At 42.1% G+C, this 125,144-nt stretch overlaps 2 protein-coding genes, 1 long non-coding RNA gene, 14 other non-coding genes and 1 pseudogene across 17 annotated transcripts; 13 read left to right on the forward strand and 5 right to left on the reverse strand.

The window, feature by feature from the left end:
* The first annotated feature begins 9,250 nt into the window (after window positions 1-9,250).
* Trnal-caa lies at window positions 9,251-9,355 on the forward strand. Its single transcript has 2 exons — window positions 9,251-9,288; window positions 9,310-9,355. It is a non-coding gene; the product is annotated as a tRNA-Leu (tRNA).
* Window positions 9,356-14,259: 4,904 nt separating this feature from the next.
* Window positions 14,260-14,332, reverse strand: Trnar-ccg. Its single transcript has one exon. It is a non-coding gene; the product is annotated as a tRNA-Arg (tRNA).
* Window positions 14,333-22,029: 7,697 nt separating this feature from the next.
* On the forward strand, window positions 22,030-22,101 carry Trnaa-agc. Its single transcript has one exon. It is a non-coding gene; the product is annotated as a tRNA-Ala (tRNA).
* A 5,095-nt stretch (window positions 22,102-27,196) lies between these two features.
* LOC100767101 lies at window positions 27,197-27,639 on the reverse strand (annotated as a pseudogene).
* A 3,738-nt stretch (window positions 27,640-31,377) lies between these two features.
* Trnaa-agc lies at window positions 31,378-31,449 on the forward strand. Its single transcript has one exon. It is a non-coding gene; the product is annotated as a tRNA-Ala (tRNA).
* A 9,667-nt stretch (window positions 31,450-41,116) lies between these two features.
* Trnaa-ugc lies at window positions 41,117-41,188 on the forward strand. Its single transcript has one exon. It is a non-coding gene; the product is annotated as a tRNA-Ala (tRNA).
* Window positions 41,189-42,855: 1,667 nt separating this feature from the next.
* Window positions 42,856-42,927, forward strand: Trnaa-agc. Its single transcript has one exon. It is a non-coding gene; the product is annotated as a tRNA-Ala (tRNA).
* A 5,839-nt stretch (window positions 42,928-48,766) lies between these two features.
* Window positions 48,767-48,840, reverse strand: Trnat-agu. The gene has a single exon. It is a non-coding gene; the product is annotated as a tRNA-Thr (tRNA).
* A 5,666-nt stretch (window positions 48,841-54,506) lies between these two features.
* Window positions 54,507-54,578, forward strand: Trnaa-cgc. The gene has a single exon. It is a non-coding gene; the product is annotated as a tRNA-Ala (tRNA).
* A 3,045-nt stretch (window positions 54,579-57,623) lies between these two features.
* On the forward strand, window positions 57,624-57,695 carry Trnaa-agc. The gene has a single exon. It is a non-coding gene; the product is annotated as a tRNA-Ala (tRNA).
* Window positions 57,696-60,092: 2,397 nt separating this feature from the next.
* Window positions 60,093-60,166, forward strand: Trnat-cgu. Its single transcript has one exon. It is a non-coding gene; the product is annotated as a tRNA-Thr (tRNA).
* A 2,284-nt stretch (window positions 60,167-62,450) lies between these two features.
* On the forward strand, window positions 62,451-62,523 carry Trnak-cuu. Its single transcript has one exon. It is a non-coding gene; the product is annotated as a tRNA-Lys (tRNA).
* A 1,525-nt stretch (window positions 62,524-64,048) lies between these two features.
* Trnaq-uug lies at window positions 64,049-64,120 on the reverse strand. Its single transcript has one exon. It is a non-coding gene; the product is annotated as a tRNA-Gln (tRNA).
* Window positions 64,121-70,569: 6,449 nt separating this feature from the next.
* On the forward strand, window positions 70,570-70,643 carry Trnat-ugu. The gene has a single exon. It is a non-coding gene; the product is annotated as a tRNA-Thr (tRNA).
* A 346-nt stretch (window positions 70,644-70,989) lies between these two features.
* LOC113835017 lies at window positions 70,990-72,594 on the forward strand. The gene is made up of 3 exons (XR_003484136.2): window positions 70,990-71,148; window positions 71,912-72,028; window positions 72,224-72,594. It is a non-coding gene; the product is annotated as an uncharacterized LOC113835017 (long non-coding RNA).
* Window positions 72,595-74,344: 1,750 nt separating this feature from the next.
* On the forward strand, window positions 74,345-74,417 carry Trnar-ucg. The gene has a single exon. It is a non-coding gene; the product is annotated as a tRNA-Arg (tRNA).
* Window positions 74,418-82,051: 7,634 nt separating this feature from the next.
* Gpx5 (glutathione peroxidase 5) lies at window positions 82,052-89,557 on the reverse strand. Its single transcript, NM_001256840.1, has 5 exons — window positions 89,445-89,557; window positions 86,054-86,207; window positions 83,851-83,968; window positions 83,326-83,425; window positions 82,052-82,262 (listed from the first exon to the last, which is right to left on the reverse strand). Exons 1-5 carry the CDS (start codon window positions 89,529-89,531, stop codon window positions 82,056-82,058), a joined length of 666 nt encoding a protein of 221 aa, NP_001243769.1. The 5' UTR covers window positions 89,532-89,557; the 3' UTR covers window positions 82,052-82,055.
* Window positions 89,558-111,691: 22,134 nt separating this feature from the next.
* Window positions 111,692-120,947, forward strand: Gpx6 (glutathione peroxidase 6). Its single transcript, XM_027409582.2, has 5 exons — window positions 111,692-111,778; window positions 113,148-113,301; window positions 118,340-118,457; window positions 118,912-119,011; window positions 120,741-120,947. Exons 1-5 carry the CDS (start codon window positions 111,692-111,694, stop codon window positions 120,945-120,947), a joined length of 666 nt encoding a protein of 221 aa, XP_027265383.1.
* The last annotated feature ends 4,197 nt before the right edge of the window (window positions 120,948-125,144 follow it).

The following is a 125,144-nucleotide window of genomic DNA, read 5'->3' on the forward strand; positions in this document are numbered from 1 at the left end:
TTCCAAAAGCTTTGTTGGAAGGTCTGTCTTGGTGCTAGGCCTGTGTTTATCATCTAAGAATATCCTTGGAGTGTTTGTGAACTGGTAGTCATCAAACTCAATTTCTGGAAGGGTTGAATCAGTACTCTAGGGCTTCATTGCATCCCTGTGGGATGGGGATGCAATGTGTTTTTTTATGTGTGCCATTTGAGGCAACTCCACCCACAGTCTTTGGAGTCGGAAGCTAAGGCCACTTTGAACAAGCCCTGCTGTAGTTCTTAGTCCTGCTCCCCTTTGGTTTCCAATCTAACTGGGGCTTGGAGCTGGGAGGATGGAGCCTCACAATGAGGTGGACTGAAGTATCATGCAATAGCTTTCTTTATTCAGAGCATCAAACAATTTATACTCTGAGGGTTGAGAAGATTCACTGAGTAAACTGCATGTTGCAAAACCATTTTTCCACAGTCATAAACAAGCAGTAATATCCAGTTGTAATGAATAATCTAAACTATCTGCTACACCTGGGAGGAGCATGAAAACACATTCCAAGAATAAATCCATGTTTTTGAAGAAACAGGACATAAGACTCTTGTCTTGTTGGAGTTTTCTCACAAGCATTCAAAATTTCCCTCACACAACTTCATTCTTGGGCTGTGTACTGACACTACTGTTTTAAAAATAAAGTGACTATGTATGTTTACATTGCTGTTCTTTTTTGGGTCTTGGGTGAAAAGTGGTGGTAGGGGCTATTGATATTCCAATATGGGTCTATAATCCCCTCCCACATGGTAGCTTCCAAGTAGTTTATATAATAGTTTTTCAGTGCCCTGCCTGTTTCTAATGATGAGAAGACAATGTGCAAATCCATGGCATAGCCCTTGTATTGTATGGTCCTGTAATTTCATTGGGAGAATGTTGTTTCCAGGCCTGAATGTGTTTATCTGATTATTACAATTGTTGTGGATTTTTATTTTTATTTTTGAGACAGGATCTCTTTGAATCCACACTGTCCTTACTTGGTATGATCTTCCTGCCTTGGTCCTTTGGGTGCTAGGATTACAGACAGAAGCCATATGCCCATCTGAGTATGTTTTTTGTTGGTTGGGTTTTGTTTTTTTTGTTTTTGTTTTTTTTTCTGAGACAGAGTTTCTCTGTGTAGCTTTGGAGCCTATCTTGGCACTCGCTCTAGAGACCAGGCTGGCCTCGAATTTACAGAGATCCTCCTGCCTCTGCCTCCCGAGTGTTGGGATTAAAGGCATGCACCACCAATGCTCGGCTTTGTTTTTGTTTTTTTTGTTGTTGTTGTTGTTTGTTTTTGTTTTTATTTTTGTCTCTGAAGTAATGCAGCCCTGAATGGAAGAGATTGGAGCGCTCAAAACACGCTTCTCAACACAAAATAACCAGCCCAAGCTTGTGGGTGATGTCACCATGTGCTATAGAAGATGACGATGAGAAAATAAGGCTCAGGAATTTGTATCTTAGCTGCTTCTGCACATTGCCCTGGAATACTAAGATTGTTCAGTTACATACACATCCATACATACTCATTCCTGGTCTATCATTGGGCTTCCATGGCCAAAGACCTTTAGTAGATGTGTCCTAACTAATGAATAATGCCCCAATTCTTTATTCTTTATTTTTTTTTTTTTTCAAGGAAGATAGTACAGCCAACCAGGGACCCAGGTGCTTCAACAAATAGTGATGTATAAATGCTTAGGATAATACACGTGCATTTGAAACACTGACAGCAGTGTTTGTCTCTGAAGTTTTCTGCTCAGTAACTTAATGCATATTAGGGCTTTATGAAGTGTATGTAGTTGCCCTTGAGTTGCAAATAAACTGAAGCAGAAAGAGGATCAATGATTTATCTACCTAAGGTGTGCAGCTAGGAAGCAGCAGAGTCAGGTCCAAGTGAGATTTAGCATGCCCACAAACATCAACTTCTGCCACATAGTGTGTATACATACTGCTCTCTACATGTGAAACGTTGAACAGAGTGGATACTTTGAAGTGCTGATTTGCTGGCTTGGAATACCTTCTTTAAAACTGTTCACTACAGAAGATGTGCAGTTGGAGAATGGGATGGAATCTTAAGTCAAAATTACATGCCCTTTCACTTAGTACTTGAGGAGAAAGAAAAACCCACAAAGAGGATGTTCCATACCTATCCACAGGGTGTGCCACCACACCCAGTAATGGAGCAATCTTAGCCGGACAGGATCTCACAGAGTCTACTTTGGGCCCAGTTGACCTGATATAGTAGTTGCAGCTTCTCGCTGTACTTTTGCTAGAAGCAAAACTGGAGCAGACAAGTAGCCTTGTGCGTACTAAAGTTCCTGATTTGAATAAAAACATGTATAGAGGTGAACTTAAGATGGCTCAGGGAAAAGACACTGGCTGAGCAAGGCTGGCAACCTGAATGTGACCCTTGAAACTCAAAGTTCTACAAAGTCTGGAACCCACTTAGAATTGATTCCACACATCCAGCATTGGCATGCAGACTCAGTAATACTGAATTTAAAGTTTGTTTAGGGCTAGCAAGATGACTCAGGTAAACGTTTCTGCTGAGTTTGTAGAAGGAAAGAACTCTCTGAAGTTGCCCTCTGACCTCTACAAGTGCCATGCATGGTACATGAGAGGTGTGTGTGTGTGTGCACTCATGCACGCATTTGCACAAATAAATATTTATAAAAAGGGATTTTCTTTGAGCCGGGCGTTGGTGGTGCAGGCCTTTAATCCAGCACTCGGGATGCAGAGGCAGGCGGATCTCTGTGAGTTTGAGGCCAGCCTGGTCTCCAGAGCCAGTGCCAGGATAGGCTCCAAAGCTACACAGAGAAACCCTGTCTCAAAAAACAAAAACAAAACAAAACAAAAAAGGAATTTTTGAATGTTAAAGGTAGAATTTAATGTTGAGTGAAAAAAATTATCAGTCATGTTAAGTTCATGAGTGATCACCATTATTTGAGTGTGTGGGAAGATGAGCAAGAGGAGGCAGCCAAGAGTGATGTTATTGGTCATTGTTTTTTTGTGGTGATGAGTACATGAGTATTTAAGATTTTAACTTTTAAAAAGTCCTGCCATTTTGAATGGGATTAAATTACTAAAACTGGGTTGGAGAGATGGCACAACAGTTAAGAGCACTTGTTGCTCTTGGAAAGGACCCTGGTTTGGATCTCCGTAACCCAATCCCATACTCTTTTCTCACCTTAAGGCACCGATGTAGTGCACATACATACATGCATGCAAAACCCTCCAACACACAAAGTTTTTTAAAAATCTAAGTGAACCTGAAACTAATTCTGAATTTATTCATCTGCAGAAAGGTAAGTAGCCTTTTCATTCACTGGATCAGAATATGAGCTCTAATGGCAGACATGAGGTTTAGTAAGGTTCTTTAGATTCCTGGTCCTTGAAGCATCTAGTTAATTATACATTAGGGTTTACAAACTCTTCTTTTATTGGCCACAGGAAATTGTCTGCATGTGCCTTTGGCCACTCCTTTTTTCCTGGTACATCACCTCCTGGAGGAAAGGAGGCCTGAGATGCCCAGAGGATAAAGGGAGACTAAACATGGCCCCTGCCTTCTACCAAGTACATTTAGAATAGAGGATATGCATAATACTTTCTAACTATTTAAAGACACTATGAAATTAAGGACAAATATCTGTCACATGACTAATGAAGTTATTTGTTACTACCATTTATCTCAAGTCCAGATCAAAGGCTGTATACGGAAAAATTACTTCCTTTACTGTGTCCATCCCCGCCCCCCCCCCACCTGCCGCCAATAAAAGTCTTAAATAGTTCCTAGTGTGCCAAGGATGGTGTTTTTCTTCTTCCATGAAAGACAATAACTTTTTGACTCAAATACATAGTTAGCTAGTTTTGGGTGCTGCATCTGAACCAGACTCCTGGGAAAACTCAAGATACTGTAACTTCTGTCCTTGAAAAAGTTAAAGTCAATCAAGGGTAAGGGGAAAAAGGTGGACACAATTAAAGAATTGGGGATAAATGAAACATCACTGTAGGGGACCTTCGTGTGCATTACAGTAACTAGTAGAAGCTGAAATGCTAGGTCTTCACCTCTCTTGTATACCTTCCTGTACCCCTCCATCCTCCTGCTGTCACACCCAGAACCTTAATCGTGCAAAGCAAGACCCCACCACTGAGCTAATGCATAGTCATTGTGCTCTTTCCCTTGAGGCCATGAGACTGGTACCCATACCTAATTCTAGCTATAAAGTGTTTTGTGATTAAATTACTAAATCCTTGTCTAACCCTAAACTTCCTCCTGTATGAGGTCTCTGTGAAAAATAATGAGAAACACACAAACTGGTAGGACTATATTACTGAGGAATTGACTCTACTAGGTTGTTATATTTAGATTTCAAGGTGTGTGAACACAGAATTGCCCTGCTTTACTTTCACTTACAGTTTCTGTGATTAAAATATATATAATCTTGACAAAAGTGACTTAGGGGAGAAGGAATTTATTTTGACTCCCAATTCCCAGTTACAGGTCATCATAGGGTAGTCCCGGTGGCAGGAACTTGAAGCAGCTGGTCACATCCACAGCCAAGAGAAGAGAAGATGCATCATGCTCGCCAGCGCTCAGCTGGTTCTCTTCCTTTTCATTCAGTCCAGGGCCCAGTCCATGAAAAGGTGCTACCCACATCCAGGGTGGATCTTCCCAGCTCAACACAATCAAGATTTCTCACTAGGGCTGGAAAGAGAACTCTATGCTCACTTCAGCTCATAACCACATAACTTCAGTTCAAGGGGATCCAATGCCCTTGGGCACCAGGCACATATGTATGGCACACAGACATACGTGCAGACAAAACCCCACACACAATGAGAAAGAAAAGTCCTTCACAGGCCAACCCAATCCAATTTCTTACTGAGACCCTCTTCCTGGATGATTCTAGATGTTGCTAAGCTGACAATTAAAACCAAACATCACATGCTTCACATCTCCCTTTCTGTATTAAAGAGAAGTGTAAATTGACTTCGGTCTGCCTTCTTTTCGGAGTTAATTTTGTATTCAAAGTTTGAAATGTAGTAGGGCATTTGAAGGTAACTGCATCAGGTACCTTCAAGGCTCTTCATTCATAGCACATGCAGAAAGTTTGTGAGATGTCATTTCTAAATCCACTTCAAGGTTTGTGATACCAGAAGACAACAATATCAGGAAGTGAAAGCTATCTATCTCTCTGTCTGTCTGTCTGTCTGTCTACTTATCACCATCATCTATCATCTATCACCATCATCTATCTAATACTAGAAATCAAACCCAGGGCCTTCTTGGTAAAAAGTATTTAACACAAATGAAGAATATATACAGTAAAACTCCTGCATCATCTCTCAACTTCAACAATTACTAATTTGTGTTGAATCCTATTTTGAATTTCACTTCATCTTAATTTCAATATTTTCATATTACCCAAAAGTAAATTCTGGACAGAGTTTGGGAAATCAGGTACTTTCTGAACTTCTTAGTAAAGGTCATGGGTCTCAGGGCTGGGTCACATGCTGAGTCCTTGGTTACCTGTGCAAGAGCTTGGGTTCAGCCCCCATAATTCATTATGTGATAAGGCGTCGGGGTTTTGTTATTTTGGTTGCTTTGGTTTTCTGAGACACAGTTGAACTGCCTGTGTAGCCCAGATTGAGAGTGAATTCCTGATCCTCCTGCCTAAGAGAGTACAAGTGTGTCTCTACTGTTGTTTTAACTGGCACAGTCACCTGCTTTTTTTTTTTTTTCCCTGTCCCCACCACTTCTTCCAGTAATCAGCCAGACTTTCCAAATCCCCTCTTGTAAGATGCTTTCATTAAAATGTAGACTTGGGGGCTCAGTGGTTAAGACCACTTGCTGCTCTTGCTAAGAACCTGAGTTCAGCTTCCAACACCCTTATCAGCTTAGAAACATCTGTCACTCCAGCCTTCTGGCCTCCACGAGCACCATACACACACAGCATACACTCAACACAAATACTTACACAGAAACAAAAAACAAATCTGTTCTTAAATTTTATGTATGAATGTTCTGCATGTAAAGCTGCAGCCCAGAAGAGAGCATCAGATCCTATTATAGATGGTTGTGAGCCACCATGTGGGTGCTGGGAATTGAACTCAGGACTGTCTGTCTGGAAGAGCAGCCAGTGCTCTTAGCCCCTGAGCCATCTCTCTCCAGCTCCCAAAAACAAATCTTGGGAAAAAAAAATGTAGGATTGCTGGGGATAGGGAAGTATGGGAATAGGTTAAACCAAACTAAGGATTTATGAAAAACCTGATGCTATTTTATAAGCTAATTATAACATGTTATTTTAGCCAGGTGGTGGTGGCACACACCTTTAAACACAGTACTTAGGAGGCAGAGGCAGGCAGATCTCTGAGTTGAAGGCCAGCCTGGTCTACAGATTGAGTTCCAGAACGGGAAGGCCACCACCACTTAACAGCCTGTTTGTTTTCTAATGAGAGAGCAAGAAAGGGTATGGACTGGGCTGGGTGCAGAGGTGGGGAGGAGCTGGGTGAGGGAAAACTCTAATAAGGATATATTGTTAAAAATATGTTTTCAATTTAAAATAAAAAGAGGAGGGAGGAGAGAGGGGAAGATGTGGGGGGGGATGGGAAGGAGGAGAGAAGGGAAGGGAAAAGAAAAGATTAACAAAATCCTTTTTGATCATACAGCTCATTGTTCACCAGAAGGAAGGATGGCTACTGTTCAAAGGGACTTGATGAAATCCCCTTGTTAATATCTGTTAATATCATTTGTTAATAGGAGATAAGGATTTCTACTTGGGCTCTTGACAAGTAGAAACTGAATCACAAGGGTTTGCTTTACATACAATGAGTCTTATAAATTAGTGAGGAAAAATGAACTTTCATTAAAAATGTAGTAAGAGGCCGGGCGTTGGTGGCGCACACCTTTAATCCCAGCACTAGGGAGGCAGAGGCAGGCGGATCTCTGTGAGTTCAAGGCCAGCCTGGTCTCCAGAGCCAGTGCCAGGATAGGCTCCAAAGCTACATAGAGAAACCCTGTCTCGAAAAACAAAAAAAACAAAAAAAACAAACAAACAAAAAAAAATGTAGTAAGGGGCTGGAGAGGTGGCTAGGTGGTTAAGAGCACTTTACAGGTTTCAGAGGCCCTGGGGTTGGATTCACATGGCGCCTCACAGCAGTCTGACTCCAGTTTCAGGAGATCCAACCTACTGTGGCTTCCAGCAGCAACATATACACGCAGGCAAAACACCTATACACACAAATAAATACGATTCTTGGAAATAAAAGCTTAGAAAGTAATTTACTGAGGAAGTATAAAGATCCAATGTAAAGGCTAAACCTTATAAATCTATTTAAAAATCCAGTTTCCTCTTTTAAAATGTTTTAATTTTTTTGGGGGGGGATGACTTCTTTTTTTCCTTCAAGTTTCTTGTTTAATCCTTAGCATCCTCTCTTGGTCAGGTTTAGACTCTCTAAGTTACATTTTTGGTCGGTATTAATAAACTTTGATCTGGCGGTTTCCCTGTTAAAAATATAAAGAAATGGTGAGTGGTTGAAAGCTGTCTGTTATGTTTCTAATGCTGTAACAAAGCTCCATGACCTGGGCAACTTATAAAAGAAAACATTTATTGGGGCTTATGGTTCTAGAGAGAGTCCGTGATCACATGGCCGGGAGCATGGAGAAGACAGGCACTACAATAGTACTTGGGCACCTACACCTTCAGCTGCAATTAGGAGGCAGCGAGAGCTGACTGGGATGGGCTTTTGAAACTCGCAACCCACCCCCAGTAACGCGTCTCTTCCAACAAGGCTCCTAATCCTTCCAAACAACTCAAGCACCTGAGAACCAAGTATTCAACCACATAGGGATCATCCTCATTCAAACCACCACAAAAGATTTACACAAAGACGATAATGATGATGTGGTGTGTGTTCTTTGGTTTCAATTTTATTAAAACATTTTTTACGCGTATGAGTGTTTTCCCTGCATGTATGTCTGCGCACTACCTTCATGCCTTGAGCCCATGGAGTTCAGAAAGAGAGATCCCACATCGTGGAATACCTTCAGTTGCTAAAATCTGTGCAAAAGAATATTTGACAACTTAGGGCAGTTAACACTGTTCCTCATGTTATGATGATCCCAACCTTAAAATTATGTGTGTTGCTACTTCATAACTGTAATTTTGCTACTGTTAAGAATTGTAAATATTTTTGGAGATAGATTTGCCAAAGGGGTTGAGAACCACTGACTTAGAATGTATTTGTGTTTGTATTGTGTTACTTTGAAAAGCAAATGGACAAGGTGGGCCCTACAAAGACGTTTGGGGGTTTTGTTCGTTTTTGCAAGGATTAGTATAATTATGGCAAATGTTAGTAGCAGTTACAGCTGAGAGATGAGATTGTGGGCAATTTCAGCTTTGACTTATTTCCATTTTCTGCAATTCATATGGACTTTTTAATTAGGAAAAATTATAAGAGGTGCCTTAATTATAATCATTAATTACAATGATGCCTTGTTGGGTGTCATTCCCTATATAACTTCTTCCCCTAAAAGCAATAGCTTATGAAAGAAAATACAACAGACCCATACTGTAGGTTGGAGGGGGGCTCCTTGTTCACTTTACTCTCGATTATTTTTTTTAATCATTAAAAATAGATTGTGAAAGCATGAGTCTGGAAATCTGAGATAAGGCAATATTGATCCCAAATTATTCTCTTAGTGCCGAAAAGATTTAATCTTTGCAGAAAAAAAAAGTCGTCTTTGTGCTAATAAAAACAAACACAAAATTCTATCAACGTTAATTAAAATTTGCAATTCTGTATGCCTCCTCCCTGAACTTAGCCCCAAACACACCACTTAAAGCTCCAGAGTTCAAATACTGAACGTTCAATGCTGTGCCCCAGTGGCATTCGGCCATCAGATTCCACTTCGGTCCTCTGGAGTGCAGGTCTGAGGACCGAAAGCAACAAAGCAGCAGAAACTGCAGTTGCTGACCGTTTTCCTTCCTTCCTTCCTTCCTTCCTTCCTTCCTTCCTTCCTTCCTTCCTTCCTTCCTCAAAAACTTGGCGATGAGTCGGATGGAGAACAAAGGTCTGTCTTTAAAACAGTTACATTTATACACGGACTTTCCCTTTCTTTTTCATCGGCAAAATATTTTTTCTTTCTCAGTTTACAGGTCACCGTTAAGCAACAAAGCCCAACATTGCTACGTCAGATGTGGTGCTGAGCTATTCTCTATATCAGTAAAAAATCTGCCCAAGGTGCTTGTGTGTCAGGATGGCCGAGTGGTCTAAGGCGCCAGACTCAAGCTTAGCTTCCCTGACTGGGGATTCTGGTCTCCGTATGGAGGCGTGGGTTCGAATCCCACTTCTGACACAGTACTCTTTTTGTCAATTCAATCAAGTTACAGAAAAGAGTGCCGTATTAAGCACATACTTAAGAAACATCGAACCACGAATTTTTTAAAATTGACTTTGAAAACTTTCTAGTAGGTCAGCTGACATTGACGGTAGGAGCGGAAGCACGGCTATGATTTTGACGACGTGAAATTCGCTCTGCCTTGCTGCCTGCCTAAAGAGGCGACCTCGGACCCCGAGGAAAACTGATCGGCGGGTCCCGGGGGTCCGGTCACCAGATATCCCCTTTACCTCAGCAAACGTTTAGCCACGCGCCTTGCCCACAGCGCGTGTCCCAACCCCGAAACACTGCAGGCTCCACAGCGCCCCCTGTGCCTGTCGCGAGGTAAATCATCGTTTCATCGCCTTAGTCCAAACAACCAGTGCTAGCAGCTTGCCGCCTTCTAGACAGTACTTTCTCTATCTACATGCACCCGTGTGATCAACTACGTGGTGGGGCTTCGTTATTGTTTTGGTTTGGTTTTAACAAACACGAAGTCCAGCAATACATACTATTCTCCTTTTTATTTTCACTCACTATTTGTTAGGTTGTAAGTTGAACAACTGTTTTGTTTTTCCTCAGGAAGGAGATAACTGTAAATCAGCAGGATGAATGCAGCGGTTGCAGACGTTCAATAAAAACAGAAAATCTCTAGGAATTCGTCCCATTTCCCCTACAAAAGCTTGTCCTTTCCTTCCTTCCTCCTCTATCCTTCCTTCTCTCTATCCCTCCTTCCTTCCCTGCCACTCTCCCTCCCTCCCTTCCTCCCTTCCTTCCTTCTTTTTCCCCTTCTATCTCCCTGCCTTTCCCTTTCCCTTCCAGCCTGTTGACCCAGGAATCCTGTGTGCTCTGCGTACTTCGCCTCCACAAAACTTTTTTTTTTTTTTCCAAGAAAACGAAACAGCTCGTGTAAAAGAAAGATTTTAAATTCCTTTCAGAATCCATTTTGGCTCACATGGTTTATTTTCTAGTGCTGCTCCTATATGTCTGAATTCTTTCTTAAGCTTGTGGAGTGACTAGTCTCGCCCCCAACCTCCCACTGTTAAAAGTAAAGTATTTCTGTGATGGGGTGGTGGAGGTGATGCCTGTGTTTAAATCGCTTTTCTTCAGAAAATTTTCCCAAACGCTACAACTCCCCAGCGCTATGTAGCTCCCATATAAAAAACAAAACAAACAAAACACACACACACACACACACACACACACACACACACACACACAGACACATGAATACCCTAAGAGAATGTTCACACCATATGAGAAACACAAACCCATGTGTGTTTTTCCATTATGTCAGAATTTATTCAATAACAATTCACAAGCCCAAATAAGTTGGTTTGTTCGATGAAGTATATAAAGTAATTCTGATTTTCCTTTGTAAATGAAAAACCACATCTTTCACTTTAAAGAGAGTAAGAGATAATTTATTCTTGAGCCAAGTATGAATGGACATGGCCCAGGAACATAGATTCAGATTCAGGACAAAGTAATAAATTAATGCATTTACCAAGTTATACTGGTGGGGACATTAGGTAGTCAACAGCAGGTAGTCAACAACAAGGCCGGGAAATGTCTACTTTAGGTTTCAGATAATGTCTGGCAGTATTCTTAACTTCTGGCTTCATGGAAGAGAATGGTCTTCTTAAAGTATAATCTGAAGGTATTTCCTAACAGGTAGGTATGGCAGGTGGTGGGGGGAATGAACGGAACTAAAACTTGCACCAGATAATTTGCCTCTGGGTCTGCAATATTTTAAATCTACAATTTCAAACCTCTAACCATTCATTCAGCCTGGATCAGCAAAGGTGAGACACTGAGGGTAGAACTGTCAAAGTGAGGCCTAAGATTGGGTTGGATGGATGGATGGACAAAAGGACAGAACAGAGTTAATGAGTAAAGCAATGGGAGACTATAGTGTACTAAGCTGGAGCCCTACAGACAGTTGGAGGGTCTCGGTCTTTCAGCCCCTTGGTGCACACACACCCATAGTGGTTTGATGAAGGTGGCTGGAGTTGTGACCATGACAGTGTTAGGTGTCCCTCCTTGTACTCTATTTTTTTTTTTTTTTCCTCAAGACAGTTTTCTCTGTGTAGTAGCCCTGGCTGTCCTGGAACTCAATCTGTAGACCAGGCTGGCCTCATACTCAGAGATCCACCTGCCTCTGCCTACTAAGTGCTTCGATTAAAGGCATGGACCACCACTGCCCAGCTAGGTGTCCCTCCTTTTATGGGGTCCAGGTGAGGGTCCCTTTATTGGTTCCCAGCACCCACATTTGGCTCACAACCATCTGTAGCACCAGTTCTGGAAGATCCAATGCCTCTTCTGGAGTCTGTAGGCACTGCACACACAAAGTGCACATGCATATATTCAGGCAAAACACTCAGCCATATAAAAGAAAAATAAATGCATCTTTAAAGACAGGCATACACTGGTGACTAGGCCAGGCAGGGCACACTTTTAATCCCCAAACTCAGGAGACAGAGTCAGGTGATATCTGCGGGTTCAAGGCCAGTTTGATTTGATCTACACAAAGGTGAGTCCCACACCTGTCCGAGATACATAGTGAAGCTGTCTAAAAACCAAAACACAAACAACAACTAAACACTGATGATAACATCAGGTAGGTAGCTTACAACAGGGCAGGGAACCTCTAGTTATTGGCTATCTGATGACATTAGCCTTTGGGTTGGTGGGTTCAGGTTGGTAGAAGCTAAGGTGCTGTTTGTACAGTCCAAAAAATTACTTATTACACATATGCACACATGTAAGTGGACAATAGATGGGTATTTAAAAGTATAAAGCTAGCCCAAGATAATTTGGCTGTGGACCTGCAACCTTCCAGATCTTCATGGCTCCAGAAGTTTAATCATGCAGTCAATCTTGCAGTATTTTTAAGCTGGGTGCCTTGTTTCTGTTCGCAACAGAGTAAGAGGCCTGCAAACGGTGTTTGGGTGTTTGTGAAGCTGCTAGAAAAGCACCAAGCCGCCTTCAGTCCAGAAAGCTGTCAAGAGAAGCAAACAAAGGTTAACTCTGGAGCCCGTAGGCAGTTTTTCTGGTGCAGGAAATTTAAGTTAGGAAAATCACTAAAACCTCCAGCGAGCTAGAGAGGATCCGGAAGTAACCTTGGTGTTTGATGTGTAAACCCACCCCAAGATCGCTATATCTGGTCAGGTGGAAGTTAATTTGTACTCCTCCTTCCTGAGCTCAGTGGCCTGAAAACTGGGAACTACTACTGTCTGGTTTGGCAGAGACTAGTAAGGTGAGGTGGGTCTGAACTCCGGGGACGCGATGGTTATAGGCACTGAACAGAGGAGGGATGCCTTTGTGAGCCTGCCTGGTGGACTCTGCACAAGGAACTCATTTCAGCCGGGACTGGATTATAGTTGGCCCCTGCCATTTCTCTCGTTTCTGGAAGAGAATGTGTCACAGCTAAGAGCTTTAAGTAAGAGCTTTTCCTCTCCATCCCTTTTCCCCTGAGTTCACTGGGAGACACATTTGGCTTTTTCATCTCAACCTGTTGCATTGTTACACAGAAAATGTGCCACACGAAGCGCTCACACCAAAAGCTTAGGTAGAACTCCTCTTGGGTTCTATACCAGCCTGACTACGGAGTGAGACTTTGCTTTCATATTTTTCTCTCTTACCTAAATGTTTGTGAAACCACATGTGTACATTCTGGGGGACTGTGTCAATAGGAAAGTTGTTAGATAAACAGAAAGAGGTTGGGATTTTTGGTAGAGATAGACATAGAAGTGAAAATTCTCGTGCAAGTGTTGTGACATACGAAAAAGCCGTTAATTCTTTGGAAATAAGGAAGACAAGAATCTTTTTATTCAGGAGTTGTCTGTGATATATAATCTTACAGACTTTCTTTGCATATAAACTGGTCTGAAAATCATCATTTGACAGCATATAAAAAATTTTTCCTCCAGCTTCTAATGTGATGGTTTCTTACGTTGTTTCCCTTAGGATGCATGGGTGTCTGGGTTTCCTTGATCATTACAAATGGAAGAGTTTCCTACTTTGCACACAAGAAAGAGCATCAAAAGAAATACCTAAGCAACAAGAGTTTAAAGAATTCCTTGTGGGTCTTCCTAGAACTAGGAAGACCATCAAGCTAAGCCAGACTGCATCTCTACCACTCCAAATTTCAGAGGAACCTGCACGAATTGAGATACTGAAGGTGGAGAAAGATGTATTTGGAAACAGGAAATCAGCATCACGGGAAGAAATTCCACACTGGGGAGGTTGTTTCCTAGTTCTGGGAATCAAGAGGCACCCAGAACTCTTCCAAATTAGCAATCCCCCAGCATGCACAGCAGAGAGCTGATTCTGCGGCTAACAGAGCAGTTCCTGCCCAGGACCTTCAGACCTAGACAGCTGTCTTAGGGTGTATGTTGCTGTGAAGAGATACCATGATCATGGCAACCCTTGTAAATTAAAACATTTTATTAGGGTGGCCGAAGTACAGTTTTAGAGGTTCAGCCCATCATCATCTCGGTGGGGAGCATGGCGGCATGCAGGTAGACATCCTGCTGGGGTGGTAGCTAAGACAGCCCCACATCTTGCAGGCAACACCGGATGAAACACCGGGTGGTATTCTGAGCATAGGAAACCTCAAAGTTCACCCCCACAGTGACACACTTGCTCCAACAAGGCCAGGTGAGGTCTCTCCCTTCCATGTTCAGGTCTTGTTAAGGAAACCCTGGGCTAGTTTTGCCTTTTTCTTGGCAAGGCATTTGTTACTTAGTAACATCCCAGGTACACTGTTAAACACGAGCCCCTTCTGTCAGCACTAACAGTCAGGCCAAGACTCGAGAGCTACAGGATGGAAAATATCTTGAAAATTCTCAGAAGACGAAAATAGTGAAAATTAAAAGCAACGACCACGAAGGGACTCGAACCCTCAATCTTCTGATCCGGAATCAGACGCCTTATCCATTAGGCCACGCGGCCATGCGGTGGGGAGGGGTAGCCACGTAACAGTCAAAGAAAATGTGACCAGACAGGGGTGGGGATTTCAATGGAAATAACAAAGGCTCAGTATAACAAAAAAGTTCCTAATTTGGAATCGAATTTTACAGAGACTTCTAAAATGCTGATTTGGGGGGTTGTGAGCTAGCTAGCAGGTAGCTCAATGTTTCCTCCGTGTGAACGCGGCTAAATTTCCTATGACCCTAAAGCACAGAGATGTTCAGCCAGAATTCAGGGGACTTTAGGATGCAAAGGAGGGAGGGACGAGCACTGGTGTTTGGAGGATGGGAGTCAGAAAGGATTTGCAACCAGCAAGCTTTAAAGAAAGCTTGTGTGAAAGTACCAAGTTGGCTTAAGAATAGAAAAAAAAAAAAAGGTTACTAAGTTTGCAAAGTTAGTTTAGAAAGGATGGAGAAATTGCAGTCATTGGGAGGTGGAGGCAAGAAACCGAGAGCTCAAGGTCATCCTCAAATACCAAGAGTTCTGGGCTACTCACAAGCCTGGGCTACAAGAGATCCTGTCCCTAAGAAAAAACAAAACAAAACAACAGCAACGAAAAAGAAAAATGTGAAAAACAAAGAGCATTCTACTTTGAGACTCAAACGATCTCAAGTTTTCACCTCTTAAGCTGCGCTTGGAGTCTTGTGAATTCAGCACACTGCTCAGCCATGAATTTATTTGGATCTCAGGGGTTTTCTGGGCTTTTCTTTTTCCTTTTCTTTTCTTTTTGTTCTCAGTAATTTTCCAAGTTAGATTCTTCAAACCCTGGAAGTAGGGATGGACAAACAGCTCACAAGGAAACAGACGCAGGGAGACGCTTTCTTTGAATTTTCCATATCTACCAGAACCAAACCTTCCAAAACTAAAATAGTGAACCCCTCCGAGAATCTCATCAAACATGGACTAATTCACTTTGTGGGAGGCCAGAGGTCTACACATCCAGGTAGACGTCCAAATGCTGTTCAAACCTGTTCTGCGGCCTTTCATCTTTCTACAAATCATTCCTTTCTCCAAGTTACCTACATTTCCTCTCCCATCCCACGTGAAGAAAGCATAGAAGTTTCTAGAGCTTATTCCGCTTGGAATATTTACTTTTTGTACCTATGATGTTCCCCAAGTATTCAATAAATTTGGGTATCATTCCTCTTTTTAATCCTCACACTGTAAACTTATTTCATAAACTCAATTACTGAATCCACAGGGATTACAATAAGTTTTTCTTTCCCTAAAGTGACAAATTCAAGAAATTTAAAAGAGTTTTACATGACTACATGGTAGCAAGATTAGGAAGTTGATGGTATAGGAAAGTCATATTCTTACTGTTGCAATAAGAAACACATGAACAAAGTGAAAGTCACCAGGCAACCCATTTTCATTTTGAAAATGGGTATGCCATGACCCAAACCAGGCAAGTAACCTCAAGTAGAAGGAAGTTCTCTTACTTTTTATCCCAATGCAGGTGGTGACTGTGTCTCACTCCGATAGCAGGAGCTTGACCTTGCAATCTGACACAGGTGTCAAATTCATAATCAGCCCAAAGTGGACTGGTCTAATAAAGAGTTGAGTCTTAGGAATGTTCAATGATGGGCAGACAGATAGATGCTGTATGGAGTTTCTCAAGACAGGGAAGGTTTATGAAATACTGACCTTTTGTAGACTAGTCAACATTGATAGAAAAAAATGTGTCTGATAACTCCCTCCCTCCTTACTAATACATTTTAATTTTTCCTTAAAATTCAGCCAACATATGCTAACTTTCTGAAGTTTCCAGTAAGAGTAAATTGTTAAGTGACTGGGAATTATTTAGTAAGGGTTTATAAAGCACCCATATATATATATATATGGGTGCTTTGTCTGCATGTCTGCCTGTACACCATGATAGACAGTTGTGAGGCCTTATGTGAGTATTGGGAATTGAACTCAGGGCTTGAGTCATCTCTCCAGACCCCAGGCAAGCCTCAGGATGAGGACCTTAACAGAAGGAATTAATCATTCTACCTGTCCTTTTTTCTTTTCTTTCTTTCTTTTTTTTTTTTTTTTTTTTTTGGCATGGTTTAAGATGAATCCATCTTTTTGCTAAGGGTGATGCTTTGGCTGGACCCACGAAAGCCAGAGATTCCACTCTGTGGCTAGCATTTTCTCTTAGCAGGCTTTTACTGATATCTTTGTTTGCATTCCTCCCTCTGAAGAGGTAAGCCTAGAATCATTTAGGAACCAAATGAGAGATCATAACCCCTAAAACATTTCTGGCATCTCTGGTCTCTGGCAAGGATGAAGCTGCCAACTTGCCTATGAACACTACAGGCTTTTAGCCAAGAGAGAAACTTGTTACATTTATTTGGGGATCATTGTATCCTAGACTGTCTAGGCTGTTTTTACATCTTGTTTACATCATTCCTGCTTCTGAAGATGTAACCTAAAGTCCTTTCCGAAATTGACATAACTAAGGATCTGGATTCCTCCAGCATACATGGGGGGTGTTGGGTGTGGCAATTAGGGAACCCTACCAGTGGGCCTATCTAAAAGACCTCATAAGTTCATTGGTAGTTCCATTTGTATAACAGACAGGTTAAAGGAAAGAAAGTCTTTGACTGGTACCTAGAAAGAGGTGAGGAAGAAGTAAGGTCAAAAATAGTAATTATCATTATAAATCCTATGCAGAGAACTGGGAGAAGCCAGGACAGGATATCTTTAAAATATCCTAATCAAAGTCCATTAGAATATCTTGGTGGCCTCACAAGAGCACCCATTCTGGCTCATTTCCCTTTGGCCTCCAAGACTGATCCCGGAGTAAAGAACTGAGCATGGGTCTTAGGTACTTTGATAGGTGTTAAAGTGGCTAGAATCAGAGTGATGTCTTCCCATATGGCTTCTAGATAGGGAGAGAATACATTTAGCCTTCACTTAATTTTTAGGATCCAACAATTGAGAATCTGCCTATCTTGGCTGCAGATGGATACTGCAGTGAGCCCAAGGTCTTATATCTGGGCAGCATTTTGCTTATCAAAAAGAACATCATTAATGAAAAATAGCTGTCTGAGTAAATCTCTGGCTTTAAGTCTAATGTCCAGGGAGTATGATCCCTTAGACTGTTAAGAAAACATACTAATTGTTTTAATCTTTGGTTTTACTTTCCTGTTGAGTGTTTAAGACCATGCAGGTGGCCAAATTAATCACTTTTGGGGGGTATTATCAAGGCCACTGGAAAGTCACTTGTTTTTGAGAGGAACCTCTGGCTCCTTTAGCATTTTCTTTTACCAGTTGTTTCATCTGTGTGTAGATAAGTCAAAGGCCTGGCTATGGCTTTGCACTGAAATTTTTCCTCCGTGTAGACTTTCCTCTTTGCAGACTGGACACTGCTTACAGTTCATGGGGTGGGGTTCCGGTGACTTTCCTGAACAAGATAACGGGTGACTTCCTACAGTTACAGTACACTTCTAGAGATGCCCTACGGTTTCCCAGGTTGTAGTTGGAAGGTAAGGAGTAACCTATTGTCCCCTTTGTAATCTCTTTGATCTTATCAGTATAGTCCTCCAAGTGCAATTATTGAACACCCAGAAGGTCATTCAAACCAGAAGGAAATCAAACTTTTAATTGCCATGTAACATTTAGATAAAGCTAAATAAATTTTTATTAGACATACCTTTTTGTTCTTTAAGCCAGTCCTTATAACTATCATGCAGATCAGACCAATGACTCTTTTTTATGTCACTTAATAGTTTATTTTTTCTTATTTTATCAACTTTTATTCTTTGTGATTTTCACATCATGCATCCCCACCCTGCCCATCTCCCCATCCCCTATTCTCCCTCTGCCATTGCAACTCCCCTCCCAAAACAAAACAAAATTTAAAAGAAGAACCAAAAGGCAAATCAACCAAACAAACAAGCAGAACAAGAAAGAAGAAGAAAAAGAAGGAGGAGGAGGAAGAGGAGGAGGAGGAGGAGGAGAAGAAGAAAAGAAGAAAGAAGAAGAAAAGAAGAAAAGAAGAAGAAGAAGAAGAAGAAGAAGAGGAAGAGGAAGAGGAAGAGGAAGAAGAAGAGGAAGAGGAAGAGGAAGAGGAAGAAGAGAATCTCATTGTGGAAGCTGCGGTGTAGCCCAGTGAGTCGAACACACATTTCGAGTTTTAGTCCTTTCATCTTCACGTGAAAGTGTTCATGGCCATGAGTCATAGTTCTAGTTCAAGGCCTTTGTCCTCTGTCACACCATTGACAATGGTCTCTCTTTTCCAGTTCCTCCTAGGCTTCCTGCCCTTCCTGTGTCATGGAGATCATGCAGTTTTAGATCTGTGGGTTCATCCCCTTCTCATGCTCTAACAGTTCATAGATGAGGTGGAGATTGGGGTGGGCCTCGTGTGGCACTTTGATTCAGTAAGAAAAGCAATTGCCTCCGGACCTAATGGTTTAAAGCAGGGTTGGACTTTACACACCAAGAAGCTGTTTTTCTCCTTTTCCACTAAACCAAATCTAAAGTCTCCCAGGTTCTCTGAGGAATCCATGCCCAAAAGGAATCATGACAAGAAGGAAAGAAAGGTAAATCCTATGCCTAGGGAGAGAGGATATGCAGTTAAATTCAAATCTTGAAGGTCTCTCTCTCATTGTTCAGTCTCTCCTTAGACCAGAGAATACTGGAATCTGGCTGCATAGCCTCTGGACCAGGCCCCTCTGGACACATTGTCCCTGTCTTAGGGAATTCATTTGTTTCTTTCTAACTTACTTTTGAGAACTTGGTTTTGGCAGGTTATTTCCCATTCCGGTCCTTAGAGACTCAGTCCCCACCGCTAAGGAGGAGATTTCTCGTCACTTACTCCTTTCAAATCACCACTGGAATGTCCTCATCACCAAAGAGTTACTCGGACATTCTTCATGGCATTTCTCACCTTGGTCTGTGCACACAGTTGCCTGGTCACTAGGTACTTACTGGGCCCTTCCCCCCATTGACAAGAAGCTATGTCCTGGGAATCATTACAGATCTAAGAGGGTCATTCATACAAGAGCCTATAGCCACCTCAGTGGAGCTGTGGGAATGCGTCATCCTCAAAGGAGGGACCAGAACATTCTCTGGGCTGATTTGCATTCTAGAATGAGCACCCAGATTTTTGGAAAATAATACTTTTGGACTCTCATAAAGAAACACATGGGCAAAACAAAAATAGCTCAGAAAGGCAGTTCATTTTTGTAAAAAGGATGTACCATTACCCAAACCAGAGGAACAAGTACACCAGGTGGGAAGTTCTTTTTGTTCTTATTCCAATGCACTAATAACTGTTTCATCCCACTGCTGAGAGCTCAGTCTCATAGTTCGATGTGATTGCATAATTCATAATCTCTGTGAAGGGGGAGAGTATGATTTTATAGCCAATTAGAAATCTTTATTACAGTTGGCTGGGACTACACCCAGATATTCAGATACCTGTGTGTGGCCTAGAGTGTCCAAAACACAGTTTTTTTTTTTTAATTTTTTTGTTTTTTGTTTTTTGTTTTTTTTTTGAAGGTAGACACCAGGTCCTGGAATCCCACTTGATAGCTTAAGGAGACTGGGGTGGCTTTGTGTAAGCAAGCAGATTGGTAGAAGCTAAGATTAATAGGTTAGCTGGAAATGGAGGTTTGAACAAGCCGCAAATTTAACAGAAGCTAAGTTAGCTAGGACATCCTGATCTTAGGTTCCTAGAATAGACTTGCATAATTTTCCATGGAATACTTGATCAAGGAGGTTAAACTCTAGTTAAACCTGAAATGGCCCCATACAAGATGGAGGTCTTGCATTTGCACTGTCTTACCCTGTCACAGAAGAGCTGGGAATGGGCACCAAGAGCTGTGCAAAACCAAGCAGTAAGTCTCAATCAGGCTTTTGTCTTCCTCATATAGATCTCACATTTGCTTCTGCAAGGTACCCTGGGAGAGACTTCCCTACTTCTTGGCAACCCATTTCCTATGAAAGACTTGCTCTTCTTGAAGCACTTCTGGAAAACAGTGAACTCTCATCACTTCCTTCCAGGTTTTACTTAGGTAAGGATGTTTCAGCATCTTCTCTTATCACCGGAAACTTGCTAGAACTGCAAGACAAGACTTTAGGGCCCACCCAGATGAAACGACGCACGGACTCTGGTCCCAAACCTTCCTGGTAACACCAGTGTTCCTACACTCGGTGAGAGACGGTCTAGAAGGACCAGCTTTCTGACTCCACATTTTAGAGTTGGGGGTCTTCTGATCTTGGAGGAAGCGCGGGAACAATGGAGACCCCAGAGCGTGATGAGATCTGTCATTCCTGTCCTGTGCTCTAAGTACCCACTCTCCGTTTTTCTTACGACGTTGTGATGGTCGGTCTTAATTGTCAGCAGGAGTGTTTGGTCACCGAGGAGACACGCCTCTTGATTAATTGAAGAAGGGAAGATAGACCCTCAAAGTGGACCCCATTTTCCTGAAGAGCAGTACAAGATACAGAGGTCCAAGGAAAAAGCAATGTGCACCTGCCACCTCCAATTCCCCTGGAGGGAGTATAGCTCTCGATACCGCTGCTGTCTTCTGGTGCCATCAGACTTCAACTTCCAACATGAACTCAAAACCAGCGCCATTTGGGAATTGCCAGCTTTCAGCACCGCACTGGGAAAGTTGAGATTTCTAATTTAATGGAGTGAACAACTACTGGCTTTTTCAGCATGCAGCAAACTACTGTTGGACTACCCAGTTCGGGTCATGAAGGTGAATCCAATATATTCTCTTTTACAATATATGCGTCCTCATGGGGGAGGGCCTAGGCCCGGCCCAGGATGATGTGGTGGACTTTGGGGAGCCCCCGTCGAGGGCCCTACCCTGCCTGGGGAGTGGAGGGTGGATGGGGTGGGATATAGGTGGGGGGGGATGGGAGGGAGAGGGAGAAGGGATTGACATGTGAAACAAGCTTGTTCCTAATTTGAACTAATAAAAAAATAAAGAAAAACAATATATGCGTCCTGTTGGTTCTGTTCCGTCACAGAACCCTATCTAATATATACTCTTGTTTTTCCTCCCGCTCCCAGGTCTCCTGTCATTTTTCCGGTTTTCCCCCTCTTATCTTATGTTTTCCCAGGATCCTAGTTTATTTCATTTAATTATACCCCCCACCCCATTTCGACTGTTGTACCAAGCCGGAGAGAACGGGAGAGCACTTGTGCTTGAATCAAGGAGCGGAAGGTCCCCAGGACCCTGACGCTACCGGCACGGAGGGATGTGCAGATAACTACTTCTGAGTCTTTTTCTTGATGGAGACTTCCGGGGGTGGGGGGTCGGCGCGGTGAGTAGGGTGGGGTAGTGGGCTCATCCCGGTGCTCTGGAGCCTGCTGCTTCCCGGTATCTACATGAGCCCTCATTCGGCTGCCAGCCGGTCCAAGGCCGAGTTCGCTTGCTTTGTTCTCTTTACCTTCTGCCACCTTTCACAGCAGAAGTCACCATTCAGACCTCTCTCTCTGGAGCAGCCTGGCAGAACGCCTGTTTTCAGCCCCAGGTGACAGGTCCATGAAGGTCCCCTGGTCGAGAGCCAGACTTTTCAGATCATCTTATCTTTTCCTTCTTCTGGCTTGTGTTCCACACAGTACCCGAGACACAGGGCTTAGTATACATTACAAATTAATTACAGGGCACCTGCCTGCTGGAATGGCAATATCCAGTCATAGGATTATTTTTGAGCAAGCACACCCGCGAGGGGGTGTAGCTCAGTGGTAGAGCGCGTGCTTAGCATGCACGAGGCCCCGGGTTCAATCCCCGGCACCTCCAGTTCTCAGTGTACGTCGCCTTTTTGGGTTTAGTGTGTCCGCTATCAATTCCAATCCACCAGACACCAAAAACTAAGGAAAGACAATGGAGTCTGTCTTCTAGGCCCTTCATTTTATATCGAGGCGCTTCGATCAACAACACAGCATGGCGAAAGGCCCTGCCTGATAGAGAAGAGCTGAGAGACAGCCGCGGGGCTGGAGGGGAATAGGAAAGACTGGAGGGAGGGAAGAAAAAACAACCCACAGGGGGAAATGGGAAACTTTCTCATTTTTCCCACTCCTACGGCAACTTCCCCTTCGCTGATCCTTCACTTGGTTCCTGTTATCTTCCATTTTTATATTTTGTGTGCATTAGAGTAATTTAAAAAATACAATGCTAGGTTTTGATCCAGATAAAAGTTCTTGGTTGTGCTAAGTAAGTTTAATCAACCCCGAAGTAATAATGAAGGCAAAGCACACTATCTTCACTCGCTCCCTGCTGTCATCTCATATTTTTGAAGGGCCCCACATATGCATGTGTGATTCACTACACACTTGCAAACTTCATGCGCAACACTGGGGCTACCTTTCAGAATGAGGGACACCAACATTAAAGGGCTGAAAAGCGCCCTGCACTGACCCTGAAAGGCAACCCAGGACTTGCTTTTCTTCTTTCTTCTTCCTTCTTCTTCTTTCTTCTTTTCTTCTTCTTCTTCTTCTTCTTCTTCTTCTTCTTCTTCTTCTTCTTCTTCTTCTTCTTCTTCTTCTTTCTCCTCCTCCTCCTCCTCCTCCTTCCCCTCCTCCTTCCCCTCCTTCTCCTCCTCCTTCTTCCCCCCCTCCTCTTCTTCCTCCTCCTCCTCCTCTTCCTCCTCCTCCTCCTCTTCCTCCTTCTCCTCCTCCTCCTCCTCTTCCTCCTCCTTTCTTCTTCTTCTTGACAGGGTTTTGCTATGTAGTTCTGGTTATTTGGAATTTGCTAAGTATACCACGCTGATTTCAAAACACAGAGACCCACTGTTGTAGTCTATGTTCTCAGAATTGCAGCATTCCTTTCAAATGGAAACATTTGCTCCAGGCAGAAAGAGGAGCCTCTGGAGATTTAGAACAAAACTGGAACTTGAAAGATTCTTGAAGACCCTTTCCTAGCAATTAAAAATAAAGGTGGGGGAAATGAGTTAACAATTGCTGAGGGTTGAAACTCTGACCAGCTTGGGTGACTTTTACAAACACCTACTGCTTTTTCAGAACACCCTGCATTCAGGGGGTCTAGTTTGGTCTTATGGAGGTTCCCCAGCTGTCAGTCCAGAGTCAGTGAGCTCCCACTAGCTCAGGTCCAACTCCAACTTCTGGGAGATCAGTTGCCTCTGGCTGACTGTTCCACTCATGCACACACATGCGCATACATGCATAATTTAAAAATATGTCTTTTAAGGAAAATAATGTTTATTTTGTTATTTTAAAATATTTGTGTTCCCATCTTCTTCCTTCTCATTCTCATTTTCATTCTCATTCTCATTCTCCTCCTCCTCTTCCTTTTTTTTTTTTTTTTTTTTTTTTTTTTTTTTGATAAGGACTGATTGGTCTTAGATTTAGTGTGTGGCTGAGAGTGACCTAGAACTCTTGATCCTAGCCTTCACCTTCCAAGTACTAGGCTGGGAGTAGTTTGACATCACCTCTGGCTTGAAAATGTTGACTTTTGTTTGTTTGTTTTAGGGTCATACAAAAGGACATTGTTAGTCTGAAATTTGATATGTTGGCCAGGTTGGCCCTGAACTCATAGAGATACATCTGCATTTGCCTCCTGAGTGCTGGGATAAAAGACACACACCACCACACTTAGCTAATATTGACTTTTTTTAAGTGCATTTGTATTATTTTTTGAGACTAGTGATTTTTAATAAGTGTATTTTTTTAATGAAGAAAAACTAAGCTTTTTATCTTGAGACAGTATCTCCTGTATCCCAAGTGGCCTCCAGCTCCCTGTTGTAGCTAAGGGTGACTCTGAATACCTGCTCATCCTTCTTCTGTATCCTAAACAAAGCTTATGTGCTACCACGAGTCTCTCTGGTGTTCTAAGGCTTTCTTCATGCTAGGCAAACACTCTACCAAATGAGCTGCATGAGAAAAATCTTAGCCATTTCAACACTAAGGAAGATTTCTCTATCCATAAAGGATGCTAGACGATTTTCCAAGAAGAAAGAGTTGCATGCTTTTAAAACTATTTATTATTCTTGTTTTGTTTTTCAGATAGGGTCTCACTCTGTAGGAAAGATTAGCATGACACTTAGGATGATTCTGCTGCCTTAACTTCCCAAATGCTGAGAATGCTATCACTTTTGTTAACACAGCTATAACCAGCCCATCTGGAAGTATTCTAAAGAGACATTTGTGCTCCCTCTTTAGCTATCAGACTATTGAAAGAATTAGAATCTCTCAGGAATTTCTTGCTAGGAGAAGAAATGACTGAAGCCCTGGGAGCATTCAGATGAGGAACTTGCCTCCTAGAGAAAAGATTTTACAGCTAATCATAGGAGTGACTGACCTCGAAAGAGAGAATTGGAGCTGAGCTCACAGTGTATGAGAGACTACATCCTGGCTGGACTGCTTTTTATTTAAATCCTATCCTCCTGTTAGAACACCAAGGATGTCCTTTAAATGGCTTATTGAGCACAGGTGCTAAACTTGGTTTGCTGGGGCGCAGCTATGTTTCCTATGTCCAGTCACAGAACTACTGTACTATCATATTCCAACGGTGCAACAAATAGTCACAAGAGGTATTTAAGAGCTACTAGTTGGACAGAATAAGCAATAGGTTTCTGTTATGTAACAAAAATTGTATTTGACACTGGGTGGTGGTTGCACACACCTTTAATCCCAGTACTCAGGAGACACAGGCAGATCTCTGTGAGCTCAAGACCAGCCTGGTATACAGAGTGAGTACCAGGACAGGCTCCAAATATATATATATATATATATATATATATTATATATATATATGTTTCAACAGTGTTCATCTTTTGGAAAAGAAGACTTCAATACAACCAATATTATACTAATTTTGGTTTTTTTTTTGAACACAATGAAACATGCTCAGTGTCTCTTTTAGGGTTACTATTGTGAAGTCCATGGAGAGGTGCTGCTTACTGGCATGCTCTTTATGGGTTGCTCAGCCTGCTTTCTTATAAACCCAGGACCACCAGCCCAGGGATGGCTCCCCCCACAATGGGCTGGTCCCTCCCCCATCTATCACTAATTAAGAAAATGCTCTACAAGCTTGCCTACAGCCCAATTTTATGGAAGCATTTTCTCAATTGAGGATCCTTTCTCTCAGATGACTATATCCTTGTATCAAGCTGACATAAAACCAGAACACTAGCCAGCACACTCTGCTTTTCAAATACTTCAGTAACTACATGGAATCCATTTGTAGATGTCCAAATAATCCTTGAGATGGAAAACTGGAGTTTAGGGGTTTCAAATAGTTTTCCTTACATTTATTTATTTGGTGTGTGAACTCTGGTGGGAGGCATTCACATGGGAATTTGAATACAACATGTAAAGTTCTCTTTCCAACATGTGGATCCTGTGAATGCAAACTGGAAAAAGGCTATGCCTGGAGTTCAGTCAATACTGTGAAGAGATTGGAATGTTGCAGCTCCAGAGGCCAATTACCTTATCTTAGGCAAGCTTTGGCTCCCAGAACAGCCATTCCTTGCCCACCTCTGTGTGGTAACTAGCATCCTGTGACTAATAAATAAAAGCAATTGCAATCTGTTGACTTAACAGACTCACTGGCTTCCACCAACCCAAAAGCTAAGACAGTCGTCACACAGCGTATTGGACCTATGTAAAATTTTCACCATCTTTTGGTAACCGCCTCTCTGATGTACCCACCAATGTATTTTAAACTTGCCTTGATTTTTTTTTTACTTTCTCTGTTCTTAAAATGATAAAACTTTATGGAACTGCTTCTACATTAGAACATGGAATTTGGGGTAACCTAAGTTCATGTTCCCAAGCCCATGGTCACTTAAAATGGCTCCAGAATAAACTATCTCTTATTTCCCTAAGATGAGAGCGGCAGTTTCTGTGTTGACAGTCCCAAAGATTATACTCAGGTCTTCAGCTTGGCAGAGGCACCTTTACCTAGAGCAGTGCTTCTCAACCTTCCTAATATCCCGACTCTAATACAGTTCCTTGTGTTCTGGTGACCACAACCACAAAATTAGTTTCATTGCTACCTCATAACTGTAATTTTGCTACTGATATGAATTGTAATGTAAATATTTTCGAGATAGAGATTTGCCAAAGGGGTCTCTACCCCAGGTTGCAAACTGCTGACCTAAAGGGTCATCTTGCCCCTGCCTAACTATCTCCCCAGCCAACTTTAGGATTCTTGTTTTGTTTGAGGTGGGGAGTTGGACTTACCTCAGCTGTTTGGCTAAAATTTTTGTGACAATAATTTTGAAATTTTGAGACACAATTGTTTCTGCTATTATGTGAGCTTTCATTTAACATATGCTTTAATATTCTGGAGAATGACTCAGCCTATCAAATGTCTGTTTGTCTTGAGAGCATCAAAACCCTTTGTTGAGTATGAGTTTTGAGAGTTCTGTATGTCTCTTTGGGCCCTTAAGACCACATAGAGAAAATATATTTACAATACTGTTGTTTAGTGTAGGATTTTCTTGTGTGTGTGTGTGTGTGTGTGTGTGTGTGTGTGTCTATCTGTCTGTCTGTCTGTCTATTATTTTGTTCTTATGCATTTGTTTTTTTGAGACAGGATTTCACTCTGTAGCCTGAGCTATCCTAAAACTTACTGTGTAGCCCAGGCTGGCCTTGAGCTCACAGTAATCTCCTTCCTCAGCCTCCGAAGCAAGTGCCACTTATCAGCATCTGATGTGTGCTTTTGTTTTAAGTGATTTTATTGTTTTTATTTGTTTCATTTTGAGACAGGGCCTCTATAATTAGTCTTCGCTGTACTGAAATTCCATATATAGACCAGGCTGGCATGGAACTCACCGAGATCCACCAGCTTTTACCTCCTGAGTGCGGGAATTAAAAGCAGCACCACCACTGCTTGGCTTAAGTATTTTATTGCTTGTGCACACAAGAAAAATTTATGCCACTAGAGCAGAAGGTGTGGACAACTCATATTTCTAATTGGGCAGGAGGACTCGCTTAGTCTTGTTGTTTTAATTCGGCTCTCTATCAGAATCAGGTGGAATTTAGCATCCTTATCCCTTCGGTTGGTCTCAGGATGCTTACAGGCAGCTACGGCTTTCTTGATCAAATGGTAGTGATCCTCAGGGAGATCAGGACAATCCTTTGAACTTAAGGATTCTCAAGATTTTATTACCCAGTCGCAAAAAAAAAAACGGTCTCATGCCACATCACGTGAGTCCCTCAGGCACTTACCAATTTGGGAGGGAGTCAGGCTTTTCTTGGCCAGTTTGTAAATGATCTGTTCCTTCACACCATCAGATGTCAGCTTCAGTCAGGTAAGGATACTGCAGTGGTAGGGCAGCACAGATTGGTACAGACACTTCCAGGGAGCATTCATGAAATCTGTCTTAGGGTTTCTATTGCTTTCAATGAAACACCATGACCAAAAGGCAAGTTATGGAGAAAAGGGTTTATTTGGCTTAAACTTCAGCATTGCTGTTCATCACTGAAGGAAGTCAGGACTGGAACTTAAAACAGAGGAGGGTCCCAGAAGCAGAAGAAGATGCAAAGATCATGGAGGGTGCTGCTTACTGGCTTGTTCCCCATGACTTGATCAGTCTATAGAACCCAGGATCCCCATGCCAGGGATGGCACCACCCACCATAGGCTGGGTCCTCTCCATTGATCACTAAATGAGAAAAATGCCTTGCAGCTGGATCTCATGGAGGGATTTCCTTAACTGAGGCTCCTTTCTCTGATGACTCTAGCCTGTGTCAAGTTGACATGTAAAACCAGCCAGTACAAGACCCATGATGGCAGCAAGCTGATTTTTTTTTCTTATAGTGAGGATTTAGCTTCAAAAGCTCTAATTTTAGAGTAGTTTTCAACATTCATAATCAAATTAAATTCTATAACATAGTTTTTATTTAGAGTGTGTTTCTATCTGAGTGTATCTGCATGTTTGTAAGGGTAGCCCCTCTACCACTCTTCACTGATCCTCTGAGCCAGGGTCTCTCTCCCTGATCCTCATGCTTCCTCAAGGCTGGAAGCCAGAAAGTCAGTCATCCTCCTGTTTCTGCCCAGCTCAGAGATGACGTTACAGGTGTGTACAGGACGTCTGGCTTGTTAAATGGAACTGAATCTGAACAGCAGTCCTCATGATTGTCCAGCAAGAACTCCTAACTGTTGAACCATCTATCCAGCCCCTCAAATTATTTTTATATGTAATTTTTTCTCTACTAAATCATGAATATTCCTCACTGTGGTGGTTTAGATGAGAATGGTCCCCCACAGGCTCCTATTTTTTAAATACCTGGTCCCCAGTTGGGAGAACTATTTGGGAAGGATTAGGGGTTGTGGCTTTGTTGGAGGAGATATGTCAATGGGGAACAACTTTGGAGGTTCAAAACTTAGCTCACTATGCTTCCTGCTTGGGATTCCAGATGTGAGTGTTCAGAGATTCCTGCCTATACACTTTTACTTGGCCACCATTGTCTCTAAACCTCTGGAGGCACAAGCCCAATTAAATGCTTTCCTTTATAAATTGTCTTGGTTATGGTTTTCATCACAATAAAAAAGTAGTTAATATACCCACCTCATTTTGATTGAGGTGACCAAAGTAGTTAACAGTCCTTATGCTCATATGTGGTCCCCCAAACAGTGAACAACCCACAATAATATGTCATTTTAGTACAGGTTCTCTGTACTATTATTATTTTCAAGACAGTGTTCTCTATGTAACAGCCCTAGTTGTCCTGGAACTCACTTTGTAGAGCAGGATGGCTTTGAACTCATAAATGTTTGCCTGCCTTTGCCTCTGCCTTTGCCTCTGCCTCTGCCTCTGCCTCTGCCTCTGCCTCTGCCTCTGCCTCTGCTGGGGTTTAAACTCAAATTTCTTCTTTTTATTTTCTTATTTGAATTAGAAACAAGATTGTTTTACATGTCAATCCCAGTTCCCACTTTCTCCCCTCCTTCCCCTACCCCCCCCAACTAATACCCTACCTATCACATAACCTTTCTGCTCCCCAAGGAGGGTGAGGTCTTCCATAGGGGGTCATAAGAGTCTATCATCTACTTTGGGATAGGGCCTAGGCCCACCCCTGTGTTAAACTCAAATTTCTGTTTTACTTATTTAACCGGAAACGCCAGATGACCACAAAATTCATAGTCTCATGAATCTCTCTCTCTCTCTCTCTCTCTCTCTCTCTCTCTCTCTCTCTCTCTCTCTGTGTGTGTGTGTGTGTGTGTGTGTGTGTGTGTGTGTGTAAAACATGGCTGCATAGCACCTGGCACAGTATATGGATAATGCCATTGTTCTACCCCAAGCAAATTGCTCCTCCCTCTATTCTAACCCATTTCCACAGTTCAGTAGAGACCCCCCCAGACATACTGACTGGATCTGGAGAAAGAGCCTCTGGAGACTCTGGTCTCAATGTTATCCAAGGCTCTTATCTGCTTTGTGTCATTGTTTCTCTTATCTCCACAGAATTCCAGGCATGAGGTTCCATCGACCTGTAATCTCCAAATCAACACACTAAAAAGATGTTGAGGGCTTGGGGTATAGCTCAGTGTAAATCACTGGGCTCAACCCCCAATTGAAAATAAAAGTAAACAGAAGATTGTTGAATGAAAAAAAAATTTCTTTGTGTCTTTGAAACAATCATGTGTTTTTGTCATTTTCTGGATGTATGCATTACATTGATAGATTTTTAAATATTTTGTACTTTTTTTTTTAACCACTCCCACTCCACTCCCAGGAAGAAGAGGCAAGTTGAGAATTTCCTCATTCATTCCAAAGACCAGTGTTGGGGGAGAAGTAGGGAGTGGAGAGCAGGAGCAGCTGCCGAGGGAGAGAACTGCTACGATGCCCCAGCAACCTGCTTTTGAGGCTGTTAGCATGGTGCTAGACTTGGCGGGAAACTGTTAACTTCTAGAATTTCCAGGCATATTGCTCGGTACATTGCTGTTAACCTCACACTTCCATGGAAGAAGGTGTGTCCAGGGCTTTTACATTCCACCATCTTGTTGATGTCACTCACTTGGAGCATGCTTTTAAAATCCAGTCCTACAGTCTGTGCCTTTTAATTGGATCGTTTACAGTCTACAAGTTCCCTTATTGGGATCACCTTCTTTATAGAAATTTAACTCCAGCCATATATAGCAAGTAAAGCCTACAAAGCTCTAGTCTTTCTGGTTTTGTGATATTAATGTAATACACATTACATCTGTCAGTTGCAAATTAAAATTTATATTGGTACAATTAATTGTCGACGTAGCTGCCATTTCCTTAGCTCACTATTGCTTTGATCTCATGATATCCACTGTACTACCACCGTCAAATCTATCACAGATATGCATCAGTCCTTTGTTTCAGTCTCAACCGTAAAGTTGCATTATAAATCATTTGAGAAATGAGAAGAAACATGCATTACTATACTTTATTATTACTATCATTAATTTTTATGCCAGCACACAAATTGATGAGGTTCGTTATGGCATTTTAATATAATCCACCCCTTCTCCGTTGCCCCAGTCTCCTCTGGCTGGCCCCCTCCGATTCCCCAAATAACCCACGTTTCCACTCTTACGTCATCTGTGATCATTTATAATTACGCATACCTGCCCTTTGTTCACGTTGATTTATCGTCTGTAGTCACAACTTTCGATATGGAAAACCATCTTTAGTCCGTTCTTTTCCCCTATCTCTCTCATTTTTCTTTCAGTTTTGGAAACCAGAAGTCTCACCATGTTGTTCTGGCTTATCTTGCAACTCGAGGAAATCCTCCTGTCTCCGCCTTCCAAGCGCTGGGATTACAGAGGAGGTTCATCGTTCCCGGCTCTGCAACCCTTTAAAAGTAAGGCAGAAGGGAAGAGGGGAAGAAAGATAAACGGAATCATCCTGCCTCTTCCTGGGCTGGGAGAAAAGGCTGCACACACACAATGACCAAGAGCTGCGAACAGCGTTGGTCCAGACCCATGAGTGCGCTGCTCTATGCTAGGCAGACGCCGGGTTTCGACTTGGGCTTTAAAATGATCAAAATAAATGTGGCCTTAGGTTTTTGCTCTTGATGTTTCCAAAACCTAGCAAAAATCAGATTTCTGTCTTGAATATATTCCCGAGAGCCTAACCATGTCAGGGGGTGTAGCTCAGTGGTAGAGCGCGTGCTTAGCATGCACGAGGCCCCGGGTTCAATCCCCGGCACCTCCAGTGTTTTCATAAAGACCTGCCTGCTTTCTTTTCTTCCCCCACAACTTTACTGTTTTCCTGGCTCAAAGAGATAGACAAACGATTTAACGGAATATTAATGCTGATAAAGGTGAGGTGACCATCTACTCCGTTTCTAGAAAAGAGACAGATCAAAGATTTAACTGGAGAATGGCTGTTTCTGCCAAGTTTTCCTGCTGAGAGCTGTTTTTACCGGCGAACACCAGCATCACCCTGTCCGCCAGCGAAGTTCATTCCGCCAAAGTGTTCCGGGTTTGTTTTATGATCCATGGAGTCGATTCACCTGAGACAGTGGTGCCCTCTGTGGGAAGGGTGGCGTCCACACCCTTGGAGAGAAATCGCAATCTGGACTCGCAGTCTACAAAACATAAAATCGTTTTATAGATTGTAGTCCATGACGATCTCTCATACATTAAAGCTTAAGAGACATCAGTTGGAATGCTCTCAAAAGATTAAGAGGATAGAAATATGTATTTCTATTCCCAAATAATCTTCCTGCTCCTGTCTTTGACTTTGTTTTCCCATTTCGTGGTATGATTTCTGAACCACTGTACCATAGTTGAATATGTGAAGTTCATTTTCTTTTTAACAAACATTTTGAAACACTGCAGTAAAGATTGTGCTAACTTGTAATGTAAACTGGAACGTTTGTTTCTTTGTATTGTACTTTTAAATAGGATAAATCTGTGTTCGTTGCCTGCATTCTGTCTAGCTAATATTCAGAAATGTTTGTATTTAACAGTTTTAAGCTGTGGAAGATTCCATCCTGACTTAAAATCTTTTGCAGCTGTAATGAAAATGTGGGCTGAAAGATACACTCTGAAATGGGAAGTCCCTGCTTTTCTTCAGGGACGATATCAGACCACTGTCCTGTGACACCAGCAGGGAATTTTCAAAGCAGAAAGTTCCAAAAGACGTTCATTCTCAGAACACTGTGTCTTACCGTTGGGATGTATTGCTCTGAAGAGAGGCTCAGGTACTGTTGAGAATCCAATAGCTGATTGTCTTTTCTCAACCACGGATTTGTATTCCTCTCCCTTTCTCAGGTCCATAGTGGAGCTTCACAGAATCTCTTGTCACTATTGTGTCAGGACAAAGTTATCAACAAGTTCCAGCCAGAGAAATTCATCAGTCTGTGTTGTAAAAGGAGTGTGATCAAAATAGGAGCTAGAACACGGTGGTTATTTCTCTGTATCCTGTTAGGGTTCTGCAAACATGGGATAGATTTCACCGACGATATTTACCTCTCATGTTTAAGGAAGAAGAAAAAAGGAAGGCCCAGAACTGGGGCAGAGTATGGTTCAGTGGTAGAGTTGCCTAGTGACAGTGATCCTCTGGGTTCCATTTCAGAACTGTAAAGAAGGAAGAAAAAAAAACTTAGCCTGAAAAAGCCATATGAAATATAGAAGTTCCAAATACATTATTATATATTTTTCTTTGTTTGTTTTGAGACAAGGCCTTACTTTGTAGTCCTGGCTGTCCTGGAACTCACTCTGTATACCAGGCTGACTTCAAACTTACTGAGATCCACCAGTCTCTGCCTCCCAAGTACTGGGATTAAAGGTGTGCACCACCATGCCCTGCTAACTTTGGTCTTAAGGAGTTCCACTTACCCCATCCTGCTGTTTTATTTTCAGACTGTCCTTCAGTAAGCTCACCTTTTTGTTTCACTTTCTTCAGGAGAAATAAAAGATTGAAAATTCGATGTTGTTTCAGTAATTTGTTTTGTGGTATTCTAAACCTTACATGTTCTAGGCAAGCAGCTAAGCTACATTCTAGCTCAAAACTTATAAGGTCTGAAAGGACAGGGCATATGGTGGTATAAGACCCAGTGCTACCCTGTGAAAGGTGGAAGCTGTGTGGATGTATATGTCCATTAGGCCATCCTACAACTCAAAATGCTGTGTTTTTTTCCTTTTAAAAGACATTTGATGTTTAAAGTTATTTATTCCTTTCTGCCCAATAAAGGCACTGTCTTTCACATTTAGACAAAGTGGGAATATAACCTAACACCCTGTAAGGCAATCAACCAAAATGCCATAAACACCAAAGAAAACAGAACTTCAGGTTTCCATGTTGTGTGGCTGTTTTCTCTGAATTGAAATATTCCTTCCAGAAGAGTGTGGATTGATTTGTAAGACAGCAGAAGCAAACAACTTACAAGTCTCAGAAATTTACAGGACTTTTGGGGTGGAGGGACCCTGACTGGCCAAGCTGCCTGCAAGTAGCATTGTGAATCACAGTCCATGCTGTGTGATCTAGTAACTCCTCACCCACAGATCTGTAAGTAACTTCAACAAACACATTGGACCACTACGCTAGACTTGGGTGGAATTGTTTCTTTGGTCTATGGTTAGAACCCTGTCTAGAGTGAACAAACATTTGTTCTTGTCTGCTCAGGAAACATCATGGAGAATTCCTCCTTTTTGATCCGTTAGTTTTAAAAACCAGCACCAAAGCAGTTACAATCTTCTAGGGAGATGGACCAGAAGCACACTTTCTGCACCTGTAGTTTCCTGAGTAGAGGAAGAGTATGGGATTCGTTTTGACCCTCTGTTGTAAGGCCTCCCCAAGCTAAATGTAGTCCACTGCTGAACTCCACCCTAAGCCTGAGCTCTGGCTTCTGAGATCAATGGTTAGTTTCTCAGAAGAATCAAATATTTGGAGATTATTTTACTACTTTCCCTATAGACAAGTATGTCAACAATGCTATGAACAGTCTGAATATTGCTACAGAAAATGAATAATTCTTGTAGTGTTGGTGCTCCTTGGAGAAAATAGAAAAACAAACCAAGATTTTATTGTGAGGAATTTCTGGTAACCAAATTGGTATGTGGGCTTTCTTCACACACAGTTTAGAGATAGTTTTCTGCTTGCCCCCACCTTCTAGCACTTACACACACACACACACACACACACACACACACACACACACACACACTAGCTTGCAGTTTTATGATGATACTTCCCCAGCCTTCCATTTCAGCAACACCTGCAATTTCTGTTTCCTCTCACCTGTTGTACCAGCCCCATGTCGGTAGCCAAAATTGTTAAATGGACAAGGTGTTTCCAAGCTCAAAAGACACTAGGGGTGAATTTCATAAGGTAAACAAACAACAGCACAGACAAATGAAGAAGACAAGACACCTGCAAGGAGTCTAGTCCCAGAATGTGGACTCCTGGTATTTTAGGTTTGAAATTACAAGGCCACATGATAATCACTATAAATTACAAGGGTTCTAGTAGGAAGCTCACTTTTTTTCTTCTTTTTATACATATCAGAAAATGAGCTCTTGCTCTCCAAGTGCCAAAGGACAATTTCAGTTTTCCTTGCCGTCTTCCTGCTTCTCTAGATACCTGTCACCCACAAGTATTTATGTACTTAATTAGCTATTTAGTTTTCTTTTTGAGGCAAGATCTCAAATAGACAAGCCTACCTTGAACTGGCTATGTGATGAAAGCTGACCTTGCATTCTTGATTTCCTGCACCACCACCCCCCCCCCCCCCCCGAGGCCTGCACCATGCCTGGATTGCAGGCAGACATCACCATCTAAACACTTCTCCCCCAAGTATTTCTATCAGTGAGTTCATTGAACTACATCCATAAGAAGAAACCCTGAGAAGAATATGTTTATTTGTTTGGCACATCTGTGAGAGATTTCTTGATTGGATCATTTGAGAAAGGAAGACATGCCCTAAAACTTAGCCACTCTTGATGACAGCCCACAGAAAAGGACATGGAAAAAGGAAGCTTTGCTTTTTGTCTGCTTGTCTTTATACTTGCTGGCAAGTTCATCTGTTTTGTGGCTGAGACACTCCTTCACTGGTATAAGAACCTACTTCTGGGTTGCAACGCAGACTGAAGAGCAGCAGCTCTCCAGGAATACTCTGGGACTCCAGCTCCAGATAGTTACTGTTGAGACATAGAGTTTCGTGGACTGAATAACTATTGGATTCTTGGGCTTTCCATCACGAGACAGCCACTGTTAGACCACTCAGTCCACAGCCTATAATCCACTCTAATAAATCCCCTTATAATATATTACACTCATTCTATCAGTTCTGTGTCTCTGGAGAACCCTCATTAATATAGTTGGTGTAACAAATGGCCAGAAATTTGGTGGCCAAATTTCACCAGCTGGCCATAGATCAAGAACAATATTCTTTTTCCTCCTCCTCCCTTTCTTCCTCCTTTTCCATTCCTCCTTTAAGACTGGTGTAGCTATGCTTAAGAACACGTACTAAAGAAAGCTTAAAAACACAAATGGAGTTTATTTTAATCCTAAGATGCATCATAGAATGCAAAGGTGGTAGCTAACCACAAAGGTTTTTGGATCATTCCCTGCCAGTGGCTTCATGGCAGAGTAGATGTTTAGCATACCCAAGGATCTGGAAACAACTATTATCTGTGATTGGTTTTCCCTTCATTTGACCCCCAGCTTCCTGCTTTTGCTGTCCAAAATGCCCAGCCAAGTGACATTGAGGCATCAGTGAGGAAGCAATTCATGTCCCTCTACTGCTATCAGCTCAGATATACATTCATTCTTTCCAGATGCTTCCAGACACATTAATGGAGCAGAGAGCAAGTCATTTATTACCCAATGTTCAGTTTTTGTTAGCTGCAAACTGGAATTACCATAATCACCTCTCAGGTACAAACAGAACAAAAGAGGCAGAGGTCACAGCTGTTTAGGAGAGGGGTTGCTATTCTGTGTCCCTCCTGAGAAGGTCTGCTGTCTGCAGTCACACGCATTTGGAGCTCCAGAGCCAGGCCTTCGAAAGCTCCCATCTTGGCTTTTTCATGGAAGACCAATGATAAATCTCAGCTGCAGTAGGCTCTGTTTGTTTCTTTGCTTCTTATTTATTTATTTATTTATTTATTTATTTATTTATTTTTATTTAAGACACGGTGTCACTAAGAACTTCGGCCATCTTCTGCCTTGGTCTCCCAAGTGTCTGGATTACAGGCATGGACTACCATGCCGGGTTTAAAATACACTTTTTCTAACCTCCCTTTATCTACTCTCCAGGAAATACCTATCTAACTCTGGGCCATCCCCAAGGCAAATCTCTCTGCAGTGCCATGCCCTGTAACCACAATGCTAAATGGAAATTCACAACATGACACTCCACAAGAACTTGAATCAATGTTTATTTTCAGAGCCGTCTCCACCGTCAAAGAGAAAAATCTGGAACTAAACACCCACAAAGCAGAAATGCAGTCTTTCTTTTTCTACAGGGGCCAAGCAACCTGGAGATCTTCCATAATAGGGGCAATATTAAGTCACCCCACCTGACTGCCCCAAAGACCCAACTGTGTGACCTCTGGGCCTATCAGGATGGAGGAGGGAGACACTGCCTCCCCTGGTCTGCCTCAACTTCCCAAGGTTCCTCTGAGTCCTTCTGGGCCAAGAACAGGGTATGGGGATGGAAGGAGCTCTTTGCTAACAAGAGTTCTGTTGGGTGTGTGTGGGGGGGTATTTCAGTATCAGTGGATTTCTGAGTTAGGAGCCCAGCAAATCTATGTGAGCTTGTTCTTATCTTTTTTTACTTGGAATAAACCCTAATAAAATCAGACGATTCTTTCCCACAGGACATTAGGAAATCCTCTGGCTCCTTCAGGAGCTGCCAAAAGCAGAGGTTCCTCAATCCCATAAGAAAATGCCTCCTCGTGTGTGTTCCCAAGTGCTCAGCCATTTTCTTTCCCCAATTAGCAAGAAAGATGAACTCTGAATATATATATATATATATATTATATAATATATATATATATTTAGGGTTTCTCTGTGGCTTTGGAGGTTGTCCTGGAACTAGCTTTTTAGACCAGGCTGGTCTCAAACTCACAAACATCCACCTGCCTCTGCCTCCCAAGTGCTGGGATTAAAATCATGTGCCACCAACGTCCAGCTGACCTCTGAATAATTTTAAGGAGGAGCTTCATGGCATTTTCTGGTGACGCTGTGCATCTGGTACATGGTACATGGTACATGGTACATGGTACATGGTACATGGGTTCATGCAAACAACCATTCCTGTTTGAATCCCAGTGTTCTGCACCACCCTGAGTGAACTGTCAGTGGAACTAGGACAGCTGAAAGGGAAAAAGCAACCAGCAAAAAATAGCAAAGGGGTCCTGCTACCTTCGGGTTTCTTCAATTGGAACCAGGAAACACATCAGAGTGCCATGTCCAGCTTCTCCATTTCTTTCTACTGTGTCCCTGAAATGTAGAATAGGAGTCTGGGGATGAGGCCTAGGGTCAGAGCATTTGTCTAGCCATAAGAGACCTTGGGTTCCATCCCCAACAACTGCAAAAGGAACCTGCCCATTCTCTTCACAAGTGATCCTATTCTCAGACACAGGTAACACAGACCCCACATTAAGGGTGTGAAAGGTGGGTGGTCCTGCTGTAAAGATAAGACATTAAAAATGCACTGATCCTACAAATGAAAGTTTCAATATTCTAAGAGAATGATTAAAAAAGGAGACGTCACATAGTTGAAATAGCTCAGTTGGGAGAGGATAATGATCTAAAGGTCTCTAGCTAAATCCCACAGTTTGGCAACCTCTTACTTGACAGCTATGATATCTTTAATATTTGTATCTCATAACCTAAAGTATATATTATATAACTATAGATTTCACTGCTTTGAAAATCCAATCAAAGTAATGTGCCAGAGGCCATGTCACAGCAGCAGCAGGTGGCAATTGAGGTTTGAGGTGTCAGCCCTCCAGAAACTCTCTGATGGATGAATCTTGTTTAGGCAAGGCCATGGGGCTGAAGACTCCAGAATGTCTTTTGCTTCTCTTGTGTCTTTACATGTTTGTTACTGCCATATTCCTCTGGTATCTAGCATGGTGTGAGTGGATGCAGGGGAGATCTCCACTGCCTATAATATAATACGTTTATCTCTTGGAACCATTCCATTCAACTGGGCATTTTTATCTGTGGATTGTCAAGAAGATGGTCTCTCCCTAACTTAATAATAATAATGATAGCCTATACAGTTTTAATGAGTAAAAATAAATACAAGGATGTTTCACAATCAGGGCCTGTGAGTTTCACCAAAAGAGCTGCATGGATTGTACTTTGAGTTAATATAAGATTACCTTTTAAGATAAGTAATAAAGTAATTGGCCCTTCCTTTGTAATTGCAAAATGAAGCCTGCCAGTAAAAGACATGAATGACAAGAATAGCTTGCTTGCCCACAGTCAATCTATAACAGCTTGCTTGGGTTATGAATGTGGGCTCTTGGAATAATTTGTTTTTCACCTGTAATATGTAACATGTTTAATCATGTGAAGGATATAGAAAACATGATATTTTTCACTTATAGTCATTCACCTGAAAAACAGGATGTAACCACATTGTAATTTTTATATTGCCTGAAAGATTTTGCTGGAGTATATAAGGTATAATAGAAAAAATTGAGTTAGAGTTAGAAAGAGTTAAAATGTGTTAGAAGGAAAACATCAGGAATGAGAGAAGTAGAAAATGCAAAAGAAGAATAAAGAAAAGGTCTGAAGAAAACCATCAAGAGAGTATGTGAGTGCTTCTTTTCCTAAATCCCCCTCAGATAGAAAAATCTAGCATACACCAACTCTGTGGATTCCTCTCAAAGCACTGTGCTTCTAGAGACTGACCCCCCAGACAGCAGTAGTATTGTGTGCTCATCTCACTCCTTTGACTGCATGTCCCACTAAGAACATCTGTAAAGTCTTAGATGACATAGTGTGAGCTTTATTTAAAGTATCATTTAAAGCTTTTTTTAAACCTAGGATATTGTTAACTTTAAAGATTAAGAAATCCAATGTACTCCACACTATTGCACTTAGAATTTATTTCTACATTGGTATAGTGTATGTGTACAGAAGAGGTGTTTTTTACCAGAAGAATTGTGAACTAAAAAAAATCTATAGAAAAATAATTATACAGTATGCACATGTACTATGGGCTTGGCATTTGCAAGGTTTTTCGATGTGAGCACTCTGGGTTTACACTTTGAGTAAATCCCAGTGTGTGGAAAGAGCCTCTAAAAGCTACTGGAATAAGAAAATTTGTTTAACATCATTGAGCTTTAAACAGCCCCAAGCATATCCTGAGTGTTCTTGTTGATATTTCTTCAGTATGTACCTTTTCCTAGACTGTCTCTATCATACTTCTGTGTTGTTATTCATGAAAGACAAAAGCATCATGGAACAATCTGGATGTGCTTAAATACATTTAACTTCTTGATTCATGAAGGACACAAATGTGAATAAATTATTCCTTCTTACTGTGAGTTCCTAAGAATTCAACTGACAGTTCTCTTCAGGAGTCACACAATACAATGCAGTGTTTCTCCAGACCTTTCCAATATTGTTCTCACCGCGTCATAACTCTAAGAGAACACACCCAGTTCATTCTCATGCCTTTGCATACAGAGACAAACAAGCACACACTATCAATAACTGTCCCTTCAAACACAACCTTGATCTGGACAAATACTGCAGCTCGAAAACTCCATTGAAGCCTAAGTATTTGTTTGACTCTTTCGCTTTTAAATTTGTAATTTTTGATTTGCTTTTCAGATAGTTATAGTAACTGATTCTTCAAAATTTCCATGCGAGAGCCTTGGTAATAGTAACTCCCAAACTGTTATATCTTCTCAACTAACCCTAACCGAAAGAGATATTAAAAAGCTCCCTTTCTGTTCTTCCTTCCGTTGGTATGTCCTGTTGGTTTTACTCAACGAATAAGTGCTTCCAGGATTCTGGTGTTTCTCCCGTAAGTCCCATCTTCAGTTGCTGGGTTTGTTCAACACCTGCTGTATCCCTGAAGTTGTTTGTCGTGGTTTGCCTCTCTGTTGCTGTGATAAACACCAAAAGCAAAAGGGTTTACTTAGCCTTCCAGGTAAACGGTCCATCAACTCGGGAAGCCATGGCAGCTCAATACAGAAAGCTGGGAGTCATGAACTAAACTGAAGCAGAGACCTTGAGGAAGCTGCTTACTGGCTTTCCCTACACAGTTCAGGCTCTCTTGACCGAAAGTAACCCTGCTCACAGAGGCCTGGACACAGCTGTAGTAATTAACAATTTTAAGACAATTCCCCACAGGCATGCCCAAAGGCCTATCTGTTGGAGGCAATTACTCGTTTGAGATTCCCTCTTCCCAGGTATGTCTGTGTTAAGTTGACAAAAACTACAATACTGTTTCACTAGAGTCTGGTGAACTTCTCTTTAGTACTATTAGCTAGCTGTCCTATATTAAGTTAATTAATCTGAAAGCTTAGATTAGGAAAACACAATCAAGTATCTTGCAGAGTGTTTTCTGACGGTGCTTTCTTCCAGCAGCCCTTGCCTTTCACATTTCCACTGAGCAAACAACAGAAATAAAGTCGCCTGGGTGAGAAAAGGGGGATGTTTCCCTCACTTTGTGGCTAGGGGGAAGGAATTCTGGAAGACATCAAGAGAATCCAGAACTTGATTCCTTGCCAAGCGCAGTAGGAGAGGCTTAAGACTCAAAGTTAGGTCCTTGGGTTATTTAACATAGGTTTGTAATCTTTTCCTGTGTTTAGGGTCCTATGTTCCAAGCATCTGGATACAAGGAACAAAGCTGGAAAACAGAATTCATTTCTAGAGAGGCACTAAGGCCCATCCGCTAAGAGCAGGGGGTGTAGCTCAGTGGTAGAGCGCATGCTTTGCATGCATGAGGCCCCGGGTTCGATCCCCGGCACCTCCACTCGAACTTTTTCTGTGATTAAACCTGAGCAGTAACGTTGCTAAACCTGAGCAGTAACGTTGCAATAGGCACAGAAACCCTTTTGAGTGTGGCCTTACTCAAAAAAGCAACTGAATGCAGGCCTTCAGTTGATACTGCCTTACAGTTGTGGCTGCTTAGGAATCCTCACCAAGAAACTGTCCCGGTTACAGGCTGCACCCCAGGATGTTTCCTTCGTCTCAGACTATTTAAACCTTGTGTCAGCCGAGAGCTGTAACAGGCCCCTCTTCCTGCTCGACTTCCTCCCCTTCCTGCAGAGTGAATCAGTTTTTTATTTCATTTAGAAAACTATGCTCCTCAAATAACAAGATTTCCTTCCATTTTCCCTAAAAGTTTTAAGTTTTTTATACTCATAATCCATTTAGGTTTAATTCTCAAATAAGATGTCAGGGTTCAACCATCCATTCATTTCCTCAGACGCCTAAACTTCCAGCACCATTTCTTAGAAGTCTGTTTCCCTCAACAGAATTCCTTCTGCCATTCTGTGTTTTAAAAAGTTGGGAATTTCTGTGTGACTTTTTCTTTCTGTTCTATTCTATCCTATGTATCTATGTCTCTACAGTGACGAAACAGTCCTAGTAATTGCAGTTACGCAAAAGTAGAAATAGAAACTAGCTAGATTGGTCCTGTGTTGTATTACTTAGGAGAATTTCAGCTATTATAATTCCATACACATATTTGAGTTATTATGACTTTCTGTACACATTATAGAATCATCTAGTCTATACAACATATCTTACTGGGGTTAAAAAAAAAAGGTTGAGGGGGTGGGCAGGCGGGCGGATGGCTTAATAGTTAAAGGAAAAAAAGAAAAACCAAAACCTCTGAGCCTTGAACATTTTCATCAAGCACTCTATCATTGACACACATACCAAACTCTTGCCGGACTTTGATAAGAATTGTATTAGCCCGGCTTATGAAGAGTTTTGTGTGCTGAATCATGCAAATTGTGGACAAGGTGCATCTATTTTCCTAGACTTCTTTTATCAGTGTTGGCTACATTGTTTGCTTTTCAGAGTATGTCTCATATGTTGTCACACTGGCATACAGATATTTCTCTTTTGTGAGAGAGTATACTTGTGATTTCTGCCTCCGCCCCCGCCCCCGCGTGCCCTGCACATCTTAGTCAATTAATTGCGGTCAGGTGCTGTACACTGAATCATAGCCGCAGCCCTGTCAAAAGAAAAGGGTTTAGTTTATTTTCCTTCCAGGAGCTTTATGGAATTGGGTCTTAAATGTGCTAGACTTAACTTTTATTTTTAGTTGATCCCCTACGCTCCCTCCTATATCTACATTTCTTAGAACAGTCATAGGCTCCTTTTTAAAAACATTCCTGGCACTCCCTTTTGAGACTCATCGGCAGACGTAAGAAGGGAGATTCTGAAGACCCACTTAAAGGCTCTTATTTTGGGATTTTTCCTTGGAGGGGCCTGGGATTTGCTGCCTTGCAGAAGGTGACAATTGTGGGAAGACTCTGAGGTCTTTAATACAGAACACCTTTCTCTGTCTAGAGCCGACGACAATTCAAAACTTCAAAAACAAGATTTCAGGGTGCCAACTTAGAGCTCCAAGTTAACCACAAAGCTATAAACCATAATATGGAACATTCTAAAACAGTCGTCGGTGGCGGGGGTGTAGCTCAGTGGTAGAGCGCATGCTTAGCATGCATGAGGCCCTGGGTTCGATCCCCAGCACCTCCATCTTAATACCTAACTTCGTTGTGCTTCTTCAAAGTCTCAGACGTTAGACTATCTCACAAACGTATGTTTTCCTCCTGTTTTGTGCACATTTAGCTGTGCTTCTCCCTCTCACAGAGATGTCGACCGAAAGAGAGAAAGATCTTTGGGAAATTACTTTAGACTTGGCCCCCAACCCCCACACCACTCCCTCCTGCCCTGGTACAATGAGCAGACCCAAATGCAGAAGAAAATGCCCCTAAGCTCTGCTTTCCCCATCCTCACCACACAGAATCTTGATGGATGTAAAAAAGTCAACCTAACCACAGGTCCCGGTTCCCTCAGTCCGTCTTTTCTTTCACTTGTCCCCGGGTCCCTCTTCTCCTTCACCTCCCCTACACCGAACGAACAAGACTTTTCCGACACATATCCAAACTCGGTGAACCAGTCTTTTCCCTGAGACACTAGTCTTAGGATGCTGCCTCAATGAAAGGTGCTTCCTACATCAGTTGAGAAAATTGTTTTCTGCGATAGGAAGAGAGACTGGTCTTCCTAACGCTATGGCAGTAGTTTGAAATGAAAGAAAACATTAAGACTCACCAGGCCATCTGAGGAAACTCGAAGTTTTGGAAATAGCAGGAAACATCTATTCTCTGTACCTCTCTGCTAGCTGCAGTTGGAGAATCTTTTGTTCAGGAGCTTGGGAACTGGGAGTGAGGAGGTTATTGGGAAAGTTTAATTCACTTTGCTGTTCTCATTCGGGATCTGAAATGTCTCCCTTATATTTCTGTGTGTGTCTCAGAAGCAACTACAACACTCCCTAGTGAAGGCTGCCCCAGGTTTCTCCATAATGCCTTTTTGGCATGTTTGAGTGCAATGACTGGGGCAACATCAAGTAAAATTTTCACTTGGTGTTTGTTTTTTCTCAATTTGGGGAGTGGAGAAAGCCCTGAGCGAGTGTGTAAAGAAGCCGATGTGTATTGTTTGACACTGGGAGGGCATGCCTTATGGGTAAGGCTTAAGAGGATGGCAAAGCCTTCTCTGGTCCTAGTGCAAATATTGACAGCGTGTGCATACACGGGTTTTACTAACGGTAGATCAGTGTGCGCAAAAACTAGCCGCGGCAGTTGACTCCTCCAGGGTGCTTACAGCGGCCGCTTGCCTAAGACACCTCCTACTAGGACTACATAACTCTTCCCCTGTGCTGTTATCAACTCGTTTGGGTTCCCGGTTGTTGAGAAGTAAGTGTGCTCCGTCAAAGCAAGCACAGCCCAGGGGATGCCAACTTTTCTGCACATGTGTCTGTTTGCCTTTCTCTCGCTACCTATCGTCAGCCACTCAGGAGTCAGCATCTAAGTCAACTATCATTGTCTAAGTTCCCCCGAGGCATCTTTCCTGTTTCTGTTCTGTTGTGCGCGTGCGGGGGAGGTAAGGGGGGGGGGGTTTCTTAGCAGTTCTGCTGGGTTGATAGCCTGAAGCTGTGGTGTGGGATACTGATGTGATGGTGTGGGAATTCTTCAGTTTAATAATACTTGGGATTACCAGGAGGTCCAGTCCCCGGCCACTGGATTTGGCTTTATCCATGCTAAGACCCCCAAGATCCCCAGATTCAGTTATTCCTTTGTCTTGGAAAGAGTGTCCAAAGTATTGGCTCTCTGGAGACTTACAGTGGTCTGAGTTGTATTGCGTGTGGAAACTTCACTCCCACAGATTTTAATAGCTTGGGAAGATTCTTGGGAATTCTTGGGAAGATTCCCCAAAGTTTGTTCCACATCAAAATGGAGAAATTGTCCAGCATATTGTCCTCTCCCTAAGGCCGGCAGATCTCACTGAGTTCAAGGTCAGCCTGGCTTACATAGTGAGTTCCAGGCTAGCCAAATGACAGAGAGAGACCCTGTTTTAAAAATAAAAGTAAGATGACAAAGAGCAAGATGGGAAGGATGCCCTCAAAACTTGGCAGAATGCAAGACAGGCAGCAGTAATGGTCTCTGCTTTAAATTCTCTATGCTGCTTTCAGGAAGTGAGACTTAAGGAAAACGAAAGCTCATCTTCTCATCTTTGTCCCCAAATAGTTTAATCAGCAGATTGACCTCTGAAGGGGTAGGCAGAGGTGGCCGGGTAAACTCTGTCCAAAGACTGAGTCATGGAGGAAACTTATAATTGATTTCTAATCTACTCTGACCCTTTAAGATTCATAACACGCTGCTGGGTTCTACAAATTCAGAAAATTTGATGCTATATTAGAAGCTTGACTTCTCCAACACTGTACTAGAAAAGATGGTGTCTTAGTTTGTGTTATTATTGGTATGATGAAATATCATGACCAAAGTAATTTTGTGGGGAAAGGTGTGGCCCTCCCTTGAAGGTTTCTTCACAAGAGGGTTTCAGGGGGAAAGAAAATTATCAAATTCCTTCAACCTCAAAATTTTGGTTTAGTTTTAAATTTTATTAAATTAAATTTTTATAACTTAACAATTTTCTCCTTCTCCTGCTGGTCTCAAATAGGCTAGGCAAGTGTCCTGTCATAAGCTATATGCACAGCCCTCTCATTATCTAAACAAATGACATTCTTGCTTATTGGGGAAATGAGTCCTACCAATGTTTATCTCCAAAGCCCAGTGGATGACTTTGCCAAAAACATAGCAATGGGAAAACCCATGAGAGACGTATATCAGGTATTTAAAAGAATAAAACCATGTAATACTTGAATTCTTCATAAACTGCTTTCAAAGAAAGAAGGATTGAGTAAGAAAGTCATAGAAAACACAAAGCAGGTAGGGTTGGACTGTCTGAGGCCAGCACCACCGAGGTAGTGACTGTTCTGTCATGGAATGGCTTCTAGATTCCTGTAAGTGACTGCCAACCTCCACAGACTCCCAAGTCTCTTTCCTATGATGTTATTGGAAATGATTTAAAACCAAACAAAAGTGTTTTTGATGCTGGGGGTTGAACGTAGTACTTCATACTCAACACTGAACTACACCCTCAGGCCTCTCTTTACTTCTCATTTTGAGACAAGTTCTCACTAAGTTCCCAGACTAGCCTTGAACTCACTCTGTAGCCTAGGCAGATCTTGAGTTTGCAGTCCTCTTGTGCCAGCCTCCACAGTGGCTGGGATTATAATCTGGTACCAACCAACCTAGCTAGTCAGTAATGTTGTGCCTAAGGTTATCCTGGTGAAGGTAAGAAAAATTAAAGACATTCAATTCTGGTTCCCCTTACTCAGCTCTTGGGAAGACTTACTTGAACTGAATTCAGAAGAATGGTGTGAAGGGCGAGAAATTAGTTTGAGCATAAATTTTGGACCTTTCAGATTATGGAGCCAGATCACTGATTTCAGTCCAGAGCTGACATTATCTGGAGTTCCTGTATATGAGCAAGTCTGGCCACATCTCTTCCCTTGCAGACATTTTTCCCCCTTTGGAACTTGGAAATCTACACATTCCTTCAGAGAAGCTGTTCTCTCATCCTGCCATCCTGATGCCAGGATGGTCGCTGTGTATTCCACCACCTTGTTTGTATGAGACAGTTATGTGTAGCTCAGGTTTGCCTCCAACTCACTATGTAGCAAAAGATGACTTTGAACTAACTCCCTGATCCTTCTGCCCCTACTTCTCCAGTGTTAGGATTACAGGTATGGGCGTATCCATTCCTTCCAACACTTTCACAATTGATCCCAACTGCTGTCAATAATGAGTGAGGGACTGAAGTAGGAGGAGCAAAAAGCAGGTGGTTTACTCCTCATTCTATAGTCACACAGTTAACAGAGGCACAGCCAAGTGTTATCAAAGATGGACTGTGCAGCATCCCCTTTAGTGTGCTGGGAATTGAACCCAGGACCTCTCATACTGAAGGCTGCACTCTACCACTGAGCTGTACTATCAGCATCATACTTTCAGTATTTTCCTTTTCTATATTCCAGGAAGCTGTGAACAGGGACTGAGGGATACATACATCCCCACACATGTGCTGACGGAGCAAGGCCTGCAGGCACTAAGAACTAGAGTTGATACTGATGCATTTAAAGACAGTCTGTTCATGATGAATTTACTTTAGATATGAGCAAGGAAAAATGTGATTAACGACAATTTAAAGATGGGAAACTTGGGCATTTTATTGAGGTATATACAGTGTTGATGGGAACGAACAAAAGCAACATGGAGTCCAAGCTCACCATGGAGTCCAAGATCACTTGACGCCCGTATGCTTAGCCTGCAGTCTACCTCTGAACACAACCAGCTTGATGCTATTTAGCAACAAATGTGATTGGTCTCGATTTTGTTCTCAGGCTTGGTAGGAAGGTTTTGGATTCCTGATTTCCAAAAAACAAAAAACCCAGACTCTGTTCTTTTTCCGCCTCCAAGTATGCCATTAGTTGTGAGTGCTACATTGGAATACATCATTCTTCCTCCCATCTGTCAGTTCATACCAAGGTCTGCTCTTGTGATTCCTTGAGATAGATCCCTTCCTCCCATTGGGAGGGTACTGGGATGTGCTGTTTCAATGATTCTTCTTTTGGTTGCCTTTAATTCCATGTACAAAATTGTCAGCAAAACAAAAGATACCAGAGAAACAATAGTTTATCTACAGCCATGTATCAAACTACTGAAAATCAGGCATTTGAAAACAAAACACACTTGTTTCATAAGCTCACAACAATCTGAGCTGAAATTTGGGGCATGGCTACACTGAGCATTTTCTTTGTAGCTGGCTTGGGCCCCAGTGCTGCTGCTGCTGCTGCTGCTGCTGCTGCTGCTGCTGCTGCTGGTGTGTGTGTGTGTGTGTGTGTGTGTGTGTGTGTGTGTGTGTGTGTGTGCATGAGTACGCACGTGTGCACTCGTGTGTTCAACTAGGCCTCCCTCTTTTTATGCTCTATCTTAGGGTTTCTCATAGTTGATGGTCACTTACCATTTAGACTTGTTGTGAGGATACTACTCACTCAAGAGCCACTGCACAACCTCTAAGAAAGATTTGTCCCTTAAGTTAAAAAATGACAGAAAGCTCAGATTCTAACTATAGCAGTGAAGTCCCAGGAGGTTTCCAGCATCACATCTCTGTTGAGACTCTTTGGGGAAGGATCTAACAAGAGAGAAGTTCACACACACACATCCTCAGAAATAAATGAACACTGGAAACTTCTCTTAGACAGAACTAAGGAACTGAGAGGGAAGTTCTGGGAATCTGCAAGGGGCCTCCCATTAGAGTTACTGAGAGGACTTGAGGCAGAGTGTTGGGCCAGAAGCTAAATTCACTGATGCAAAGGGACTAGGAGGGAGGAAGAGGGGAGAAGAAATCAAGAAAGAACTCAATTTTTGTTTGAGTGATTAAGAACTGAGATTTCATTTTGCTCTGGGCATACAGAGCCTGTACACAGGCTGCTGGCCCCAGTCATATTAAATCAATATTCATAATATTTCACTACAAGTTTTCCGGCATTTCATTAAAATCCGAGTACAAGGTTTACTGACTTTCTGTGGATTTCAGTTTCTCATTCCTAGTTCTTTATATGAAATTATGACTAGAATAACCAAGAAAATGCTGAGTGGGAAAATCCCAGTGGAAGGTCTAATGTGGAAAGCTTTTAACAAATCAAAAACAAACAAACAAAAACAAAAAACCCAAAACAACAGCAAAACAAAACGCCACCACCACCAGGAAACACCCTCAACATCTGGACAGCACTGAACCAGCTTTTGCCTTTTCCTTGCAGTGATGTGTTGGGCCCGATGATTGAAATTTGGTTTGTTTTTTGCTTGCAAAGTCTTCGGTTGATAACAGCTACAGACATAGTGTGTGGCGGGACTGGTAGTAAAACAACACCATAAAAACCCAACCCAACTTTTAAAAACTGAGCTACACTCTGAGGCTCTGCTGGGATTCGAACCCAGGATCTCCTGTTTACTAGACAGGCGCTTTAACCAGCTAAGCCACAGAGCCCATGTGGGAGAGGGTAGTTCTCTCTTAGGAGAGAGTATAGGTAGGTAGGCAGTGCTGTGGACAATCACTGTAAGTACCTGAAAGTTAAAAGGGTACTGTTCCTCAAGTACAGGTGACGACAACAGTGACAGCTCAGGTTCCTTGGAGATGCTGTGTGGACAGTTTCCTATCCAGTTTCTGTGGGCCCTTTGAACTGTAGTGACTGAGCGCTGCTTCTACTGGTTTTCAGAGTCACATATGTATGCCTACCACATTCTGTTATTTTTTCTTATCAATGAATGTATAATTAAAAGAATAAAATTGAGCTTTGTTTGTCAAGTTCTTTACTGAATTACAAATATCTTAATCACTGAGCCCTGAGGTGAATCATCAGTATTTCAAAAACAAAAAGGCAAAGGAAGGAAGAGAAGATGGAAAGGAAAATAATTACTGAATTAGAAAATCATTTAAAATCAAACTATAGTTTTCCTGCGTGAAGACATGAGCATCAGCGCACTGCATGACACCAATAGTACAGGGGGTTGTTGTAGTAAACATTCGGAATTCCCATCTCGCAGAGGAATAATCTCATAATCTGATTTGTAAAATTGGCTTTAAAAATCAGATTTGCCAAGACTCAGGAATGAACCAAGAACCTTGGGGTCTTCCCCACAGTGCTCTTCCAGCTGAGCCATCTCCGCCATACAGGAGAGAGCTTTTCCTTCATTTCTTGTTGTCAGTTTTTCTCTCCCTTCCCGTCTCTTTTCTTTTTCAAAGTGTCGTTAACTAATGCACCTAACCTTCCTATTCAGAACGACATGGAGTCTTCTGTTGAGAGCCCCACCTGGCGGTGTGGAGAGGATGGCTGGATGAAAGACGGACAGGAATCCTACGCGCCTTTCTTATCCTTCACATCCTAAAAGGCATAGCTCATAAAATTAAGGAAACTGAAGAAAAAAATCTTGAGACTCACTTTTCTATTCATCTAGGTCTTTAGTCATTTATAATCTTCAAAGATGCTGAGGGTTCACTGGCAGTACAACTTTGCTGAAAGAAGATATATGTAAACATTACCAGCCCGAGCATCTGGCACCAAATCGCAAACTTACACAAAAATAACCATTACCAAAACCCCCAGAAAAATTAAAAGTGACACTTTTTTTTCCCCATCACGACCACATCTCCCCACAAGATTTTTGTAGTGGAACTCACTCTGTAGACCAGGCTGGCCTCCAACTCAGAGATCTACCCACCACTGCCTCGGAGGCATTTGGAATTTAAAGGCCTGCACCACCACTGCCCAGCTCAAGATTTTGTTGTTGTTGTTGTTGTTGTTGTTAAGAAAATAAGATTGTACCGGGCGTTGATGGCTCACGCCTTTAATCCCAACACTTGGGAGGCAGAGACAAAGAACAACCTCCAAAGCAATACAGAGAAACCCTGTCTCGAAAAACAAAACAAAACAAAAAGAAAATAAGTTTGCAACATTTTGATTGGTCCATTTGTTAGTCATTCAAAGAAACTGTTTTCCATGATATGGTAATTAAATTTGATTTAATTGCAGCAGCCAAAGGAATGTATTTAAAGACTATTAACCTGCTTAAAACTATTAGCTTTTGATAAGACTATTAACGTATCAAAGAGTTGAGGTTAATGGGTAAGACAGCAGGAAGTAATTTCAGACATAAGACATAAGATTTGGGGTGACTTCCCCGGTGTTTAATTAATACAGGAAGTTGCTAACATTACTCCAGAGTTCATTTAGAGTCAATGACAGTTCAAAGTAATGAAGAGCAAACTGCATGAATCGATATAGTACAACAATAGATGAGGAGACTGTTTAAGAAGTTAAGAAACAGTAATTCATGAAAGTATGAGGTAAAATCTACTAACACATACTATTAGTGAGAGTAAAATTATGAGTGACAAAAAGGTTTCATTGAGGGAGGTTAAGAACTTGTGAAAATGTAAGCAGAAGGTAGTTTGTGGAGATATTTGAAAGTATCGTGTTATTGAATAATAACATGCTAAGGATCATCAACAGTGAATTCATCTTACTGTAGCAGACCAAGCCATTGCCGTTTTCATGTTGTCAGGCTTAGAAAATGAAGGTACTTTATCTTTTCCTCAAACCTCATTGTACTCTCAGTTTTTCTAAAATACTTTCTCCTCATTTAGACGATAGGCAGAAACAATTTTATTTCATAAACTGAGTTGTATGATCAAACTTATATGGGTCCATCAAAGTTATTGTTAGGACCACAAGCTAAGACTGCTAGTAGGGAATGATCGAATCATCCAGAAGTACAAAGCAAATGTTCCAACTAAGTGTGGCTGTGTGGCCAGACCCTTCTTTGAGCTTCCACAATACTCCTGGTTGCCATCCTTCTCTCCTTCCCCTCCTTTCCTCATTCAACTACTCCTTCTCTTTCCTCTCCTGGCCCCCCCCATAAAGCCCTCTCTCTCAACCACTCACTGGAAGGACTCATAGAAGGAGGAAGTTCACCACAGAGGGAAGACACATATGTTGAGAATTCTATAAGGCCATTATGAAATTCAAGTGTGTACACATATGTATAAAATGTATTTTAAAGTATCATTTTGTGCATGGTAAGAACATATAATTTGCCAAGTTAAGTAAAATGTCTAAAAAATAAAGTGTTATACCTCGTGAAAAAAGTCCAAGTTTATATCAAGAAGTAAAAAATAGCTTTTTACATCTCAAAGGGGTTAAGAAATATGTTAAGAAAGATGGCCGACATGTAAGTAAACCAAGAAGTTCGGATGAAAAATCTGAGCCCAAGGTCTTCAGACTAAAAGACAGATTTGTAGATGGAGAAGCTGGGGATTGAACCCAGGGCCTTAACACACTAAGCGTGACTCTCCTGACTTACACTAGCAAGGTCAAAACTTGCTTCACAGATGCCCCAATGAGTTCTTTCTATCTGTGAGTATTTAGAACCTAAAATATATTGGGTATGTAGATCCTTTTTACACAACTTTGTTCTTTCTGAACCTGCTAGACTGTGTTCTATCTTAATCCCACACCAAGGAAAGGCTAACAAAGTCAAGGCACTAATCTAGGTGCTGCATTCTTAGCCCCAAAGTCAGCTCCCAAGATGATGCCTGGAGGGCACTCCCATTGACCCACTGAAGGCATCCCTAGATACGGTAATGGTCTTCAGCAACTTGATACTTCTCTATAGATTTACTCCTTGGAACCACATTTATGTCTTAACACATTAAAAACTGACTCAACATAGGGAAAGGGAAACTATTTTAAACTTGACTACCAACAGGGAAAAAAGAAACCTAAGAAATCCAGCACTAATCAAAATACATTATATACAAGAATGAAGTTGCCAAAGAATAACTAAAATATTTTAAAAATATGACACAATAGAAAAAAAGAGGATGAGTCCAAGTGCAGATTGAATTTTGAGTTATATTTGATATGTAATTTTAATTGTGTGTGTGTGTACATGTGTGTGTGTGTTGGAATGAAGCTGGTGTTGGAAGCCAGTGTTTTCACTGTGAGAGAGAGTGTACTGGTTGGTTTTGTGTGTTAACTTGACACAAGCTAGAGTCACCAGAGGAAGGAGCCTCAGTTTAGGAAATGTCTCTATGAGATCCAGTTGCAAGGCATTTTTCTCAATAAGTGATCAATGCTGGAGGGCCCAGCCCTTGGTGGATGGTGCTGTCACTGGGCTGCTGGTCATAGGTTCTCGAAGAAGGTGGGTTGAGCAAGCCAGGGGAAGCAAGCCAGTAAACAGCTTGGCGCCATAGCCTCTGCATCAGCTCCTGCTCCCTGGATCCTGTCCTGTTTGAGTTCCTGTTCTGACTTCCTTCAGGGATGAACAGCAATGCTGAAGTGCAAGCCAGATAAACCCCTTCCTCCCCAAAATGCCTTTTGGTCATGGTGTTTCATCACAGCAATAGAAACCCCAACCCTAACTAACTACACAAACTTTCAACAAAGGCAAAGAACAGCTCTATCCTAGCTTTGTCTACTAAAAACAGTGCATGAACAATTGCGCACGGGCAATGGGCAGATCTAGTTTTAGACATTAATTACTTAGTATGGATACCACTAAAATGAAACCAGTATTCTGGGAGAATTTGTTGTTGCAAGAGGGGCTAGGACAGGGAAAGTACAATATGAGTCTACAACATCATTCTATGCCAGAATATAAGGAGATGCTCAGAAAATAATGGGATGCTCAAAAGGTCACAGGATCTACTGTATATTTTAGAAACACCAAGAATGAAGTCAGTTATTGAACAATAAAAGACAAAGATGTATAAAATACAACAAGAATACCCAAGTTTACATTGATCTGAAAGAGAGAGGAAAGGAAGAAAAAAAGGGGAGGGGCAAGTTTTTCTTATGATACTATGCCAATACACAAATGTGGAAAGAATTTTGACCACCATGCAGCAATAGGTTCAGAGAAAGTTTATTTTTGCAGTAAGGGACATTGGGCCAAGCAAGGGCCTCATGAATGCTAGGCACGCACTCTACCATGGAGGTATGTCCTCAGCGGCAGGCAAAATCTATCAGTCAATTTCAAAGCTGTAGATTAAAGTTTCATTTTTGAAAGCCATGTATGTGGTTTCAGAGAATTTGCCCATATAGTTCTGGTGGAACTCGGCTATGAAGGAACAGAGACAACAACCCAACTCAGAAGCGGGGCTGTTCGGACTTCAGACCAGTACACAGCACACATGCCTTAAAACTTCAGAGCCAGTGGAAGTTAACAACACGGGCTAATTCATGACAACTCTTAGTTTGTTTTATTTTGTGACAGGGACCAGATTCTGTGGCCCAAGTTGGCCTGGAACTCAGTATGTGGTCCAGTCTTCTTCAAACTCAGCAATCCTGATGCTCCAGCCTCCGGAAATACCTTCACCACCACGCTTTGGGTATTTGGAATATAACATTTATCAGGTATGAATGAAGAGTTTTTTTTTTTTTTTCTTTCTTTCTTAGCTTGGGGCTTGTCTTATTGTCTTGAGTTTTTCACGGGCTGCTTTTTAATTGTAATGAAGTCCAATAAATTAATTAACGAGCGCTTTCCGGGTTCGTGTCTTTGATGCTTACTTCTACTTCTGAGGAGCCAGTGTTCTCTGCTGAACTGAGAAACTGAACCTTTGTATCCGCAGCTGCTTCAGCGGAAATTGGGCTGAGGTGGCGTTTAGTGACTGTCGCTGGCGGCTGCATCCAGAGTCCTTCATCGAGCTACAGGATCCCTGGTGACGCTCCAGTGGGCTTAGCCCTTGCCGATGTGGACAAAGACCAGGGCAGATGTTCACGTTTTCATTTTATAACATTTCCACAGTTCCTTCTCAGGGCGAGGCCAATCTACATTTGTAAATTTGGGACTTTGAGTCGCAGAAAATGCTCCAGAATAGGCGGTGTGGAATCCCTCTTCCCTCAATCCTTCCTGCCTGTGCCTAGGTTGCGTCTTGGTCACCGAGAGGATCCACAGAGCGCAAGCTTTTGAAACTGTTTTCCTCTCAGCGATTCTGAGACTGAGGTTTGTTGGGGTTCCAGAAGGAACTACTGTGGTGTAGCTGAAATTGATCACTAGTAATCTAATAGTTCCTCCCCAAAGACAGAACAGTAATGCATAATACACTGGAGCTTTTAAAAGATAGGAATTGTGTGCGACCACTGAAGTGTACTGGGGGATGTAGCTCAGTGGTAGAGCGCATGCTTCGCATGTATGAGGCCCCGGGTTCGATCCCCGGCATCTCCAGAAGGCTTTTTTTCTCATAATAATATACATTTAAATTTGTTCCCCAAGATAATTTCTGTAAGTAGTCAGTATCCTTATGTTTATTTCGTTTCTATATGACTATCTAGACACCACGACCTTCCTAGATAAAGCTCTGAGGTATTTGTTGGACAAGTCAGAAGGAAAGCATCGGTGAGAGCATCCTGAAGGAAGAGCACCCTGCCAGTTCCACCAGGGGATACAATCAATAAAAATAAATGATTCCAACTTATTTTTGGGAAATAGTGGGAATGGGAGAGGTACTAATATCATCTATTGAGAATTGTACATAGGAATTCAGGTGTCCCCTGAATAGAGAATCTCTCACACATTAGAGGTACTAACCAGTTACCATTTTATTTCTCACTGTGACTTCGACCTTATTAACTAATGTCTCAGTGTGAGAGATCCAGAGAAATGGTGGAGCTATGCCTGAAACCCCAGCTTCATAGAGGCGGAGGCAACAGCATCGAAAGTTATTGAATAATGAATGCCTGCCTGAACCACCTAGAATGAAAGTTTAAAAGCCAGGTGAATGGTGATATGGTCCACAGGCGCTAAGCTTACCTATGTGGAAGGAGGCTATAGGTTCAGGCCCCAGCAGCAGCATCTTAATGACAAAAGACAGCTGTAGAGCAAGTCATGGAAACCCATAAAAGACTGCCGTCCTGAGAACCTGAGTTTGGATTCTGGACACTGAGTTACTCATTTTTGGGCTCCTGGGTTCTGTGTTGTAACCGTTGGGGAATCAAGCGAAACTCTAGCAGAGAGTTCTAGTTCTGAAGCTTAAGTGTATATAACTTCCATATTCCTTTTCTACTGAACACTTTTCACTCCAGTAAATTGACCAGGAATATAACTTCTGCTTTAATTTATTTTTAAACATGCCTTTACTTGTGGAAATATGCTTTGAAACTTGACTAAGAATCACCAGTTGCATTGGAAATCAGCCTGGGCAAGGTGAGTGTGTGCATGGCTTTAATTCAGCACCAAGTGTCTGCATCTCTTTGTATTTGCTTCACTCATAGACATTGTTTTTAAAGGTACAAGAACATGACTATATAATGCTATTTTCCAAATAGTCATTCTAAGCATTCCTGTGATTTTTTAAAATTCTATATATCAAACTAATTTGCTTTTATTTCTCATACTAGCTAGGGATTTGTTGATTTGGAAGAAAAATTATGTATCTAGTTTAAATGAACTATCTGTTTTATTCCAGGATAATAAAGAAAAAGTTACAAAATATTTGCTGAAAAGAAAGGGAATTGGTTTTGCTGGGCTAAGAAACATGGCTTACCTGCATGACCGACCATTCACCATCGGTGATCAGGCACATGGCTGCCTGAGAAAACTAAGTTTATGAGACTAATAATGAAAACTTTGGAAAGACTGGTGGAAAACAGCCAAGAGTCACTACCCTGCCCATTACCCTTAGTTACCTGAAACCCAAGTCCCATTCACCTTTCCCAAAGTCCTACAATACTGGTCTCTAGACTATGCTTTTTAAGTTTAAAGCATTCTACCTTTTCAAATGATTCTCTTGCCATATGGCTTGTTATCTTGTCTGTTCCTCATCCCAGGGATGCACCATTTCAGAATTTTCATACGATCAGTGCCTTATCGATTTTACTTCAGCAGGGCCTGGAATAGGAAGCACGCACCCACAACCTCAGCATCTAGGAGACCGAAGCAGGAGGGTCACCGGGACTTTAAGGCCATTTTGGGCTACAGAGTGAGACCCTGTCTCAAAAGAGCAACCAAAGATGCCACATCAAAAACAACCAACCAACTGACAAGCAGACGAAAATATTGGAGCTGGGGGGATGGCTCAGTGGGGAAAGTTCAGAAGCATGAAGACGTGAGCTTGGATTCCACCATATGCACTTTAAAGGCAGACATGGTAGCATGTGTCTGTAACTGGATAATTTAGCCTAACCGACAAGCTCCGGGTTGTGAGAGAGACTCCGTCTCAAAAACTAAAGTAGGTGGATAATTTAAACCAGTCACTATTTCTCAAAAATTGTCTGCTTTGACACTGAATTTAGGTTCTCTTGGTAAGGAAAAATGGGAGGAAAGCTGGCGTCTTATCAAGAAAGGTTTTCTAGCCTCGGCTTTGTCTTCCTGTTCTCTCCTGCTATACTCTCTGCCTTTTGAAGCCTTAGTTCTGCCTCAGTTTCCCTGGTTTTCCCATCCTCCTGGTTTGCCTACAGGTGTCTGTGTACATGAGGATTTCCCTGAACTCTTCATGCAGGAATACGATCAGGCTTCCTGAGTGGGAACGTTCCAAAGGTGGGCAAGCCACTCCGTGCACAGTAGGTAAAGCCACAGAGAAGAGAAGCTGAGTCCGTGAGGAAGAGCGCTGCTGACTTCATCCCTGCCGGCTCTGAAGACTCACCGAAGAGTCTGAGATTTCGAGTGCTACTGCTTTCCTTGGCATCCTTTGGATAAAGCCTGGCGCAGTGGGGTGGCTGTCTGACATCTTGACGTTTTTGTTCTCCCAGTGGCTGAGACAGGGAAGCTGGTTTTTGTTGGAGAACCCTGTTTCCCAAGGCTCCCAATTTTGACTGGATTTAGAAGTTCGGGAACAGAATTCGAAGACATTAGGGCATTGGCAGGTCCGTGCATTCTTTCTCTCCGTAATTGTAGATAAGACTTAGCAAAGCATTCCCTGTGCTTTCTGGAAGGATCTCTCCTTAGTCCTGAAGGAAGGCGCAGGAAGGAAGGATCCTGGACATTTATTGAGATCTCCGATCCCAGATTGTTCACACATGTTATTGAGTGTCTGCGAAAGTACAGGTTGTTCAGAAAACCCTGGTAACTGTATCTTCTAAAAGAAAGAGAGAGAGAGAGAGAGAGAGAGAGAGAGAGAGAGAGAGAGAGAGAGAGAGAGAGAGAAAGAAAGAAAGAAAGAAAGAAAGAAAGAAAGAAAGAAAGAAAGAAAGAAAGAAAAGGAAGAAATTTGCCAATCTAAAAAGGACTTTGGATTTTATAAAGATGAGTTTGAACAACTAGACTTTGGGCATTGGGGATGTAGCTCAGTGGTAGAGCGCATGCTTAGCATGCATGAGGTCCTGGGTTCGATCCCCAGCATCTCCAGGTTTCTAGGGGAAGATGTCCTCCTACTTTTAAGATTCAAATTTTCTCTTTAGTCTACTTACTGCTATGCACAAAGTGTCATCCTGATACCTCTGGTAAAATGTTCATTATGCACAAAGTGTCATCCTGATACCTCTGATAGAATGTTCATTTTCATATGTGTGATTTTTGCAGGTTCACAGCTCTGAATATGGGGGTATGGTGTTCTCCCTCCACTCTCCACTTGCACTGGAAACACTACCTCTTTATAAAATTTAGTGATTTTGTAGCACTGCTGTAAGGGGCTTTGTCTGGTGGGCCCTTTGTCTAAGAGGTATGCCTCCTTTGAACTTTTGCCTCAACTTCCAACCTGCAGCACTCTGTGACATTAACAAATAAAGGGAGTTTAGAAAAGTTTTATGGGCTGGAGAGATGGCTCAGCCATTAAAGGTTAGGCTCACAACCCAAAATAGAAAAGTTTTACAATGGCTTTATTCGTCCCTACCCTCTACCCCCAACCAAGCCTATGGCAACCATCACTGAGAGTCTGAGCTTTAAATCAAGAGCTTTTAAACCTGGGGTTGTAGGGTTGGAGGTGGGGGGTTAATCAAGTTCTTAAAGAGAACTGTGGGTACTGGCTCTTCTTTCCATCTGACTGTGGCATTTTGGAAAATCAGGTATAGTAGGGTCTCCTGCTCAGGCAACTTGACCCTAAGGAAAGAGGACACTAAGGTGTGAGTCTTAGACTGGATTTCTGGTTAAATCACCCTGTGTTGCCAACTACTAACCAGTATTATAGGCCTGAGAAAAGCAACCCTGAAGTATTAAAGATACAAGGACATTTAAAGTAGTTAATTTAAAAATAGCCGCAGCGTTTACCAGCTTTCCAAGTCACAGGTTAAGAGTCCACAGAACTTTTCCTGGCTAGTGCCTTGCATTTTTGTTGTGCCAAAGTCTAACTAGCACTTGCCAAATACCAAGACATCTATGCAATAGTTTTAATGGCATTTTGTTGTTATTGATGTTGTTTGTTTTATTGTGGGGGGAGATCAAACCTAGAATGTGCATGTAGGTAATCACTCTGACCTCTTAGCTATATTCCCTAGCCCTCTTTTTACTTTTTTTTTTTTTTTTTTTTTTTTAAATTTTGAGACAAGGTCTCACTAAATTGCCAAAGCTAGTCTCCAACTTCAGGTCCTTCTACCCCAGTTTCCATGTATCTTGGATTACTGACCTGGCTACCATTCCTGGTTTGGTAACTAACCTCAGACGGTGGTAACTACCTCCCTTCATTTCATTCTGCTCCTGCCTTTCTTTGTTGTCACTTCTTGGCCCTCAGCAGAATATGATTGTGATGGCTAATCTTGGTTGTCAACTTGACTGCATATGGACTCAACTAAAACACAAGCTGTTGGGTACTCCTGTGAGGGATTTTCTTAATCAGATTATTTGATGCAGGAAGACCATGCCAAATCTGGGCGGCACTACAGATAAAAGGATTCTGAGGAAACTTTGCTTTTTGTTTGCTTGCCCTCACTCTTGCTGGCAAAGTGTTGCTGACCTATTTCTTCGTTGGTATTAGAAACAACTTCTTTGGGATTACAATGTAGATGATCTAAAGTTACACGTAAAGTTGTACACGAATTTATTAACAATTCACATTTTGTACGAAGACTTGAACATCTGCAGATTTTGGCACCCGCGGGGTCTTGGAACCAACTACCCTGTAAAACGCCCAGCATTGCATTTAACTTCTCCATGAGAGGATCCGTGGGGAGTATCGCAGAACCACCAACAAAATGAGGAAGGAAGAGAGGAGAAGGAGCAGTTACAGGACTCCTGACGCCTCCCCAAGGCTGTTTTGAGACAATGTCTGAAACTATCCATCTCAGCGCCTTCCTAAGAGCTGCGGGATAAATAACACTGGGTTCTGGAGTTTGAATTTTAGAAGCAAGGAGATAGTGCCCCAGGCACTAGCTGTAGCTTTCTGAAATTAAGTCAAGTCTGGTTGGAGGCAAAGCGCTAGGTTTTCTTTTTTCAATACTCAGTGTGCTTTTTTCTAAACCGCCAAGAATGCCATTGACTTTGCTAAAATATGACTGCTATGTTTTGAGAATAGCTCTTGATGAACATCCAGGCACATGGCGGTTCTGAATTACCAAACTGGAAACCAGTCCCACCTCACTTGGAACGGTAATCTCTCAGAACCCTTCGGGTCCCTGGCTTGCACGCTTTCGGGGACTGGCTCCGTGCGTTTTCCCAATAATCGAGTGTGTTCAAGTGTTTTGTTGGTTTGAAGGTAGTGCTTTTATTTTGGCGATAGTGTCAATCCATCCTAACAGCACATACACAATACCAATTAAAATTTTTACCTAATGTACTGTGATTTGATCAAAAACTAGAGTGGGTGTTTCGGGTGGCTCCGTGGCTTAGTTGGCTAAAGCGCCTGTCTCGTAAACAGGAGATCCTGGGTTCGAATCCCAGTGGGGCCTTGTTCGTATTTTTGAAACCAGGCCCTGACAAATTCTTAATCTGAAATCATGTTTAGTTATATAACCAAATCTATTATTTGCAAATTCAGTCTCTCTGACCACTGCTTCTGCTTCCTCCAGTACAAACGCTTCAAGTTCTCTAACAATCTAGCACAAGGTTAAGAGAATTTCTAACAGAAAATTGAAAGTGCTTCAACTTAATCTTTATAAAACATTCTACTGCGTTCTCAAACTCTAAGCACCTTACTTAAGCAGATTGAAGGTTGTCGAAGCTCATCGGACACTTTCCGAGTTGCATTTTGTGTCTTTTCTCATGACCGTTTAATCTAAGAATACTCACTAAAGTAAGCATTGCTGTGCACATTGTTTGTTTGTATGTGTTCTAGCTAGCTTTCTGCTGCTCTGATAAAACACTATTTCAGCTTAGACTTCAGATCGCAGCCCATCAATGAGGAAATTCACCCCAGGCAGGAGGGCTTTGGCTGAGCATGATCCAGAAGCTAGCCAGGAAGAAGTGTTCCTCCGTGGTTGTCACCTCAGTTCTTGCTAGAACACATACTAACACTGTTGCCTTCATCACATTTACCACAACTGCTTCCTCTCACTCTTTCAAGGCACCCCAAAATATTTCTCTCCCCTTCTTATGTCCCCTTCCACCTTGTTTTGAGACAGTCTCGCTGTGTACCCCTGGCTAGTCTGGAACTTGTTATAGACCAGAATTCTGCCTTCCTCTTCCTCCCGAAGGCTGAGATTAAAGGTGTAGGACACCTTGCCCAGCCTATCCATTTGTGTTGTTATTTAAGATAAATTGTCACAATTTTAAGCCACACGGGTCTCGAACTTGTGATTCTCTTGCCCTGGCCTCCAGAATGCTAGGCTTACATGTCTGTGCCACCATCCCTGATTCCTCCCACACCACCCCCACCTTTCCACACAACAGCTGAGTTCAATTAGTGTTGCCTGTTGGAGTGCTTACCGATCTTGTGCAGGTCTTGTGCAAGTAACCCTAATTATTATAAATTCATGAGTACAACGGCTGTGTCACATCCAGAAGATAGTGTTTTGTTTTTTCTCACATCACTTCCCCCATCTTTCAGGTCTTACATTTTCTCCCGTTTGTGATATTCCCTGAGTCTTGGGAGGAGAGTTAATAAAGATCCTGAAGGGACTCTAATAGGCCCAAGCATGGCAAATACGACTGTCAGGCTTTGCCCTCCCCCATACCCTCTACCACGCTAAAAAGCTAATGTGGGGCTCACTGTGGAGCAGTGGTGGGGCACCTTTAATCCCAGCACTTGGAAGGCAGAAACAGGCAGATCTCTGTGAGTTCGATGCCAACCTGGTCTACAAAGCGAGTTTCAGGACAGCCAGGGCTACACAGAGAAATACTGTCTCAAAAAACAAAACAAAAAGAAAGAAAAAAAAAAAAACAGCAACAACAAAAACATATTAGATTGCTTTCCTAAAGTTAGCAACCAAGACCTATTTCCTTATTTGTGCACTTTCTTTTTCTGAGGCTGACTACCAAGGTTCAGCAATCAAAGTATTGAAGTCCAGCAATCAAAAGTCCCTTTTCGGTGTCCTAATTAACATGCCCAATCAAAACAAACCAACTCATCGTGACATGGGGTTTCCCCTTTATAAACTGCCATTTGCTTATGGACCACATCTGTCTCCTCTCTAGCCAGCCATTTGTCTAGCCATTTGTCTTATTTCTTCTGAGAACTCTGCTCAGTCCCACAGTCCCTCATTCTGATTAGGCTGTTTGTTGAGTTCTTTGCATATTCTAGACACTAATCCTCTATCATATATGAAGATGGTAGACACTTCCCCCATTCTGTGAGTACTGCTTCAGTCAGCTTTCTTTTTGTTGTTACATGAGGTTCAATTTGTTGATTCTTGGTCTCATTTCCTGTACAATTCAAGTTCCAGGAAGTCCTTACCTGTGCCTGTCCCTACTTTTCCTCTGACAGTTTCCAATGTTTCTTTCTCTTTGCATGTGTTCTTGCACTGTGCACTGTTTTGAGCACATGTTTTTATTTTATCTAAATGTCATGATATATAAAAATATTTTTTTAGGTTCATGTGCTTTTTTGTGTGTTAACTTGACACAAACTAGGAAGAAACATCAACTGAGAAAATGCCATCAGATTGGTCTGTACACAAGTTTATGGGCATTTTCTTGAATAATGATTGGTGTCACAAAAAGGTCCAGCCCACGGTGGGATACGTCGTCCCTGAGTAGGTAAATGACTCTACAAGTGTAACAAAAGGACCTGTATGTGCCCGGCTAGCTCAGTCGGTAGAGCATGAGACTCTTAATCTCAGGGTCGTGGGTTCGAGCCCCACGTTGGGCGTAAGCTTTTTCTGTGAGTTCGAGGCCAGCCTGGTCTACACAGCCGGTGCCAGAATAGGCTTCAAAGCTACACAGGGTCAAGCACCACATGCAGTCAATCTATGTGATTAGATTTGAACCAGGACAGTGGTTGCTCGATAGAGATTAATCTAATGATCACATCATTAAATTATCTTTTAATTTTTGAAAATGGATCCTTCCATTTCTATCATTTCATAAAATTCAAGGAAGGTGCTGGGTACATTGGGATCTGTTTGAAGAGTCACTTTGGGGGTAGAAAACCAATGCTGTGGGTCCCTCAGAGAACCACAAACTGGATGTGTTGGCTGCAAGCATGCCTGGGGTTGTACTCATCATACATGGCACGGGATGGAGGGAAGCTGTTAGGCCATTCAGAAAAGAGAGTTAGTTCTTTGTGTGAGAACCCATTCCAATAGTATCAATGGAATAGAAGACAGGGTCACTTTTGCACTTCCACCGGAAAAAAAGTCATTTCCTTCTGAAGTTACAGTAACACCATCACAGTCCACACAAAGGAAGTACAAACACCACAGGAATCCAAATGATTTGTTTTCACGAAGTTATCAAACGATTTGTTACAGTTTCTCTGTACAACCAGTGGTAACTCATAATACCAGCTAATGACATTAATGGTTAATGGGCAACTGGTCTCTGAAATAGGACTCAACTCACTTTCCCGTTATGTACGAGAAAACTAAAGCATAAAGATAAGAAGCGCATCTGAGAACAGATCACCAGATTTAAAGCTCGCTTTTTAGGCCAGTCTGGTGGCTCATTGCCTGTAATCCCAGCACTTGGGAGATGGAAGCTAGAGTAGCCTACATAAAGTCTTGTCACAAACAAACAAACAAACAAACAAACAAACAAACAAAAGAGCCAAGCAACAAAACAAACAAAAACATAAGCTCCCAGATATTTGGTCTTTTCCTAATTTAGTTCCTATCCCTTTGGGGGAATTCTCTCCTCCAGTCCCCCTCCTACCTCCTATCCGCTCATTCCTAGTCTACATTGCAGGATCAGGCTATTGTTTCTCCAGGAGACTGTTTGCCAAGGGATGCCATGAGATGTTTGTTCGCCAGTTTGTTCGGAAGGAATTCTGTCGCAGCAGCGTCTGTGCTAGGAACCCAGAAGGGGCTCAATTTCAGGGCTGGGCCTGCGATCTTTGCACAGGCATCCGAGCTACCTTCGTGGTTCCAACCTGCTGGAGTTGAGTTTTTTTCTCTTTCAGTGCGGGTCGCGGGGGTGGGGGCACGAAACAGGAAAATTACAAAGAGAAATATGAGATTCAGGAGCAAGCGAGGTTGAGGGGGTCGCAGGCAGAAACAGGAAGGGGTTTCTATCACAGCTATTGGGACTTCTCCACCTGGCAAGGAATTTTTCTTCAGGGTTTGTTACCTCTGTGTTTGTGTTTTGAGAGTCCATTGTCACGTGGAGTAGAAGAACAGGTTTTTCCACGTTTACATGGGCTGGAAATTATAAAAGGACCTTTATAAAAGAGCCTTCACAGGTCCCACCGAGATTTGAACTCGGATTGCTGGATTCAAAGTCCAGAGTGCTAACCATTACACCATGGGACCGACAAAAGAGAGGGAATATGTAACCATAGTTGTAGAACTTGGTATGAACTACACTTTGGAAGAGCTAGGTTAAGCTTCAATTTTGCTAAAGCTGTTGGGAAAGATGAGGCAACACATTAACTGTAACAGAGATTACAGCTCTCTCTCTCTCTCTCTCTCTCTCTCTCTCTCTCTCTCTCTCTCTCTCCTCTCTCTCTCTCTCTCTCTCTCTCTCTCTCTCTCTCTCTCTCTCTCTCTCCTGGGGAGGACATAAATTTGTCTGGAGAAGACAGCAGGAGTAAATTTATGAGGCCTGCGTCTTACACAATTTAGAACTCAGTTAAGAGAAAGGATAGACACCAATGCAAAATTAGTCACGGCTATTGAAAAGCTTGTGTGATGTACGGGGATAAAACTGGAGCAAGATTTCCTGCCGAGTCCCAGGTAATTTCCATTATGATAAATACTTTTGCAAGTTTTACAAAAACGCATTTTACATAGGGTAACCTCTACTAAGGCCACAGGAAGGACCCCTCAGAAGAGAATTTTTGACATTTAACACTCATGAGAAATTATCACTCTAGCGTGTGATTTGACAGTGCTGGAGGGATGGTTCAAAAGTTAAGAACACTGGCTGCTCTTGTGGAGGATGGAGGTGGTGTGGTGTGGGGGTGGTGTGGGGGGTGGGGGGTGGGGTGGGGGTGGGGGTGGGGTGTTCAGTTCTCTCACGCCCCGCAACAGTCAGCTCTCTACCACCTCCATAATCAGGGGAACTGACTCCCTCTTCTGGTCTCCAGGGCCATTGCACACATGTGATACACACTCAGACAATCAGACAGGCACACACACACACACACACACACACACACACACACACACACACACACAAATCAAAATTTGAATTAAAAAATAATCTGTGTTTGCAGTCCCCCCCCCAAAAAAAAACTTGCTCAGAAATGTTTTAGGCATGTCTAAGAATAGGCATTTGAGGTCCTACAAACTTGGAATAATGCGGGTCTTTTTAATTGCCCCTAAAAAGAACGGGACTGTCTGTGCTACTTGATAGCTTGGGAGTTGGGGAACAGGGATTTATGTTTAAACAAACAAGACACCGTTGTTGCTGGAGTGTAATGTACAGTGTGAAGGGGAATTCCTGGAAAGAAGCTGTGTCTGCAAAGGTGGATGGACTGAATAGAACTTTGGTGATGTGGCGAGTCTGGAACGTTGCAAGTCCAGAGCCTAATTACAGTTTATCCTGGGCTATCTATAGCCCTCTAAATAGCCATCGCTTGCCCACCTGTGTTTTGTGCTAACAGATAAAAACCAATTGGAATTTTTGAACGCTATCAGACAGCATCTGGAATTTATAGCTGACAGCTTTCCGCTTGGCTTTAACCCACCTTTCTGATGTTTCCACAAATGTATTTGAAAAGTGCCCCTCTGTTACTATAAAAACTTCATGAAACTACGTTGTTCCCCACTGGAACGTGGAATTTGGGGTAACCTAAATTTGTATTTCCGGGGCCAGAATCACTCATGTTTGTCTTCAGAATAAACTTTCTCTTAGTTCTTTTGATGTGAGATCTGTGGGGTCTCTGTCTCTGTCTCTGTCTCTGTCTCTCTCTCTCTGTATGTGTGTGTGTATGTGTCTGATTTTTGTCAATAATAGTACATTCTGTAAATCATACTGTAGGAAATATACATTCATTTCCAAATAGGTTGAAGAGATATACATCAAATTTTTTGCTTCATCCTGGAGATAAAGTAATTTTCACTTTTTGCTGAGTTTGTGGCATTTGACTTTTGTGGGTTTTTTGCAAGCATACATCAATTTAGTGCTTGCAATAGAAAAGTACAGAAAACAATGTCCCTCAGTATGAGGCTTTCTTATAAGTCACATTCATTACATGTTGACTGGCCTCTGTGTAAAATATGGCTGTGATTATACCATGCAGAATGTGAAAGAGCCCGAAGAACACAGAGGATGAGTGCAGCATATTAACCGTGGTCAGAAAAACGAATGGGAAGCTCTGCCTCATTCTTGATGATCTCAGGACTTGAGCAAAATACTTACATATGACTGAATTGGGTTTAGTGACCATTCAGTTCCAGACCTCCTAAGAATCTATTTAGAGAAAAATGTTCTGATTATTGAAAACTGCTCAAATTAGAAATGTCAAAATATGAGCAATCAGCATAGGGACTGAAGAAGAAAGAAAAAGAGGCATCTCTTATGTATTGAGTACTCTTAAGACTATTGGACATGCTGGGTGAGGAGGGGCCGGTAGAATCCAAGGCTAGAATGTGTGTGTGTGTGTGTGGGGGGGTTCTTAGGCCCCAGTCTTCTGGCTGACACTGGTGGCCTACAGCCCTTTCTTCTTGCAGGATAGAGGCACCCAACCTCATGTTGCCAGACCTGAACAACATCAGATGATTTTCCCAGAAGGGCATACTGCCAGTCAAACCACGAACCACAAGAGGAGTTTCTGGTAACCACAATAGTGATTCACTGAGCTGTAAAAGCGCATTTGACAGTAGCAGCAAAGAGAGGGAGGGGCACAGTTCTGAACTGTTACCTGCAGCAGTGAGGAATCCTGTAAAGATTTTAGTGATCCATGGGCTTACCACAGAAAAGAATGTTCCCATGAGCCAGTATAAAGCACCTCTTATTGGCAGACATTTCAAATCTAGATTTTAAGCATGAGGTTAAGAGAAAGAAATTCTCAGAAAGAAAGGGACATTTTAGACTCTAGACTCTAGAGCATGGCTGTGGGCTTCTGGGGGTGGGTGGGAGGGGTGTGTGTGTGTGTGTGTGTGTGTGTGTGTGTGTGTATGTACGTGACACAGTGTTTTAGTACTAGCTGCACTTCCCATTTTGATGTCTCTCAAACTATAATTTGAAATTACAGGGTGGCTTTGGAGATGCCTTGGATGGGGTTATAATCTGGTAAGATACAATTAGGAGCCTCTGGAGTTGTCCCTTCTTTTGCTGTAAATGAGTTTCTAACAAGAATTTCTAAATCTGCAGGTTTATAAACAGGAAGGAGAAAGACCACAGAAACATGCTACTGATAAATCTTTGATGTGTTTAAAAGAAGAAAAACCTTGAAATTGCAAACTGTTTGGAAAGAAATGAAACTGGTAGCGATGGTTTAACCCAGCACTCTTCCAGTAATCCCAGGACATGGATTCAGAGGCAGGGAAATGACCACATGTTCAAGGCTAGTCTTAAGTACACATTCTTAAGTACACAGTCTTAAGTACAGGCCAGCCAGAGGCACACTGTTAGAGAATGGAGGGCAAGCTGTAATAGTGTTTGTAATTGTCACAGTCAAACTGTGTATTAGAAATGATAGCTGAGCCCGTTGGTGCATCAGCACTTGAATGTTGAGGCAGGAAGATCTCAAAAGTGAAGCCAGGCTGTTCCATGTCTCAAAAGAAAGAAAGGGGAGTGGGGAGAAGATAATGTATTATGATGTCTTCTGTGTGATAGATCACATAAACATTCTCCTTATCCTACATCATGTGGACAAGGGTGTAATTCAGAATTACCCAAACCTGCAAATGCCAGGAGGGCATGAGCTGTTTTCCATGGATTTTTTTTTCCGAGTTAGTTGTAGAGAATGAGTTGATGAGCTTCTTACATTAGATCTTATCTTTGTAAACCACATTGTTTTCTTTTGCCTTAGCTAAGAGAATTTGACAAGGCAAACTAGTTGAATAGTTAGTTTGAACAAAATATGTTTCTACAAGATGTTTTGCGAGAGACCAAATTTCGCAGGAACACATGGTGGTCAGCCTGCTTCTGCTTTATGTGGCACACAGCTCTAGGGGAATCATACTCGGAGCCTTCATTTGAAGAGTACAGGCCTGTTTCTTTGAACTGTTGAGTATATTGAGTAAATATAAACCAGAATTTCAATTGCCAAAAACTTTTACTTTTGCTAATAACATCTGAATTATTCATGAAGATGAGTTTAATCCCAGAGGGTGAAATTCTTTTAAGAACAATTTAAGGAGTTACTCTCTTTTGAAAACTTATTTTTATTCAGTGCATACAAGACTTCAAAATATAGAAGAGTCAGAAAAGATTCTACCTAACACATGGTAATATCCATTTGCTTAAATGACAACAAAGGCCCACAATCACACCTGGCAATGCAGCTAAGTGGTACAGTGCTTGTTTGGCATATCCACGACCTTGAGTTCCTCACAGTTCCAGCCATGCAAGGAAGAGCCACATGTAGAAATGCTCAGAAACTCTGTAAATCAGTGAAATTTACACTAAATTTATAGTACTATGCTGGGGATGTCCCTCAGTACTTGCCTAACATGTATGAGGCCCTGGATTCAATACCCAGCACTACGTACACATGGGGGGGGTATTACATATTAAGATATTAACATAACACACTTCCGGGTGTGTGAGCAGCCTTAAAATTTCTAAGCAGCTTGGATAGGTTTCCACTGAACAAATTAGGAGCAATTTGAACATAACAATTCAGGGTAGAATACATTTTAAGTCTATAGTGATACTTAAAAAAAAAAAAAGAAATAGAAGAGGAGAGAGAGAAAGCTTTTTGCAGAAAATTATCCACTGTGTATGTAGATAGAATTATAAAACCGAGGAAGCAAGAGAGGAAGACATTCCAAAGTGGTTACCAAGATTAAAGAGTATACACCAAAGTGTAAAAACCTCATTGCTTCACCCAAGAGTATCTTGCCACAGAAAAAAACAAAACAAAAACTATCAGCTGAACTACATCGTAGTCTTACTAACAGAATAAAAACAGTTAATTATGTAAAGTCAAATGCATTAAATTCAAGGTTATTCTCTTTATCATGTGATAATATGGAAGTTGATTGCAAGCAACTGTTATTGATGACATTGATGACTGAGACACGATGGTTGTGGAGACATGTTCTGTCAAGATTGTTTGAAATACAAAATGTACTCTTAGTGTTGCTACAAGGCAAGAAACCCCTTTGGTGTCAACTTTTTGAAGTCATAACCTGGATAGCCTGGCTTGTTTGTCTAATATTTACAGTATCGTCATAATCTTTGTTTCTACACTAAGGACGAGTAACAAGTTTTTCAGTAGCAGATAAGGTTAAAAGAAAAAAAAAGTTGGAAAGCTGGAAAGCAGTTTCTACAGATGTTAGGACATGTTGTGTAGGTGACAGTGACTCTGAATAAAGTGGGGACTGGTCTTGATACCTCACATCTGCAAAGATTATCAAACAACACCTTAAACATTTGTTAGAGGCTCTCGAATTTTATTTTTCATTACAAGAAGATCCATGTGTAGGGAATTCTTGGATCCAAAACCATTTCTTTCATCAGAAGATACTTAAATTTAACTGTGTCCCTACAAGATCTCTTGTTGGAGTTAATGATGAAACACTGAAAATAAACATTAAAAATACAACATCACTTCCTTCAATTTATATAAAATTCAAAAATAACTATTATGAGCTTGCTGAGATGGCATTAAAGTCTCTCCTTTTGTCTGTTTTTGTTTTGTTTTGTTTTGTTTTTTTCCAAGACGGGTTTCACTGTAATAGCTCCTGCTGTTCTAGAACTCATTTTGTAGACCAGGCTGCCTCTGCCTCCCAAGTGCTGGAATTAAAGGCATGTGCCACTACTGCCCACCAAATCTCTCCTATTATAAACCCTTGTTTTCAGGCAGGGTCTCTCTACATAGTCCTGGGTGTTTTGGAACTCACAGTGTATACGAGGTCAACCTTGACCTCAAGAGATCTATCTACCTCTACCTTCCAAATGTTGGGATTAAAGTGCTGGGCCACCATGTCTGGCTCATTTTATCGTAGCAGTAGAAACTCTAACTAAGAAAGAAATTGGTACCAGGCCATGAGGTATTATGTGACAGACCTGACCAAATGCTTTTGGTGGCATTTGAACTTTGGGCTGGAACTTAGTAGGCTGTTCTTTTGGAGCTTGAAAGATAAAAACACAGAAAATGATGCATGTAATAGAGGCTTGTGAAGTTTCAGACTTTGAACTAAGAATCTGGTAGTAAAACATGCAGTTAGTCGTGATCAGAGGGGGGAGATGGAAAACGAGACAAGGGTAAAAGCATCCCCCATACACACACATAGGGACTCACACATTTCTGGTCCCTAAGATTTCTGGTGCGAGATTTCAGAAGACAGTGGGCTTCTGCGAGCTGTTCTGTACTGTGTCTCCCACCTTCCCTAGACTTGCTCTGTGGGAGCAGGGGGCCCTGTAGGACAGGAGCTGAATGAAGGCTGAGCGTTTTCATACGTGGTTGATATTCTTGATCTTTTCGAGACCATTCCACGTGGCTATTGAACAATAAATTAAAATTAAATCTATAGTAAAAGGAGAAAAAAATCTGAAACTATACTCAAATTATTTTAAATATAAATGAACAAAGTGACCTGAAGAAATTAAATAGAGGTTTATTTTAGGAGCTGCCACAGCAGCTGGCTCCATGGCTTAGTTGGTTAAAGCGCCTGTCTTGTAAACAGGAGATCCTGGGTTCGAATCCCAGTGGGGCCTATCAAGCTCTCTCTTTTTTTCCTTCCTGCACGTTTCTTTAGTTGCGTGGATGGATGAAGGAGCAGTTAGCCTTGAAAATGGTGGAATAACAAAGAACAAGCACAGGCTTTGCAAGCCCTCTTCTCATCCAGAAACAAATGAATAGAACTTACAAGAACAAAAAGGGGACCAGAGCGAGCGTGCTTAAAAAAAAGAAAAAACCTTATAAGAATAAAAAGGGTACCTACTGAGTGAGTGTGCCAAGATCGTTTTTAGGAGCGTTGTCATGGGTGTGCCCTCTGGGCGCACAGTGGCCCGAAAGTGGGAGGGAGGGGGTACGGGAAACCGCAGCTGATATTCCAGAACAAGAAAGGGCTATTGCCAGGCTGGAAGTTGCGGTGGGACTTGGTGACTGGAACTGACTTGGGGGAACTCCTGACCAACGCAATTATAACATTTTGGAAAGAGCACCCTCTGCTAGCAAGTTGGGAGGCTGCTGCTCCTCACGCAGAGTTCCCGTTGTTTGGTGAGTGAGTGAGTGAGTGAGTGAGTGAGTGAGTGAGGGAGTGAGTGAGTGAGCGAGCGAATCGATGTCTCCTGTCTCAGTGTTTTCTACCTTCAGGGTTAAAGGCAGGTCTCTCATCTGCCTCCTTCCAGCTTCCTTCAATTTTCTTGCTTGCTTTGAGATTCAGTAGTAGGTTTGGGGTCTTGTAGACGCTTGGTGATTAATGAATCCTTAGTGCAAGCTAGTTGTACAGCGCCAGCGCAGAAGGGGTCGAAAAAGTACAGAAAGGGTCCTTCCAAAACTTCCGAATCAACCGGAGAGGGGAGCCCACCTCCCATACCCCTTTGACTTCCCGCTCACGTGGCTTCCTGTTCCTGCTCAGATGTCCGTGCTGAAGAGACCAGAGACTGTCCTTAGCAGGGATGTTTTGTTTGTTTGTTTGCTTTTTGTTTTTTTAAATGAGTGTTCCTTATTTGTTTGATTTTGAGATAGGGTCTCTCTGTTTTTGCCCTGGCTGGCCTTGAACTCAAAGAGATCCTCCTGCCTCTGCCTGCTGAGTGAAGGGATTAAAGTCCTGGTCCACCCCATTTGGCCAGGCAGTGTCTTTTAATAATAATTGTCTTACAAGAGCGGAACGATCTTATAGTAACAACATTTCTGTTTTCTCTCAGAGCTGAGGGGAAAATCATAAACTCAGAATAATTATTCATTCTGGCATGACTTCCCTTCTGTACATTTAAAAACAACATTTTCTAATGTTTGTGGATACACACATGCTTAGTAGATCAGAAAATGTGGACATGGCGGAGAGCAAAGATCGATTTGAACAGGCAGCTTCTGCGGAGACAGCAGTGTGGAGTTTGGAGGGAGCAGCAAGCTTCTGGGTTGAGTTCACATCATGGTGAGTGCAAAGCAAAGAAACGGCCGAGAGACACGGGAGAAGAAGCTGCATTACAGCACGTCAAGAAACATGGGTCCTTTGCAAAGTAAAACCCTTCCCAGCAAAGAAAGAACGGAATTTTACTGTAGAGTTCATATGTACCCACGCAGGGGTACACACGGAGCAGAACGCTCATGCTACGTTTATTTATTCCAGGTGCACAAAAACATCAGTCCGGGTGACCGAGTGACCGGTCGTTTCCTCCCAAGAGTTCCAGCAGAAACAAATAAATGTGCAAGTGTATCAGCAATCCTCCAAAGGGTGTCAGCTATCTCCACAACTCAAGTGTAGAAATCTGATGTTAGGGGAGCCTTTCTTGATTAGTAAGAACGTCAATCTGACCACATGTGAACGTTTGGGGACACCCAAATGCTAGTTAAAGCATCATGAATAAGGCTTGTCTCTGACTGGCATACGTTGTCTCTGTCTGGTTTAAGAGTTGGGATGGGAGAGGTGGTGCTCATAACCAAAGTCCTCCCTCTGTTGCTGTGTTTGGAAGCGTTTGAGCCTGGTTAGTTTGAAGAACATTCCACTGAACATATTTGGGTTTATTATTTTCTCTGAGAAATTTTGACTACTCAATTTATGCAACAGCTTTAGAGATATTAATGTTTTCCATTTCTTCTTAAATCCAATTTTGTAAGTGACATCTCTTACATAATTGGTTTTGTTTAAATTTTCAAATTATTTGGGCAAATTTCTCTTCAACTTTGTTCATGCTGGTCGACACACTCTAAACTGCTCCTTAGAAAACAAACAAACAAAAAACCTCTCATGCTTTTAGGTCTCAGAGTAAGTTTGGATTCCGGCTACATGCCGACCCTTGTCAGGCTGTGTGACGGACACTAAGGTGGTCCACGTTCAGAGGGTTTTAGACCAGGTTTCCTAGAACTGAAGAGAAAGAAACTGCAGAGCCAGAGGAGAAAGTCTATGGTTGGCCGAGCTTTTCAGAAAATCAAGTTTCTTCCATATTTCCAAGCTGGGGGAATGAGTCCTAGATGAGTGGGACCCCAGCGTGGCTGGGGAAGGAAACCACAGGGTATTTCCTGGTGCAATTTGGCAGCTGCAACCTTCGGAAGTCCAAGTGGCTGGAAGTACAAGACCAGGGCCTGTATTAGATTTTTCTAATGGTCATGACAGATAGGATGTGTGCGTGTATGTATGTATGCTTGTATGTGATGTATGTATGTATGGAATGTATGTATGTCAGCTTGGAAGCTGGGTACTTCCCGGATGGGGCAGTCCCACAGTGGCGGTTTCACGTCGGAGAGCCCACCGGGCTGGGAACCTCAGCAGTCACAATCTGGCACCGAAAACCTAGAGGATTCTTGGTCCTTAGTCAACTATGGATGCATGGAAACACTGGCCAAAACCAGTCAAGGCGAATAATCTTCCGTCTACCATGTAGATTTGTTTTGTTTTTGTCTTTAAATCAGTGCTGCTACCAGAAGAAGTACGGTCCACATTCGGGGTGAGTTTTTCCACATCAATTAAGACAATCAGGATAATTCCTCAGGTGAAGCTCCCTACTCACGTGATGAAGTGGCAAGCTGACAATGAACCAACCTCTATCCTGTACTCTCTCTCCAAGGGTCACAAAGGAGAATACACAGCAAGGTAAATGAACGCATTGTGAGCTGGGGACAGGCGCACAGTGCAGGGTCACAGGGAGGGTCTTTCTTCTCTCTTTTCAGGATTATCATTGGTTCCCAGAGGGTCTCAGACCTGACTAAACTGGCCAACCACGAGTAGCAAGGATTATAGCGGGATAGTGAATTCTTTCCTTTTTGCTTCTTTATTAAAAACCTTACCAGTCGAGAGACACGTGGAACATTTCTCATTTTTTGGGTGGCGTTTGGAGAACATTGGAATATACTCTGTCATTTTTTTTTGGTTCTTGCTGTTTTTTGTTTTTGTTTGTTTGTTTGTTTGTTTTGAGACAGGGTCTCTTTGTAGCCCTAGCTGTCTTGAAATTCACTATGTTGACAAGATAGCCCTAACTCCCAGAAATCCTCCCACCTCTCTCTGCCTTTAGAGTGTGCCGAGATTAAAAGCGGGAGATCTAAAAAAAAAAAAAAAACAAATAAAAGCGGGAGATCTGCGTTTTGCTTGTTACTGTGTTATATCCAAGAAGTGACTTAGATTTTTAGAATAATGTTATTTGGAATGATGTTCACAGCAGAGAGTGTACTTTTCGGCTAAAACTAAAAAGTGTAGACAGTCATCTGCTCATTTTGCAGACATTTGTTATACTTTTTCACCATTAGACTCTCATAGGACCACGTGGCCTAATGGATAAGGCGTCTGACTTCGGATCAGAAGATTGAGGGTTCGAATCCCTTCGTGGTTGGTACACTTTTTCATTTAGGTTCCGCTTTGCCTTTTACAACTCTCTTTACAACTCATTATGACTATCTTTCTAGCTGCAGTGACCACTTGCTTAAGAAGTCTTGGGAGCTCCCGTGCCGCGAGCTTTGAAATAAACTGTAGTCGGACAATCTCTGTGGCGGCCAGCAGAGCTGGTTTATGAGCATTGTGGGCTGTGGTGGATCGGGATGGGAGGTCACAAATCTGAATCATCCTGCTCTCTGAAGAGTGTGTTGGGTTTGCAGTGCGCACACAACTGTCAGTACTGTGTGTGTGTATAAGGTTTATGATCCTTGAGAATCCACTTTTTCAAGTCCATTTAAAGGTCGCCTGTTCGAAAGGAAAATTTCTCACACTTCAAAGGACCTGGATCACCCACATTAATCAGGTGGATGTGTCGAAGCCTGAGAACCCAAAATATCTGAGAAGTCAGAGAATAGAGGTTTAAAAATATGAGGACACAGACGCCAAGAGGACAAGAGGCTTCTGCAAAAGGACACCGATCCGAACACATGAGTTCTCATAGAGGAAATGGACACTTTAGAACAATGTGGTGAATCAAATTACATCAAGCTAATTATGAATAGTTTTAAGTGATGAAATGAATTGGATTATTTGTCATCTCCCCTCCCCCACCCTGAGGCAGGGACCTTGTAGACATATTGTTCTCGTACTTTTTATATAGCCAAGGATGATCTTGAATTCTTGATTTTTCTCTGCCTCCACCCCTTGTTTCCAGGAGCATAGATTAATCATCTTGAACCCCTCCCCCAAACCTAAGCAAACAAATAAACAAAAGGAAAAAATAGAAAGAAGAGAGAATGTCCCCAATACATAGGGGTATTATTTTATTTTTTCTTTATTATGTTTTAATTAAAATACAATTATGCTGTTTTTCCCCATTTTCCTCCCTCCAGTCCCTCTCAGCTACCCTCTTTTTTCTTTTTTATGGCTTCTCTCAAGGTTCCACTTTTCGTTCTTTGCATTCTTCACTTCTTTTATTGATTTTCTGTCTTTCATATCATTTATCTCCATCTCACTCATTTCCTTGTACCTTTGTATCCACCCTCTACCCCTGCAACCTCCCAGGAAGAAAAAAATCAATCTCATCATGGAAGCTGTAGTGTGCCACAGCAAATCCTGCAGTAAAACCTTTTATCCATATATCTTTACTTGCAAATGATTATTGCAGATTGGGAGAGCTGGCCCTGATATCATAAGTGTGAGAGAGCTGGTTTTGCTCCTCATCAACTGCAGTACTCCAGCTCTTAATGTTTTAAAAAGGAAATACAGCTTTGTAGTTCAGCTTGTAAGCATTTGACTTGGGATGTGACATATCCTCAAGCTAAACTAAGATAATCTAGTTGTAGAACATTGAAAATGTGATTTTAATTTTTTTTAAATTTAAATTAGAAACAAGATTGTTTTACATGTCAATCCCCGTTCCTCTCCCTCTCCCTCTCCTCCTCCCCTGCCCCCCACTAACACCCTAACTATCCAATACCATTTCTGCTCACCAGGGAAAAGAGGCCTTCCATGGGGGTCTTCAGAGTCTGTCATATCCTTTGGGATAGGGCCTAGGCCCTCCCCCGTGTGTCTAGGCTGAGGGAGTATCCCTCTAGGTGAAATGAGCTACCCTCTTTTTAACCTCTCCTATGTTTCCACTTCCACACTCAAGTTGATATCCTCTTTTTCTTTAATTATTGTTACATGTATATTCTTTAACCATTGTTGTTACATATGTGTGTATGCGTGTGTGTGTGTGTGTGTGTGTGTGTGTGTGTGTGTGTTTGTGTGTGTGTGTAACCTGTTGAGTTCATTTTTGTCGACGTGTATATAGTTTCAAGACGGACCACTCTGAATAATTAATAAAAGGGCTTATCCCTGGGAGAGGCTAATTCTCCTCCCAGCAGTCAATAGTTGCCAATAGTTCTTTGTATACAGGTGAGACCCTCAAATTTCCCTTTGTTTCGTTTCTATGTTTACAAGTCCATTGATATTGCCAATTGTTCTAGTCTTGTTTATGCAGCCATTTATTTCTAGGAGAGACTGTTTCATAGCAGACTTCCTAGAATTCTGGCTCTTACCACCATTCCATCCCCTCTTCATCGATGTTTGCTGAGCCATAGATATAGGAGCTGTAGGGGATACAGATGTATCAGTTAGGACTGGGTTCCCCATGTTCTATTGCTATCAAAATTAGTCATCTCAGCCTTTCCTGCCAACACTGAGACCCCCAGAATCTGTACCACTGACACTCAAATCTTGGTTTTTACTATGGCATCTTTAAATACAGCATTTAAATTCTTTAAATGCTATTAGAAATCATTTTGATAGTAATCACCTTGTCTGAACAAAAAATGGAGTCAGGCAGGTGCTTGCAAACCAGGCATGTCTGTGCTTGGGAGGTATGTTTCACTCCTGGGAAACTGATGTTTGTCCACTGTTGCTGTTGCTTGTTTTCATTCTTCAGCTGTTTTGGGGGACCTGCCACCCAATTCCCAAATAAATCCACATGGAGTCTATTCATGCCCAGCCTTAGCTTGGCTTGTTTCTAACCAGCTTTTCTTTCCTTCCTTCCTCTTTCTTTCTTTCTTTCATTTTTTTTTTTCAATAGGGTTTCTTTGTGTAACAGCCCCGGCTGTCCTGGAACTCACTCTGTGGACCAGGCTGGCCTCTAGTTCACAGAGACATGCCTGCCTCTGCCTCCCCACCACCACCTGGCACCAACCAGCTTTTCTTAACTAATTATATCAACTGTCTTTTGTCTCTGGGCTTTTATCTTTCTCTATTTCTGTATACCTTTCTTTCACTCTTACTCCTTGTCTGGCTGGTGGCTGCCCCTTTCATCCCCCTCACCTTCTCCTTGATCCTTGATCCTTTTCTCTCTCTCTTTTTCATTCTATATGCTCTCTCTGATTGTCGCCCCACCAGTCCTTTCTCCTGCCTAGCTATTGGCTGTTCAGCTCTTTATTAGACCAACCAGATGTTTTAGACAGGCTAAGTATCACAGCTTTACAGAGGCAAACAAATGTAACATAAAAGAACACAACACATCTTTGCATCATTAATCAAATGTTCCACAGCATAAACAAACATAACACACCTTAAAATAATATTGCACAATACACCGTGGCCTATCTTCATGGTCCTCACTGCAGTCATTCAGAATATAGCTCAGCTGCTCAGTTCTCTTCTGCAGTACAGGAAGTTCTAGCTCCTCCAGGCACCCTCCTTAGGGACGACTAAGACTGTTGTAGACACATTGCTACCATTAAACATTAAACACTTTTAGATTCTCAGCATCCAACACTATCATCAGTTAGTATCATTATCATTAATAAAAGAAAAACACTTAATACATGCAATGTGGTTAAAGTAAATGCAGAAAGACAATAAAATAATTATTTTTAAAGTTTGTAAAATTTCAATTTTCTTTTTAGGCAGCCTCATAGTAGCCCAGGCTATCCTTGAACTTACTATGCAGCACAGACTGGTCTCATCAATACTCCTTTTTCAGTTTCCCATTTTTTAAAATTTTATATTGAAAGATTTTAGTTCACAGAGAGGAAATGTTTCCCACAGGCCTTGGCCCATTACAAGGAAGCTGGCCCCAAACCTGGGCACATCCTATGCTTTAGACGGGGGCAATCGCCAAGACAACCTTCTTTGGTTCATACCTGGCTGGCCAACAGACAATCAAGGGCTTTCCAGGGTACATTCTGTGGTTTTTCCTTTGTAGAAAAGCAGGTCACACCTAGGTGACCACTCTAATATGAGATCATACTTTGTAATCAATCACTTTGTGCCCCTTGCCTGTATGCTGATCTGCGGTTTTTTCCTATATAAGGAGCTTGCACCCCATGCTGGGGTGTGCAGCTTCCCCGATATTGCTGACACCGAATGTGTATTCGTTCAATAAACCCTCTTGCTTTTGCAGCTCTTGGTCTGGTTTCTGAGTCTCGGGGGCTCCTCGGGATCCTGAGGCCCTTAGTGGTCTGGGGGGGGTCTTTCAATATTTCATTTTAAATTCCAACCATAGTTCTCTCTCCTATCCCTCATCCTACCTTCCTTGCTTCCTCTCATCTCCCTTACCTCTCCCTTAGCCAACCACCAGTCCACTCCTCCTCACGTGAAGGGCTCCCATGAGGAGTCAACATAGTCTGGCACAATAGGTTGGGCAGGGGCAGGTCCCTCTCCCATGCATTAAGGCTGAGCATGGCATCCCACCATAGGGAATGGTCTCCAACAAGCTAGCTCATGTACCAGGTTTGTATTGTGGTCCTACTGCCAGGGGACCCTTTGATATTCCAAGATTGACAACTGTCTCCCACATATGGAGGGCCTGGTTCGGTCTCCTGGAGTCTCCACAGTTGCAGGTCTAGAGTTCATGAGTTACCATGAGCTTGGTTCAGCTGTCTCTGTAGATTTCTCTATTATGATCCTGACCTCCTCAGCTTCCCAACTTCTGGGATTACAGGCCCGCAGCACAAGGGCTACCTTTGTCATTTTCGTTTCAGAGTTTGCTTTTCCCACCCTTTTTTTTTCCTATGGAAATTTACAGATTAAGATGAACTATTTTTAAATACTTTTTGTTGGGGCTGGAGAGATATCTCCATGATTAAGAGCTCTGGCTGCAGGTCCTGGCTTCAATTTCCAACCCCGACACTCAATCTCAACTTTTATGTGGTAACTTACAACCTTCCTTAACTGTGGTTCCATGGTACCCCCAAGCCCTTTTTTCTCAGTGTGCAGACATACGTGCACACAAAACACCCATGTACATAAAATAAAGAAATACATCTTTCAAAAAACATTTTTTGTTAAAAGAATTCAACCGTGTTGGTGGTCAGGGAGATGTCTCTGTCACTTAAAGGTGCTTGTCAAGGCGGAAGGAGAGAGCTGACCCCACAGAGTTATCCTCTGATAGCCACACAGGTGCTATTGTGTCCTACACAATGATTTTAAAAATTAAAACATAAGAATTATTCAAGAACATGACTAAAATGATCTATTTCTCAGCACATTGCTGTAAAACATATTCACAATGGGTCCCAACATTACTTAGTATGTGCCCTCTTATGTGCCTCACTTTCTCACCTCCTGACTTCTTATTTCTGCTTTCTCACACCGGCCCTGGCCATTTTTGCTACGTTTATGGGGGATCTTTTCCTGTTCCTGCGAGAGGTTTCCTAACAATGCTCTGGGGTCTTAATCTGTGATTAAGCCTGCATCCAGGGACTTCAGTTTTATGGAAGCTGAATATGCTGATGTATCAAAGCATCTGGTGTCTAGATGCTCTCTCCTTTCCCAGTCAGCATCTCCACCTGGCACAGAGGCAGCACAGGCTAAATGTAGAATTTAACCTACTTCTCTTGTACTCTCAAGTAGCAGAACATGAAAGATGCTGTTGCTATTGGTTCTCTCTCACTCAATCTCTCTCTCTCATTTGTTTTGAGACAGTTTCTCACTCTGTGGCTCAGGCTGACCTTGACTGGGTGACTCCCCTGTCTCAAAACTGGGATTTCTTTTTTTTAATCATTTTTTTATTTGAATTAGAAAGAAGATTGATTTACAGGACAATCCCAGTTCCCTTCTCCCTCTCTTCCTTTCCTACCACTCCCCCATCTAAAACCCTATCACATACCCTTTCTTCTATTCTTCACCTGACTCAACCTTTCTGCTCCCTCATGACCTCTGCATCCTTCCTCTTCTTCCCTTCTCATTCTCGTAGCTCCCTCCCACCTCTTCCCATGTCAATACTGGGATTTCAAATGTGTACCAGCACATTGGGCCCGAGATTTTCTTTAAAGAATCCAGAAGGCATGGTTTCACATTAGCCTTTATTTCATGAGGTGTCACCACAACTGTTCACTGTGTCTTTCCAAACTATGGATTTCCTTCAGCAAAAGCCATTCTATCATCACCCACTGCTTTCAGTACCAGCATATAACTAGTGTGTATCCCTCCATGGTAAGCTGTAGCACTCAGGTTGGAGGGAAGTTTCAATAATCACACAGTTACTTTGTGCCAGTAACTATTTGTGCCACATTGATTTTCTAATAATCAGGTGGTGGATAATTTAACCTAAAAAAATCACGTTAGCATCTCTTCCTTAGATATGCATTTTCCTATGTTGATAATTGCACATTGGAGTTCCTAGAAAGAAGACTGTGAGAATTAAAAGAGAGATGTTAATTCACCCTGATTATTAGATTACTGGGGTGTGGCTCAGTGCCTACAGCATCTGCCTATCATAAGTAACTTCCACTTTGACACTCAACATTTCAAGAAAAAAATTTACTAGGCTATTAGTGAATTGTCAACTCCTAGGCTTGGGGTTGCCATTGATATGAATATTCTGAATTTGATGCTCATCCTGACTGAAGACTAAAATATACAGCAAGGTAGAGAGCAGACTTTACTGGAGAGAAGACTGGGCTGCAGGGCAGGGACAAAGAAGAACCAAGAAACTCCCCAGGCATCCCTGGAACTGATGGGGTCTTAGCTAAACCCTTGTCTCCAAGTCTTCATGGGACAAACTTGGCCAGAGACAATTCCTAAAGATTACTTCCAGCCACAAGCCATCAGGTGACAACTTTCCAAACATCTGGGAGGATAAATACTGTCTTTGAGGAGGTTCATAATCTGGATGTCACTTGTACCTGGAGCAGAAAGACAGAGATTTAAGTAAAATCATTGATTAGGAATGAACGACAGAGGTCTTGAATGCTTCAGAAAATATTTTATTGGAAATAATATGTCTAGTTCTGAAGTTGAAGAGTCCCAGGTTGGTGTGTGGGGAGTCTATCCTTCAGACGATAAAAGACACCACCACGCAGCTGTACCACTGGAGAGCAGACAGGAACACTTTTGTAGAATTAGAGTTGAGTCCAGGATCCTGGCAGAAGGGAGACGTCTTCCTCCTGTGTGAGTCCATCTGCTCCTACTCTCCCTCAGGTCAGCCATCAGAAGGGCCCATGGGATGGTGTGAAGGATCAAAAAGGCACGGGAAGGAATATACAACACATTTGTATCAGGAGACAAACATTTTAGGGGGAGAAACCTAGATTGTCTCACCGTCCTCCATTACTATTTCTGTACCTTCAGACTGGAAAAAGGAGTCAGAATGGCTAAGGAGATTCTTCCTCCAGATACAATATACAACCAAGCTATTCTCATATCCTTTGATGAATTTCAGCAGTTCAATATGGTTGTGTTGTTGTCGATGGACTTTATTTATTTATTTATTTATTTATTTATTTATTTATTTATTTATTTATTTTGAGACAAAGTCTCCCATAGCTCAGACTGGCCTGGAACTCATGCTCCTCTTGTGTCTGCCTGCTGAGTGCTGACATTACAAGTGAGCACTGATGATCCCAGTCAAATCTGTAACTCAGGTCTCTGGATTCAGATCTTTTCTTTTCTTCTTGGACTCATATATCTTACAAGGAAAAATGTCTGCTGCTTTCCAGACATAAATCTACTTTGTGCAGGGGAGGGATGTAGGCAAGTTAGGGGTGACTTGGGCAGTAAGTAAAGAGTGTGGTAAGAAGATGGATGTTTTCAGAACAGCTCTTTAATGGAGAAGTAGGATGGGCTCTGAAGATGGGTCTTCCTACTTGGTTTTGAATTGCTTCAAGTACATCATGATATCAGCCTTGACAGTGCTGATAGGAGCTTGGTGGAACCAGCGCATGACAGGGACTCCATTGGGTCCCACCAGGAACTTCTCAAAGTTCCATCGGATGTCATGGACTTTTATCGGCTCCCAGTAGATATGCTTGTTTGAGACCACAATCTCTGAGGGGTGAGGGCAGGCGTGCTGCAGCAGAGAAGTAGAGAACAGAAAACACATGATTTTTGTTCCTGGATGTCCAGGGTACCCTCACTCACCAGTACTCCCCTCCCAGTGGACCCAGATATTTTAGCCTCCTCTGGTTCCTGCTAAACACCACACATTCTCCTAATCACCATCATACCAAACCCCAAGAATGTTGTTGATACCATAGCCTAAGTGTATTCCCTCATTCTGTCTTTCACAGTCACATCACATAGGTTAAGATGCATTGTCTTTCAAATTTTCATTTCTTCTTGTTGTTTGTGTTATGAGGCAGGGTCTCATGCAGCCCATGCTGGCCTCAAAGTCAATATGTATCTGAAGGTGATCTTGAATTCATGATCCTCATGACTCCACCTCCCACGTGCTGGGATGGCAGACAAATACCATCATGCAGGCTCATTTTCCTTTTCTGCAAAGTGAATGAATGACTTGGACTAGAATATTCTTTCTAGGTCCTACTGACCAGTGGAATTTCAAAACATCCCTTTGCAGAACCACTTAGAGCTACTAAGACTTTATCAAAGAAGAAAAAAGACTAAAGCACATTTTGTCACTTAATTTTAAAAAGACCCCCATAAGAATTATTTGCATGTGGCCCATCACCTTCCAATAGAGGGCAATCTTAAAAATTAGATTGATGGAATTAATGAAGCCTTCCTCATGCTGTTCTGTTTCATCAGTACATGAAGAGCCATGCAGTTGTACTGCTCTGAGCTCTTAATGTTGCTACTACATAGCCTACCCTATAGGTGGCAGACATTAATCAAAAAATATCTTGGATGGATGCAGAATGAATGCAATAGGCCAAGTGAAAGCTGCCATTGCATACAGCTATCTATTCCTCACAAATCCAGAGTCCTACAGATGCTAAAGACTAGCTCAAATCTCTCTGCTAAGCAGATTTCAGCCAAAAAGCACAACCAACTTCCAGGAATGATCTCTTGGGTCTGTTTCTACCATAACCAACAAATGGAGATTTTAAGGCCCCAAGTGATGCTGAGAAGATTGGGGAATGGAGTTGTCCATACTCCAGCAATTCACCAACCTTCAAGAAGGTGAAGATTTTCTGTTCTTTTTCACCATTTACATCCCCTTTTGCAAAAAGCTGGAAATTCGGTAAATATCCTCCTCCCGGACGAACATATCTGCAACAAGCCAGAGGTTGGCACATGAAGGTAAACGCTATGACAGGACATTGAGATGCAGACAGAGAGAGGGCAGAAAGAGGCAGAGATCTGGTGGGGGTGGTGGCGGTATGCAGGAGACAAAGGCCTGTTTTACGTGTTGGTCTCTGATTCATTTCCTATTCCTTGATTGTAGTCTGTCTCTACTCCTTTCGTTGCTTCTGTCTCAGGAATAGCTGATCTCCAATTTCTCCATCATCCATCCAGGTCTTAGTCAGGAGTGAAGAGAGGCTCTATGAACCTTGTCAGATTCTCCTCAATTGAAATCTGCTTGCAGGTGCCTCAAGCCTTTGAACTATCACCCTCCCAGGTGGTTCAGAGGGCCAGAAGGGCCTCGGAGACAGGAAGGTGACAAGGTCTCTAACGGGCTTCATGCAGGTACTTACTTGAGCCCAGGAAGAATCTCTAAATTTTCTCCTGGTTCTTGCTTTCCAAATTGGTTGCAGGGAAAGCCCAACACAACCAAGCCTAATGGCTTCAGCTCCTCCTGGAGTGCATTCAGTTCTGTGGTAGAAAAGGGACAACATGATGGCCTGACCTGGAGATCCTACATCCAGGAAGGACCCCTTTAATCTGTTTCTACTAAAAGCAACATATGGAATTTGATGATGGGGTGGATGACAGGAGGAAGACCCCATGGGCTGGTCATCTTACAGAGAAGGAAACAGAAGGAAAAAACCATCTCTGTAGATCAGAGAGACACCTGAATGTCATGACTTGAGTTAGATGTATATTCTGAGTTCCCTTATTGTGGTGCAACATTTCTCAAACTCCCAATCACATGCAGTCCTTTCACAAACAGGGTTTCCCAGGTGCCATTTCCAATTCCACTCCTCTGAGATGAAGCCCACCTGTGTTTGTTACTTAAAACCCTGACACTATACTTAAACAAAGCCAGCTAGGAATACCACAGGTCATCATCTAGCCACCGTTGTTGGCTGATTGATAGATTGGGCCATTCTTTTCCTAAAGGAACAGGCACAGATGAGAGCTGAAGCTCTCTGCTATGTACAGGCTAGCTCATGCTGAACAGGTTCTCTCCTGGGTACAGGCTAGCTCATGCTGAGCAGATGCAGACAAACTTGACAGTAGCAGGAGCTGAGAGCTTCAAGCTGAACTTCCTGATACTCAGCAACTGTCCCAGGGAAGTCAAAGATGAATTCTACCTTTAAAGAAGTCCTCAAAGTTGAACCAAAGTATAGAATCCAATGTTCCTGTCCACTGTTATGAAGCGTTCCAATCTCCCTGCACAGACTTTGATAGTTGCTTTCTTTGTTAACCCTTTCTGGGTTCTATGCCTTTATTCCCTTGACAAACACAAGTCTGTCACACTAGGGTTCAGCTTGGCCAATTGGCATCTCTCAAAGTCCCTTTTAAAAGTTAGAGATTGCCTCCATATTTCCACACACTTTCCTTTCTTCCTCCCCACTCCCTCTTGTCTTCACCAGACAACCCTTCCCGCTCTCCAGGAAAGAGACAAGATATTAGGAAGCCTGCCTTCAGCTCTTTAGCAACTCTTCCAGGATTACTTATCTGTTACATGCTAAGTGGACATTAAATATGTAGATTTTTTTCTCTTTGAGATATGTCGCCCTATTAGCCCAGGCTGGCCTAGGACTCATGACCTTCCTTCCTCAGCCTTTGAAGTATAGGAATCACAGCTATGTATCAGGTGTGCCAGGATATAAATTCTTTTTTAAGGCCCCTATATACTGATAAGATGGATTTTGGCTCAATTGAAAATAAATGAGGAATTGGACTGACTTTAAATGTGCTTTATTATTTTAAAAGTCATCAAATAGTGTTTACAATATTTGATGGCGGAGGCTTCAGAAGAAAGAACGTCTTTCACAAACATGCTAGACTTCTCAGAGGGGCTAGAAGGAAAGGTTTTCACTCTAAGACTTTTTGTTTCTTTGACTTTTGATCCTTACGATCATATTACTTCTGTAAAGCACAATGCACACCTTAACTCACAAGAAGGCCTTATTAGTTCAAGCAGCCAGTAGCTTTCTCCATCAGGTTCTATTCTGATTATACGGTACACCAGGTAAAAGCCCCCATGGCCCTTTCATGGTCATTGTAGCTTTCCCCGGAAAAGTCTCAAAAAAAAAAAAAAAAAAAAAAAAAAAAAGGATCTTCTCTTCTATATTTGCCAAGGACACTTCTGGAATTTTCTGAGAAGTACCAAACTCATTGATATATATTGATTCCAGGGGCAATCTCAAAGCAGACACCAGGCCTACCCAAGGATAGGCGCCAGCAGTTTTGCTTTCTTCTGCTGAGAACTGAAAGGTGTTTCAGGCCTTGCAGATCACATGCTGTCCATGACTAGTATCCACAGAACTACTGATCTCTGCCTTGGGATGCAAAAGCAGCCATAGGTGAGGATGTGCTGTGCTCCAATGAAGCCCTTACAAAAATAAACTGACTAGGTTTGACATGTGGGCTATTGCTTACCAATTTAAGACATCAGAGAATGACATAAATTACTATGACACATATAATTGGAATAGAATTCCCAGTGTAATTTAGAATATAGTCAGCTAAAAAATTTTGTCATAAAGTCATATAGCTCTGAATTCTTACCAGGGTACTGAATTGTCAGACCACAATAGGTAGCCACGTTGACAAAGAGGACGTGTTTGCCTGCATACTGCTTGAACTGAATGCGTTCCTTCCCATTAATAGCGAGAGCCTCGTAGTCATAGATGGTGCCTTTCACATCTTTGTAGCAATCCATCTGGAAGCATTTTGAAAGCTTTGTTAAGAGTGACAACAACACCCCATGTCTGTTTCATCATTCACAGTACACATGAACAACGAAGGTGTTAACCTGGGTTCAGAAAATAAACAGGAATTGTGTAAGAGATCAGAAAACGAAAAAGTGGGACTTGATGTATAATATATTGCTTTTGTGAAGAAAAGGAGTGGTAAGTGGGTTGTCTGTCACTCTTCTCTTACCCTGGCGTGGCAAGAGACAAGGCCATGTGTGGACAAATTAGATTGAATGGAACTAAGAGCAAATGGCATCAGAGAGAAAAGAACCCTGGCTTTTGTGAGAATGTGGCTGAGAACAGCCATGGATTAAAGGCACGTTGCCTGGTTGCTCTCCAAGCAGGCCAGATTTTCATTGCTTGAATGCTTCAAGATGATCTAGTTACTTCTCTTTCTCTAAGTCTTCCGGCTTCTCACCCCACTCGTGAACGTGATAGAATGGGAAGATCTCTAGCCTGGAATAAGATCTATCATTCAGAGTGTCTGTGAATCTGGGCAGCTCTCATCTCTGGACCTCAGTTCCTTTCCCCAAAGTACAAAGAAGTTTCCAGGTTTGTCATTCTAGAATCTAATACAGTTTTGTAATGGATTTCTCTTTCTTTCACTCTCTTACTCCTATGGTTGTCTTATATGCCAACACTGTGGGGAAAAAAACCCAAAAAAAACTATACGTGTGTGCCAAGAAAGGATGTGTAAAGCCCTAAAGCCAATCTCAGATTGAGACAGACTAGCCTGTCACATGTGAAGATATTTGAAGAGACTGACAGATATTAGAAATAAGTTCTACATGAAATTCTCATTGCATTCAGTCCTCACACTGAATTTCTCTATGAGGCAGGTCTTAGGTTTTATTTCTGTCTCTGCTTTGGCTAGGTCCCTGCAATATGAAGGTGTATGGATGGATGCTTACAAGCACAACCAGATGCACCCACTGTGCTAGGGAGGCAGCTATAAATTGCTCATGGAATGCAAGGAGTATAGAAATCATGAAAAGAAAGCTACATGCCATCATTGACTGAGAAAGCACTGCTGAGGGGGCTGAAAAAAATCAAAACAGGCTTTCCTTATCAGACAATGAAGATGGACTTAGACAAGGATCCCTGGGAGTGCTGTGCTGTGCTAACTTATTCAGCACCATCTGCTCCCACCCAGAGAAGGAACACTGCAAAACAAAACCCAGCATTTCCAAACCTTTACAACTGAAGAGCCTATCACTAGCACCTGAGGTTGTAGGTCCTGCTCTGAGGGGGAAGGCAATTTCTCTATGTAAGCTTTTGAGCCTTTCTTTCTTTCTTTCTTTCTTTCTTTCTTTCTTTCTTTCTTTCCTTTCTTCTTCTTCTTCTTCTTCTTCTTCTTCTTCTTCTTCTTCTTCTTCTTCTTCTTCTTCTTCTTCTTCTTCTTCTTCTTCTTCTTCTTCTTCTTCTTCTTCTTCTTCTTCTTCTTCTTCTTCTTCTTCTTCTTCTTCTTCTTCTTCTTCTTCTTCTTCTTCTTCTTCTTCTTCTTCTCCTCTCCTCCTCCTCTTCTTCTTCTCCTTCTTTTCTTTTTTGTTTTTTTGAGACAGGGTTTCTCTGTGGCTTTGGAGGCTGTCCTGGAACTAGCTCTTGTAGACCAGGCTGGTCTCGAACTCACAGAGATCCACCTGCCTCTGCCTCCCAAGTGCTGGGATTAAAGGCATGCATCACCACTGCCCAGGTTGATTTCTTTAAACACACACACACACACACACACTTAATACTCAGGTATATATGCAAAGCATATAAAAAGAATTAATTTTCACGTTCTTGATGCCTACTTCCAAGCCATACTATTTTGGGAAAGTGGGTAGGGAGCTTTGGCAATGAAAATCACGTTGAGTACTACAGTATAATATCTTAGAGAGACTCTGAACTTGAAGACTCATTTTGGTCCATCTTATCTATCCAGGTGATAAAGGGTTTGTGGCATGGTCTGATTTTATCTAGGCCAGGGTGTTCTTCACACTCATGGCAGTTCTCTGGCTTCAGCTCCTTGAGTGCTAAGTTCAGGCATGATCCACCATGCCCAGCTATTCCAGTCTATTTTTTCTTTCAAAAATGATATTTATTTAATGTGTGTGTATGTGCATGCTTGAGAGTGTATATATGTACATTGTATATACATAGGAACCTGCAGATGTAAGAAGCAGTTACAAGTAGTTGTGAGCTACCATGTAGGTGCTGGGAACTGAACCCTGGCCCTCTGTAAAAGCAGTAAACACTGGTAACTGCTGAACCATCTCACCAGTCCCTCCAGTTTATTCTTGATGTCAATTGCTCTGCTCTTCCAAATAGTTTGAGTCTGAATGTTAGGTCTTGATGACTCCAGACCAGCCTTTATTAAACTCTGAGTCTCCATATCTAATGAGGTAGCTCTGAGAGATACATAAAAACTGTATGTACCCAGAAACTTTTCTTGTCAGTTCCAAAGAGAAAGTCTTCCTAGAGCTGCCTTTTATAGACCAAATTATGTGCACATTGATTTTTGATCTCCCAGCCAAGCTGGATGATATAATCCACAAATTAGGAATGGATAGAATTTGCACCCCACAAGTTCTGTCCCACTGTGTGAAGGAATGTTTGATTGCTTCTAATATCCCCTCATGTATTACTGTCTTCCTGCATCTGCCCTTTCTACCAGAGATTGTTGATCAGGCAGCTGAGTTCCATATTGAAAGCAGAGCTAAGACTACATTCTCAGACACCTACCTGGTGCTCCAAAGCTCCAAATCTAATTGCTTTTAGGACTCTGACTATTGTTTCCTCCCCATGCGTTCCTTTATTCTTAAAAATCCACATTGGTTTTTTGTTTTTGTTTTGTTTTGTTTTAAGAAAGAAGCCCTTCCCTTGTTCATTATTCTCCTTCAAATCCCAGTCCCTACCTACTGGATGACCATGGTAGTTCTGCCCTCAGACCTGCTGTGATCTAACGTGACTTGTAGGGGGCACCCACTTGGAGAAGTAGTGGAGAAAGGACTGTTGTTAGGAGATCCTTTCTTCCTTATCCATATGACACTCAACAAAAGCAAGATCATTCAAGAAGAGAAGAAAGGTTCAGGTGACCACCAGGAGCAGAAGACAGAGGTGAGACTCTTACAAGAAGGGCTGTGCTGAAGGACGAGCTCTAGGAGCAGAGCACAGGAGCGACCATGCTCAGTCCTGCTGTGCTTGCTATGGACCTTACTCACCTTCATCTTTTCCGGCCTGCGAGTTGTCTGCACACAGCTGGCTAGGAGAAGTGGGGCAAGGTAGAAGATTCTTAACTTTATAGTCATGATTACTATTGTAGATCGCTGATCTGAGAGCCTGGGGCCTTTGTACCTCTCAGTTTTTTGATACCTTGACAAAGACCAGCCCACACCTGTTCAGACCAATCAAAGGGCAGCAAGTACTTCTGTTCAGCAAACCTAGAGAATTTAAGTCCTATCCTTGCCTACACACGCCCCCATGAACACTTAGAATTCAAAAGTGTGGTGAGGACCTGGAACTCATATAAATCCTGGCAGGATTATCGGAAAGATGTGGCAAGCCCTTATAGATCCTGGAAGCCTTAGCTGGTTTTCCTGAGTGGATGTGAGTGTTGAGATAAAGACATAACTTGTCAAACAATTGATGTGGATGTTCTAAATACGATTTCTAGGGCTTGAGATATATAGCTCAGTGGTATACTGTGTTCTTAGTATGCTTAAGTTCTGAGTTCAATGCATAAAAACAACAAAAACAACCAATAATGTTCTTTACCTAATATTATTATTTTAGCTTAAAAAAGAAACATTTATTTATTACACTGCTATACTACAAAGATTTGGGCAGTAACAAATATTGGGTGTTATTTTAGTTTTAAAAAACTACAGGATAGAAGTTAGAGAAATGGCTGTGTTAATAGCACTTACTGGTCTTGCAAGGGACTTGAGTTTGATTTCCAGCACCTATATCTGGTGGCTCACAACTACCAGCAACTCCAGCTCTAGAGGATCTCAAGCCTTCTTCTAGCCTATGAGGGTACCAACACACACATGCTCATATGCACACACACACACACACACACACACACACACACACACACACACACAAATAAATAAAACAAAAATCTTAAAAAGTAAACTTAAAAAATCCTGTAGGATAGACCCACCTAGGTTCTGTTCTAGAGAACTGGGGGTGGGGGGTGAGGGTGGGGAGTGGGGCAAGAATTGAAAACAAACCACAACACACTGATATGCTCATTATAGAAACACTCTCAAGGATTTATAAATCAGTATTTTTTTTTTTAGAAAATCTGATCAAGAAAGAAATGGGCACAACCCATGAAAGCCAGTGGCATCTGTGGTAGCACACAATGTTCTCCCCCAACAATAATCAAAGGGTTATGAACAGGAAGAGATACATCCGTGTTTATCAGATTGGCGTAAGTTGAAAGGAGTGGTGGGAACCAGCCTGGGTGCATCCTAGCATTGGGTGCTTTTGTCCACTAGATGGGTGGTGGGGAAATCAGAACGTTGTCAACTTTTTGGGTGGCTACTCTGAATGTAGTGCTTTCTACTTTTTGAACTTATTAATTTGGGTGTTTGCTTTTAAAATTGCCATATAAAGTAATGGGTTTCAGGATCATGTTTTCGTGCATACTTTGTTTTTGTTGCTGCTCCTCCCCACTCCCTTGTCCCCAGCCTCTCCCATCCACTTCCTGCTCTCAACAGTCCCCATTCCATTCCCATGACATACGTACTCTATTACCCATCTTTAGTCCCTCCTTCATTTTCTTAAGACCCCCCTTCCCATTTCATGGTTCCCTCTCTAATTTCATGATCTATAACAACCCTCCATACACATATACACATATGTGCATACATAGAAAACATAGAGTCCATTGAATAAAATTCCACAATTACCACATTTTCTTTATCTATTATAATATCATATGTCCAATATCATAATATTGGACAATATTAATGGACAATATTCCTGGCAATAAACATGGATGAGCAAGTAGCTCTGTAGTAGGGATTAGTTCTTTAGGGATCTGCCCAAGGACAGATAGCTGGGTCATATTGTTGGTCTGATTTTTGATTATGAGAAACCCTCTATACTGAGTTTCATAGTGGTGACACTGGTTTGCAGTCTTTACAATGGGCAAATAAAAGATGTTCTCTCTCTCCACATCCTTGCTAGCATTTGCTAACATTACTAATGGCAGTTTGATGATTACCTGATCCCAGACCACCTTGTTCACCGTTTCCAGTCATTCAGTAGATTGTACACCATCCTTCCAGTCTGCCTGTGATGTCTTTACCAGTAAGACATGCTTCTTAGAAACAAGAACTGGATTTAGGCTTGTGTTTTGAGATAGAGTTTCATTATGTATCATTGAATGGCCTGGAACTCACTGTGTGGACCTGGCTGTCCCTAAACTCATAGAAACCAGCCTGCTTGTGCCTCCCAAGAGCAGGGGTCAAAGGCACGAGCCATCACACCCAGGCTGGATTTAGTTTTTGCAATAGAGTTAGCCTGTCTGCTTCTTTTTGCTCCTGAGGTGAGGCCATTTATACTTAAAATTGTCAATCAGAGATATTTACTAATTTCTACATTTTACTGGTAGTTTTTCTGGCTTCCTATATAGTTGTTCTTTTATTTACTCTGTATTAGCATGAAAAGGTTACTGGCTTACTATGTGGGGGCATGATAGATTCCATCTTAGCTCACTTTTGTTCAGATTCCTCCTGTTAAATTTCTTGTTTACTGTGCTTTCATAATTGAAATTCTCCTTCAAGTCTCTCCCATAATTCTTGTCATGATATATACTCTTGATAGGAAGTTATTGACTTTCAGGGTTTGAGATACATTGTCCCACTTGTTCCATGCTGTCCTGGCTTTTATGGGTGCTGATGAGAGATCTGAGGCTACTCATATATTTTCTTTTGTTATGAGTTGACATTTTCCCTTATAGCCTTTTATATTATATCTTTGATTGTATTTTTCACATTTGACTATGAATGTGGTAGAGAGATTCTTATTTGTCATTTATTTGGGGTTCTAAATGCCTCTTGGGTTTGGGTGTTGTGGTGTTTGAATGAGAAATGTCCCCCATAGGCTCGCATATTTGGAACATTTGGTCCCCAGTTGGTGGCACTGGGGAATTTATGAATCCTTTACAAAGTGTAGCCTTGCTGGAGGAGCTATGTCTCTGGAGGTGGGCTTTGAAAGTTCATAGCCTTGACTCACTTCAATTTCTTCTCTCTGCTTCCTTCTTGTGGATGGACACGTGACCTCTCACCTTCTTGCTCTGGTCATCTGCTGTCATGCCTTTCATGCCACTATGACCTTTCCCCTGGTACCATAAGCCAAAACAAACTGTCTTCCTTAAGTTGCCTTTGGTTGTGGTGTTTCCTCATAGCAACAAGACATAATTAATAGAGATGTCCATTTATTTCTCTAAATTTGAGATTTTTCTGCTATAAATTCTTTAAGTAGATTTTTTTTGCCTTTGTTTTTTTTATCTCAGTTCTTTCTATATCGTGGGCTTGTAGATTTGTTCTTTTAATCCAGATATCTTGCATGCTGTGGCAATGCTCATTCATTTTATATATTTTTGTTTTTTTCTAGACAGGGTTTCTCTGTGTAGCCCTGGCTGTCCTGGAACTCTCTCTGTAGACCAGGCTGGCCTCAAACTCATAGAAATCCACCTGCCTCTGCCTCTGAAGTGTGTGCACTGTCACACCTGGTCTCATTCATTTCTTAACTGATGCTTAAATATAGTATTTTATTGATATTGTCCTCCAGTCCTTATGTTTGGTCCTCTGATTGGCTGAGTATATTGGTGATGTTTTCCACTGTGTTTTTGTTTGGTTCACTGAGTTTTTCATGTTCAATGCTTCTATTTCTAGGTTAAATTTTTTTTCATATTACTTCCATTTTTTATCTATATTGTTGATTTTCTCATCTATTTTGCTGACTTTTCCTTCTAGGCACTCAGTTAAATTCATTTGCTTGTTTCTATTTTCTTTCAGGCAACTGACACCTTTTACTGGTAAACTTTTGAAATCTTCATGCAGCAACTTTGCCTATTTCAGTTTCTTTGAATTCGGGTGGCTGAAGAATTTTTGTCTTGGGGATCATGCTGCCTTGCTATTTCACATTGATTTTGTTTCAGTGATAAAACTTGCATCTCTGCCAGTTTGGACATTTCTTTGGTCTTACTTAGAGATCTCATTAATCAACCTGCTGTTGAAGGGCTTAATCTCCAGCGGCACTTTTGGAGGAATCTTGCTTCTGAAGAAGTTTCACATGCTTCGTTAGAGAACTTTCTGATAGACTAGATCAGCTGCAGCAGCAGAGACCTCTGATCTGCCTTCTGTGGGACCCATTGCCTTTTGTCAAGTCCCCTCTGCTGATATTTGAGAGGCAAAGACACAGACTTCCTGCTTCACCTCTAGATAGAGTAGACCCACAGAGGCAGTAGTTACAGCTTGAGAGTTCATGACCAGCCTAGGAAATGACATGGCTAATGGACTCCTCAGGCAATCATTTCTGAAAGTGTGCTCTTTGATCTAGCTCCAGCAGTATCACATTACTGAATCACTTAAAAAAATATTATCTCTAGTCCACACCCACTTTTGTATCAAGAAAACAGCTACTATAGACTGGAAAGATAATCTTGGTTATGCTGCAACAAGACATTTGGTAAAACTGTTGCCTACGCTGACTGAGATGGAAAAAGGAGAGAAAAGAAAGAAGGGTGGACATTGATCTGCACTAGCTGTTCAGGATGCTTTACAATTATCTTATTTTATTTATTTGGTTTTGCTTTCTAGAAAGAGCCCTGGCTGTCTTAGGACTCACTCTGTAGACCAGGCCAGACTTGAACTCACAGAAATCCACCTGCCTCTGACTAAGATTAAAGGCATGCACCACTATGCCTGGCAATGCTTTGGAGTTGATAAGGAGGGGGCAATTTCATCGACTAACCAAACTCTGATGAGATAACTAACAAAAAGACACTGAAAAATATTTTAACAAGCAAAAGATTCTCAGATTTTTCCCTCTTTCCCACCCCGAACTCGGCCCCTCCACTCACAGGATCTGCACTGCCAGCTCAGCTTTGTAGACCACGGGAGCATGGTTACCAGAATGAGAAATGACTCATCTCCAGCTAACTTCCTAAACTGCCCCTTCTGCAATTCTCCCCTCTCACATTCACATCAAAGCAGCTGCCTCCTGTTTCAAAGTGAAATTTGAGTGGAATTACTCTCTATGCTGGTGGAGCCCAAGTATTCATGATTTATCTTGGGAAACCGAAGCCTTTCCGCAAGTCAGACCTCTCTGATTTCTTCTTGGAGGCCTCTAATCTGTGGGGAGGGACCTAAACAATGACAGGCTGATCCAGCTACAGACCTCTTCAAATCCTTCAAGGCACCTCCCTCCCTGCCTAAAGACACTGACTGTCCTGTCCCCCTGGGTCTTAGCTCAGGTAATCCTAAAGATTAGAAGAATAATAACTCCTTGAAAAGCATACTTTGATTTCTCAGTCTTTCCCCATCACCTAGATTTAATTAAATTGTGTTCTGGACCTTTGGACCTTATCTGTTGAACTGGGGAAATATAAACTTGGTGTAGTGTGTTAGTGTGCTTCTGTGTTGCTGAGACAAACCCTGACCAAAGCAACTTGGGGACAAAAGGTTTATTTGGTTTCGAGTCCATCACTGAGAGAAGCCGAGGTGAAGGAGAGACCATGGAGAAACACTGGTCACTGGCTTGCTCTCTATTTGCTTGATACTACTTGCCCTGGACTGGCACTGCTCACAGTGGCCTGGGCCCTCCCACACCAATCATTAACCAATAAAATATCCTACAGACATGTCCACAGGCCAATCTGATGGAGGCAATTCCTCAGTCAAAGTTCCCTTGTCTCAGGTGACTCTGAGTTTTTGGGCTGACAAAACTTAACTAGGATGAGGGATTAATTAAAAAGTAAAGGAGACACCCAATTTATTTCAGCTTCTAGCCTAAAATAAATAGATTCACAGGTTGCTAGTTCAGCAGGCCTCTATTACTCTGAAGAAAGTAATGCTTAACTAGAAAAAATAGCTAAACTTGTGGGTTCTTCTCTGTTTCTTGGGAGTCCAGGTGGCCACAGGCAGGACACTGCCAGCTGCCAGCCTGCTCATCTGCGCTGCTTGCTGCTTCTCTTCACACCTGCCACCAGACACAGTTACCAAGTCTTTATCATTTCTTTTCTGGTTCGTGGAATCTTCTTCTTTCTTTTGGGTTATTTTCCTTCAATCCTTTGCTGTATGCCCTACATATGTCAACTGGAAATTCTAAAAATCTCTGTGATGATAATCCTGACTGACACCCAGCCAGGCATGTTAATCAATGTACTAGATCTCCAGACAGGTGCCCCAGCATGGTCCAGGATGTCTTTCAGGGGCTCTCAGCTTCCTTCCTTAGTTTTACTCCCAGTGAAACAAGATGATTTTCATCCTGCAAAGTACACTCTTTTGGATTTAGATTCTTGACCTTATGAAAATACATTGATAGGAATGCATTCTGAGACATTTGTTGTTAGTCAATATTGTCACCATGTGAACATCACAGAGTCCAAGTTCAACATACAAAGATAGCTACAGAATTACTAGGTGATAAATCTTAAGGGACCACTATGGAGTCAGCTGAGATGGAACCTCTGGGGTACTGGGCAAGTATTAAGCACTATTAAAACACTGGTAGAATACACTAAAATCACTATCACCATTAGTTGTAAGTTCTTACTATGAGCACTCTTTCTGATGTTCATCTTCCTGAATTTAAGGGAAGGAGTGGTCATGAGGCCATCTGACTCCCTAATTAGCAGTTGTTGAACGCTGCCATGCTGCCACAGCTGCTTTGAGTTAAAGAGCTGATAGCTAGCCAGATGATCCTTACCAACACCACCCACCTGGAACACTCTACAGCCATCTTGGAAATAAGATGGTAGCTATCAATCATGGCAACAGATTGTCCCAGCCCCAGAAGGCACATCCTTAGTCATGGCTGTTTGAAACAGTTTGTAACAGTCTTTCCTATGATAAGCCCTGATGAACTCTAGGTGACCCTGCAACCATTTCTACCTATGCCAGAGGAAAGGGAGGGACATTTTTCTTGATGGCCTAGAAGAAGGTGTAGTATGCTTGATGATAAAAGGCAAGGCTTGTGATTGGTCCAAAACAAAAGGCTGTGTGACTGGATCAAAACAGGAGCTGCAATGGTTGTGATTGATGTTAAAAGGCAAATTGTGATTTGCCTAAACAAGTGGGTGTGTATGATTGGTGCAGATTTCCCTTCCTGAGCTACAGCTGAGCTCAGTGAACAGGCTGGGAGACCTTCATTCACACTGCTTCTCCTGGTACGGTAACATTAGACCCAACAAAAAGCTTCTCTTGAGAGAGCTTTTTTTTTTTTTTTTTTTTTTTTTTGGCACACATTTGTAGTGAGGGCTGAGTTGGTAACAAGAGAAAAGCAGCCGAGTGAAGGCGGTAGCAGCTCCTATGAACATCTTGGAGAAGAGCAAGGTACCCATTGTCTGATAGCTGAAGAAGCAATTGAACAGTTAGAATGAAGCCAGGGAAGAAAGAATATGGAAAAGCAGACAGATGGCAAAGGAGAGCAGAGAGCTAAGAATGAAGAAAAGGGGCTGTGAAGAGCCAGAGAAGCTGCAGGCCCTGTTGTCAGGAATTCTAGAGACCTGTAAAGGCTTTAAGGACGAGGGTCTCAGACTCCAGGCCAAGAGCAGTAACCCTGCTGGCATTAAGGGCTAAGGATCCCAACAACTAAGACTGCCCAGCAACTGTAGCACTAGAGGGCACAACCCGTTGCCACTCCCATTGGCCCACTGCTGTCACCCATGGGTCCCAAGCACTAAGAGAAATAAGCTTCCAGGAAGGTGCTGTTGAACTTGTCCTTGCCAACCCACCCATTCTATCTGGCTAGAGCAAAGGACTCCCAGCCAGCGGCCTGACGACACTGTCACACAGATGGCCTATCATCGATAGAGAGAACTTATGTGCTTGCCTGGATATACGTGTATGCACACAAACATTTGAAGGGACTGGAATTTTCCACTAAATGGCAAGGAATATAATTTTAATAAATACGATTTTAGGTGGAAATAGTTAGACATGTGCCTTATATCAAGTCTTATATCCAATACTACGCTGAACTATGTCTTGCAAAATCTTTTAAAACTCCCTGACTTTAAAGTTCCTATCATCTTAAATGTGACGGGAGACCAGAATGTGAAGAATCAGACCTCAACCTTGGTCTGTTTTTCCCAGTCAGACTATGGTCTTCTTGGAAGTTGGGATTTGCTCAAGGTCACACACCCAGTGAATGGCAGTCTAGATTTTAGTGTTTGTTCATGACATAATCCTACCTGAAGTTCAACACTAGGTTTCTGGTTTTAGTTCATCTGAACACAAAGAAAAGACACAAGCTTTTGAGATGTAGTGTATCTCTCCATCTCAGATTCAAGTGCATCTTCTACCCATGTCCAACTCAGACACTTTTGTCCTCCCTTCTTTTTTTCTTGGCTATTCTGAACTGGGCTCTTCTGTTGCTGTTGTAGAGCCCGATTCAGGGCCTTCCTGTCTTCTAGATTGCAAGAGTGAAACACAGCACCCACTGTAGTCTGTCCCTGTAAAGGAATGCCACTCAGATTTGCACAGACGTCACAGTTCATGAACATGTTGCACAGTAATAATGTCACTCAGCATTGTCACAGTCAGTCAGTTACAGAGACGGGGCAGGCATCACTCCTCAAATTTGCAGCAGCAAAAGCAAGTTCTGAGAGGCAAAACCATTTGACTGAAGGCTCACCGTGGATAGATAGATCCAGACCATAAACTTGAATTCTTTATTTGAATCTGCTTGTTCCTCCACCTCCACCACCTGGTGAGAATTCCCCATAATACCTGCGAGGAAATACAGGAATCACACTAACTGGCCTTGTGTATTTAATTTTCAAGCTCATGTGCTCTAAACTTCCTTAACACCCAACCCCACACTGCCAGACACAGTAAAGTTTGGACAGTATGGCCAAACTGCGCCTTACACTTGAGGCTTCACAGAGCAGCTGGATGAGTACAAACTTCCTGATGGGTCTGTCATCAATGCCAAGTGTCCCTCCAACTGGCTCCGAAAGGAAGTCTGCTTCTTGGAAGTGGCAGTGGGGAGGTAGTGAGAGGAATAATGAGTTCTTCTGAGGCTTTGTTCTTGTCCATTACACCTGATTTAATGGGCTGGAGGAGGCTGTGGGGGAGAGAGTGCTGTGTCCCTGTCTGACTACAGGAATTCAAGTAACCCACACCATTCTGATGCATATGCAAGAGAAGGACGGAGGGCAGGAGAAAGGGTGAGAAAGGTTTGCAACAGGCCAACACTGCCGTGCAAACCGTTCTGAGCTGCTGATTTAGGGAGCTTTGGGCGAATTTGGTTCTTTCTGCTTCTCAAGGTCTGACAGCTGTTGGATAGGATTGTTTCCTGGAACAAAGGGATTATCTTCTCTCCATGTGACAACAAAAATAACTTTCTTTTAAAAATGCAAGGAAAACACATGTCCCAGAGCCCCCAAAGTTTAGAAATCAACAACATCCTGAAAAAGTGTGCCATCTTGTCACCAAGAGGGTCTTACCATCAAGTTCTTGTGCACAGCCAAGAGGAATGGCAACAGCTTGCATTGTGTTGGGGGTCTCCGGGACTCCACCAACCACCAACTCCACCTGGTACTGGACTTTTTGTTAATAACCTATGGTTTCTAGGAGGAGAATTATCCCCCACGCAGAGGAACTCCAGTTAAACTCTTTTAAAACACATTTATTTTTAGGAAGTTTATAAAATAGTATGCTTCTATATGCTTTCCCCCCCAAACATCCTTAATGTTAGTTAACCCAACTCCCACCCCCTCCTCTGTCATTCCCTCCTATCCCCCTCGTTACGACCACCTGTCATTGTCACTTACCCCTTCATACACCTGTGTGTTCTACCATCCCCCTCCCTTGGCACTTTATCACTCCACCTTCAAAGGTCCCTTACTAGTTTTCTGGCTTCTATAGGTACTCCAAGTCAAACACACAGATCTGAAGATTGGAAGTTGGGAACATGCATGAATGGAAACATGTAGTGTTTGTCTTTCTAAGCCTGGGTTACCCCACTCAGTATAATTTTTCCAGTTTCATTCATTTACATGGAAATTTCATATTTCGCTATAGGTGAATAAAATTCTATTGGGTGTGTGTATTGTGTTTTGCCTACTCATTCCTCAGCTAAAGGATATTTAGGTTGTTACCATTTTGTAGCCACTGTGAATAGAGCAGCAAAGAACATGGATGAACAAGTAAATATGTAATATAATATACAGTCTTTTGGATATATGCCCAGGAGTGGTGTAATTGGACTATATGGTAAATGCATTTCTAGCTTTTTGAGGAACCTCAAAAATTGAGCCCCTGTGATTTCTTGTTTGTTACTTTCTTAAACTCTTGGTGTTAGGTGGAACTTCCCTTGTTGACAAATTAGGATGTGGAACTGTGGGGAGGAAGATGTTTTGCTGTCATTGAAGAAATCATATGTACCTGGAAAGACCTTTGAAGTAATTAAACTTTGTCCCAATTGCAAGTTAAAAGTCAGCTTTCTACTGTGTTGTGGCTACTAGGAAGACACAGGGGCACAGAAGGCAGTCTGTAATGTCAGAACAGCAGACAGATGCTCAACACACATTTTTAAATGTAGACTGAGTTCCCAGGTCTCAAAAGAGTGACCAAAGAGGGCAAGATTACACCTGCCTTCTGAAGGCTTTGCATTTCAGGAGAGGCATTCTGAGTCGATGGGGACCTGAATGCTTCATAAAGAGCAGTGGACATGTATATCTTTTTTTCTTTGGGTAGAGATGAGCTCTCCCCACAGGGTGCAGGCAAACTTCCCTTCCTGAAGGGGATATGGTTATTTCCAATGGTGTTTGCTGCTTCTCACCAGACAGTCTGAGCAGCAGCCACGGGATGTCCCATGGTGCACAGATGTGCTAGAATTGCAGGAACTGTATTCCACAGCAGTGTGTGATTATGAGCTTAAAATTTTAATAAATGGGATTAGGATGAGTACGACTTTATCTTATCTTATTTCCGTGTTTATCCCAAATCCTCCATCCAACTCCCTCTTATTAGAACAACTCTCTTAGCGAGGCTTCTGGGTGTCTTACCCTCATCACTGCCTGCAGGGCCTTCTATTGGCTTCAGTCTGCATCATTTCTTTGTTTTTGAGACAGTTTCATCCTGTGGATCAGGCTAGGTGAACTCACAGTAATTCTCCTGCCTCAGTTCCCTGAGTACTGGGATTACAGGCGTGAGCCACCACAGCTGGATCCTTGATACTTTGATATCTCAGACTCTCTGTCCCTTTCATCTGCCTCCATCCCAATGACTGGCTGCTCATGCCTCCCTGCCCCCACAGAACACAGCAGTGTCCTTTATTCTTCCTTCTGCCTCTTAGGAGCTTCATGGTCATCCTGGGCTCCACTTAATTTGCTTTTGCCTAGAAGATTACATCCTAGTTAGGGTTTGGATTGCTGTAATAATACCATGGACAAAAGCAACTTGGGGAGGGAAGGTTCTACTTTAGCTTACAATTGTCAGGTCCATTCCAGGGAAGTCAGGGCAGGAGCTGATACAGAGGTCATGGAGGAATGATGCTTACTGGCTTGCTCCTCATGGCTTGCTCAGCCTGCTTTCTTACAGCACCTAGGATAACATTCTCAGAGATGCTGTCAACAGTGAACTGGCCCCTCCCATATCAATCATCAATTAAGAAAATGCACCACAGGCTTGTCCACAGACCAATATGATGAAGCCATTTTCTCAATTCAGGGTTCCTGTTCTCTGAAATGTCTGTAGCGTACGTCAACTAGGCAACACAATATATAAATCTAAACCAAACCTTTGGCCTTTAACAATTCTGTTTGTGAATGACTTGGCATCTGTCACTGCTTAAAGCAGGGAAGAATCTTAGGCTTATTTAACTCAATGTGTTTATATTTTCAGATGTGTGGATGTGCTTCAGTTAGTGAATAAAAGAAATATAACCACTAAAGCATTAAATAGGTTTCTGGGTGGTGGTGGTTCATGCCTTTAACACCAGTACTCAAGAGGCAGAGGCAGGCAGGCAGATCTCTGAATTTGAGGTAAACCTGGTTTACAGAGCAAGTTCCAGGACAGCCAAGGATACACAAAGAAACCCTGTCTTCAAAACAAAACAAAACAAAAGCAAATAAATAAATAAATAAATAAATACAAAACAAGTTAAGTAAGTAAGTATTTTTTAGAAAGTTAAACTCATAATCAGTGACCCAACAATCCTAATATTTACCCAGGAAAAGTGAAAACATGTTTACAAAAAAGAATGTTTATACTCATCTTACCCACAGTAATGTCAAATGGAAATAAAACAACCTAGCATCAGGAGAATGAATAAACAAATTGTTATATGTATATGTCATGTGTATAATTGAACACCATGTAATACTTCAGTGATTGATGGAATATGTTTCATGCTTTGGGTGTTGTTGCTTAAGAATCAGCAACATTGAGGTAATTAAAGATGTTTGAATCTGAGTTGGATCCTAAATAACATTAAATAGTTATTGTTGGTTTTGTAGAGCATGAAGGCGATGTTGTAGTTATAGAAGAAAACAGAGAAAACACAAAGCTATTTAGGGGAGAGAGCAAAAAAAGAGATGAAGACTGAGGAGGAATAAAAATAGTGACATCTTGATTGGGGAAGATACATAGGATCCATTGTACAATGTGCCTACTTTGGGATAAGTTTGAAAATCTTCATTTAAAAGTGTTTTTTTTTTTTTTTTTTTTGTAGGTGCTGAAGAGATGGCTCAGTGGGTGAAAGTGCCTGCTCTACCAGTGTGATGACATGGGTCTGAATTCCCAGTGCCCATGCAAAATGCCAGGCACGGCTGCTTATGGTTATAGCTCCAGGACTGGGAGACAGCAACAAGCAGACCCCAAGAGTCCACTGGCTGGTCCAGAGCTTAGCTGAAATGGGAACTCCAGGTTCTGTGGCACGAGCTTTTTCCTATCATATTATGAGGTGAATTTTTGTTTCTCTTGAGATTAGCCATTTTAAGTCAGGCAATGAGTCACTGGGAATGGATTCCAAATGCTTGCATAGAATATCACAAGTCACTGGGACAGGCTATGGCCAGTCAGAGTCTAAAGGTATGAGGATTTTTGCCTTTACTTCTATCTCTACAATATGGTTTTTTAAAAAGTAAAGAACTGTTCTGTGTTGTGGCACACATGTCTGTAATCAAGCATGGAGAGGCTGGGGAAGGAGATGTGAGTTTGAGGCCAAACTCAGATACTTGGTGAGAGCATGACTATAAATGTATTAGAAAATATTTACTCTTTATCCCTGTTCCTAGTACAAAGGTCTAAAAGTCCTGAGTGACAGGCATGTCTTTTACTTGCTACTGAGATGATGCAAATGTCTCTTCAAAATGGGTGCTAGAACAATCAAGGCATGATTATTAAAAACTTGATGCTGTCTTCTGCCATCTTCTAAGAAGGGGATAGTGACTTGAAGTCTAATTCAATTACCAATGACCAATTTAATTAGTAACGTAAAATGCCCTAAACAGTAGGCCATAAAGAGCTTCTGAGGTGGTGAATTCTCAGGGTGCTGAGAAAAGTGTGCACGCACAAAAAGATGTTGAAGCTCGTATCTACCTATCTCATATCCTGCTCTACACATTCCTTTCATTTGGCTGGTCCTCTGTTGCATCTTTTATAATAATCCAATAAATATGAATACAGTTTCTTCTTGAGTTATTTAATGAAAGCATTGACACTGTTGAGGATATTGTGGGAATCCAAAATTTATTGCTGTTTGATCATTTTGGGTCTTGGGAGTCGCTCCCAAAGCAGGAAAATCTTGGGGCAACAAACATTTAGTCTATAAGATCTGGAAGAAAAACAAAGAAAGAAAGAAACAAAAGCCAAGTTGGTGTTTGCTGATTCCCATACCTCTCTCAGCTACAGGAGATGTTTAAATCAGGACTTCATGGTGAGAGCTCAGAAAGCAGAGAGTGCCCATTTGATTCCCACTGTCCATGGGTTAGCTCCCATAGTCCCTTAGCTCTCAGTCTTTGTTGGAGCTAAATCGGTGTACTCTATGAACCATGTAGGGGATGAGTAAAAGAGAAAGGCATAAGCAAGGAAGGTGTGTGTGCTGGGGGTGGTGGGGCAAGACACAAAGGCGATTTTAGTTTCTGGAACCCAGAAATGCTCTTATAGGGCAACTATTTTTGCAAAAGTAATTAAGATAAGGATTTTGAGATGAAGGGATTACTCTGGATTTATCTGGATTATCCTTAAATGCAGCCTCGTATATCCTTGAGAGAGGCGGAGGGACATTTTACTACCTAAGACTGGAGAGGTGCAGGCAATGAGGGCTACCTCAGGTTCATTCTCACTAACCCTGTGCATCCTCTCCAATGCTTTTCAGTCCTTTCTACATAGCCACTTTAATAGTATGAAATGATGCCTCACTGTGGTTTTAATTTGAAATTAGATGTTAACCAATCATGTTGATCTTTTGGTTGGTTGGTCACTATTCTCTCTCTCTCTCTCCCTCTCCCCCCCCCCTCTCTCTCTCTCTCTAAAGAAGGTCTTGCCTCCTCAATCCTCAAACTCTCACTCTGTGCTGGATTAGGCACTATATGTCTTTTTTTTTTTTTTTTTTTTTTGAGAGATATCTATTCTGTTCCTTTATCCATTCCTTCAGCTTTTAATAATATTTTCCTCATTTCTTATTGAGCCACCACTGGAAACATCTGTAACATCCATATGTCTATCAACAGTCAGGCAAACTACATTTTTTTACCATGCACCTCAAATATTTTTTCTAGTCTCTGTTCCAAAGACTTTACTTATGTATCGGTTACAGTTGCACCTCACTTTCTACTAAAGTCCATGTTACTTTCCTGTAATAAATTACCACAAATTTAGCCATGGGTAAAGACCCTCTCAGAACAAAGAGAAGCTAAGTAACATAGCACTATTGATGTGCAAATGATCCATTCTGCAGTGACCCTGTAACACAGACCACACCAGCAGCAAAATGTAATGCTACTGTATAAGGAGACAAAGGTTTCTTGGTGTTGCCCTGGAACTAGCTCTGAAGACCAGGCTGGCCTCGGAGATCCATCTGCCTCTGCCTCCTGCCTCTGCCTCCCGAGTGCTGGGATTAAAGGCAGTGCCACCACTGCCTGGGCAAATATACTACAATGTAAAGGGGGAACTAATGGAGGCTATGAAAGGCTTCAGCCTATGCATGTGAGTCCAAGCCAGTGCAAGGCATTAATTAAATGGATTTCCCAGTGGAAAGTTTTGGTGTCCTGTCTCTCTTTATAAGAATCCACAACAATGGAAGTAAGGCTGGGAATGTGGCTCTGTTGGTGGAGAACTTGCCTATTTTGCATGTAGCCCCGGGTTTAATCCCCAGCACTGTAGTGTTTTTTGTTTGTTTGTTTGTTTTTTATTTTTGTTTTACTCTTTGGGGGTCCACCACCCAGCTCCCAAATAAACACCGAGACTACTTCTTACTTTTGAATGTCTGGTCTTCGCTTGGCTTCTTTCTAGCCAGCTTTTCTAAATGAAATTATCCCATTTCTCTTTAACTACATTTTGCCTCTGTGCTTTTTACCTTCTTTATTCTATATATCTTTCCTTCCTTCTTATTCTGTGGTTGGTGATGTAGCTGGGTGGCTGGCCCCTGGCATCCTCCTCTTCTCCGTTTCTTGCTCCCCCCTTCTTCCCACCCCACTCCCCAGCCTAGATTTCTCCCATTTAGATTCTCTGCCTGCCAGCCCTGCTCATCCCTCTCCTGCATAGCTATTGGCCATTCAGCTCTTTATTAGACCAATAAAGTGTTTTAGACAGGCAAAGTAAGACAGCTTCACAGAGTTAAACAAATGCAACATAAAAGAATGCAATACATCTTTGCATCATTAAACAAGTATTCCATGGCATAAACCAATGTAACACATCTTAAACCAATATTCCATAACACAGCGTTATACAAACTGGGTGTGGTGCTGCATGCTTGCTATACCAGCACTCAGAAGGAAAAGGCAAAAGGAGCAAAGTCATCTTTGGCTACATAGTGAGTTTGAGGCCAGCCTGGGTTACATGGAGACATCCTGCCTTACAGCAGGATCCCTTGGCCCACCAGGCCAGCTCCAATTGAGGAGCGTCAGGTCAATGGAAGACCCTTTCTCAAAGGAGATGAATGTTATTCCTGAGGATGACATCTACGCCTGTCTTCTGGACCTCACATGTACACACAAGTTCATGTACACACAGTTACACATATGTATACACATATATCAAAATGACAGTGAGGTTGTAACTCTAAAACCAAATACAAACAATAAAACCCCAGACAATCAAATATAAGTCAAAATTTTCCAGTGTCTTAGTTATCCCTAACTTGATCACTACAGCAACACAAGCAGACTTGGTTTATCCAGGGCTGGGCATGGTCGGGATGGCCAGCCCCTCTACTTCCTGTGCCCTGTTCTTTCTATGTGTAAGAAATTCTAGATCACTAAAAGAGCTGAATTTCTCAAAATTGGAGAAAACATTAAGACTTTAAAGGCAAGCTTGATGGTGCACACTTGCATGCCCAGGTATTAGAAGGTGAGGCAGAAGGATTTCTGACAGAGTCCAGCTCCAGCGGGATTCTTGTGACACAGGAAGGATGTGTGAAGTCTACCAAAAATGAAGAGTGTGACTGCCAGTTGTCTTTCAAACTGATGGCCCCGACTAGTTTATTTATACAGGTTTTAATGCATTCAAGCATGAGCAGTTTCAAATCATTTCTCTTTAATCATTTTCCAAGAATAATTAACATTTTAGTTCCTCTTCTTTTTTTCCCACTCCCCCAATGTCATTGACCTTTACCCCATCTCATTATATAGAAAGCTGAATGTTTATATCTAGCTAGGTATATCTTATTCATACTGTGCCCTAACCGGCAAAAAACATGTGGTTACAAAGTAAGAGATTTCAGCCTTGTGATTAATTCTTAACAATATGAGATCAGCTGACTATATTGTGATGCCTAGAGCATCATTTTCAGGTGTATACCAGTTTCTGAGTAATCTGTATGTCACCTTTATTATGTGGATTGCAGTTATAATCCTTTTCTTTATAAGTTCTCAAAATAGTAATGATTAATACCTAACTCTATAATTATTGATACTAAGTTTCTTTATTCTTCCTGGAAATTTCTACATGTACTTTTCTTTAAGAGGAACTAGGAGTTTTAGATTTCTTTATTGATACTTTGATATTGGAAAAGTATCTGAGCGTTCATGTCCTAGTTCCAGAGAAATGTCTGATCTTTTGTGTCCTATCTCTTTTTCCTTCTGTGTTCCTATAAGGTTTTTAATGCCATCTTTTAAGAAACTGTTTTCTTGGTTCCTAAGTTCTTTGGAATATATTTATCTCTTTTTGGTATTGAATAAGCAATAATCATTAACCTTATAGAGTTCCTCCTGCTTATTCAGGATGACTGCAAAGGCAGCCAGGGATGACTGGAGAAACTAGTTTCTATAACAGATCAGAGAAACTTAGTTTTTCTGAAAAGGCTTTTGTTCCCAGTAAACTCAGGAATCTACTAACAGGGCAAGACTAAGAGTTACCATAAGAATAAGCATAGCAAAAGTTAGAGAAGCCTGAAGCCCATGAGCTCCCTAAGATCAGAGTAGGAGTTTGCAGTATTGTATCCATAGGTCCTTGACAAATGGAAGGGATTCTCCAAAGGGCCTTGTCATATAAGGAGCTCCATTTGCAACACACCTATGCACTGTTCCCAAGGGTGACAGCATGGCTTCTGGCAGATTTCCAAGAGTTCAAGGCCAGCCTAGTGTGGAGAGTGAGACCCATGTCAAGGAAAAAAGGGGGGCAGGAGGGAAGAAAAGAAATTTGAAAATAGGTAAATTTGATCATCTTTTAATCTCAAATCTTTACCTCTAGGAGACTATCTGGAATTTAGCCTGTCATATAAGCATTCAACTTCCTTCCCTGGGAAAAGTAGACATAGGTTAAAGCAACCTTGGAACTATGCCTTGTTGGGGGACATCTGGTTCTGTGACCAAATAAGACAGTAGCTCTTGTGAGCACTATGGACATTGTTGCTGGAGTTGTTATGGTCAAAATCTGGGCCCTGGCAGTCCCCATAAGATAGATTCAGCCACCATTCCCCAGAAGGCCAATTAAAGAGAAAGTGATAAAAAGTAGAGAAGGAAGAATTTATTGATTATGGCCACAAGGGAAGAGGGACAAGCAAAGAGGTCTAATGACCCCCAGAACTATCTTTGGGGGTACTGAACTGGGGTTTAGGTTACATAGAGAGTAAGGGGTGCTCTTGCCTAAGAAGTCCTGATAATGTGTAATTCCTCCTATCACTGACTCTTCATTGTCTTAACTCTGGTCTGTCAAGCAAACTGTCAGCACTGTGTGAAAGAAACATCTACCTGGGAGTCACGTTCTTCATCTGGTTGATAGCTGGATCTCACCCAGCCTTTCTCATTACCTAGAATAAGACTATTAGGGAGATTTTAATTCTTTGGTATCTATTGGTTACATCTTTAGAGCATCCCCATTCAAGGCAGTCATTGCATTTCAAATCCTGTGGTTATGTGGGGACATGGTGGGACTCCAGGGTACATTGTGGTGGGAACAATGGACATGAACAGTATCTAGGAAGGCACATGCTCATTTTTACAGTCTCTCTCTTGTGTCACCAACAACTATAACTATTTTCTGAAACAGATCAAAGTAGGATTTATGGTAATAATGACAGAGCCTCAGGAGGACTTTAAGTTAGGGCCAGTGGTCATCATGAAAGCTCAGAATTAGAGTCACAGCCAGCCTGAATCTGAATTTTCCCCAAGCATTAGCAAGAACAAGGCAAAACATGGACAAAAATGTAAATAAAAGAGAACTATAGCAAATGCATTGCTGTTAAGCCAGTTACATGCCTGTAACTCCAGCACTTGGGACATTGAAGCAGAGATTTGCCATGAGTTTGAAACCAGCCTGGGCTACATAGTAAGTTGCAGTCTATCCAAGGTTACAGAGTAGGACCCTGAAATAAATAAATACCACTCTTCACATTCCTAATACGTGTAGTTAGTGCATCTGAAGAACAAAAGCAGATAGAAAAATGTAAGTCAAGAGACCTTTTGTAAGTTTATGTTCACATTTGTGAAGTGGGAAAAGACACTCACTCTAAGGTTCAGCCATTCTTAAAACTGAGAATGGGAGAAGGCTGAAGAACTTGGAGATGTACAGTAAGATGTACAGTAAGAGGGGCACCTGCTACATGGCTGTTTCAAGGCCCTGAGAGTGGTGTGGCTGCATTGGGTGTTAGGAGCAGATCCTGAACTATAGAGGAAAAGCAGAAATCCCAGATAACAAAAAGGGTGCCTTCTCAGAGTTCACAAGAATTGGACTCCATCCAGATCCCATTTCTCAGAGACATAGAGGGCCCTTTGTGTGAACTTGGAAGGGGCAGGGCAGGTGGCAGGGGCTGGATGACAGAAGGCTTAGAACTGGAGAGGAAGGCTTTCTTGTGAACCCAAGCCTACAGTAAAAACCAGGAGGATGGGAGAGAAGGCCAGAGGAAGCAGCCAGGAAATACAATTCTCACCCACTTCAAAGATTTTGGAACAAGATTCTGGTTGTTGTCTTATTAAAACTTCACAATAGCACATTTTTAGAATAGGCAGGCCAGAGATTATTACAAATATCTGCAGAGGAGGAGACGAAGGCCAGGTCATTCCTGACTTATGTCTCACAGCTCTCTCTGATAACTTCTCGCTTTGAATGTATGTCCCACGTTTTGTTCCTCCTCTGCTAAGGAACTTTTACCCAGGGGCCAGAGTGAAGGGCAAAACTGAAGTGCTTAGCACCAGTAGCCTGGCTTCGTATTTTAAAAACTTGACATTTGTTTTTGTTTAAGTGGTGAAGTTTGAAGAGATAGAACAAATAGTGGTTATTTTGAGGCAGAGTAAAATAGATGGGAAAATCAAGGGGGCATGAGAAGAGAAAGAAACTCTGTTAACTTGGGATCTAGTCTGTCCTTTCTGCTCTCTGAAAATCAAGAAATCTCATCACAACAAATCAATCTAAAATTGCCTGCAGAAGTAATTTGTGTTTTCCTAAAAACATCTCAAACAAGGATGTTAAAAAACGATGCATGAGTTATGCTTACTTTAGGCCAGAATGTTTGTAACTCTGAGCTTTACTGTATTAGTAGTCCTCATTCATCCCTAAATATAAACAGTAAGATAGTCTTTAATTTCATTTTTTTAAAAGGAAGGTGGGATTCTTTAAGAAAAATATGGGGCTGGAAAGATGGCTCAGCAGTTAAAAGCACCAGCTGATCTTCTAAAAGGTTTGATTCCTAGCACTCATACGACAGCATACAACTGCCTGTAACCCCAGCCCCAGGGGATCCAATGCCCTCGTCTGGCTTCTGCAGGCACCCAGGCATGCGTGTGGCTCACATACATACATGCATTCAGGCAAAACACTGGTACTCATACAAAAAGGAAGGAAGGAAGGAAGGGAGGCAGGGAGGGAGGGAGGAAGGGAGGGAGGGAGGGAGGGAAGAAGGACGGAAGGAAGGAAGGAAGGAAAGAAGGAAAGAAGGAAAGAAAAGTAGGAGATGTTCTGGTTAGTTTTATGTCAGCTTGACACAAGCTAGAGTCATCAGAGTGAAAGAACCATTGAGAAACTGCCTCCTTAAGATTGGACTATAGGCAAACCTGCAGGGCATTTTCTTAATCATTGATTGATGGGGGAGGGGCCAGCCAATTGTGGGTGGTGCCACTCCTGGGTTAGTGGTCCTGGGTTCTGTTAAAAAGCAGACTGAGCAAGCCATGAAGAGTAAGCCAATAAGTGGCACTCTTCCATGGCCTCTGTATCAGCTCTGCCTCCAGGATCCTGCCCCATTTGAGTTCTCAACCTGACGTGCTTTGATGATGGACACTGATATGGAAGTGTCAGCCAAATAAACCCTTTTCCTCCCCAAGTTGCTATGGTTATATCAATAGTAACCCGGACTAAGGCAATAGGACTGGGGATGTATAATAGCTCACGTTGTAAACACTTGCTTAGTATGCAAGAAGTCCTGGGTTTAATTCTCAACATCACAGAACACTAGGTCTGATGGCAAACATATCAACCCAGAGGTGAAGTCAGGAACATCATATGTTCAAGGTCACCATCAGTTGCAAATCAATTAGAGGCCAGCCTGGGATACACGAAAACTTGCCTTTAAAAAGCAAAACAAAACAAAAAACAGTGGTGTATATCTTTAATCCCAGCACCCAGGAGGTAGATGCAGGTAGATCTCTGAGTTTGAGGCCTGGTCTACAAAGCAAGTTCCAGGACAGCCAGAAAGAGCAACACAAAGAAATCCTGTCTTGAAAAGCCAAGCCAAACCAAACCAAACCAAGCAAACAAATTAACCAAACAAACTAGAGATGGCAAGATAACTCCAGTTATAAAGGTGCCAGCCTCAAAAGCCCAATGGCCTTTTGTTAACCTCTGGATCCCAAGTAAGGTAGAAGAAAGGAACCAGCTGCCCACATTTGTTCTGGGGCCTTTCCGTGCACTCTAACACACCATACCCAAAATACTAAATTAACATTTAAATTCAAATCTTTACAAACTAAACCAGGGCATGTATTTTTTGCTTTTAAACATTATTCTGAGTTTCACTAATCTTGCTGTAAACTACAAGCTCTGAGGATTGGCTTAGGAAACCACAGCAGCCCATACAGCTATGTTGTGGGATCGTACACTGCCTTTGCCTACATGACTCTGTCTAAACACCTGCTATACTAACTGTTTTGTTCTCTCTAGTCCTGAAATTCTTTTCAGCAGTGTAGTCAAGGATCTGGCTTTACCTGAGCAGGACAGAGGTCCCTAAGGGGGAAGAGAACTCTCAGGCTTAGTGCCTGTGTCTCCAGGCTTCAACACTGTTGACAATTTGACTCAATGCTTTTCAAACTTGAGTTTGCATCAAACCTTGTGAATATGTTGTGAAGTAGGCTGCGATTCAGTGGCCTGTGTTACTCCAACTTGGAGAGGGGAAGTAGAGCCTCTCAGGTTCCAGGCAGAAAAGTGTCCACCTTCATCTCACCTTCACTTGTCAGAACATGTGCCTACCCACGTGAAGCTGAGGAGAAGACAGAGAAGGAGAGAGGTGGAGAGTGACAGAAGCTCTGTGATTGGCTGTGCATCTCCAAACTGGTGCCTGCTGGGGATACTCAAAAGGGGTCACAGTTTCTGAGGTTCGAGACTCAGCCACTGTTCCTTGTACAGCCATGGCCCAGCCGTTCTGGGTCTCCTGTCTTTTCCCACTGTTTCTGGCTGCCTTGGCTCAGGAGACTCTGAATCCTCAAAAAGAAAAGGTAAGCACCCCCAGGGCATTGAAGCTGATTCCATCATCTGATAAGTAAAGGGGCTACCAAGAGATTCAGGGGCCTATCCTGTTCTTGAAGGGAGAGAGCTGCCTGACAGCCTTTCTTTGCAGACCTCTGTCACTGATGCCCTTTGCCACAGCACCTGTCCTGCCTGTTCACTTTGCTTTGTTGTGTTTTCCATGCATCTTCTCTCTTTCTCTGTACCTAGTGGATCTTTGAGAAGACTATAGCTAGCTAGCCCCCTACCCCCACCGCCACCCCAGCTGCCTCTGCCACTTCTCGATGGCTGCTTGACGCCTCAGAATCTGCACTATCCCATGCTGATCTGTAACTTGAAACAGCCCCATGGGTTAAGTAGCTAGTGAATTGGGAGGGAGGCTGACTATTCTCAGACCAACTGGACCAAACCTAGAGGGACTAGAGAAGAGGGCACTGGACTGGGCTCTAGGGCTCTGGGGTTAAGGAAAGAGGGACTTTTCTTCAGTGACCATTAAGACACAAAGGCTGATTGGGTGGGGATGGAGGGTGTGAAGAGAGAGCTCAGCTCAGGGTAAGGACTTCTTACAACATGGTGTTGCTCCAAGGAGCTGCACAATTATCACACTTTGGGGCAGTAACCAAAAATCCTCACAAGGAGCCAAGAAGAGGGATTGTATCCTAAGGTATCTTTAGGGGGAGTCAATATCCCTCCCTATAAAAAAATAATGCATGCATACATTTAGACGGCAGAATAGGGCTAATGTCGATGGTATGAGGGACCAATACATTTCAACTTTAAAATCAGAGAAACTTGTTGAAAACCTCAACCTCACTTGTGTCTCTAAGCTACTTATATATTTTTGTCAGTTCTGGCTCCCTTCATAAAAGATGAGGGACAAGCTCATCATAGAGCAGAGTAATTCCCAGACCTTAGCTAAACAGAACCCATGGGTGACTGGGCCCCATTCCTACAGCTTTTGATCCAATATGTCCTATTGGGAGCCCAGACATTTCTAAAATGCTTTCATGATGCTTTCGCAAGCCCTTAAGTCTGACCTTTGAGCTTTGACCTCTGTTATTGGTCATGTGAAGGGCAAGGATGCATGTAAAATTCTGATTGGCAGCTGTAAAGTCACAAGTTACCTACTATCAAATGAGATCCCAGCCTAGTGGATTGGGTACCCTCTAGGGACACCCAGGTCTGTGTTCACCACCAATGCCTTCTTGGGTGTAAAGTTCCTCAAACAGAAATTCTCCAGCTCTTAAAATTTCAAGATATTGCATGAAAAATCTCCAACTGCTGTGAAAAATGCTGGCAGGTGTTGAGAATTATGGTTTGTTAGGTCATTCCAGTACAGTTACTTATGTTATATTACAGGTGAATTGCAACAAAGGTGTGACTGGCACTATCTATGACTATGGGGCCAAGACCCTGAATGGTGGGGAGTATGTTCCCTTCCAGCAGTATGCAGGAAAATACATCCTCTTTGTCAATGTGGCGTCCTTCTGTGGCCTTACAGCTACTTATCCTGGTAAGAACTCGAGTTTCAATTCTCTCTCAGAGCTAGCCTGCCACACCACCATGTTGTTACTGGAGAAGGTTTTGCTGTGTTGCCGGGATTGGGGAATGAATAAGCACACTGATGCTATTCCCCTAAATTTTTCCATTTTGCTGCTTTTAATGCCAGAATTATCTTCATTCTGAGGACCAAGGTTTTCTCAGGGATAGGCTGGACAACCACTTAGAACACATCTATGATTGAAAAAGTTGTGCCCTGCCACAGGCAACAGGGCAGCTTCTCAAGAAGGGATAAAAAAAAAAAAAAAAGATTTGGGCCATCTGAGCTAGTGTCAGGTAGTGTGGGGAAGGATTCAAGGAACTGATGTTTGCTTTGGATTAAGGGCTGTCAGGAAATGCAGAAGGGGGCAATTATGCTATTGGTTATCTTATCAAATCTATATTTCGAGAGAGACAAAGGCTGAAGCTGTAAATGGTAAAGCAGTTGCAACAGTTTATATTGGCTGGGGGACAAGTGGTCATTTTGTGATTTAGACACTGTGTGTGTGTGTGTGTGTGTGTGTGTGTGTTCAGATGTGATTGTAGAGCAGTCTTGATTGGTCATGGTTGCATCCTCTGATGTTGATGTTCTGTGGAGTTGATTGATATAACACTAAATACCAAAGCCTTCCTGTGACTCATAGGCCAGAACCTAGAATAGTGAGGATGGGCTTGCGTTAAACCAAGAGTGAAACGGGGAGTCATAAGACAGATTATATGGCTGGTCAGGTGGCTCAGTTGGCAGAGTGCTTATCCAGCATACACAAAATCCTGGCTTTGGTCCTCAGCATTTCATGACATAGTGGTAAAAACCTGTCATTTCAGCACTTGTGAGAGGGAGGCAGGAGGATCTGCAGTTCAAAGTCATTCTTAAACATTGAACTACTTCTTAAGATACCATATTAAAACAAAAACAAACATCAGGAGGCCAGGGAGATGTCTCAGGGCATAAAGTGCTTATTGAACACACATGAAGACCTGTATTCAGTTTCCTAGAAAACTACAAAAATCCAAATATGGTAGAGGCACAAGCCTGTAAGCCTAGAACTGGGAGACAAGAGGAGAAAAGGCAGGTGGATTCCTCTGGCTAACTGTTCAGCCAGTCTAGGAAAAACAGTGACCCCTGTTCAGTGAGATGCAATCTAAAAAAGTATAACATATGTTATATATGTAAAGTGGAAAAACATAAGGTCTGGGGATAAATAGAAGAAAACACCAAATATCTACCCCCTGTCTACACACACACACACACAACTAACACCATCACCACCACTACCGCCAACAGGAAATAAGACTGCTTTTATCTTTGGGAAGCATCCCAAATGACAGAGGAGAATGAAGATGTTTATCCAAGCTGCTGTAACTGGCATCATGACTGCTTGGAGCAAGTGGTAAATATAGGAGAATGTTCCATCTCCCTATTGTGTACATTATACACAATTTTATATTTTTGTTAATACAAATAAGGTCATATAAATTTCTCCATGAACTATACAAGATATATATATATATATATATATATATATAATTTTTGACATACTAAGAACATTATTGCTTTAAGAATATCCATGCTAACTTCAAAAGGTTTATTGAATCAAATGCTACAGAGATAAATGGACCAAAATAATATGGGATTAAGTTTTTACAAATTCCATATGTTAACACTGCTACCTACTTGACTAATCAAAAATATCAGGTGCTGTTCAAAAGTAATTTTTGAGATAGGATCTCACTCTTTCAAACTCATGATCCTTCTCCCTCTGCCTCCCAAATGCTTGGATTAGATGTGTGAACAATGTTATTTTTTTGTTGTTGTTTTTCTGAGACAGGGTTTCTCTGTGTAGCTTTGGAGCCCATCCTAGCACTCTCTCTGGAGACCAGGATGGCCTGGAACTCACAGAGATCTGCCTGCCTCTGCCTCCTGAGTGCACACTATCAATTTTTTTAATGCAACTATAATTACAAATTTTAGAATTTTCTGCTTACTACTTAAATTGATGCATACTTTAATATCCCATCTAGGACATATGTGTCATCAGATTTTGGTATTTTGAAGTTATTGACTTAGCCACATACTTATATTATATTAAAATACTGCTTCTTCAGGCACCTATAATCCCATTTGGTAGCTGGATGCCAGAGAGTCAGGAGTTCAAGATCATTGTTGCTTACATATCCTGTTGCCTAGGCTACATGAAGCCCTGTCTCAAGGAAATTAAAAAAAAGAATAAAATACAACATGATATAAACCACAGTCAAACAACTGGTTCAGATTTCAAGAGAAGCTAAATACTTATTTCAATTTAGTGGTGAAATTACAGTTTTTTGTTGTCTTTTTTTAAATTTAATTTTATGTATATGGTTGTTTGTCTGTATATATGAGTGTATGTATCTATGTATATGAACCACATGCATGCAGTACCCACAGAGGCCAGAAGAAATATTGAATCCTCTGGAACTGGGAATTATAGATAGTTGAGAGATGCAATGTGAGCATAGGGAATGGAACCCAAGTCCTCTGGAAGAGCAGACAGTGCTCTTGACCACTATGTTTCTATATCCTTATGTGGAATCAACTTTAAGAAAACCTGAAAAGTTATATATTAAATTTTTAGAAAACTCAAGAACCTAAACTTAAGAGCCAATAATCAGTTTAGTATCAGTTAACAAATGGGGATTTTCTTTCCTTTAAAAAGTTGAAAATATGGTAAATTTGAAAAGTTGTTCTAATTTAATTGTAGGGCGAAGAGTATGGCTTAATAGTAGAATACTTGGCTAGCATTTGAGTAGGTCTGAGGGAATTTTTAAAATTTAATTTTAATACATGTGTTGAGTATATAATACTTCACAACATTCAAAAGATACAAAAGAGTTTAACAGGAATACTGCCCAAATTTGTCACAGTTTATAGTATATTTTTCCTGAAATCAATCACTCTTTCTTGTGTGTGTGTGTGTGTGTGTGTGTGTGTGTGTGTGTGTGTGTGAGTGTGTGTGTGTGTGTGTGTGTGTGTGTGTGTGTGTGTGTGTGTAAGAGAGATAGGAATAAATACACACAAATTGTTTTTCACCTTGCTGTTTTGCATTGTAAAATACCTTGGATGTTATTCCTTATCAGTGCCTGCTATTTCCTCACTACTGTGGAACAATCTTTCTACACTGTAAATATGTATTAATCTCATTGGTTAATAAAGAGCTGTCTGGTCTATAGCCGGGCAGGAAGAGATTGGGTGGGAGAGCCAGACTAGGACGATGCTTGAAAGAAGAAGGGCAGAGTCAGAGGAGCTGACTGACAGCCAAACACAGAGAGGAAACAGGAGGAGGAAGATAAAAGAAGTAACGCTACGTGCCAGAATGTAGATTAATATAAATGGTTAATTTAAGTTGTAAGAGTTAGCTAGTAAAAGCCTGAGCTATTGGCTGATCATTTATAAGCAGTAATAAATCTCTGAATGATTATGTGGTAAGCAGCTGGCAAAACAGAGTTGATCGTGATCCCAATGGAAAAATACCACTTACATCTCACTTTTCTGTTTGCTTAAGACAAGGTCTCCAGTAAATAAGGTTTGTCTTGAACATTTGATCCTCCTGATCTATCTCCCAAATGTTGGGATTACAGGCTTCAACCACTATGCCTGACTACTTCACTCATTTTGAATTGAACTACATCATGAGAATTTTAGAGAGCACGTCAAATTTTACTCAGTGAAAAAGTTGAGAGGGCTCAGAGCTTACCAGAGACTACAGTTGAGATCCACTGCGTTTCTCCTACAAGGAGAAAGCTGAAGATAAGAGGCAGGTGAATGTAGGCAGCTACTGAAGAAATGTGGAAGACTATTTGTATAAAATATTTTTATATTGGCTCGAGGTGTAGTTCAGTTGATTGTATACTTGCCTAGCCTGTGTGAAACCCTAGGTTCAAACCCTAGCACCACAGAAACCAGTATGGTAATGCAGATCTTTAATCCTAGCACTGGGAAGAGGAAGATGGAGGTGGGAGGGTCAGAAGTTCAAGGTCCTCCTTGGCTACATAGTGAGCTGGAAGTCATCCTGATCATACATGAAACTGTCTCAAAAAATAAATTTTATATATAATGTATTAAACATATACTTTCACATAAAATATACAAGAAATAAATTAAAACTTGAAGATACTCTCATATAGGAAGAGGCTCTTAGGGGAGTCACCAGCAAGCAGAGCTGAGCCTAAGTGAGCTTACTGGCTTGTTCTGAGTAGTAACTCCAAACTGAAAATGACTAAAGACAGAGCAGACACACAAGAGGCTCTTGGTGTATGAAGAACTGTCTAAACTGTGTGCCTGGGATCCTACTAAGGTGGAAATGGCCTTAGGTATTGAGGTCAGTTTAGAGAATGCTATGTAACCAGGTTTGGATCACCCCCACTCTGAGAAAGTATCTTACTATGCAAACTTGGTTAGCCTGGTACTCACTATACAGAATAGGCTGACCATCCCCCTGGCTCTGTCTCCCAAGATTATAGGTGAACACTGGAGCCAGACTCTGGTTTTCTGTTTTCTTCTATTACTTCTAATATGCAACAGCAAAGTGTGCTTCTGGGAAAGTGCCCGTAGTGTCAGAGATTGTCATCATGAGACATGGTGGGAGGACAGGAGAGTATTGTTTCGTTTGTTTTTTCCTTATAAAACATCTCAATTGATCCACCAGCTAACGAAGAGAATGCACCTTGAGTCTAGCCTCCTTTCAGAGTCAAGTAGGATTTTTCATAGGTCTAATCAGTCCGTATCTATTTGCTTTAAATAAATTCTTTGCATGGAAGATGAAGAGCAATGAAACTTGGGAGGCTCTGTGCCACAAAACCAGCAGCCATTGACATGAGTTCCCGGCAACCTGTGTTGTAGCTGTTTGCTCTGCCTATTTAATGTCGGTAGCTTTTCGTAGTCTGCAGTGCAGTCATGTGACAAGAGGATAAACCTTGTGGCCCTTTGAGCCTTGGTCAGGAAGTCTGCCATGCTGTTCACCCTCTACCTACAGAACTGAACACACTGCAGGAGGAGCTGAAGCAGTTCAATGTCATTGTTTTGGGCTTTCCTTGCAACCAGTTTGGAAAACAAGAACCTGCAAAAAACTCAGAGATCCTCCTTGGACTCAAGTGAGTGCTATGTTGGGTCCCAGAGTTGCCCTTTCCTCGTCTGCCTAGATACCTTCTCATTCCGGAGATTCCGGAATAGGAGATGGAACAATGGGCTGAAGAATGTCATCATAACATTCTATCTAGTCTGGCAGGAAATACCCAAGTACTCTCTCCACACTAGGCTTTCTTGAGGGTGAGAATAGGTCTAAGGAAAAGACATTTAGGGGAAAGATGGACACTGAGGAAATGGAGATGGGCCGGGAAATCTGACTTCAAAATATCCTCTCCCCAGTGTCTTGGATTCTCTGATTCCATGAAGCCTCATACTTGGAATCTGAATCCCAGGGACCCCTCTTCCTCCTCTCTCTTTCTGCAGTCCTTTCCATCCTTTTGTGAGGACCACTGGTGCCCATTCCTATTCCTCCTTTTTTTTAAATTTGGATTCTCTTGAGAACATCTTGTTTCACTGCAGACATGTGCGTCCAGGAGGTGGCTATGTCCCCAATTTCCAGCTTTTTGAGAAAGGGGACGTGAATGGAGAAAATGAACAAAAGATTTTTTCTTTCCTAAAGGTGAGTGAATAAACATGGCATGGATCAGTTAGATAGGATTCTCTGGAAGCAATGGGGCAGGTATCTATAATGAGATGGTACTCTTTAAGTGGTAAATTCACAGACATGAGGCATTGGCTTCAAGCAGAGGAAATCTACACGATAGCTCTGATGTGGATTAACCTTCCCTGCTGGGAACTGTGAAATACAAATTAACAGTTATTAGTAGATTAGTCTCTTATCTGAAGGCTCTGTTATAAAGTCGGAGAGGACATAGACACAGCTAAGAGAGTGCGCCAAGGGAGAAGAATCACAGAGTATTATAGATGCAGAGCAGCAGGAGAGAAGGACCTTCCCAACAAGGATCACCTAGTCACTTATCCCCAGAGGACGGTTTGCAGAACAAAGCTGTCCCTGTGGATATTTTTACTCATCCACAGCAAACTGAAGCAAAAGATCTACTTATTCAAATATAAAAGACAATCATTTATTCCAATAATAAGTTATAGTCAGGCTGCCTTACATAAACGGCTTTTTGTAGCACAAAAGATGACCATGACAAAACACAGTGGCTCATAACTATAATGCCAGTACTCAGAATACAGAGGCAGGGGGATGGCTGTGAATTCTAGGCTTAGTCTAAATAGTTCTCTCCAGGCAAGTTACAGCTACATAGCAAGGCCCTGTCTTAAAACAAACAAAACAGTGATATTATCCATACAGAGCTGTCTAATATTTAAGAGTCCTATCTGCAGTGGTGACAAGCCTGAAATCCCAGCACTTGGGAGACTGACTTCACAGTCAGCTTGAGTTTCACATTGAGTTTCAGACCAACTTGGGCTCTTGAGTGAAACTAACTAGCTAACTGACTGACTGACGGATGGACTGACGGACTAAACAGATAAATAAGTAAACAAAGAGTGAGGAGCTGGAGGGTTGGCTCAGCAGTAAGAGTGTGTGCTGATCTCCAGGTCAGTTCCAGAATCCACATTATTCAGCTTACAACCATCTGTTCAGCCAGGGATCCAACCACCTGTACTGAAATTTGCAGGCCCTGTATGCACAGGTATACCCACCCACCTGACACACACACATATATACATAATTTAAAATAAAATAAATATAAAGAAAAAAAGAAAGTAAAATAAAATATCTTAAGATTTAAATTTATAGTTATAACAGATTTTTAATTTCCTCAGTGATAAAATAGCTATCGAACTTCTATGGCTTATGAAGTTCCAAGGTCTGGGAACTACTGCTCTAAAATCAACCTATTATTTTTCATCCATGGATACTGAGATCATAGAAATCATGACTTACTGAAAGAAATGGATTTTTTTTTTTTTTGATATAGGGCTTCTCCTCTGTGTAACAGCTCTGGCTATCCTGGAACTTGCTCTATAGACCAGGCTGGCCTTGAATTTAGAGATCCACCTGCCTCTGTCTCCCAAGTGCTAGAATTAAAGGTGTGGGCCATCATGCCCGGCTGAAGGTATTATTTTGCTCATCATGATAAAATCATGAGACTAGAGGAGAGGCGGGAAAGTGGGGTGCTTTTTACTGACTGTCACACTTTTTATCCTGGTTAGAATGGCCTTGGTTTGCAGGTGGCTGTGTACTAACAGATGTGGGAGGGGCCGGAAGCATGTGGAGTTTAAAACATTAAGATTTACAGCAGTGAGCAGAGGAGACTGGACAACACAGAAGCAGAAATGAGATCATCTTTCCATTTTTCATATCTCCACTCCAGAACTCCTGCCCTCCCACCTCTGAACTTTTGGGCTCTACAGAGTATCTCTTCTGGAATCCCATGAGGGTCCATGACATCCGCTGGAATTTTGAGAAGTTCCTGGTGGGTTCTGATGGAGTCCCTGTCATGCGCTGGTTCCACAAGACTCCTGTCAGCACTGTCCAATCAGACATCATGGAGTACCTAAACCAATCTCATAGCCACTAGGATATGCTTTACAAATAATGTCTTTGTTCCTTCCTTCACCAGCCTCCATATGACCAAAGCATGCAGCACTACCTGTTTCCCTACTAATGCATGGGTGAACAGCTCTGTATGCAGAAGTGTAGTTCTGGTAGGCATATACATGCATTGAAAATTAAGTCAAAGAATATCTACCCAAATATCTGATTCTGCTATATCAAGTTTTCCTAATCTATTCCAAAAGGGAGTCATATTATAGAGTTGAGGATCCAGACAATCCCATCCACCTAATAAAGCAACCCTGTAAAGGTCCTAACACTTACTGTTCCGGTGGGTTAAAGGAAGTGGAAATGGGTAGCAAGATCGTCTGAATTCCCTTACCAGCCTCCTCTCCTCCCAAGCTGGACATGCTGTGTCAAGCTCTTCTTCTGTCTATCCCCTTTGGTGGCACAGTATCTTGTAGTTTTCTTAGGGGATTCTGAAAGTTGAGAGCAGAAACCTCACCTGGCATGATAGGAGGGGCATCTCCACCCCGGTAGGGCCCAGTGTCCCCTATGGAAGAGACCCTACCAGAGCCTTCCTGGGTGCCTTCCTGTTAGTGCATTCCAGTCCTGGCTTCTGGCCACAGATGTCCTTCACACCAAATGATGAACTTCACTCTCACCCCGACTCTTCACAACTTTAAATTCATTTCTATTACCACTGTCTCATGATAATAATAAATAATCAAAGAACCCGCAGCAGTGGACTCTGAGTGATGTTTTTCAGTCCATGTTATATGCTTTCTTGACCTCACTGATTACATCTTCAACATTCTGGTTTTCTCAGAAGTGTTCTAGAATCCTCCTTGGTACTACTGAAAGCTCCAGGTGGTACTGCAGACACGTTGCTGCTCAGATCTAAAGCCCAGACCTATGGATGTAGCCCAGGTTAGCCTTGAGCTCCCAGTCTTTTGTCTCAGCCTTTCAAGTAGCTAGGAATACAGATACTGCAGTCTTGCCTAGCTCATAGACTTTTTGGAGCCAGACCTCTCCATACCTCCTACTGATCACTTAGTCGAGCCCTCCAAGCCCCTACAAAAGAGGACTTCTTACTTCTGAAAGAATTTCTCCCTCTCCCTTTTTCTCTTTCCCTCTTCCTTTCCCCCCTCTCATTTCTGTTTATAAAATTAATTCATATTTACAGTTAAAATCTGAGAGCACATATTGTCAAATTGTCAAAAAGCAAAAACCTGATCTTTTTTTTTATTTTTTAGCTTATATATATGTATATATTTATATTTAGAGCAATAATGGCAATATGTTATGCATCAATAGCAGCAACAGCTTTTCTAGGTTCTGTAGTCCTTTAAACAAAATTGTAAGACATCCAGCACACTCCATTTTTTAAAAAAACAAAAACAAACAAACAAACAAACAACAACAAAAAAGTAAAAACAAAATCCCAGAAGACAGCACAGTTCTGTTACTTTTGTGGAACTTGGCACCATTTTTTTTTTAATTAGTTTCTCAGTCATCATCTGGCAAAACCTGATCTTTATCAGAGGTGCAGAAGCCCTGCTGTTGGTGGTCAGTTGGCTAAAGTACTGTCTTCTATTCAGATGGAAAACTGAAGTAGGAAAGTAGCTTTCTGGTGTCTGTAGCTCTGGCCCTTGAGTGTCACAGGGTTTCGGTCTCATGACAGGCTCTAGGGCTTGTCTAGAAGACTACAGTCTTATGGCTATGGGCTCAACAGTCCATAGACTGTTCCCAGTGTTTAGGGTGGGGGCATGTTAGTTTGTGATTTGCTTGCAGGAGCAATTGTAATCCTCTGCTCAGTCTGGAGCTGGTATACCAAGCCTTAGGTATTGGATCCCAAAGCTAGTATTCCAGTTTTAAGTCATGGCTGGCCAAGCCCCTTGGTTCTACAGCAGCTAAGGTTACAACATCTAGGCCTAGGAATTTGGGACACTTGGCTCTTAGGTTTTGGAGGCTCTCTGAACCTCCGGTTGCCTAGCAACCCGGACCTGTAGTCTCTCACCTTTGAGTCATCACAGCCCAAACTGTCTTGTGCCTGAGAAGCTGAGGTCTCAACTCTGCTGCTGCTCTGAAAAATACAGCATCTATGACTCCGATCATGAGAAAAGAAACTCTGTTCTGAGAAAGCCACATTAATTATTTTTCTTGCCTATGTGGCCAAATACAAAAGCAACATAAGGGAGGGAGGACTTGCTTTGGTTTGTAGTTGATGATGAATTCAGCAGCTTGTGGTGTTTCCCTGGCAGCAAAAGTGTGAGGTAATTTCAGAGAGCTCAACAGTACAGGCTGTGCCTCATGCGTCCTGACCTGCAGTGACCTACATCCTAAAGGTACCACAACCTACCCCAAAGCCCCCATGAACGCATGAGTCTGTGCTGGACATTTCACATCTAGACCCTAACACAGTCAAAGCCAGGGGGAGCAGAAACAGGCATGTCCTTGCTGTATGAGATGTGACTGTAGGTTTGGGTTGTGTGACCAAATGATAATGACCATAGTATAGTAATAATGTAAAAATAGGTATAAAAGGAACAGAAGAAAAAAATTCCATTTCTCTGCTCAGCCAATTTCTATGATCTTAGTTCTCAAGGAAAACTGTAAAGAAAACTTAGAAAGGGGCAAACTGGCCCTCCAGCATGCAGCAATAGAGTGTTGCTATCACTCTCCTAGTTACCACCACAATAAGGATTATTGCTGGAGAAGTTTTCTTAAGGCAAAAGTACTCACAGCCTATCGTGTAATCAGATAAGCTATGATTGCTGACGAACAACCAGTCAGCATCACTAAGAGTGTGGATCACAAAATTGTTAATGAGGGCCCTCACTCAGAGGACTAGGTTCTGGGACAATCACCTCACTTAGTCCCAGAAGGGACTCTAGCCAGCCTGAGCATGGCAACCATAGTTCTGGAGGTCTTGCCCTTCTCCCTGACTCCCCTGCCTTGCTAAAAGCTGTTAGATTACATTCCTAAAGCTAGCCACCAAGGTCTATTCCCTTATTTGGCCACTTCTTCCTCCTGAAGCTAACCACCAAGATCCAGTTATCAAAGTACTGAATGAAATCCAGCAATCAAAAGCACTCTTTTGGTTGCCCTAATTAATATGCCCAATTAAATTAAACACCTCATTCTAACACGGGATTTCCCCTTTTACCTTTATAAACTGCCATTTGCCTGTTTGCCTATGTTTGTGTCCTTTCTATCCAGAGGCCTCCTCACCCCGGATATCCCCTTCCCCCTTCCTTTTCTCCCTCAGGCTCTATCTCCTGTCTTTGTCTCTTATTTCCTGTCCCTTGTCCCTCCGGGCAAATAAATCTCCTTTGTGCTGAGAACATGGTCCCTTCAGTCTCAGGAAGTTCTAAGTTTCCGTGCTGCACTTTGGGGTCGGTGGCAGAAAGTTGTGTTTTGGGGGTGGTTTGTTTATTTTTAAAGCAGAGGCTTGCTACTTAAACCAGGTTGGCCTCGGACTCATGGCAATCCTCCTGCCTCAGCCTTCCAGTGTTGGGATTGCAGGTGCATACCACCACAGGATTTGATATTTTAATGAGAGCACCTGCAAGACAAAAGTCGCTCCCCACCCCCACCCGTCTTTCAATTCTACGCACTAGGAATCCGAGTTCTGCTTAATATTATAAAGTCCTTAGGGGTGAAAGCCTTTTGCTGAAGGTATTGTGGGGTAGCACTTAATTCCCACAGTTCGATTTGGAACCCGTTTGCATTTGATGCGACTCTCCATGCCTTCCCCAGCCCTGAGGAGCTGGATCCTGCCCATCCTTGTGGCCTAGAAGGTTTGTTCCTAGGTTCCCTCTACTCCACCTCATCCCCACTCCCCAACAGTTCCAGCACCAGCCAGCTTCCAGTTTGAGCACTGCCCTCCACCTCCACTCCCAGGAAACCAAGCCATTTCTCTTCCCTAGTGTCCAGGGTGCAAGCTCCAGCCTCCCCATCCCCTCGCTCCAGGGCTCTGAGTGAGAACGTCTTTATGGTCGTTGAAGTAGATCTTGTTTGAGGTTCAAACAAGGCATAAACCTGCAGACACCGTAGCTGAAGATCGGTCTCCAGGAGTCAGAAAATCTGGAAAGCGAGAACGCTGCAAATAGTTTATTTCTTATGCAGCTCTTTGAAGAGGCCAAAGACTTGCACAGCACACACGCACCCACAAGTGCCGCGCCTACACATTTATCTACTTTATCGTGGATGGCCTTTG

Source organism: Cricetulus griseus, chromosome 3, assembly GCF_003668045.3.
Source record: "Cricetulus griseus strain 17A/GY chromosome 3, alternate assembly CriGri-PICRH-1.0, whole genome shotgun sequence".
Lineage (NCBI taxonomy): Eukaryota > Metazoa > Chordata > Mammalia > Rodentia > Cricetidae > Cricetulus > Cricetulus griseus.

Excerpts from the sequence above, each read along its gene's own strand:
- Gpx5 (NM_001256840.1), bottom strand. The coding sequence starts at position 89,531 with ATGACTATAAAGTTAAGAATCTTCTACCTTGCCCCACTTCTCCTAGCC. Across the intron at positions 83,969-86,053 it reads TCTGACAATTCAGTACCCTG|AACTGAATGCACTCCAGGAG; the intron begins GTAAGAATTCAG and ends TTTCTACCACAG. Across the intron at positions 83,426-83,850 it reads GAGATTCTTCCTGGGCTCAA|ATATGTTCGTCCGGGAGGAG; the intron begins GTAAGTACCTGC and ends GGCTTGTTGCAG.
- Gpx6 (XM_027409582.2), top strand. The coding sequence starts at position 111,692 with ATGGCCCAGCCGTTCTGGGTCTCCTGTCTTTTCCCACTGTTTCTGGCT. Across the intron at positions 111,779-113,147 it reads TGAATCCTCAAAAAGAAAAG|GTGAATTGCAACAAAGGTGT; the intron begins GTAAGCACCCCC and ends GTTATATTACAG. Across the intron at positions 118,458-118,911 it reads GAGATCCTCCTTGGACTCAA|ACATGTGCGTCCAGGAGGTG; the intron begins GTGAGTGCTATG and ends GTTTCACTGCAG.